At 46.6% G+C, this 125,733-nt stretch overlaps 2 protein-coding genes and 1 long non-coding RNA gene across 4 annotated transcripts in view; 1 reads left to right on the top strand and 2 right to left on the bottom strand.

Annotated features, from left to right (window-relative positions):
- The first annotated feature begins 18,436 nt into the window (after positions 1–18,436).
- LOC122929030 (RAP1 GTPase activating protein) lies at positions 18,437–91,929 on the top strand. Of its 2 annotated transcripts, none has more exons than XM_044282456.1 (25): positions 18,437–18,504; positions 24,516–24,551; positions 55,387–55,477; positions 75,083–75,118; positions 75,375–75,422; positions 76,156–76,194; positions 76,280–76,465; positions 76,892–76,995; positions 77,905–77,983; positions 78,152–78,205; positions 80,075–80,158; positions 80,620–80,720; positions 80,796–80,925; positions 82,981–83,136; positions 84,655–84,726; positions 84,835–84,921; positions 84,995–85,132; positions 85,482–85,613; positions 87,925–88,034; positions 88,159–88,272; positions 88,342–88,462; positions 88,670–88,778; positions 89,688–89,794; positions 89,881–89,931; positions 90,842–91,929. In XM_044282456.1, the coding sequence occupies exons 1-24, from the start codon at positions 18,461–18,463 to the stop codon at positions 89,887–89,889; spliced, it is 2,187 nt and encodes a 728-aa protein (XP_044138391.1). In that variant the 5' UTR covers positions 18,437–18,460; the 3' UTR covers positions 89,890–89,931; positions 90,842–91,929. The 2 variants fall into 2 exon arrangements, with proteins under 2 accessions (XP_044138391.1, XP_044138390.1); XM_044282455.1 differs by having other exon boundaries at positions 88,135–88,272.
- LOC122929033 lies at positions 37,642–44,124 on the bottom strand. Its single transcript, XR_006387950.1, has 3 exons — positions 43,992–44,124; positions 43,806–43,897; positions 37,642–37,767 (listed from the first exon to the last, which is right to left on the bottom strand). It is a non-coding gene; the product is annotated as an uncharacterized LOC122929033 (long non-coding RNA).
- Positions 91,930–119,471: 27,542 nt separating the features above from the next.
- The window catches only part of CELA3B (chymotrypsin like elastase 3B), a 7,677-nt gene continuing 1,415 nt past the window's right edge, over positions 119,472–125,733 (bottom strand). Inside the window, exons 5-8 of the mRNA XM_044278581.1 lie at positions 122,497–122,633; positions 122,268–122,410; positions 121,826–121,978; positions 119,472–119,529 (exon numbers count right to left, since the gene is read on the bottom strand). Of these exons, the coding sequence (XP_044134516.1) occupies positions 119,512–119,529; positions 121,826–121,978; positions 122,268–122,410; positions 122,497–122,633 (451 nt within the window). The 3' untranslated portion in view covers positions 119,472–119,511. The remainder of the gene's footprint in view (positions 119,530–121,825; positions 121,979–122,267; positions 122,411–122,496; positions 122,634–125,733) is intronic.

Genomic DNA, 125,733 nt, shown 5'->3' with positions numbered 1-125,733 from the left:
GAGCACTGTAGACACTATTATGAGAGCACTGTATGGCGCTATTATGAGAGCACTGTATGGCACTATTATGAGAGCACTGTATGGCACTATTATGAGAGCACTGTAGACACTATTATGAGAGCACTGTATGGCACTATTACAAGAGCACTGTATGGCACTATTATGAGAGCACTGTAGACACTATTATGAGAGCATGTACAACACTATTATGAGAGCACTGTATGGCACTATTATGAGAGCACTGTATGACACTATTATGAGAGCACTGTATGGCACTATTATGAGAGCACTGTATAGCACTATTATGAGAGCACTGTAGACACTATTATGACAGCACTGTAGACACTATTATGACAGCACTGTATGGCACTATTATGAGAGCATGAGAGCACTGTATGGCACTATTATGAGAGCACTGTATGGCACTATTATGAGAGCACTGTAGACACTATTATGACAGCACTGTAGACACTATTATGACAGCACTGTATGGCACTATTATGAGAGCATGAGAGCACTGTATGGCACTATTATGAGAGCACTGTATGGCACTATTATGAGAGCACTGTATGACACTATTATGAGAGCACTGTATGGCACTATTATGAGAGCACTGTATGGCACTATTATGAGAGCACTGTATGGCACTATTATGAGAGCACTGTATGGCACTATTATGAGAGCACTGTATGGCACTATTATGAGAGCACTGTATGGCACTATTATGAGAGCACTGTATGGCACTATTATGAGAGCACTGTATGGCACTATTATGAGAGCACTGTAGACACTATTTCTTGGAGGTTCTTTATGGTCCATGTGAGATGAAGAACGAGCGCAGACAATTCCTCTAGTTCTGACAATGGCGTCTCTATAGCAACACAACCGCGCTTCCCTCTTGGGAATGAAAAAACATAATATCTAATAATTATTCGGCATTGACCCCCGATCCCCTGTGCGTTAATTCTCCCTGCGCGATGCCTGTCGCTCTGACCTGAGAACACGCCGCCGATCACATCTATCCCGACCTCCGCAATTACTGGCAGTGAATCAGTGCGAGGAGGCGGATCTGACTTGCGGTTTTCTTATCATACGTAGTAAAAGAGGAACGAAATTAACGACGGCGAATTTCTAGCGTGGAAGGAGGAGATGGAGACAGTATCAGTACATGACATGAAGGAAAATATCCGCCCAATGTCCGCTAGTAGGTTAAAGGGCCCATAACCTTCACAGTCTGAAGAGGAGCTGACAGCAGTCTCAAATACAGAGTTTTTCAGTATTTAGGAACTGTACCTCCAGCCACTCCCCAACCTGAATTGGCTGATAACAGGGAGCAATAGATTTTATTGCATCTAGATCTGAAGTCAGTGTGGTTTTTCGTACTATGCACCCCCTGCTGGACGGTGTAGTCACTGCATGATGACACCTGCGGCTGCCGTCTACACCCTGATGGCCGGTCTCTGCAGACAGGACGCTGCATATGTTGTTACATAGGCTCCTTCTGTCTGCACGTATAAATCCTGCATCATCCAGCGTTTCCTGGCAGCTAAAGCGTAAATCCCTAATTATCCTGAAATCTGCAAATTACTCCGTTAATTAACCAACAGTGGCAAAGAAAGCAAAAATCTGCTAATCATGTGTAGAGAAAGCCGCGAACATCACACAGCTCCCAGCCTGTACCAGAACCCATGTGATGGCAGCCAAAGCTACAGATATCCCTGATGGGTTCTATAGGCCTTAAAGGGGACTTGCAGTATGGACATTAACTCGGGGTACATGACCACAGGAGCTGTGTGATTGATCTGGCCACAAGGGAGTTATACAGTAAATGGCATATCACTTCAAATGCTGCATAGGGTCTCTGTCTGCAGCCCCTGTGCTTCCGTAGAAGTGTCCATGGGCAGGGGGGTAAGTTGCACACTGTGCGGGTCTTGTAGCACCAAAATCACTCCTACTTGTAAAGACAGCTCCTCCCTGATTGAAGGACCTGTCAATATGGTCATGTGACCACAGGTCCTCCAACACACAGCAGCATATCACAAGAATAAACAGCACAGTGGCCATCATTTGGACTGGACTCACAATATAACAAGGTATTTAACAACTCCTATTTATTGAGGTAGTGCCTGAAGGACCTGTCAACCCCTTCATGTGACCAAAGTTCCTTGCACACAGCAGCATATCACAGCACACACAGCACAATGGCCATGAGTTTCTATTTGGCTCACAATAGAACAAGGTACTTAACCACTCGTATTTATAGAGCCAGCTCCTCACTGACTGAAGGACCCGTTGATCTAATCATGTGACTGGAGGTCCTCACACACATAACACACAACAGCGTATCACATGAAGCATGGCACAATGAGTATCATTTGAACTGGACTCACAATATAACAAGGTACTTAAGCACTCATCTGGATAGAGGATGCCTCTCCCTGACTGAAGGACCTGTCAGTTTGGTCATGTGACCAGAGGTCCTCACACATAGCAACGTATTACGGGCAACACACCACAGGGGCTATTATTTTTACTGGACTTACATTATGACTTACATTATAACAATAACAAGGTACTTTTTGCTGGCCAGTTCCATACCTACTGAGGGAGAGTCACCACCAAATTCAACTACAATAATAAGCAGTGTACTGTGCCTGCTTGAGTACTTGCAGGGCTCCAGTGATTTGATCACAGGTCCTGTTTCTACAACAATATTAATCATTATGCAGCCTAACCATTAGGTGGCAGCATAGCAATACAGATATATGTGGAAAATATCAGTAGTAGTTTAACTTTGAAACGGAACTGGCTGGGTCTTGCCACAAGAGGGCATAAAAGTGCTTCCCTTGCTGCCCTAAAAAAAAATAGGACTGTTAGAGGATACCTTTGGGTAGTGTACCTCTTGGTGAGAGATCGTTGACTGCTAGACATGCCTCTATGATGCACTCAAAGACTTTTTTGCCCATGTGACAGACTCTGAAAAGGGGGTGCATCATTGGACTGAGAGGCGCAGGATGGTTGTTTCTATAAATTTCAGCCATCTAGGCCATTCTGACCTAGCTGTTAGGCGGTGTTGGGAGCAGTGGTTACGTGAAGGCAAGCACACATGGTGAACAGGTTCTGGATGGCCCAGCCAAACCACCAGTAGAGAGGATTGTTTGATCTGTTGACAAGCATGAGCAGCTCCCACAATTTCATGGTCCACCATCCAGACACAGGTGCCCCCTTCATTACACTTCCCTGTCTCTACCTGGACCATTTCCAGGAACTTAGCAGAGGGAAATTTAGTGTCACAGCGACCATTACGTGCCCTGCCATTGACAGCTCCTCGATATGTGCAGAACATGCTGCGGCCACGTGTTCCTCTCATGGCAGGCATTCCAACCGGGAATTTTAGATTTTTTTCTAATCGAGCATTTATGGGACCAGCTGGGATACCAGCTTTGGCAACCCATGAGTCTGTAGAATCTATAGGTCCAGCTGTAACATTTGTGGGCAGGATCCCATACAGAACCTGTATACCTCCATATCCAACCGTATCTCATCTTGTATCCAGGCTAGAGGCCATATCTCATCTTGAATCCAGGCTAGAGGAGGCTGTTTCTCATCTTGTATCCAGGCTAGAGGCTGTATCTGATCTTGTATCCAGGCTATAGGAGGCTGTTTCACGCCTTGTATCCAGGCTAGAGGCTGTATCTAATCTTGTATCCAGACTAGAGGCCGTATCTCATCTTGTATCCAGGCTAGAGGCCATATATCATCTTGTATCCAGGCTAGAGGCTGTATCTCATCTTGTATCCAGGCTATAGGAGACTGTTTCTCGCCTTGTATCCAGGCTAGAGGCTGTATCTAATCTTGTATCCAGACTAGAGGCGTATCTCATCCTGTATCCAGGCTAGAGGCTGTATCTCATCCTATAGCCAGGCTAGAGGCTGTATCCCATCTTTTATCCAGGCTAGAGGCCATATATCATCTTGTATCCAGTCTAGAGGACATATTTCATCATGTATCCAGGCTAGAGGCTGTATCTCATCTTGTATCTAGGTTAGAGGCTGTATATCATCTTGTATCCAGGCTAGAGGCCATATATCATCTTGTATCCAGGCTAGAGGCCATATCTCATCTTGTATCCAGGCTAGAGGCCATATCTCATCTTGTATCCAGGCTAGAGGCCATATCTCATCTTGTATCCAGGCTAGAGGCAACCGACAAGGTCCTAGAGTCTCCTTTCAATTTAACAGTTTTCCACAATAAACTTCTCCTTTCCTCTAATACTGTAATCACTTACTTATATCATCATTACATTCACACACACAAAGCTTCATTCAATTCCTGAGGAGCTGGTGCAGAGGATGGGAGTGGTAGAGGCCCTGATGAAGTGTTGTGTCAAGGTGTACTCCCTCTGGCCATTGCTACCTGGGGTTAGTGCGGTGGAAATGTAGTTTGAAGAACGAGGCAAGAAATGTACGTATAACAGTCTCTTTTTATAGCTTGTGGTTTTAAAGTGCAGTTTCTGGCACCAGTTAAGGAGGCATGAAGGCAGGTTGGATGACCCCAAATTATCACTTGTAGGTGTAGATGTCCACTGTCAGGTTCAGGCTTGAACTTAACCTGGCCTAGTCGTGATATGGGTGATGGGTGTCTGAGTCGTAGTCCCTCACCTTTCAGCAGTGTCTGAAATGCAAGATTTTGCTGTTCACTCTGCTGTCTTTGAAGTGCTTTGTGGAGGACTCTTGAGTTGGTCTTTCTAGAGAATCTTTCCAAGGAGTAGGAGCTCTGCAGTGTGCTTCCTCTCCCTCCCGTAGCTGCTCTTGAACTCCCCCTTCCCCTGGCATGAAGCAGGACCTGCCCTCTCCTAGCAAGAGGGGAGGAAGTGGGTGATTAGCCCTGTTCCTGCCAACTATACTTCCTTTGCTGGAAGGGTAAAACATAAAGTTACAATACATTACATATAAAACATTAAACAATTGCAGATACCCCCCGGTATGAGGTACTGCACTTCTTTTTGTAAGTGAGTGTACACACATAATATAATGCTGTCTCTATGAGAGGAACATTCCATAAGATAACTAGAGAGTGTTGCTTCACACACTTACAAAATTACAGTTGCAGGTTTTCTGGGTTACCCATCGTAATAGAATGATCAGAGGATTAGAGCGGCGGGTGGAGGGGAGCGATCCCTGCACTGAATGTAATTAGGTCAATTATGACAATATGGAAATCATGTCGTGAACGAGGAGTAGACACCAGTAGAATTGGAGTGACTAAATCTTGAGATTTAAGTTATCCTCTTTTTCTTAAAGGGTATGTCAGAGTTAAAAGAAAAATTGCAAAAAGAGAAGGAAGGGTTAAAATAATTAACCAAGCTATACTTACCTGTACAAACCCCTCCTCTCCAGCTTCCCCAATGCTATTGTAAGGGATCGCTGTACTTGGGGGGTCATTCTCACAAGAATCGTCGCCCACCGCAGCTTTCGAGGCCAAACATTGCATTTATTGGGACATTTTTCATACACAGAACAGTCCAGTTAATAATCACTGGGGTGGTGAGGTTCTCACATACTTTAAAACAAAACAAATACCTGCCCGGCTGGGCTCTCACTACACCTGTTAACGTGGCCCTGACAGCTACAGAACCCTGTTCACACATGGAACCCATATGCGGCTTTTTCTCAGCCCGTAGTTCCCCAGCCTCTCCGGCTGTATTCAGTCCCGTACCTGTATGGGGAAGTGTGGCCCAACAGTCCTCCCGACTCCGGCCTTGTGACCCTTGAATCCCGGTGTCACGGCGTTCCCCAAACTTCGGGCTGTCACAATGCCCCGGGGTCTCTCAGCCTGGCGAGCTGAGACCACGCACAGAGCCTCTGCTCTGGGTCTCTGTATCTCACAGTGTATCTCTCCCCAGACTGACCTACTCTGAGGCGCTTTATGCCAGCCTGATTACAGCAGGCCTCACCTGCGATCACCTCAGGTAGAAATGAAAAACCCGTACTGGAAGGGTGTGGCCTGGCAACTCCCTACACCAGGCCTAGCCACCAGTCCAAGTAAAATCCAGCCCAGAAAATGTATACAAAAATGTCTCAGCAAACTATGCTTTGCTGAGACTACTGCAACTCTCTGGATTTTATCTGTCTCACCCATCTGAGTTATCTGAAGTGGGACAACACACCTTCCAGCACTGTTCACATTACCACACTATATACTTCTGAAGCCAATGATTGGCTGCAGCAGTCACACGTGGTAATGTGATGTCATCGCTGCACTGAAGACAATGACGTTATGGTTGCAGCAGCGGGAAGGATCAGAGCAGTGGAGCTGGAGCAGAGGGAACTTGAACCAGTAAGTATGACTTGTTTTATTATTTTAACACCTTCCCTGCTATTTAGCTTTTTTTTATATTTTTTTTACTTGGACAACCCCTTTTAGTTACTGCAGGCTGCAACGAGTATAATTATTACATCCTTCTGGCCTTTCTTCTTATAGATCACTTATCTTTTTGTCTGGGTGACCACCATGTGAGTACATGCAGCTTTAAGTACTGAAGAGGTCACGGATTGTTACTGATGTACAGTAGACATCCTCTTTACAGTAGACTGTAACTTCCTGCTCCACAGACTTGTAGTATTCTGTGTACAGTAGACTGCTTGTACATGTTGCACTGATTTGTTTAGTCCTCTGTAAATTGGACTGCATCTCCATACTGCACAGGTTTGCATTTCTTGCCATATAATAGACTGCCTCTCCATGCTGCACAGGTTTGCCATTCCTGCTGTACAATAGACTGCCTCTCCATACTGCACAGGTTTGCATTTCTTGCCATATAATAGACTGCCTCTCCATGCTGCACAGGTTTGCCATTCCTGCTGTACAATAGACTGCCTCTCCATACTGCACAGGTTTGCATTTCTTGCCATATAATAGACTGCCTCTCCATGCTGCACTGGTTTGCATTTCTTGCCATATAATAGACTGCCTCTCCATGCTGCACTGGTTTTCATTTCTTGCTGTATAATAGACTGCCTCTCCATGCTGCACTGGTTTTCATTTCTTGATGTATACTAGACTGCCTCTCCATACTGCACTGGTTTGCATTTCTTGCTGTATAATAGACTGCCTCTCCATGCTGCACAAGTTTGCATTTCTTGCTGTATAATAGACTGCCTCTCCATACTGCACAGGTTTTAATTTCTTGCTGTATAATAGACTGCCTCTCCATGCTGCACTGGTTTTCATTTCTTGATGTATACTAGACTGCCTCTCCATGCTGCAAAGGTTTGCATTTCTTGCTGTATAATAGACTGCCTCTCCATGCTGCACAGGTTTGCATTTCTTGCTGTATAATATACTGCCTCTCCATGCTGCACAAGTTTGCATTTCTTGCCATATAATAGACTGTCTCTCCATGCTGCACAGGTTTGCATTTCTTGCCATATAATAGACTGTCTCTCCATGCTGCACAGGTTTGCATTTCTTGCCATATAATAGACTGTCTCTCCATGCTGCACAGGTTTGCATTTCTTGCTGTATAATATACTGCCTCTCCATGCTGCACAGGTTTGCATTTCTTGCCATATAATAGACTGTCTCTCCATGCTGCACAGGTTTGCATTTCTTGCCATATAATAGACTGTCTCTCCATGCTGCACAGGTTTGCATTTCTTGCTGTATAATATACTGCCTCTCCATGCTGCACAGGTTTGCATTTCTTGCCGTATAATAGACTGCCTCTCCATGCTGCACTGGTTTGTTTTATCTAATGTACGATAGATTGCTTCTCAATACTGTACAGGTTTGTACTACCTGCTGTATAACAGACTACTTCAGCATGGTCCGAAGGTTCGTATTATATGCTATATAGTAGATTGCACTACAGCTCCCACAGGGGATGATCATGTCTTTCAACATGATTGGAGCTGGTGTCACAGGTGTCATTCCTCGCATCAGAATGTTTGCAGGTTGGCACAATACACTGATAACTATGGCTCATCCCTTGGACAGCGCATTCTCTGGTGCATAGTGTTCTCTGTTCTTGTACGTGCAGGAAGGGGTTAATCCTGGGTAAATCTGTTCCAGTGGAGAAGCTGAGGCTGTGCTAGAAGCACCATGTGACTCTTTGCTGCTCCTTCTATCTGCTCAGACTCGTCTATGTCTGTGGCAGCCTGGAATCCCCCCCAATCTAACAGACTGGCATCTCTGCCACCCTCCCCCCGCCTGGCATCTAAGGACGGCCTTCTATCTGCCCCACAGGCTGGCATCTCCGGAGAATCTCTGGATTACTCGTCTCTCATTCCAGACATGAACTGAGCATCTCTAAAGCTGCATCTGTTCCCCCTCCCTGGCACTGAGGACCACCCAGCAGGCTTCAGCGACACCGACCTTATAAGAAGCCTCAGAGAGCCCTCCTCATCCCATCAACCAGCAGTGTAGATGTAGAGAGCGGGCATTGCCAGGACAAAATACTTCCCAAATCTTCAGACTGAGACCTAAAATCAGCTAAAAAAAACATTCAGCACCTGCAAAGCTGGAGCCTTTCACATCACTTGTTGTTAGAAGAACACCTCATCATCATCTGTACCCCCATATTTTACAAAATCTACTTTATCTCCCCCAGCTATACCATATAATCCTCTGAATCTGCACCTCTGTCGTCTGCATAACCTGTACTTCCATCATCTCCATAACTTGAACCCCATCATTTCCACAACCTGTACCCATCTTCTGCAGAACCTGCCCCCATCATCTCCAACTGGACCCCATCACTTCAAGAAATCTCCACAAAGTCCAGCCCACCACCTCTAACATATTTAACCCATTGTTTTCTGCTGTACCCCACCCATCTGAAACCCTCTTCCCTAATTACTTTGACCTGTGTCCCATTATAAACTAAAAACTTGACCTTATATTAGGTAGTTCTACCACCTCATTATAGACATTGCGTCTTGTCATCTTCAGAACCTGTCCTAACACCTCCAGAACTTACACCCTGTATTTTCTACAATCTGCCTTGTTATCACCAGACCCAGCATCTCATCATCTCCATAACCTGTCCCATTATCTCCAGAACCTGCCACAACATCTCCAGTAACCCATCATCTCCAAAATCTGCCTAATCATCGCAAGATCCAGCACCACATCATCTCCAGAATCTGCTCCATAATCACTAGATCCAAGCGCTGCATCATTTCCAGAAACAGCCTCATCATCTCCAGCACCCCAACATTTCCAGAACTTGCCCAATCATCACTAGATCCAGCACTTCATAAACTATAGAATCTGGAGAATCATCATCAGATCCAGCACCACATCGTCTCCACAACCTGCCTCATCATTGCTAAATCCAGCAACAGATCATATCCAAAACCTGCCTTATAATTACTAGATCCAGCACCTGAATCTCTAGAACTTGCTTAATCATCACCAGATCCGGCAATCTGTTAGCTCCAGATCATCAATAGATCTAGCTCCTGCTCATGGCCAGAATTTCCCTTATTATCTCTTGATCTAGCACCCCATTCTCCAAAACCTGCCTCATCATCACTAGATCCAGCCCCCCATTATCTCTAGAACCAATCTCGTCAACATCTCCAGTCCCCTGACTTCTCCAGAATCTGCTCCATCATCACTAGGTCTAGTACTCCATCTCTAGAACCTGCCTAATCATCATTGGATCCAGCAGTTCATCTCAAGAACAACTCAACATCACTAGATCCATCACCTCATAATCTGCAGAGTTTTTCTTATAATCACTTGATCCAATGCCCCACTATCTCCAAAAACTGCTTCATCACCTCTAGATCCAGCAGCCCATTACCCACGGAACCCTCATCATCTCCAGCATCCCAACATCTCCAGAATTACACCCCACCATTACAAGATCCAGTAGTCCCAATATCTCAGAAACCTGCTTTATCAACTCTAGCACCCCATCCACCCCATATGTCCAGAACCTGTCACATGATCACTAGAGTCAGCACCTCATGATCTCCAGGACCTGCCCCATCATCAACATCTCCAGCACTCTTACCATTTTCCCAACCTGTCTCATCATCACTAAATCCAGCACCTGCCCCATCCTCTCCCAGCATTCCCAGATTGCCTTGCAGTGATTCTCAGACATGGGATAGACAGAAGGAGATGAACATGTCGAGCGCTCTGTGTTAAGGAGAAAATCGGTGTGTCCTCGGGGTGCGGTGAGTACGGGGCACGTATATCCAGAGATACCTATAGGTGTGTATATATATATCAGTGTGTATGTATGCTATGTGTATTATACTGTTATATCTAGCTCATATCTATCTATCGCTCTTTTATATCTACTATCCATATCTCATATCTAGCTAACATCTGTCTAATCTATCTACTATATATATATATATATATGTGTGTGTGTGTGTATGTATATGGCAGCTCAGGTAAAACCAAATATACTGTACGGTGGGCGGGGATGCTATATATAAGGTCTCTGGTGTCAGCTATCACTTCTTAGACTGTCAGCTCTTGGGCCCAAGTCATGTCTGATCACTGCAATGGCTTGGCTCTCACCCCAGGGTTAATGTTCACAGCCTGCCAGCGTTACAATGTATCCTCCCTCTATTGTCTGTGCAGTTATATGTATGTGTATAGTCTGTGCCTCCCATCCACCAGCACACCGCCCCAATCTATAGTGCACCCCACACCCCAATATGTCCCCAGCATGTACTGTCTGTCACCCCCTGACACCCCTCGCGTCTGCACTAGGGCTACAATGACAAGATATATGACGTGTCTTGTTAACCCTGACCCAGCTGCAGTGTGCATTCTCTCCATGCTCAGGTCAGTCTATTGTTCCCTGTTATCAGGCAGGTCATACCGGAGAGGCGGTAGTGTTCTTCAATGGGATGACAGGAAGCGCAGCTAAGAATCCCTATGTATCAGGAGGTAGAGAGGACAGAGCAATGTTCTGCAGATCTCTAGATAAGTCAGGGGTGTAATAATCTGCAGAATATACCACTATGTATCGGTCAGGATGTAGAGAGGACAGAGCAATGTTCTGCAGATCTCTAGAGAGGTCAGCAGTGTAATAATCTGCAGAATATATCACTATGTATCGGTCAGGATGTAGAGAGGACAGAGCAATGTTCTGCAGATCTCTAGAGAGGTCAGCAGTGTAATAAACTGCAGGATATAGCACTATGTACCTATCAGGAGGTAGAGAGGACAGAGCAATGTTCTGCATATCTATAGAGAGGTCAGCAGTGTAATAAACTGCAGGATATATCACTATGTACCTATCAGGAGGTAGAGAGGACAGAGCAATGTTCTGCAACTCACTAGACAGGTCAGCGGTGTAAAAAACTGCAGGATATATCACTATGTATCAGGAGGTAGAACAGAGCAATGTTCTGCAGATCTCTAGATAAGTCAGGGGTGTAATAATCTGCAGAATATACCACTATGTACCTATCAGGAGGTAGAGAGGACAGAGCAATGTTCTGCAGATCTCTAGATAAGTCAGTGGTGTAATAATCTGCAGAATATACCACTATGTATCGGTCAGGATGTAGAGAGGACAAAGCAATGTTCTGCAGATCTATAGAAAGGTCAGGGGTGTAATAATCTGCAGAATATGCCACTATGTATCTGTCAGCAGGTAGAGAGGACAGAACAATGTTTATGCAGATCTGCAGCAAAAGTCAGTGGTGTAATAATCTGCAGAATATAGCACTATGTGTGGAGGAGGTAGAGAAGATAGAGCAATGCTCTGCACGTGGCGGGCTGCGGTGCGTTTGACGCTGAGTCTACAATCCGAGAACAATTGATTCTGTTAATTGTAGCTAAGAGGCTGATTATTAACAGTCAGTGACCTTATTAGTGAATGTGCTGCAGACGGCGAGGGGGGGGGTGAGGGTTCTACCCCTAAATTAATAAGGTGGGCATCTCGAGCCCCCAATAAACTGCTACAAGATGGGGTTCAGGTGTTATGGGGGGCTGGTGACTGAATGGAGATGGGTTATTATATTCGCAGCCCCTCTGTCGTCTCCTCTGCATTGTCCACTAGTGGCCGCCATTATTCTGTGTATCATCTCGCCTGCTCTGCCTGTGTACGTGCATCAGGAGGCTCAGGATAAACATGCATATGTACACAGATGGATGTCTCTTCCTTTTGGAGAACCTCTGGTTTGGATAAAATCTCCAGTCATCTTTCATGGCATTGATCTACAGGGTAGCTACCCGTGGGTCGCCCTAGAGAGACCATTTTCTTTCTTCTAGAGGAGAGCTAATTTGCATAACTTTTCCAGGATCCATCGACTGTTAGGCCCCTTTCACACGGGGCGAGTTTTCCGCACGGGTGCAATGTGTGAGGTGAACGCATTGCACCCGCACTGAATCCGGACCCATTAATTTCTATGGGGTTGTGCATATGAGCGGTGATTTTCACGCATCACTTGTGCGTTGCGTGAAAATTGCAGCATGCTCTATTTTGTGCGTTTTTCACGCAACGCAGGCCCCATAGAAGTGAATGGGGCTGCGCAAAAATCGCAAGCAAGTGCGGAAGCGGTGCGATTTTCACGCACGGTTGCTAGGAGATGATCGGGATGGAGACCCGATCATTATTATTTTCCCTTATAACATGGTTATGAGGGAAAATAATACAATCTACAGAACACCTAACCTAAACCCGAACTTCTGTGAAGAAGTTCAGCTTTGGGTACCAAACATGCCGATTTTTCTCACGCGCATGCAAAACGCATTACAATGTTTTGCACTCGCGCCGAAAAAATTGCACATTTTCCCACAACGCACCTGCATCTTATCCGGGCAAAAAACATGAAGCACGTGTGAAAGAGGCCTAAGAGTCCCTATGACTTCTGGTGGTCTCTGCAAGGTGAAGCAGTAACCCCTGAGAGCCATGTACACACGTAACATGATTCTATCACTGCTCTATGGGATCCAGGGGGTCGGGGGCCACACATCTGCCCCGTATCTTCTCCTGCATTTTCTTGTCTTTTGACTTTTAGGTTATGACCACTTTACTGTGCTCTCAGACTAAGGCTCATTCTCAGTGGTGTGAATTCTCTGGTGGAGAAGGATGGGATAATAAGCCCTGTCCTGGAAGATGATCATTTCTGTCCCAGAGGATGAAGATGATCTTGTCCTTAAGGATGATGATCTCTATCCTAGAGGGCGATGATCCTTGTCTTGGAGGCTCATGATCCCTGTCCTAGAGGATGGTGATGCTTGTCTTGGAGGATGATGATCCTTGTCCTGGAAGATGATGAGTCTTGTCCCAGAGGATAATGATGATTCATGTCCCCGAGGATGAGGATGATTTCTGTCCTAGAGGATGATGATCCTTTGTCTTGGAGTAGGATGATTCCTGTCCCAGAGGATGATTAAGATTCCTGCCTCAGAGGCTTATGAAGATCCCTATGCTGGAGGATGATGATCCTTTGTCTTGGAGTAGGATGATTCCTGTCCCAGAGGATGATTAAGATTCCTGCCTCAGAGGCTTATGAAGATCCCTATGCTGGAGGATGATGATCCTTTGTCTTGGAGTAGGATGATTCCTGCCCCAGAGGATGATTAAGATTCCTGCCTCAGAGGCTTATGAAGATCCCTATGCTGGAGGATGATGATCCTTGTCCTGGTGGATGATGATTTTTGTGACCATGAATGATTATGATACCAGTCCCATGGGATGATGATGGTGATCCCTGTCCCAGAGAATGATAATGATCCCTGCTATGGAGGATGATGATCCTTCTCTTGGAGGATGACGATTCCTGTCCCAAAGGATGATGATCATTCCTGTCCTAGAGGATAATGATGATCCTTTTCTCAGAGGGTCGTGATTATTCTTGTCCTGGAGCATGATAATCCTTATCCTGGAGGATGATGATAATATTAGTCCTAGTGGATCATGATGATCCTTATTCCGATAGATCATGATTTCTATGACACAGTATTTCTTCGACTATGTGTGCTAGAGGATGATGATAATTTCAGTCGCAGGGGATAATGATCATCTTTTTCCTAGAGGATGATGATATTCCTTGTCCCAGAGGATGATGACTCCGGTATCAGGAGATGATGATGATCCCTGTCATGGAGGAGGAGGATGCTGCCTCAGTGTTGTGACTTGTGGATCCAGCTGTAGATGTGGCACATATTGTCGCCCCGGGGAACATCCGGCTGCAGATGCCAGCGATGCACAGCTTACATAACATGTGCTGGTGCTGCAGTTTCTGCTTCTCGTGTGTGTCGAGCAGGTGACCTTCTTTGGGAGGACGCAGCCGCCGGTGTGACATTATTATATGCCTCCTATAGCAATATAACTTTTAGGACCTGGGATTATTATGGGGACTTCTTACCATGGGGCAAGTAATGGGGGAGGAATAACCCAAACACCTGATATTAAAGAGGCCGTAGTCACCATCATGTTTTTGTGAGCCCCCTGTATGAGGGACAGACACCCTCTCCCTCACAAAAGAGCCGCCACATATACACGGAACAGATGGAAGGAGCCGGTCCCTGGGAGAGGTGCCACGATCTCAGCAAATTGTGTTTGTTTTTTGGATTTTGAGAATAAACATGGATGTGGAGCCGGAAGATCTCTCGCTGCTAATCCCTTGTAGCCATAGACCTCAGGCACGATACCAAAACTAAGGAGCAGATGCCAGCTTCCTGATCTGGGATGCCCACCACCACCATCATCATCATTCTCTTGCACACTAAAGTTGTACATACGTGCCGTGCATTGGGGACCACAATTTGCGGTCCCCAGTGCACGGGCAACGTCTGTGTGGCGGCCGGGACGGATCGAGACCCATTTAACTTGGGTCGTAGTGCTTCCGTGTGGTTCCGAACCGTGCTTCCGTTCTGCATCTCCGTGATCGTGGACCCATTCAAGGGAATGGGTCCGCATCCGTGATTCGGAGTGCACACGGGCCGGTGCCCGTGTATTGCAGACCCGCCGTATGCAAGAGGCCTTAGACAGAGGGGCTGTCGGGAGTGAGAGGGAAGATGAGAGTTGTCCACCTAAGAGCTTACAATTGGAAATCAATCAAGTATCTTCAGGGGCAAGTTCACATCGTGGCAGACATAGCGGGCACTGCCAGTCTCCTGCAGGTTTGATATGAGCTGCACAAGTGGGGCCAGGAGGCGGAGGGTTAACCGCTGCAGAGCGGCAGATGTTGTTTACTTACATTGAGGTGAGCACCATGCGGCGAGTGCGACTTTTATTCGCTGTGCCCAGGGAAAGTGCCAGCTGTGCCCAGTGTGTGTGAGGCTGAATATATGATTGAGCCCAGCCTGAGCCGAATTCTAAACACAGAAACTCAAAGCCAGATGTGGATCCATTCATCCTTTTCTACGTCCATCTGTCTGTCCACTCGTCAGTTAGTCCATCTATCCATTCATCCATCTGTCTGCCTATACATTCATCCATCCATTTATCCATCCCTCCATCCATCTGTCCTTCCATCCATTCATCCATCTGTCCAATTATCCATCCATCTGTCCATCCATCCATTTGTCCGTCCATCCTTCCATCCATTTTATGTATATCAATTGATCCATCCATCCATCTATCCATGTTTCTGCCCATCCTGCCACCCATCCATCTGTCCTCCCATCCATTCATCCATGGGTATGTCCATCCAGTCATCCATCTGTCCATACAGCCATTCATTCATCCAACCATCCGACTATTTGTCCAACCATTCATCCATCTGCCCATCAACCCATCCATCCGTCTATCCATACATCCATCTGACCGTCTGTCCATCCATCCATTCATCCATCTGTCCATCAACCCATCCATCCGTCTATCCATACATCCATCTGACCGTCTGTCCATCCATCCATTCATCTATCTGTCCAATTATTCATCCATCCATTTGTCCGTCCATCTTTCCATCCATTTATGTATATCCATTGATCTATCCATGTTTCTGCCTATCCTGCTACTCATCCATCTGTCCTCCCATCCATTCGTCCATGTGTCTGTCCATCCAGTCATCCATCTGTTCATCCACCCATTCATCTATCTCTTCATCCATCTGTCTGTCCATCCATTCATCCATGGGTATGTCCATCCAGTCATCCATCTGTCCATACAGCCATTCATTCATCCAACCATCCAACTATTTGTCCAACCATTCATCCATCTGTCCATGAACATGTCCATCCGTCCGTCCGTCTATCCATACATCCATCCGACCGTCTGTCCATCCATCCATTCGTCGTTCCATCAGCCAATAAGAGAAATAATCACTTCTATTTTCCATGGTCGACAACCATGCTCTCTTCACGTTTCTAAAAACCCTTGTGCTCAAATTCCTCACCATTTTCACGATCTCTGCTTGCTGTCAATGAGAAAGAACATCCTTCTTTACATCCAAAGACTGTAACTCTACAGACCTGCTTACAGTTGGGGGTTTGTTACAGTTGTATCCAGTCTAGCACAATACTGGAACCTGTGCTACTGCCCTGTCAGCCCTTTGTTCTCTGGCCTCCCCCTTTCAATGCTTTTTTGGGGTTCACCATTCATCAGCTCCTCTAACTTGTGACCCCCATAGATCAGTGCAGGGAAGAGGGCCACCACACAGCTCAGCCATCCATTGACTTGCATGGTTGATGTATCGCGTTGAGTCGCAGCAGGGGATGACATACACATGGGTATTGTGGTGCGAGGGGCAGCGATAACCCAAATATTATACCCTGAAGTGATGCCTATCCTCTCCCTGACTATCAGAGGGATGTCTTGTAACATATTAGGGGAATAGACAACGAGCCCTGTCTCTGGTGCTGAATCCTGTCATTACAGGGATCTACCACTAGAGGCCGCCACACATCCCAGGCAATGACATTATGGTATACTGTGCTGGACGGTTTCACGGTCCTCTCTGAGCGGAGGTGACATAGGCTACACTGACCTTGGAGTGACATAGAGCCGCAGGCAGGGGGCGCTCATGTGTAATATATCCAACCCACAGCAGCCAGATGAACATAGCCCCTCACTCCCAGTGCCCCCTCTAGCTGTAACAACAGAAGCTGACAACCATAGATGGCCATGATTACACTGTTCATAGTGGTTGTCACCTAATGACATTATTATTTAAAGGGCATCTGTCAGCAGTTTTGTTCCTATGACACTGGCTGACCTGTTGCATGTGCGCTTGGCAGCTGAAGGCATCTGTGTTGGTCCCATGTTCATATGTGCCCGCATTGCTGAGAAATATTAAGTTTTATTATATGCAAATGAGCCTCTAGGAGCAACGGGGGCGTTGCCATTACACCTAGAGGCTCTGCTTTCTCTGCAACTGCCGCTCCCTCTGCACTTTTATTGACAGGGATAGGCAATGAAAACATCATCATGCCTGACCCTCTCAAAGTGCAGAAAGAATTGAGCCCATAGGTGTAACGGCAACGCCCCCGTTGCTCCTAGAGGCTCCTTTGCATATATTAAAAATATTAAAACATCATTTTTCTCAGCAATGCGGGCACACATGAACATGGGACGAACACAGACGCCTTCAGCTGCCAAATGCACATGTAACAGGTCAGCCAGTGTCATAGGTACAAATCTGCTGACAGATGGACTCTAAAGCACTGTTTAAGTGTCAGTCTTCACCGTCGTTCTGGCATTCTATTCATGAAACAGAAAGGCTCCTCCCACGTAGGAGAGGACACAGTGACTATAAATAAGATGAATCCACATTGATACATAATAACCCTGCGGTCAGTAACAATGGGGTATCTGTAAGCTCCCCCCCCCCACACACCCCAGCACGGCGCTTTATTGAATGGTGTTCTGTAGCGGGATGTGGCGTTTGTGGAGCTTGTGAGCGGACAATGGGGTCATTCAGTCGCCCCCGGTCTGTGGAGTCAGCCCCCGGAGCCGGAGACACAAAGCGACTGTAGTGACACTAAATTCCAAAGCCTCGTTCACACTGCCCCCTCTGTGCCGCAATTTCCGCGCAGTCACATGACCATCTGACATTTGCGCACTTAGAAGAATGGGTTAATTTCGCTTGCTGCGATCCCCATGAGGGAAACCCATCACCCAAATCCATTGCAGACGGGAACACGTGCTATTGCTCCCTGTTATCAGCCATGATACAACTTGTTGCTAGAGGTGTAGCTGCATGTTGGGGTGTGTGCTCGGTCCTACGCTGGTTATTCTGGGGTAGGGGCTCCCCGTAAAAACCACAACGCACTGCGCCGACAGCAGTCCGCCCCATGTCTTCCGCCGCCGTGTGTGAACGCAGCCTGAACCAAACTAATCGCCTGATCAATAATCAGTGCTGGAGGAATCTGGGGCGCAACTCTCTGTCCCCCCCCCCCCCCTCACACACACAGCTGGACCCACAGGAAGGAGATGGAGGGGGGGGGGGGGGGGGAGGTCCCAGCTGTCAGCGACGAGCACAGAGCTGGGGCTTGCCTTCAGTCACAGGGCGCAGCGCCACCGAGCACCACCATGAACCACAGGAAGAGGAGTTTCACGTTTGGGGGTTACACGGGGTAAGTGTGGCCAAGACCCCCGACCACAGCGAAGACTATTAACTCTTCAGGAACCAGAGCATCTCCAGGATAACGTGCAAATATCCTGCAGATTATTACACCAATGACCTCTCTAGAAACCTGCAGAACATTGCTCTGTCCCTCTCTACCTCCTGACAGATACATAGTTATCTATTCTGCAGATTATTACACCACTGACCTCTCTAGAGTCTGCAGAACATTGCTCTGTCCCCTCTAACTTCGGACAGATACATAGTGATATATCCTGCAGATTATTACACCAGTGACCTCTCTAGAGATCTGCAGAGCATTGCTCTGTCTTCTCTCCCTCCTGACGGATACATAGTGATATATTCTGCAGATTATTACACCACTAGCCTCTGCAGAGTCTGCAGAACGTTGCTCTTATCTGTTAATGCTGTGTGTTTGTGTGTGGGGTACAGTTAGAATTTAGACATAACAGGTTATTTCTTCATCCAGAACTTGTGAAATAGACAAGAAAAGAAAGCGCGAGAAGTCAGAACGTCCTGAAATCAGACTTCAGACCTGGAGATTTCCCATGATCCTCTCTGTGTGTGACCCCAGCAACCAATCACAGGACAGCTTTCATTTTTTAAACACAGAATATGAAATGAAACCTGGGCTCTGATTGGTTGCTACTGGCAACAGAGGCCTCTTTACTTTCTGTCACTTTCATAAATCCCCCTTTTAGCTTCCCTCTGTCGCTTCTCAAATTTTGGGGAGTTTTATGGAACATCTAGACATCTCTCGCTCTCGTCCTCAACTCAAATCTTCTGTTCATTTCTGTCTTATACAGATAATTAACCCCTGAGTGACAACGCGATAACTGGAAAAATGTCTAAAAATGCACGGGACATCCAGAGACTGCTCTCTCCCCGCCTCAGGAGAAAGCAAGTACAATGTGAGGAATAAAGGGGTATTCCCACCTCAGACATGGATGGTTTATTGCTAGGATATGCCATCAATGTCAGGTAGCTGCGGGTCCCTCCTCTAGGACCCGTTCCTTTCTCCAGAACTGGGCCCCTGAAGTGAAGAAGAGCATGCTGCTCGGGTATTTTTCGGAAGTCCCATAGCGGTGAATGGAGACGTAGATGGGACTGCATGAAATCGCCCAAGCAGCGCTGGTCTATTTTCGGAGCTCCTATGGTGGTCAATATCGGGTGGTTGCGCATGCGCTTCTGTTCTCCGTTCACTTCGAGGTGGGACCCGCACCTATCTAACAATCCTTGCAATATACCATCAGTGTCTGAGATGAGCCAACCCCCTTTAAGGGTCCATACACACGACCGCCTCCATATTACCGATCCGCAAAACACGGACAACAGCAGCGCGTTTACCACATTTTCCAGTCCTGCACATTCCACCCTGTGTTAGAAATGCCAATTCTTGTCTGTTTTGCGTTTCTAACACAGGGTGGAATGTGCAGGACTGGAAAATGTGGTAAACGCGCTGCTGTTGTCCGTGTTTTGCGGATCGATAATATGGAGGCGGTCGTGTGAATGGACCCTTAAAGGGGGTTGGCTCATCTCAGACACTGATGGTATATTGAAAAGATTGTTGTCACTCAGGGATTAATTCTATCACTAAAATAAAAAAGCGGATCGGATACGGAACAAAAATACGGTTGTGTGAATGGGACCTAATTCCTCACCTCTTTAAGGCTGCCGTACACATCAGATAAACAGGACAGGACGACTACCTAATGGGTGTCTAGACCTCCCAACGGCAGATGTCAGGAGAGATGAGGATCAGGCAGCTGGGTTTCAACATGCCTGATCTTTTTGTCCTTGGGGAGATGAGGTGTCAATGGCAGCGGCTTTTTCCCTTCTCCCCATTCAGGACATTGCACTGCTCAGCCGACTGAGCATGCATGTGTATGAGGTGCAGGAGAGATGGCTGTCGGGGAACCATTAATCCCTCTAATCAGGAAATTGTTAGTTCAGCCACTGCCTGGCATATTCCCGGGTTGCCCTTACCGCTGTGTCACCCAGCTTTCCTGGGCTCCTGCATGGTACATTTAGCTATTCAGACGCCATTTGTGATTGCCCGTCGCTGTTCTCATCATATCCATGTACCCAGCAGTAAGGGGGGGTGAACATATTCATTGTCCAGATTACAAGGATTAGTAGCGAGACGGGGGTCTTATCAGCGAGCGAGTCTCCCACGGACGTGGCCTCTAATGATGAGCGCGGTGGCAGACTGGGCTTAACTCTCCTCATATCAGGGCACGGCTTAGGAAAGTAGGGCAGGAGCGGTGTGGGCACCACAGGGCATTTGTTTCCTTCTCTAGCTCCCTGACATCATTACACCACATCTGTCCTGTGCCCCGGGCACCTGCCGTTTCTTTATGCTGCGCCATTAAAATCTTGGCCGTATCCAGCTCGGGAGACATGCCGGGGTGGCGGAGCTGCAGAGACGTGAGTCTGGGGGGGGAGCGGGTAGTCCAGGTCTGTGCTGCCTTCGCCAAGATGAAGTGCAAAAGTTCTGAGACTTTCTTATCCACTTCTTGTTTCAGTTTTTCACTCTTGCCAATATCTCTGCTTGCTGTCGGTGAATGGGGAAACTGCAGTGACCTTAAACTTCTCACCGTCACGAGTTTGCTATAATATATAGTTTCCGACAAGCCACAGTGAGGATAACACATCCCCCCTGTCCCGTTTGTAACAATGTATCAGTGCAGGCAAAATGGATCAGTCTGTTACCCTCACAGAGGATTGGCTAGACTGAAGAGATTGTACCAAATCCACAGCTGTGCGGAGGACGAGGTCAGGACCAGTTTCCGTTTGAATGTTTCCATTCACTGACAACGAGCAGAGATTGTCGAAACGGCACAGGCCAGCTGAAAGTTGCAGGGCTTTTCCTTCATGTTGACATGGGACTGCACCGGTTGGCATCTCTAATGATGACCGTTTCACAATTGTTCTCTGTTATCAGCATGTCCTGGTGAGAAGGTCGGCGTCCCGTGAATTTGGAGTCCTGCTCCTGCCTGATCCCTCCGCAACTGCAGGTGGTTTAAAGGGCATCTGTCAGCAGATTTGTCCCTATGACACCGGCTGACCTGTTACATGTGCGCTTGGCAGCTGAAGGCATCTGTGTTGGTCCCATGTTTCTGTGTGCCCGCATTACTGAGAAAAATGATGTTTTAATATATGCAAATGAGACTCTAGGAGCAACGGGGGCGTTGCCGTTACACCTAGAGGTTCAATTCTCTCTGCAGCTTTTCTGCCCTTTGATGGGACCAGGCATGATGACATTTTCACTGCCTGGCCCTGTCAATCAAAGTACAGAGGGCGTGGCAGGTGCAGAGAGAGCTGAGCCTCTAAGTGTAATGGCAACGCCCCCGTTGCTCCTAGAGGTTCATTTGAATATATTAAAACATCATCTTTCTCAGCAATGCAGGCACATATGAACATGGGACCAACACAGATGCCTTCAGCTGCCAAGCTCACATGTAACAGGTCAGCCAGTGTCAAAGGTACAAATCTGCTGACAAATGTCCATCAGGTTGGTAAATTCGGGGCATCTAGACCCTTCCCTACGAATGCCCCAACTCCATCCACCTTACGGGCAGGGCTATTGGTATCCCTGACCATTTTCAGCCCGGAAAATGGTGGAATTTGTTAGGACTGACAAATTAGGGACAGTTGGCAACTATGCATTAGCATTTAGCATGTCACCAATCCACAGTGCACCCACAGCCGATGCCAACCATCTACCAGGCTGAGGGTATGTTCACACAGCAAAATCCATGGCAGACAGATAAGGTCATTTTTGGTGGCAGATTTCTAATTGGGTGGTGGTTTTAGAGGAGTTTTTAAAAGCATTTTAGAAGTTTTTGGTTGAGGATTTGGAGGAGTTTTTGTTGGCGCTTTTCTACAGTTTTTGGTGGCAGAAACGCTGCCAAAGTTTTTTTTTTTGTTTCCCCATTGATCTTAATGAAAAAACACTCTCATGCCACTTCTGAAGCGGATATTGTGGCGTATTATTATTATTTTTTTTTTAAATTGATGTCAATAGGTGGCGTTTTGATAGCGGATTCTGCAACAGATTCTATGACAGATTTTAATCATTTGAATATACCCTGAGGATACTAGGCCCCTGGATATCTGCTCCGGAGGACAGACAGTGTGATCTCCATAACAAGCAATTTATGTAAGCTGGGCCCTCTGCTACACTGATTTCTACAGGGGGCGGGGCTGTGACAACTATTCAGACATGGTATAGAGCCTGGTTGTCGGCAGTGATAGATGAATAGCTGCTACTGTAGTATTAGTGCAGTGCCCCAGAGGATGACTGCAAAGGGTCAATTACTGATAGAAGGGTTCATTTAATGTTGCTGAATTAAATGTGTGATTGCCTGCTAAAGCCCTTATTTCTATATGCACAATGTATAGCTAATAGCAATGTATGAGCAATAAATTATTAAAACTGACAGATTGGTTAGGTTACCAGGGTGGTGGACCAGGGTCCAACCCTAGTTATTTAATTGAAGTCTTAAACCGCCCATTTATATATATTCAATAGCTGTCGGACGAATGATTGCTTCAGAACAGAAGGGTGGGGCATGTTGGATTTCAGGTGTTTAGCAGCAGCTTTCCCCCCTCTCCCTTCACAATAAAAGTTGAGTTAGTTGTTGGCCAGCTATTATCTCATGTTTATGGTCGGCTTAGGAGTCCAGTGGGCGGTCCTACTCTTTAATTGGCAGCTATCTCTCTAATCATGCTCATACATAGAAGGCTGTCAATCACTGATAGGACCACCCACTGGACTTCTAAGCCTGGAGTGATATCAGCCCTGCTTTAGGCAAGGTCCCCCATAGGCTTTCCCCTCCTAATTTTGTCACCGCGCCCTCCTCCCACCCCTGTTTTCCGTAGATGCGTGTTTATTCTGTGTTTTCTTTAGATTTTAATAGTAGTCGTTCCTGTGAAATCTATTCTGATAAGGCTACATGCACACGAACGTTGTTTGTTTCCGTGTCCGTTCCGTTTTTTTTGGCGAATAGGATGCGTACCCATTCCTTTCAATGGGTGCGCAAAAAATGCGGACAGCACACCGTGTGCTGTTCGCATCAGTATGTCCGTTCCGTAGCCCCGCAAAAAAAAATAGAACATGTCCTAATCTTGTCCGTTTTCAGGCATTGTTACAATGGATCTGCAAAAAAAAAATAAAACGGATGGCATGCGGATGTCATTTATTTTTAATTTTTTTGGGGCGGATCCGCAATTAGCAGACCACAAAACACATACGGTCGTGTGCATGTAGCCTAATAGTGACATCCAGGAACCGCTGCCCCATTATAACATTATATTGTCACAAGGAGTGTGTGTGCAGTCTTGGCCCAGGACGTCCTAAACTGTAAAGGAGATAAATGAGACGTCGGCACATTAGTTGCCTGGATACTCATCTGATTCTGGGAATTATGATGCATCTGATAATAGACAGGCGGAAGGAAAAGAAATCAGTCTCCCAGTGTCATCTGCACCTGGCTATGCAGCTGCTGGAGATGAGCTATATGGGATCAGGTGATCTCTTTACGATGATGATCCCCAGGGATCCCACTGGACATAGATCTCCACTGTGGACAACAGAGACATTCAGATCTGACATTTTAAGTACTTGTTCTAACCCTAAATTACTGATGATGCCCCAGAGTATTTACAGAAATCTCCACTGTACCAACCAATGAAAAAGCCTCTCACTGTGATTGGCTTAGATTTTTCCTTCCCATGTAGCTCCTCCCCTGAGGATCCAGTCTGAATCTTTTTTTTCCCTCCCCATGCAGCTCCTCCCCTGAGGATCCAGACTGATAGTGGCCGTCTCAGGATCACCTAATTTAGGGTCATTGTGTTATTGCTTTGGTGCCTGATGTGATGTGTGAGTGCAGGCGATCTGATCTGCCCCATGTGATGCAGATCTGGGGTGGGGGGTTCCACTTTGGGTTTAGTGTTTGTTACCCTGGACTGATCACTTTGCCTTCTTCTTCCTCACAGGCTGGATCAGTCAGCTGTCTCCCAGAGACGCCTTCGGTGAGTCACCTAATCGCTGCCGTCATTATCGTAGTCGTCGTTGACATTGTTATGTTAAAAAGCTGCAGGGTTATATAACACAACGTGCAGAAGGTTATAATCTCCGAGGAAATCTGCGTCATACATTATATACAGATAATGAGAGATGGTAATGTTATATGGAGAGCTGAACTATTCTGCAGACTGTATCACGCATGAGAGGCTTAAGACTGCATTAGACAGCCCGATTCAGCCGGCGATTGTCTGGAAGGAAGCGTTCCTTCCCGGCAATCGCCCGCTTGCTGGTGGAGGAGACCTCTGCTATTACATGCAATGATCTCCTCCACAGCATGGGGAGGAGCGATCGTTATACCATCGCTCGTCCCCATGCTGACCAGTTGTGATTAGACACCACGATCTGCCGCCGGCAAACGATCATTTTTAAACCTGTCAAAAGATTTGGATTGCCCGATCAGCGAGCATTTGCTCATTCATAGGGTAATCGGCGGCAGTATTACACTGCCAGATCATTGCTAACGAGAGTTCATACGAACTTTCGTTAGCAATGATTGGCCCGACAACGGTGTAATACAGTCTTTAGATACACTGCTCAGTAGATAGTATCACATGTGATAGGATTAGATACCGTGGCTCAGCAGACAGTATCACACATGCTAGGATTAGATACAGCAAACAATATCAGATGTGATAGGATTAGATACAGCAGACAGTATCAGACATGAGATGCTTAGGTGCAAAGCTCAGTAGATAGTATCACACGTGATAGGTTAGATACAGCGGCTCTGCAGACCATATCACACATGGTAGGATTGGATACAGCAGACAGTATCACACATGATAGAAATGGATACAGCGGCTCAGCAGACAGTATCACACATGATTGAATTGGATACAGCGGCTCAGCAGACAGTATCACACATGATAGGATCGGATACAGCGGCTCAGAAGACAGTATGATAAATGTAGACAGATACAACTGAGTAGACAGTATCAGACATAATAGGATTAGATACAGCAGACGGTATCACACATTATAGGATAAGATGCAGCCGCTCCGCATAGAATCACATGCAATACCAGGCTTAGATACACAGCAGCTCAGCAGACAGTATCACACTCTATAGGTTTAGATACACAGTTCAGCAGACAGAAGCATACATCAGACAATATGACACATACAGACAGCGGCTCAGCCGATAGTATCTCACACAATAGGCTTAGATACACCACCTCGGCAGTCAGTATCACGCATGATACATGTTTGTAGGGCCCTCTACCTCCTGGTCTTGGACTTTTAACCTGAGGCTGTGGTTCTGTGTATCCCTCTGGGGGTGAGGGTCGAAAGTTTAGTGATTTGGGTTCTATAAGTCATTGCATTTGGCTTCTGGAAGCTTCTGTGAAGTCTTGGGATGAGGTGACCTGTTATTGGAGGTTTGGGGTCCACCACAATACAGTGAGACATTGCTTCTGAAGCCGTCTTATGAGGTAGCTCTTGGCTTCTGTTGAGGGTTCTGAAGACCTCTGAGGATGTGAACCCTACTGATGAAGTTCTTGGGTTCTGTCTTGAGTAAACATCTTGGCTTTTGTAAGTGTCTACAGAGGTTCTTGCGGTTGGAGAGCCCAAGTCTCAGATTCTCAGCTGTTTCCCCAGGTGGGGTATGATCTAATCCCTAAAGTGGGGGCTTTGATCAGTTCCTCAGATTGTAGTCAGTACAGGGTGCCCCCGCTAGCTCTCAATACCATATAATGGGTATCTGCGCAGGAGATTGATGTCCGTGGGTGCCACCTGATGGGCCGGTATTATAGAGATAACCTCGGGGTGACCCCCAACATCATGGAGGCTTTCCTGTTTCGTGGTCCGGGGAAGCCATCAGAGGCTTGGGATCTTGTATCTCTGATATGGACAGTGGGACCCTTCTTGCTGCGAGGTGACTTTTCATGGGCCCCATTATAAGCTAATAGGGAAATTTGGGCACCTCTGGTAACTGTGGTACGACATATCCAGCAGAACATTTGTGGCGTTTGTTATAAATTTTGGAAAATTTAACATGAAAGCAAACGATTACCAAATGTTACTGTGAGAATCCATGCTATCTCCTATACTATTGTTGAATCATATGATGTCTTATGCTCCAGTCACATCCAAAGCTGCACTGGTGTGTGCAAGCTCACAGGTTGTACGACCTCATATTTCACTACTACCCCCAGCAGGTTCAGTGTTATTACAGAGTGTGCTCTCCTATGGTGCATTCAATTTAATTAAAATTAAAGTAGTCAAAAAACCCAACATGTACTACAGCACAATCCACCAGAACTGTGGCTCTGGATGTGACTGGAGTACAAGCCATGATGTCGCAACATATGTTACTGGAGTAAAAAACATGGTCTCACAGCAGACTTGTCACCGCAGCTCTGGATGTGTCTAGCGTATTAGACATGATCTGACAACAGGAAGCTGCAGCTCTGGAAGTGACTGCAGTATGAAACATAATATTCCAACAGCATTTGTGATTGCACCTCTGGAAGTGACTGGAGTATAAGATTATGTAGCATCAGAATAATAATTGTAATGTGATTGGAGTATGGGGCATGCTGTAACAGCAGTATTCTGAATGCAGCTCTGGATGTGACTAGAGTACCAGACACGCTATAAGAGCAGAATAATGACTGCAGCTGTGGGTGTGACTCGCATATAAGACATGATGTAAGAATAGAATAGTGAATGCAGCTCTGGATGTGTCTGGTGTATAAGACCTAATGGAGTTCTGGATCAGGACAAGGTCAGTAATGGAACACGGACGGTAACCGTATTTTGTGGATCCGCAAAATGCATATAGTCATGTGCACGAGGCCTAAGGCCCGTTGCAGACGAGCGTTCCTCCGGCAGCGAGTCCGCCAAGTAGCTCCCAGCCTGACCTCCCAGCTGCTGCCGGGGGGTCACATAGCATTATATTGATTTATGATGCTATGTAATCCTAAGGGCTTGTTCACGCGACCGTGTGAAGCCCCTGCCCGTGCTGTGGACCGCAAACTGCAGTCGCATGGGGATCCCAGACCCATCCACTTGAATGGGTCCGCGATCCGTCCATTCCGCAAAAAGATAGAGCAAGTTAACGGAACAGAACCCCAGAAAGAACTCTGTCGTGCTTCCGTAATGTTCAGTTCCGTGCTTCAGTTCCGCATCTCCGGATTTGCAGACCCATTGAAGTGAAGGTCAGGCCGGGTGCTGCAATATGGAATCGCTGCGGGAGGAACGCTTGTGTGCAAGGGGCCTAAGGGATTTTAAGGGTCCATCCACACGTCCATAATTTTCTTTTCCAGATTTGTGGATTTGTGTTCCCACAAAAACCTTCAGTTTGTTAAGGGGTACTCCCATCCTGGGCACATGTGGATGATAGATGAGGGCTCTGAAGGTGCGGACCTGCACCTATCGGGGAACAGGGTCCCCTCAGCGATGGTGGAGAGACCTCCGTGTGTGACGCTTATAGGAGTCCTGGATAGAGATGTGCGCCACATTGTGTAGTCTGATACTGATGGTGACAGGCAGGGTGCAGTCATATGGATGATGAGAGTTGTATAATACTCTCACCAGCGCATTATAGGGATGGCGAGGGTCATCTTCTCTCCTGTTTGTGTAGACTGCCCCAGCAGATCTGTATGTAATACATTGCATGGCAGACCATCTCTTAACACTCATTAAAATTGTGTAACGGGTAAGTGGGTGTGAGGATGGCACAATGTGATGGGTATGTTTGTGTGAGGCTGGCAAGCATGATGGATATGTGTGTGAGGATGGCACATTGTGATGGGTATGTGTGTGTGTGTGAGGCTGGCACAGAGTGATGGGTATTTGGGTGCAAGGCGAGCTTACCCTGATTGGTGTGTGGGTTGCCACAGTATAATGGGCATGTGTGTTTGGTGGGCACAGCATAATAGGTATGTGTGTATGGTGGGCACAGCATAATGTGTGTGTGTGTGTGGTGGGCACGGCATAGTGGGTATGTGTGTGTGGTGGGCACAGCATAATGGGTATGTGGTGGGCACAGCATAATGGGTATGTGTGTGTGATGGGTACAGTTTAATGGGTATATGTGTGTGTGGTGGGCACAACATGATGGATCAGTGTATGGGGCTGGGTAGCAGTGGATAGTGACATACTGGTGCCACTGGAATGCTGCCTCTCTCCCATGGAAAGCTGGGTGAGGGAGAAAAGTCTGGGAAAGTTGGGTTTTCCTCTGTTCATCAGGCAGGTGGATGATGAGAACTGGTAAATGTGGGCTGAGCTCTTCCAACTCCCAGTCTGGGGAAGACACGGGGGGTGCTGAGGCCTGGGAGAGCCGCAGCACCAGATGTATTGTATGAACTGTGACTTGTGTTTGGGGAGTTGGGTGGTAGACCCGGGGCCTGTTAGTGAGGGACAAGGTGGTGTTTAGTTAGCGGCCCGATGGCCTAGGATTAGTATTGTACCCCACAAGAGATAATAAACCTGCTTGCGGCCAGTTCACACCCCAATCTTTGGTGTTGCAGTCGCTTCTTGAGGTGTCAACCACCTAAACTGAGAAGATGGCGTTGTCACAGAGCTAAGTGACCCCAATTGTCACAGCATGATGGGCATGTCTATGGGGTTGGCACAGTGATGGTATAATGATATGGTGTGTGTGTGTGTGGGGGGGGGGGGGGGGTGTGATGGTGTTGTGTCAGCCCTGCCCTCGCTGTATCTCCCGATGTCGGGTCGATTCATGGTTGGTACCTAATCTGCCAGTCATCTGATAGTGGAGGAGATGGTCCTGGGATGACATGGGAGGGGAGGGGGGCTCTTTAGTGATCCCAAGGTCTGAATCTGTCTAAAAATCATGGACAGACAACATTTGTATATTCTGTGCTGTTACATAGGACTGCATGTGACAGCTACTACATTATCTGTACTAAGAGAGCTATCATCGTGTTATCTGTGGTGTTACATAGGACTGCAGGTGACATCTACTACATTATCTGTTATCTGCGGCGTTACATAGGACTGCAGGTGACATGTACTGCATTATCTGTACTGAGAGAGTTATCGCTGTTATCTGTGGTGTTACATGGGACTGCAGGTGACATCTACTACATTATCTGTACCCAAAGAGCTATCACTGTGTTATCTGTGGTGTTACATAGGACTGCAGGTAACCTATACTACATTATCTGCACTAAGAGAGTTATCATAGTGGTATCTGTGGTGTTACATGGGACTGTAGGTGACATCTACTACATCATCTGTATTAAGAGAGCTATCACTGTGTTATCTGTGGTATTACATAGGACTGCAGGTAACCTCTACTACATCATCTGTACTGAGAGAGTTATCACTGTGTTATCTGTGGTGTTACATAGAACTGCAGGTAACATCTACTACATTATCTGCACTAAGAGAGTTATCGCAGTGGAATCTTGGTCACCTGGTGTTACATGGCGCTTCACATGCGGTGACCACCAGGTGGCGCACGGTGATCAGGGGCTGCATAGTATGAAAGCTCTGGGTGTCAGATATGGGGCTGTTGGTACCAGGGTGAGATGAGGTGTAATGTGCAGCTCTGCTGATCTGGGGAGGACAAACAGGAGAGCAGGAAAGGCACCTAATAAGGTTTCCTGGTGTGAAGGGGTTAATACGGGGGCTGCCTAGTAGAGTCGTGCAGTAGATTATAATGCCTATGTAGAGAGTTTGACACCTGACAATGTTGTTATTTTAATTTGGAGTCATAGCCGCGTTCACCGGTGGATTGTGGGAAATGATGTGGGTGAGATCCTTGGGGCGCGTGCTGGCACGATCTGTTTTCTCCAGTTTTGTGGATCCCGGGCTCCACACGGTGCAGGATACTCTGATACGCAGCCGGACCCCTTTATTAGAGGGTTAGATACTCCTGGACTTTTACATCGCTTGTGTATTTTCGTCTTTGAGGAGGGGAGGGTTACATGAGGGGGTCCACACATCCCGGCTGAGAGTTTTGTTGCCAGCTTTTAGATACTAACATTCCCATTAGTGAATTTTGCAGATTTGGAGAATTCGGGATGCTTAGCGACCACTTGACTGCAATACACGTACCAGAGTGGTCACAGGAAGTTCTATCTGCGGTACAATAGTGTCCCACAATGCAGTACAGTAGACTGCCTCTACATGCTCCACAGGCTGGTATGATCTGCTGTACAATATACTGCCTCTTCATGCTGCACAGACGCCTATGATCAGCTGTACTGTAGACTGCCTTTCCATGCTGCACGGGCTCGTATGAGCTGCTGTACAGTAGACTGCCTCTCCATGCTGCACGGGCTCGTATGAGCTGCTGTACAGTAGACTGCCTCTCCATGCTGCACGGGCTCGTATGAGCTGCTGTACAATATACTGCCTCTCCATGCTGCACAGGCTCGTATGAGCTGCTGTACAGTAGACTGCCTCTCCATGCTGCACGGGCTCGTATGAGCTGCTGTACAGTAGACTGCCTTTCCATGCTGCACAGACTGGTATGATCTGCTGTACATTAGACTGCCTCTCTATGCTGCATGGGCTTGTATAGTCTGCTGTACAGTAGACTGCCTCTCTATGCTGCATGGGCTTGTATAGTCTGCTGTACAGTAGACTGCCTCTCCATGCTGCATGGGCTTGTATGGTCTGCTGTACAGTAGACTGCCTCTCCATGCTGCACGGGCTTGTATGATCTGCTCTACAGTAGACTGCCTCTCCATGCTGCACAGGCTTGTATGATCTGCTGTACATTAGACGGCCTCTATGCTGCATGGGCTTGTATGGTCTGCTGTACAGTAGACTGCCTCTCCATGCTGCACAGGCTCGTATGATCTGCTCTACAGTAGACTGCCTCTCCATGCTGCACGGGCTCATATGAGCTGCTGTACAGTAGACTGCCTCTCCATGCTGCACAGGCTCGTATGATCTGCTATACAGTAGACTGCCTCTCCATGCTGCACAGGCTCGTATGATCTGCTCTACAGTAGACTGCCTCTCCATGCTGCACAGGCTCGTATGATCTGCTCTACAGTAGACTACCTCCAAGTGATGCATGGGCTCGTATGATCTGCTGTACAGTAGACTGCCTCCAAGTGATGCATGGGCTCGTATGATCTGCTGTACAGTAGACTGCCTCCAAGTGATGCATGGGCTCGTATGATCTGCTGTACAGTAGACTGCCTCCAAGTGATGCACAGGCTGGTATGTTCTGCTGGAGGTAGCGGGATTGTGATGGAAATCTGACTAAGGCCTCATGCACACAACTGTTGTGTGTTTTGCGTTCCGCAAATTGCGGATCCCCAAAACACGGATGTCGCCTGTGTGTGTTCCGCAATTTGTGGAACGGTGCGGACAGCCATTAATATAACTGCCTATTCTTGTCCGCAAAACGGACAAGAATAGGACAGGTTATATTTTTTTTGCGGACCGCGGAGCAACGGATGCGGAAAGCACACAGAGTGCTGTCCGCATCCAAGCTGCAAATACTGCGGCTCAGATGCGGACCAAAACAACGGTCGTGTGCATGAGGCCTAAGGGGAAATAGTGCAAGAACAGAAAAATCATCAGAGGGGAAAGGAAAGATGGCAGATGAGAGGGAGCAGTCATCTTGAATATCCAGACACCCCACATTAACCTCTTTCTAAGGGGCTCATTCAGACGGCCGTATGCTGTCCGCAAAAATGGATAGCATTCAGTATTTTTGCGGACCCGTAGACTTCAATGGGGCCATGTCCTGATTTTCACGGACAAGTATAGGACAGGTTTCATTTGTTTTGTGGAACCGTGGAATAGAAAAGGCCCCCATAGAAGTGAATGGGTCAGCATCTAATCCGCAAAAAAAACGGATCCGCATTTTTGCGGATAGCATACTGCCGTCTGAATGAGCCCTTATGCAAATCTTGTGGTACTTACAAAAAGCGGGCAGAGTATGGGTAGGGGGGCCATAGGTGTCAAAGTGAGGGAGAAGGGAAAAATTAAAAAAACTTTAATGCAAAACAGCACATGCAACAAGATTTACTACATTTGTACTCTAGAAAAATGGCATGCGCCAATTATATTTTCCCTGCCCTTTAGTGTGGCAGCGCTCTGAAGGGGGAAAAATAATACTTTCTTCTCCAGACGCCATTCCGTTCCCAATAGCGGACAATATCTTGCTGGCCTTTGTGGCAGCAGACTGGCATTATATGCTAGGATTGCACCCAAATCCTTCTCCATTGTCGACTCGCCCAATTGTGATTCACCTTACATTTGTCAATCTTGAACATCATCTGACAAGCTGCCAGTATATCTAGGTCGCCCACCCTTTAGTGTGGGAGGAAACCGGAGAACCCGATGGAAACCCACGTGAACTCGGGGAGAATGTACAAACTCCATGCAGATGTTGCCCTTGGTCAGATTGGAACTTCGAGGACCCCAGCGCTGACCACTGAGCCACCATGCTGCAAATCTTCGGAGATCTGTCATCCATGAATACAGAAAAAGTCCAACATCTGCACCATTCATAAACAGGATAAACCGTGATGGTGCCAGTAGAAACCCCTGGGTCCACCACTCGTAACACTAGTCTAGTCAGAATGTGGTCCCCATATGACTACTCTTTGAAGGCAGTCGTTAAGGCACATTTGGACCATCTAGTGCAGGGATGGCCAACCTGAGGCTCTCCAGCTGTTGCAAAACTACAACTCCGAGCGTGCCCAGACTGCCTACAGCTATCCGCCTACAGCAGGGCATGGTGGGAGTTGTAGTTTTACAACAGCTGAAGAGCCACAGGTTGGTCATCCCTGATCTAGTGCCCAGGAATCCGGAATCTGCCATTGTTCTCCATCTATTTTTGGTTTTACGCTTTGGGTAGCATCTGGTATTCTCCAGGCATTTGTTCAATACATGGAGGACTATGGCTTTGGGTTCCATAAAAATCTTCACGCATCACATTATCGTTCCTAGTGGCGCCATATTTGATCTTCTGACGACACTTTCTCGGTGTCCGCGTCCAGCCGTTCTGCTGCAGAGACTGATGCCTTCCTGTCAGTCAGAAGATTCATCTTCATTATGGATTAGATTTTCACACTTTCTCCTGAAGGTGGGAAAATGACCGTCCTGCAGATGCTGAGGCGGCTCCGGAGCTGAGAGGGGTCACGTCGCTCGCCTTGGCTTGTTGTCGGGGGGCAGTGGAGGCTCCCTGTTTTTTATTTCACATAATGTACAAAGAAGTCGGCGCCGGGCACCCCGCTGTGCTCGTAATCGCCGGCTCCTTCTGTGAGGCTTTAATCCGGTTACTATGACAACATGTAAATTCCACCCCCCCCCCCACCCCAGGGGGAGACACTTGACAAAAATCCTTGGTTATTGAAAAAGCGGGATGATATGGAGAAACGCAGATGAGACGCGGGTGCCGTCACTGCACCACAGCACGTCATCGGGACAGGTCTGAGTAGTTTTGCTCACGCGTTAGTCTGAGAAATATTGCGCTACTTAGGCTCTGCCCAATCCGACTGTGAACAACCGCCATTGCACCTGAACTGACCCTATCCGTTATGCTTTCCGCCGGAAAGAGAAAAAATAAAATTGGTGTATGGCTAGAAATTCCACCGGATCTGGTAATGGGGATCTGGTAAAATGCTGCTCCCTGTGGTTTGACCTTAGGCCCCATTGACACGACCGTATTTTGGGTCCTTATCTGATCCATATTTTCTGCGGTTCGCACACGGACCCATTCATTTCTATGGGTCCATAAAAAAAAAAACAGACAGCACATCCGCATCCATATGTCAGTTTCTCAGCCCCGCAAAAAAGATAGAACACGTCCTATTCTTGTCCGTTTGCCAACAAGAATAGGCATTGTTACAATGGGCAAAATGGACGTGATCCGTATTTTTTGCAGATCCCCATTTTGTGGACCGCAAAATACATACGGTCATGTGAATGCACCCTTAGGCCTCATGCACACGGCCGTAGCCGTTTTTTGCAGTCTGCGGAACCTCAAAACACGGATGCCGGCCGTGTGCGTTCTGCATTTTACAGATCGCTACCTCCTGCCCTCTGTTAGAACTGCCTATTCTTGTCCGCAAAACGGACAAGATTAGGGCATGTTCTATATTTTGGCGGGGGTCCGCAGAAAGGACATTACGGATGCGGACAGTACACGTTGTGCTGTCCGCATCTTTTGCGTCCCCATTGAAATGAATGGGTCTGCAGGTGAGGATCGATCTCTGACATAAGCGGCCGGTACATTGTGACGTGAAATGAGGGGGAAGGGTTAACGGAGTTGGGACAATTATTGGGAGCAAGTTAAATTGATTCCAGTTGTCACCAGTATGGCCACCTCACTTAACCCTTTCATTCCACTTGGGTTTTAGAGTTCTGGGGTCTAGTCTTTTGGGATGAGGGGCGTTAATCTACTATAATGTAACACCATCAGCCCCAGGGCGAGGGGGACGGGATCTGTGCAGTTCATCGCCTCTCCCAGCCTGAACTGATTGGAAATCCCAGTAAGAAGCCGGCTGGGAGCCCTGGAGGAGTGGGATAGAGGGGGAGGGTAGGATCAGGGCAGCTTTCCTCCCTCTCTCTCATCCGTACGGTGCAGCTGCAGAGAAGGCCGCCTGGATCTCTGCGATTGGCTCGGTGTCTCGCTGGGATTGTAAGGGCTGCGGGGCTGGAGATTTGGGACTAGTCTTCCTGCGCCTGTCGCCGGCGCAGTGAGCCCCCTTCATCCTTGTTATCCGGGGCAAGCTTTGTGTCAGGTGGGGACAGTGTTGGAACCAGGACAGCAATGGTTAACAGCGTCTGATTGTCAGCAGAGCCTGGATAATCTGGCGGAGCAGGGACGGTAACGGTTAACAGCGCGCCGGCTCCGGTGAGTTCTATTTACATGGGGGGTATTCATCAATGATTGATCGGGGGTGCCTGTCTTTCTGCACCATGTGTATGACCTTCCAGTGCAGCATCCGCATCCTGCAGAGGATTCTCTTTGTGTATATGTCACCTTCAGACAGGACTCCCAGGTGTCTGCTTTGGTCCTGTGGCCAAAGAGCTAACACTTCATCGATAGGGGGGGGGGGGGCTGCACTGGATACCATGTCTTACCATATAGGTGACCATGCCATGTCCAATCGATCCCACCATTGACAAGCTCATATTTCCAGCTCAGACCCTGGGCTGCTTTCACATTGGCACTAATGATTTCCGTTATAGCAGAAACTAACGGCGCCAGATGGACCCCATGGACTATTATGGGTCAGGTGTCCATTAAGGAGTCCGTCATTTTACTCGACAATGTGGCCTTGCATGCAGGAGTTTTTCGTTTTAGACAAAATCTCCGGTAAAGTCCCTCGAAGGCAGATGTGAATTTAGCTTAATCCAGAAGATGCTATAATATACTGTATCTATTACAAGGTAGGCGCCAACGTCCTCCATGTCTGACCGCCAGTATCGAGGGTCACTGATTTATACTCAAGCGTGGTCTATAAAACTGAAAAAATGGCGGTCTCTGGGACACCCCTGTTCTGTAATCATGCCCCCCCCCCCCCCCCCGTGGAGTCGGCAGCTGATTTTGACCCTTGTCTGAGAGACCTAAACTCTCGTTGGTGGATTCTCTCTTTGACCACTTCTCTTCAGGTCATGCACCGAGGAGACGAGAGGTTTTGCCAGGTGTCAGACTGTGGTTCAGTTCCTAAAACTAAAGCAGGGAATCTGTAAGTCAGAGCAGCAGCTTCTTGGCGCCATTGGGTGTCAGAATTCCTCTCCGCCAGCGCCACAGAACCCATTACAATTTTCTGCTTTTGCACAATAAGCTCTGGCAGCCCCAGATTCCCCGACAGGCGTAAACACGGGCACGCTGCACTGATGGCACGAGTCCAGGGTGAAAATCCATACAAATGATTTGCATTACAATGCAGATCGAACCAGACGGCCAGAAAAGCCTGAAATTGTTACCACTGAAATGTGAAGGTTCCTCTAATGTGACCCGGGGCCAGGGTCTTGGTGCAGGAGACCTTTTTTTGTACCTACTGTACACTAGTGGAAAATGAGTAAAAAAACACCTGGAACACATAATGTGATAATGAGTCGAGACTGACAAAGTATAACCTTCTAGTGGAGCTCGGTCAATGGTCACACAACTAAGGTGATGTCCCCTTTCTTTTGGGTTCTGTAGCAGGGTGTAGGACGAGGTCCCATTAATACTGGGTGGCATCTCCCCTTGCTGCAATACAGGTGGCCACTGTGACATGGTGCCATCATACAGATGTTGTAAATACTCCTGTAGTATGTCGTGTTCTCAACTTGGACCCATGGTTCAGACAAGGTGGTTGTTGTCTTCTGTGTGTGGGAAATCTGCCACCCCATCCTGTCCCAGACATTCTCCATGGGGGAGAGATCTGATGCTCAAGCTGGCCAGGGTAGCTGCTGGAGACCATGAAGATCACGTTGTGTAGCACGGGCGGTGTGTAGACGGATGTTACCTGGTTGGAACACCAAATCTCCTAACGGAGTAAAAAAGGAAGGATCTTGGAACTTTGATCCCTACATGTAACAGCCTCCAGCACTGCCATAGTGTAAAATAGGCTTTTTATCTTAACTCCTTCTAGGTGTTTTTTTTTTGAACATTTTCTGTTAGTGTATGTTATAATTTGGGTTGTGGTTCCTAAATGTCACCATACGTGATAGTAACATAGTTAATGAGGTTGGAAAAAGACACAGTTCCATAAAATCCAACCTATAATTCTACTGTGTTGATCCAGAAGAAGGCAACATCAACCCTCCCCCCCATGAAGTGGTTACCGATGAACCAATATTACAGGAAAAATTTCTTCTAGACCTCAAGTATGGCCATAAAACATGATTGTATGGTCCAGCTCTGGTGTCTGGCGAGCTGCACCATCTGCTTTGGGGCAGATCCTTTTACTGGAAGGAAGATCAGACCAAGCTTTCCTCCATGTCTTTTTATATTACAAAGCGACAATGTATACCGTGATGCGGCACACACAGTGTATCACTCCCATCTTCTTTGGCCCAAAATCATTACATCAGGTTAGAAAGTTTGACCATTTTATAAATATCTGGCCCTTTGGTAGGCAGAGGCTTTAGTCTCCTCGTCCACAGAACGCAGGTCATGTGATTTACAGACATGAGCGCTTTATCATTCTTTGGCGCACCTTTGGAAAATGAAAGGATCCATCTGATGAATTGCTAAGCCAGTTTTCACTTACTGTTTAGCGCCTGCACAGAGAGAGAGAGAGACAGCTGAAAAAGCAATCCCCTGGACACAGAGAAAACAGCCCGTAAATTGACAGCCGAGGACCTTCTACTGAGCAGCTGAGATGACGCATGAGGACGTTTACCCATTTATGTGCCACAACAATACACTGCTTTTAGGAAATAGATTTATAAAGACGACAACCTGTTTAACCCTTTGTATTATACATGATGGGTGACAGTGACACTCCTGCCCACATGTAGCCTGAACTGGCACCAGTACCACCTTTCTGTAGATCTGGACCAGGATTCTCTCTTCAGCTGTCGGTGAACACGTGTGCCATGTAATATAACTTAGAATGTTTCACGTGACTACATCTTGTATGTCTACCCAATGTTGAATACACTCTGAGCTGATGCAGCTGTGACCTTGTAGTCCCAAGTGTGCGGCCTCAGCAATTTATAAAGTACAGCGACATTATAGAGGCTCTAAGGTCACACAGAAGGACGTGGAAAGTCCTTCACTACAGATCGCTGCACAGCAGACCGAGATCAAACTTAATTTACCTGTCTGTAGGGGGCACTATTATACTAGTTACATATTCTTGACCATGGGGGGCAGTATTATAGGAGTTTTTGTACATAGGGGCAGTATTATAGTAGTTTTTGTACATAGGGGTAGTATTATAGTAGTTACAGTGGCATGCAAAGGTTTGGGCACCACTGGTCAAAATCACTGTTACTGTGAACAGTTAATCCGGTTGAAGATGAAATGATCTCCAAAAGATGATGCACACTTTTCAACATTTTAAAGCAAAATAAGTATTATTTTGGTTTTGTACAATTTTAAGTGAAAAAAGAAGGGAGTAGCTTGCAAAAGTATAGGAACCCATGGACACTTGAGCGCTCAGATAACTTTGCCCGAGGTTTCAGACGTTAAAAAGCCTGTTAGGGTTAAGGCTTGTTCACAATCACTGTTAGGAAAGACCAGGTGATGCAAATTGAAAGCTTTATACATACCTAGACTCTTCTAACCTTGTCCCAAAAAATAGTAGCCATGGGTAAGCCGCTGCCTAACACTATGAAAATAGTTGAGGCTCACAAAGCAGGAGAACACTGTAAAAAGATACAAAAAAAGTTTTCAGGTTGCCATTTCCTCAGTTTAAAATGTAATTAAGAAATGGTAGTTAACGAGAAAGAGTGGAGGTCAAGAGAAGGTCTGGAAAACCAAGAAAAACTTTAGAGACTGACGCTTGTAGAATTGCTTGAAAGGCAAATCAGAACCCCTGCTTGACTGTAAAAGACCTTCAGGAAGAATTAGCAGATCTGGAGTTGTTGTACATTGTTCTACTGTTCAGCGACACCTGCACAAATATGGCCTTCATGGAAGAGTCATCAGAAGCAAACCTCTCCTGTGACCTTGTCACAAAATTTTGGAAAAAAAAGTCCTATGGACAGATGAGGTTAAAATAGAACTGTCTGGCCACAATGAGCAAAGGTATGTTTAGAGAAAAAAGGGCACAGAATTTCATGAAAAGATCACCTCTCCAACCATTAAGCACGGGGTTGGATCAATCATGCTTTGGGTTTGTGTTGCAGCCAATGGCACAGGGAACATTTTCACACGTAGTGGGAAGAATTGATTCAATGAAATTCCATCAAATTCTGGAAGCAAATATAACGGCAACTGTAAAAAAAAAAGTTGAAAAGAGTATGCTTCCACAAATGGATAATGATCCTAAACACTCCTCAAAATCCACAATAGACTACCTCAAAAGGCGCTGGCTGAAGGTTTTACCACGGCCCTCACAGTTTCCTGATCTGAACATCATTGAAAATATGTGGATAGACTTCCAAAGAGCAGTGCATGCAAGACGGCCTAGGAATCTCACAGAACTGGAAGACGTCTGCAAGGAAGAATGGATGAAAATCTCTCAAACAAGGATTGAAAGACTCTTGGCTGGCTACAAAAAGCGTTCACGAGCAGTGATGGCCAGTTCGTAGTGTTCGCCGACCAACACATGCGATCTGACATCTTCACTCCCAAGCCCGGCGCTGCAGAGGTAAGTCACCTGTGCCTGCGCCGCGAGCCACTCTGAAACACATGTGGTCACCGCGAGCAGGCATTTCCGAGAACAGCCCGATGAAGGCTGCCTGCTCCCGGTGACCGCATGTGTTTCAGAGCGGCTCGCGGCGCAGGCACTGGTAAGGACTTACCTCTGCAGCGCCGGGCTTGGGAGTGAAGATGGCAGATCGCATGTTTTTGTCGGCGAACTGGCTATTACTGTTCACGAGCTGTGATACTTGGCAAAGTGGGTGCTACTACTATAGGTACTAACCATGCAGGGTGCTCATAGTTTTGCTTCAGCCCTTTTCCTTTTTACTTATTTTGAAAATGTAAAAGATGAATTGAAAAATTGTTTTTGCTTAAAATACAAAGGGAATGTGTTCTCTTTACCTTTTATGCCTTTTGGAGATTATTGAATCTTAACTTTCTTAAAGGGGTTGCCTGCTTTATTTATATTGATGACCTATCCTCAGAAGAGAAGAGAGCGGCCTTCTCTTCAAATAGCTGATTTGGGTGCCGGACTGATATTAACAACACCTTTAACTGTTCACAGTAACAGTCATTCTGACCAGGGGTGCCCAAACAATTGCATGCCACTCTATAGTCTTGTACATCCTTGTCTATAGGGGGCAGTATTATAGTAGTTATATTCTTGTACATAGGGACAGTATTATAGTAGTAATATTCTTGTACATAGGGACAGTATTATAGTACAGTAGTAATATTCTTGTACATAAGAGGCAGTATTATAGTAGTTATGTTCTCATACATAGGGGCAGTATTATAGTAGTTATATTCTTGTACATAGGAGCAGTATTATAGTAGTTATATTCTTGTACATAGGAGCAGTATTATAGTAGTTATATTCTTGTACATAGGAGGCAGTATTATAGTAGTTACATTCTTGTACATAGGAGGCAGTATTATAGTAGTTATATTCTTGTACATAGGAGGCAGTATTATAGTAGTTATATTCTTGTACATAGGAGGCAGTATTATAGTAGTTATATTCTTGTACATAGGAGCAGTATTATAGTAGTTATATTCTTGTACATAGGAGGCAGTATTATAGTAGTTATATTCCTGTACATAGGAGCAGTATTATAGTAGTTATATTCTTGTACATAGGAGCAGTATTATAGTAGTTATATTCTTGTACATAGGGGCAGTATTATAGTAGTTATATTCTTGTACATAGGAGGCAGTATTATAGTAGTTATATTCTTGTACATAGGAGCCGTATTATAGTAGTTATATTCTTGTATATAGGAGGCAGTATTATAGTAGTTATGTTCTCATACATAGGGGCAGTATTATAGTAGTTATATTCTTGTACATAGGAGCAGTATTATAGTAGTTATATTCTTGTACATAGGAGCAGTATTTTAGTAGTTATATTCTTGTACACAGGAGCAGTATTATAGTAGTTATATTCTTATACATAGGCAGTATTATAGTAGTTATATTCTTGTACATAGCAGGCAGTATTATGGTAGTTATATTCTTTTTCATAGGAGGCAGTATTATAGTAGTTATATTCTTTTACATAGGAGCAGTATTATAGTAGTTATATTCTTTTACATAGGAGCAGTAGTATAGTAGTTATATTCTTGTACATAGGAGCAGTATTGTAGTAGTTATATTCTTTTACATAGGAGCAGTATTGTAGTAGTTATATTCTTTTACATAGGAGCAGTATTATAGTAGTTATATTCTTGTACATAGGAGCAGTATTATAGTAGTTATAGTCTTGTACATAGGAGCAGTATTATAGTAATTATATTCTTGTATATAGGAGGCAGTATTATAGTAGTTATATTCTTGTACATAGGAGGCAGTATTATAGTAGTTATATTCTTGTACATAGGAGCAGTATTATAGTATTTATTTACAGTATTATAGTAGTTATATTCTTTTACATAGGAGCAGTATTATAGTAGTTATATTCGTGTACATAGGAGGCAGTATTATAGTAGTTATATTCTTGTACATAGGAGCAGTATTATAGTAGTTATATTCTTGTACATAGGAGGCAGTATTATGGTAGTTATATTCTTTTACATAGGAGGCAGTATTATAGTAGTTATATTGTTTTAAATAGGAGCAGTATTATAGTAGTTATATTCTTTTACATAGTAGCAGTGGTCCCTCAAGTTACAATATTGGTTCCGGGACAACCTTTGTAAGTTGAAACCATTGTAACTTGAGTCCATAACTCTTATGGAAAACCAGATATTGATTCCAAAGCCTCAGTATGTCATCCCAAGATGAGAGAAAAAAAAAAGATGTAAGAAAAATAATCAGATAACAAGACCTAAGATAAAGTAAGTCCTTTTATATCACAGTCAGGAATAGATGCCGGAAGCCATAAGTCACTTTCTTTGAGGGTCCTTTTATAGCACACAGTGTACCAGAAAAATAAAATGGAGCCGCCCTCACCTGCCATCCAAAGGAGCAGCTCATCCTGGCAGGGCTGTATTTCGAGTTTTTACTGCCATAGGCACGTTTAGTTCTCACACCCCCTATTCATTCGTGCCTATTGACCCGAGAGTATACAGTAGCTACAGTACAGACCAAAAGTTTAGACACACCTTCTCATTCAAAGAGTTTTCTTTATTTTCATGACTATGAAAATTGTAGATTCACACTGAAGGCATCAAAACTATGAATTAACACATGTGGAATTATATACATAACAAAAAAGTGTGAAACAACTGAAAATGTCATATTCTAGGTTCTTCAAAGTAGCCTCCTTTTGCTTTGATTACTGCTTTGCACACTCTTGGCATTCTCTAGATGAGCTTCAAGAGGTAGTCACCTGAAATGGTCTTCCAACAGTTTTGAAGGAGTTCCCAGAGATGCTTTGCACTTGTTGGCCCTTTTGCCTTCACTCTGCGGTCCAGCTCACCCCAAACCATCTCGATTGTCACCAGCAAAGCACCCCCACACCATCACACCTCCTCCTCCATGCTTCATGGTGGGAACCAGGCATGTAGAGTCCATCCGTTCACCTTTTTTGCGTCGCACAAAGACACGGTGGTTGGAACCAAAGATCTCAAATTTGGACTCATCAGACCAAAGCACAGATTTCAACTGGTCTAATGTCCATTCCTTGTGTTCTTTAGCCCAAACAAGTCTCTTCTGCTTGTTGCCTGTCCTTAGCAGTGGTTTCCTAGCAGATATTCTACCATGAAGGCCTGATTCACACAGTCTCCTCTTAACAGTTGTTCTAGAGATGTGTCTGCTGCTAGAACTCTGTGTGGCATTGACCTGGTCTCTAATCTGAGCTGCTGTTAACCTGCGATTTATGAGGCTTGTGACTCGGATGAACTTATCCTCCGCAGCAGAGGTGACTCTTGGTCTTCCTTTCCTGGGGCGGTCCGCATGTGAGCCAGTTTCTTTGTAGCGCTTGATGGTTTTTGTGACTGCACTTGGGGACACTTTCAAAGTTTTCCCAATTTTTCTGAGTGACTGACCTTCAAGTAATGATGGCCACTCGTTTTTCTCTACTTAGCTGCTTTTTTCTTGCCATAATACAAATTTTAACAGTCTATTCAGTAGGACTATCAGCTGTGTATCCACCTGACTTCTCCACAACGCAACTGATGGTCCCAACCCCATTTATAAGGCAAGAAATCCCACTTATTAAACCTGACAGGGCACACCTGTGAAGTGAAAACCATTTCAGGTGACTACCTCTTGAAGCTCATCAAGAGAATGCCAAGAGTGTGCAAAGCAGTAATCAAAGCAAAAGGTGGCTACTTTGAAGAACCTAGAATATGACATATTTTCAGTTGTTTCACACTTTTTTGGTATGTATATAATTCCACATGTGTTAATTCATAGTTTTGATGCCTTCAGTGTGAATCTACAATTTTCATAGTCATGAAAATAAAGAAAATTCTTTGAATGAGAAGGTGTGTCCAAACTTTTGGTCTGTACTGTACACAAAATGATTTTGGCCATTTATTGAGAAAAACTCTTGAAAACGTACCTGGTTTTTACTGTGAATGCTATGATTGGAAAAATGATAGCATGCACCATCCAGCCCTGATTGTCCCTGAAAATTCATTCACTCGAGTGGGTCTGCAAGAAAAACAGGATACGGACATCCTCTGTAAGTGGTCTGTACAAAAAATGCGTCCATGTTCACAGGCCAGACTAGTTTAACATCACTCACCTGAATAAGCCTTATCTCTTGCTAGGTGTACGGCCACCTTTACTCTAGGGCCCATCAGTGGAGTTAACGGGTATTATGTCCTATAATCCACCGCCATTCCAGTAAATCGAGAATCCTTTAAGTGCATTTGATCAAATAGTCTAATTAAATGCAATAATGCCGTAGATTATGGGCCTGATAGAAAATGAGAAGATAATGACTGCAAAAGAGCCAGAGCCGTGTAATGAGCTACATATCCTGTCGTGTGAAGCGGCTCCATCCATTATCACATGATAAATGACAGTAGAACTTGATGGGAAAGTGATTACGGAGAACGGAGGATAAGGTGTGTGGCGCTCATGGACATCTGATCACAATGTAATTATATTACAGTGAAACCTTTCCTGAAGTCCACCCAACCATCTAGAAAAGAATGTTCTTTGACAAATTCCCTTATTGTATGAACTGGCTTCTTCTAAAACAACGTAGAAGACCATTTCACAAGTTTGGTTGATCATCTCAAAAGGTCTTGACTATATATTATATTCAAAGATGTCCGTAACGGGGGGCAGGGCTGTGACAACGTCCTGATATAGAGGCTAGCCGTCCGCATATTTACCAGCGTTCTTGTTGTTAAGTTCAAGAAGTTTAAGAACTACCCCCAGCGGGACACCGAAAACCTGTCTGGAACCCACTGCTGAGCGGTGCTTACATAAACCACGCAAATTTCAAACTGGGACATCCCAGCGTTGATTATCTCTGAATTTATGGACAGTCCCTGTAAGTTGACTGATGTCACTCCTCTGGAATGCTTTGACCATAGGGGCATGGTATGGTAGATGTCTTCTCTATGGACAGTGCTGATGTGCCCTGTATAGTATATATTTTTTTCCCTTTTAGATTGATCTGGTGGTTAGGGCCCAGTACGGTAGACAGATTGGGGTCTGGTAAGTAGATATCTCTTCTATGGACTGCTCTGATGATTGGGCCTGGTATGGTAGACATCTCCTCTATAGACTGCTCTGATTAATGAAGCATGGTATGGTATGGTATGGTATGGTAGACATCTGTTCTGTAGACTCCTGTGATGATTGAGATCTGCTATGGTAGACGTTTCCTCTATAGACTACTCTGATGATTGGGGCCTGGTATTGGAGACTTCTCTCTATAAACTACTCTGATCGGGACTTTATATGGTAGATGTCTCCTTTTATAGATTGCCATGATGACTGGGGCCTGGTTAGGTAGACATCTCCTCTATAGAGTGGCTCTAGACTTCTCTGATTGCGGCCTGATCTCTTTTGTAGACTCCTTTCGATGACTGAAGTCTGGTATAGTAAATGTTTGCACTATAAACTGCTCTGATCATTGGTGCCTAGAATGGTACATGTCTCCATTGTAGACTGTTCTGATGGTTAGGCTTGGTATGGTAATATCTCCTCTGAAGACTGGGGCCTGGTATGGTAGACACCTCCTCTACAGACTGCTGTTATGATTAGGGTCTAGTATAGAATGTGTCTTCTCTGTAGACTACTGTGATGATTGGGCTCGATATGGTAGACATCTTCTGTATGAACTGCTCTGATGATTATGGCCTAGTATGGTAGTTGTTTCCTCTATAGACTGTTCTGATGTAGCAGATGTCTTCCCTGTTATTGGCCTCTAGTTTTCTATCCTCTAGTTGCTCTAATGTCTTCCATCTATAAATCCGTTAATCAGATTCGCACCTTGTGAAATATTTATGGTTGATGCTTGTGGTGAATCCGATTAGATTCTCATTATATGGATGTTGTGTCTCTCCCTTCTGCAGAAGGAATCTACCCTTGCTGCAGGCATAATAGCATGAGTCCTCCATAACGTGGTACACATGATTGCATGGTCCGGGGTTAATCTCAGAAGGTGCTATGATGAAGCTATAGGTACATATAAATTATATGAGCTGTAGTTATGACAGAGCTCTGGGTACATACAGATGAGTTGTGAGATGGATCCGTAGTAGGAGCTTTGGCTTTATAGACTATATAGGATCCCATGATGTGGGTCTTTCTTATTCACTGGTGGAATCTCAGTCTTCGCTCTCAGACTCCACTTGGTTCTTTTATCTTCTTCCCTTTTTTCTTGGTCTTTTTCATTACTTGAGGAACACGACGTCTCATGATACGGAGAGGGGAGGGGGAAGGACTTAAAAGAATCTTACTTCAAACAGCTGCACTGCTCTTAACCTCCCCACTGGGATGGCGTGTGATTACTGATTGTTGGGCAGGCGAGGGTTAAGCGTGAGCGGATCGTTCCTTTCTTCTGGAAATAACATGGTGTCTGCATTATTCTGAGAAGCGCGGCGCACTGAGCGCAACATCTCTGCAGCCTGGAGTGCAGGGGTCAACGTTACGATCAGGTCAACACCACATGTAGAGTATATGTGGAGATCCAGCAGCGGATAGATTGATTCAGTCTTTATATGACAACCCCCCTTGTAAATGTTAAACCCTGATTTACATCTATATGATTCAAATATTGGCCATATAACTTGGCCTGTTAGGGGCCCTCAAAGGAACAGAGACATATTGTTTCACTTCAGACCCCACACAATCTGAGCGTACCACAAACGTTCAGGAGCATCTGACAGGGGCATTGCTAGGTCCTACAAGAAAAAAAAAATACATTTTACAGTTCTCTGGTGTTCTGTTTTCCTCATTTTCTCCATTCAGCCCAGACCACCATGACAACTTCTTCCAACCACAACTTCACTTTTCCATCATCCTCCTCCTCATCCAGGTGTCCTAACAGTGTCCTCCCGCTGCTGACCCTAATACCGTGCCTGCTGTACTGCCCAGTGCCCCTGACAGTAATTAGTACCACACATTGGCCCTCAATAATATTTGTACTAAGCAGATATTGCTGATGGTGGCAAGTAGATATTGCCCTTGATAGTAATGGTTCCAGAGTCTCTCAATCAGTAACACTGCCCACAAGAACAAATGCACTTTGGCAAAGCAGATGGTTCCCCTCACAATAATAGTGCTCACACAATGCCTCTATAATAAGTGCACCAGTCACGGTTCCTAGAAGCGTCCTCACAGCAGTAGGGGCCAACCTAGTGTCCCCAAAATAAGAGTACCCTCAACAGTAATAGTGTCAATGTCCCTCCAAATACCTATGCAAAGCCTTGTGCACCCATAGTTCCCCCCAAATAATTGTACTCCAGAATGAAAGCAGCATGCTCCCAACAATAACAGTGCTCCAATGTCCCCCCCAAAATAATAAGAGTCCCCCCCCCCCCCCCCCTCAATGGAGCATACCTAAATCCCATGCACCAAAAACTTAAATTCTAATACTTGGCCACTTAATTTGCATGTTGCACCCATCTATACAGACTACAGGCCTCTTGTAGCCAAAATGGCCCACAAGATGGCACACAAGGGTGCCCTTTTGTACCCTGTAAGCCTAAAGTGGCCCATGGCATACAAAAGTAGGTGACTGGGCTAATGGTTCCTGAGCTCCACCACAGTGTTCAACGACATCCTTGCCATTGGGACAAAGGTGGCACTTGGTGACGATCCAGGGCAACAGGCATAACTAGGGCACAAGTCATGAATGCTCAGTGCCAACGATGTCTCTGCTGACTAAGAACGCCTAGTACTGAGGTGCAGGTTATAATTTGGGGTCCAGAGTTGGCAGTTTACTGCAGAGTCTGCAGGATTATATCATTGAAGATAGCAGGCAAGACAGCAATCCACATGGCAGTGCCAGGTCTACCTACACCACCAGATAAGTGAGTGCACCCCTGGTTACAAGTCATCCTCCTCTGGGCTCCCTGCTGGGCTTGTTGGCATGGCTTCCATGCACTGAAGTTTCTCTCTTGGCTTCTCCCTGGTGCCCTTGCTGCTTGCTCTGCTCCTCAGGGATGCTAAGACTTTAGCAAAACATACACTGGTATAAAACAAGGAGCTGAGCGCTGGCATGATATAATGTGCGGGAGACAGATTCCAGGAGAAGACCAGGTCAGTGCCCCTTATACAATGTTATCATCTATAGGTAGCAAGTCCTGTAAACCCTCTCCTATTGATCCTGCATCGTATCTTCCATGTGTAGAGCGTCCGCCATGGACAGATGGCCTCTTTCCTTTGGTTATAGAGCGGATCTACATGTGGGTTATGTCGTCTGTGGGCATTTACCGTTGGGGGCGCAGGATAGCCGCATGATCTTGGTCTATGGTGCCGCTGCAGGCTCTTTTTCACGATCTGCATATTATGTAATAGGTGACGTTCTGGTAATGGAGACAAATGACGGATGTCAGGCTGGTCGGGGAGTCTCGCATCGCTAAGCCAGACGCCATGCTGTTCTTTGTGTACCCTCGCTATACCACATTTGTTCTGACAAGCTTGTGTAGGAATCTTTTGCATATACAGTGAACTCTGTGTCAGGGCATCTCGCCACTCACGTAGTGGGGTTTGTCTCCATACCCGACCTAGCATGTCCCATCGTCTTGGCTTCATCATTCCCACCAGGTGACACAGCTTGGATGCATAGTTTTTCCTGCACTGTCCCTGCACTTGCACTAGGTGGCGCCCTGACACCTTCAATACCAGGAGCTAGAACTCCTCAAGGCTTGTTATACAGTCCTGATCAAAAGTTTAAGACCACTTGAAAAATGGCAAAAAATCATATTTAGCATGGCTGGATCTTAACAAGGTTCTAAGTAGAGTCACACGTAGGTAGTCACACGTTGTGATGGCAAAGGCAAAAAAACTCTCCCTTTTTGAACGTGGTCGGGTTGTTGAACTGCATAAGCAGGGTCTCTCACAGCGCGCCATCGCTGCTGAGGTAGGACGCAGTAAGACAGTCATTTGGCATTTCTTAAATTCTTAAATGATCCTGAGGGTTATGGAACAAAAAAGTCAAGTGGAAGACCCCAAAAAATGTCACCAGCACTGAGCCGGAGGATCCAATTGGCTGTCCGTCAAGACACTGCACGATCCTCGACCCAAATTAAGGCCCTTACTGGTGCTGACTGCAGCCCCATAACCATCAGACGGCATCTGAGACTGAAGGGCTTCAAAAACAAAAAACGTCTTCAAAGACCTTGTCTCCTTGAACCCCGCAAAACTGCTCGTTTGGACTTTGCAAGAGAGCACCAAACATGGGACATTCAAAGGTGGAAGAAAGTTTTATTCTCTGATGAGAAAAAAATTAACCTTGATGGTCCTGATGGTTTCCAATGTTACTGGCATGACAAGCAGATGCCACCTGAGATGTTTTCTACGCGCCACAGCGGAGGGGGCGCCATAATGGTCTGGGGTGCTTTTTCCTTCAGTGGAACAATGGAGCTTCAGGAAGTGCAGGGGCGTCAAACGGCCGCTGGCTATGTCCAGATGTTGCAGAGAGCATTCCTCATGACTGAGGGCCCTCGTCTGTGTGGTAACAACTGGGTTTTTCAACAGGACAACGCTACAGTACACAATGCCCGCAGGACAAGGGACTTCTTCCAGGAGAATAACCTCACTCTTTTGGCCCATCCTGCGTGTTCCCCTGATCTAAATCCAATTGAGAACCTTTGGGGATGGATGGCAAGGGAAGTTTACAAAAATGGACAACAGTTCCAGACAGTAGATGGCCTTCGTGCGGCCGTCTTCACCACTTGGAGAAATGTTCCCACTCGCCTCATGGAAACGCTTGCATCAAGCATGCCGAAAGGAATTTTTGAAGTGATCAACAATAACGGCGGAGCTACTCATTACTGAGTTCATGTTTGGGAATTGGATTTCTGTTTTGGGGGGGTTTAGTTTTTTTTTGGAGGTGTGGTCGTAAACTTTTGATCAGCTGAAAAACAGCCTGTTTCAGTTTATTCGTTGTTTTCATTAAATTGAATGCTCAAAAAATGTTTTGTCTCACTCCCATTTCTTCTTGTTGCAAGTTGAAGCTCTACTTGGAACCTTGTTAGGATCCAGCCATGCTAAATAGGATTTTTTGCCATTTTTCAAGTGGTCTTAAACTTTGGATCAGGACTGTATAACCTTATATCTCGATAGAGCACTCCTCCTGTCATATCAGTACCTGCTACCCACGCCAGTTTGGGATGCAGAAGTAGCAGTCGCTCCTGGGCCCCTCTACCACATCACAAGACACTGCTATTGTAAATGGCACATGGGTCGTAAAATGTATGCCCCTGTCCTATTCCTTAGAAGAACCCCCCCCCCCCCCTCTTTACATCTGTGAGGTCTTAAAATATGGTGAAAAAAATCTTTAATACTACTAAATACTAATAAACTTTATTAGTATTTAGTATTTATGTGCTTATACAACCAACGTCTATTGTTATTATATTAATGTACCGTATATCACTATTATACTGCCATTCCATCCCTCACTTTTTCTCTTTTATTTTTTGTGGTTTCTATATCTCTGAGAATCATGTTAGATCATATTTAATCATTGAATAAAGATTTTAATTTTTTTTTTTTATATTTGAGCCGTAAAAGACTCCGGTGTCTTTTTGTAGGTATTGTGTAGTGGTATAGAGTTGGCTCTATTTGAGGAGTTTATTCCAATTTCTATTTTGATTTGTATCTTTGTATAACCTTCTTGTAATAATTCCTTAAAAGATGGTGGCAACGGGCAGATGCTCGACAACCGTACACCCAATTTGAACGTCATACGTTTGCCCCAGGAGGGAGTTATTGAAGAACAACATTTGGGGCTGGTCCCCGGTGGGTCCTTTATGACCACATTGGGTAAGGCAGGAGCAGCTGATAACTGAAGTTCACTTGAGCTGGGGTGGGTTCTAGTTCAGTGACTGATGCCCACATTAGGCCAGGCTTCCCCATTGTGTGCCCCCCACATATCTGCTAATCACTCTGTATGCCCATGTATCCTCCTGATGCCACCCCAGCACAGCCAGTGCTACAGACGAGCCTCCTTACAATATTGGCCATTGAAGATGTTCCTGTACTGAACCTTGGCAGGAAATCTGCAGTTTGCATGTAGCAGAGCTCAGTGTGCACAGCTCCACACACTGCCTCTTTGCATGTAGGTTTATTTACAAAGGGAAGGAATATCCGGGAAAAGGCAAATACACAAATCAGCAGCTGAATCTGTGGCCTAAATATGGAGGCCTCTAGCTACACGTGGGCACAGAGGCTGCATCATGAGAGAATGCGGGGAGCGTGCAGCCTCCATCACACGAGCGCAGGGGGCCATGCAGCATCAATCACAATAAAGAACACATTGGGGAGGGTACAGCCTCCATGACGAGAGAGAGCGTGGAGAGCATGCAACATCAATTACAAGATAAAGTGCATGGGGAGCATGCAGCCTCCATCATAATAGAGTGAGTGAGGAACGTGCAGCCTCCATTTCTAATAGAGTGAGTGAGGAACGTGCAGCCTCCATTATAATAGTGTGAAGAATGTGCAGCCTCCATCATAATAGTGAGGAGCGTGCAGCCTCCATCATAATAGAGTGAGGAGCGTGCAGCCTCCATCATAATAGAGTGAGGAGCGTGCAGCCTCCATTATAATAGAGTGAGGAGCGTGCAGCCTCCATCATAATAGAGTGAGGAGCGTGCAGCCTCCATCATAATAGAATGAGGAGCGTGCAGCCTCCATCATAATAGAGTGAGGAGCGTGCAGCCTCCATCATAATAGAGTGAGGAGCGTGCAGCCTCCATCATAATAGAGTGAGGAGCGTGCAGCCTCCATCATAATAGAGTGAGGAGCGTGCAGCCTCCATCATAATAGAGTGAGGAGCGTGCAGCCTCCATCATAATAGAGTGAGGAGCGTGCAGCCTCCATCATAATAGAGTGAGGAGCGTGCAGCCTCCATCATAATAGAGTGAGGAGCGTGCAGCCTCCATTATAATAGAGAGAGTGAGGAACGTGCAGCCTCCATCATAATAGTGAGGAACGTGCAGCCTCCATCATAATAGTGAGGAGCGTGCAGCCTCCATTATAATAGTGAGGAGCGTGCAGCCTCCATTATAATAGTGAGGAGCGTGCAGCCTCCATTATAATAGTGAGGAGCGTGCAGCCTCCATTATAATAGAGAGAGTGAGGAACGTGCAGCCTCCATCATAATAGTGAGGAGCGTGCAGCCTCCATTATAATAGAGAGAGTGAGGAACGTGCAGCCTCCATCATAATAGTGAGGAGCGTGCAGCCTCCATTATAATAGAGAGAGTGAGGAACGTGCAGCCTCCATCATAATAGAGAGAGTGAGGAACGTGCAGCCTCCATCATAATAGAGTGAGGAGCGTGCAGCCTCCATTATAATAGAGAGAGTGAGGAACATGCAGCCTCCATCATAATAGAGAGAGTGAGGAACGTGCAGCCTCCATCATAATAGAGAGAGTGAGGAACGTGCAGCCTCCATTATAATAGAGAGAGTGAGGAACGTGCAGCCTCCATCATAATAGAGAGTGAGGAACGTGCAGCCTCCATCATAATAGAGAGTGAGGAGCGTGCAGCCTCCATCATAATAGAGTGAGGAGCGTGCAGCCTCCATCATAATAGAGTGAGGAGCGTGCAGCCTCCATTATAATAGAGAGAGTGAGGAACGTGCAGCCTCCATCATAATAGTGAGGAACGTGCAGCCTCCATTATAATAGTGAGGAGCGTGCAGCCTCCATTATAATAGTGAGGAGCGTGCAGCCTCCATTATAATAGTGAGGAGCGTGCAGCCTCCATTATAATAGAGAGAGTGAGGAACGTGCAGCCTCCATCATAATAGTGAGGAGCGTGCAGCCTCCATTATAATAGAGAGAGTGAGGAACGTGCAGCCTCCATCATAATAGAGAGAGTGAGGAACGTGCAGCCTCCATCATAATAGAGTGAGGAGCGTGCAGCCTCCATTATAATAGAGAGAGTGAGGAACGTGCAGCCTCCATCATAATAGAGAGAGTGAGGAACGTGCAGCCTCCATCATAATAGAGAGAGTGAGGAACGTGCAGCCTCCATTATAATAGAGAGAGTGAGGAACGTGCAGCCTCCATCATAATAGAGAGTGAGGAACGTGCAGCCTCCATCATAATAGAGTGAGGAACGTGCAGCCTCCATCATAATAGAGAGTGAGGAACGTGCAGCCTCCATCATAATAGAAAGTGAGGAACGTGCAGCCTCCATTATAATAGAAAGAGTGAGGAACGTGCAGCCTCCATCACAAGAGACAACATGGAGAGCATGCAACATCAATAAAAAGTGCATGGGCAGCATGCAGACTCCATCACAAGAGACAGCTTGAAGCGTGCATTCTCCATCATAATAGAGTGAGGAGCGTGCAGCCTCCAACACGTGAGTGCAGGGAGTGTGTAGCTGCCATCACAAAAGCAATCATGGAAGGAGCAAGCAGTCTTCATCACAGAAGAGCGAGCGCAGGGTGCATGCAGCCTCCATCACAGAAGAGAGTGCAGGGTGCATGCAGCCTCCATCACAGAAGAGAGTGCAGGGTGCATGCAGCCTCCATCAAAGAAAAGCGAGCGCAGGGTGCATGCAACCTCCTTCACAGAAGAGCGAGCACAGGGTGCATGCAGCCTCCATCACAGAAGAGAGTGCATGGTGCATGCAGCCTCCATCACAGAAGAGAGTGCATGGTGCATGCAGCCTCCATCACAGAAGAGAGAGCACAGGCCACATACAGTCTCCAGAGCTAGGGGGCATGTGTAGCCTCTATCGCAAGAGAGGGCACGCACAGCCTCCATCATAAGCGAGACAGCATGGGGTGCATGCAGCTTCCATCACAAATAGGGGCACAGGTTATGGGGCATGTGTAACCACCATCACAATACAGAGAGCATGGGACGCAAACTGCCCCCCTGACGAGCGAGAGAGCGCAGAACTTGCATGTGTAACCTCCCTCACAGGAGAGTGCAGGGCACACGCAACCTGCGTCATAAAGGACAGTGGGGGGTGCGTGCAGCCTCCATCATAAGGGACAGTGGGGGGTGCGTGCAGCCTCCATCATAAGGGACAGTGGGGGGGAGGTGCAGCCTCCATCATAAGGGACAGTGGGGGGTGCGTGTAGTCTTCATTATAAGGGACAGTGGGGGGGGGGGTGCAGCCTCCATCATAAGGGACAGTGTGGGGGGGGGGTGCAGCCTCCATCATAAGGGACAGTGGGGGGTGCGTGCAGCCTTCATCATAAGGGACCAGTGGGGGGGGGGGGGGTGCAGCCTCCATCATAAGGGACAGTGGGGGGGAGGTGCAGCCTCCATCATAAGGGACAGTGGGGGGGAGGTGCAGCCTCCATCATAAGGGACAGTGGGGGGTGCGTGCAGCCTCCATTATAAGGGACAGTGGGGGGGTGCAGCCTCCATCATAAGGGACAGTGGGGGGGTGCAGCCTCCATCATAAGGGACAGTGGGGGGGGTGCAGCCTCCATCATAAGGGACAGTGGGGGGGGGTGCAGCCTCCATCATAAGGGACAGTGGGGGGGAAGGTGCAGCCTCCATCATAAGGGACAGTGGGGGGGAAGGTGCAGCCTCCATCATAAGGGACAGTGGGGGGTGCAGCGTCCATCATAAGGGACTGTGGGGGGGTGCAGCCTCCATCATAAGGGACAGTGGGGGGGGGGTGCAGCCTCCATCATAAGGGACAGTGGGGGGGGGAGTTGCAGCCTCCATCATAAGGGACAGTGGGGGGGAAGGTGCAGCCTCCATCATAAGGGACAGTGGGGGGGGGGGGGGTTGCAGCCTCCATCATAAGGGACAGTGTGGGGGGGGGGGGTGCAGCCTCCATCATAAGGGATAGTGGGGGGAAGGTGCAGCCTCCATCATAAGGGACAGTGGGGGGGAAGGTGCAGCCTCCATCATAAGGGACAGTGGGGGGGAAGGTGCAGCCTCCATCATAAGGGACAGTGGGGGGGGGGGGTGCAGCCTCCATCATAAGGGACAGAGGGGGGGGGTGTGCAGCCTTCATCACAAGAGAGCACTGTGGTATACTTGCACCTGCAGGGGGCTCGTCGCGTGCCCCGGTTTAGAGCCTCCCCAGCCTCCTTTGTCCTCCATATCGCCCCTCTCGGGGGGCACATACTTTCAGTGCTGTGTTCAGGACTGGCTGCAGCTGGCTCAGGTGTGGGGCCTGTTATCTAATCTCAGGCAACACTCCCTGCCAGTCGCATTTTACAAGAGCGAGCAGGATGTCCACATCCGGGAGCAGCGGAGTGTTCCCCAATCCCGGAATGTGCTCGGGGTTAACCCTGCAGGTGCCGCACTGCTCATCATACTGTTCCAAAGTGAAGATAAGGAGCTGGCCTACTCTTGGGGAGTTGCCCCCTTCGCAGCGTTGCCCCCTGACCTTGCACAGTCCCTGCTCTGTTGATCTGCTGTATTATGACTTTTTTATTTTCCGCTCTGCGGGGGAGGGGCTTGATGATGTCATCATTCCATCCTGTGATCTCATCTTCTTTCCTCTCCTCTTCATTTCCAGGCGTCATGACGGGCAGAGTCAGCTCATTTCTTACACCCTAGATCTATCCAGAGCCAACTCCACCCCCCTTGAAAGTGCTCCTCATATTAAGGTAAGAGGAACCCCTGCATGCTGCCCCCTGGCTTGCACAGACAGTACTGCATGCTGATCAGGTTCTGTCGCATTAACTGCGCTAACTGCCTAAAGTTCACCACTAACCGCCAACCAATCACTGCATCGTTACGTCTGCACTGAGTAAAAAAAAGCCCAAAAAGAGACAATGTTGAACTGTGTAGCAACCAGTAAGATTTCAGACTGGTAACCAGTGGAAGATGTCAGGCCATAAGGTATTAACCTCGGGCCTGCCCTGTAATGTGGGGCTCGGACCCCATCCGGTCGTTTTTGATGTCCTCACCGCAGCAACGCGATCAGTTATGGTCATTTGGCCCCTGCAGCTCTGATCCCTTCTTTATCGCCACCAATATGGCCACCTCTGCAGCACCCACAGAGGCTCCCAGTGCTGAGCAGACGCGCCCGTCAGGAGGCTGGGAAAGCTGGGTGACTCTCCCTGTAATAATGGACGCTCCCCTCCTGGCGTATAACTGGGGTCACATGGATTGTGTCCTTTGTGAACCCTGCGCCTCGATGCCTCATCTTCGCTCTGCGTCCTTCACGCCTCATTTATGCTCAGACGAAATGGATGTGATTGTGACTTTTCCATCCTGTATTTTAAGAAATCGCCTCAAGTGACACAAAGAGGAAGAAACCCCTCCCCCTGCGCTGGCATCTCTGGGGAAGAGTCACCACCATCCCTGGCCCACTATAACCCCATCCCGGACAAGCACTGGCCCACTTATACCCCCCTGCCCATTCCCAAGCAGCGCTGGTCCACTAAATTCCAACCCCCCATCATCAAAGACTAGTACTGGTCCACTAAAACCCCCATCCCAGACTGGTGCTGGCCGACTGTACCCCCATCTCATGTTGGTTCACACAATTCTCATCCTGGACTGGTGCTGACCCACACTCACTGCCATCCTGGACTGGTGATGCTGGCCCGCTCTACCACCCCACCCTAGTGTTCGATGGCTCTACTATCCTTGCCTGCCCGCTCTGCCATCCCACCCTGGCACACTCTGCTATCCTGGACTGGTGCTGGCCCGCTCTTCCATCCCGGACCAGTTCTGGACTACTCTACCATCCTGGCCTGGTTCTGGACCGCTCTACCATCCCACCCTGGCCCACTCTACCATCCCACCCTGGTGCTGGCCCACTCTACCATCCCACCCTGGTGCTGGCCCGCTCTACCATCCCGCCCTGGTGCTGGCCCGCTCTACCATCCCGCCCTGGTGCTGGCCCGCTCTACCATCCCGCCCTGGTTCTGGTCCGCTCTACCATCCTGCCCTGGTGCTGACACGCTCTACCATCCCGCCCTGGTGCTGGCCCGCTCCACCATCCCGCCCTGGTGCTGGCCCGCTCCACCATCCCGCCCTGGTGCTGGCCCGCTCCACCATCCCGCCCTGGTGCTGGCCCGCTCTACCATCCCGCCCTGGTGCTGGCCCGCTCTACCATCCCGCCCTGGTGCTGGCCCGCTCTACCATCCCGCCCTGGTTCTGTCCCGCTCTACCATCCCGCCCTGGTTCTGGCCCGCTCTACCATCCCGCCCTGGTGCTGGCCCGTTCTACCATCCCGCCCTGGTGCTGGCCCGCTCTACCATCCCGCCCTGGTGCTGGCCCGCTCTACCATCCCGCCCTGGTGCTGGCCCGCTCTACCACCCCGGCCTGGTGCTGGCCCGCTCTACCGTCCCGGCCTGGTGCTGGCCCGTTCTACCATCCCGGCCTGGTGCTGGCCCGCTCTACCATCCCGGCCTGGTGCTGGCCCGCTCTACCATCCCGGCCTGGTGCTGGCCCGCTCTACCATCCCGGCCTGGTGCTGGCCCGCTCTACCATCCCGGCCTGGTGCTGGCCCGCTCTACCATCCCGGCCTGGTGCTGGCCCGCTCTACCACCCCGGCCTGGTGCTGGCCCGCTCTACCGTCCCGGCCTGGTGCTGGCCCGTTCTATCCCCCCAGCTGTCGCCCCCTGTCTGTCATGTGATCAGTGGCTGCGGGGGCTCATCTGTCGCTTCTATTGTCGCAGGACGTACAATGGGAGCTGAGAACAAGAGCCGCGCTGACACCTGAGCCGAGAGGGAACCCGATCCTCTGCGCCTACGCCCCAAACCACAGACCCTAGGAAATACCAGTCCCAGGGTCACACACTCCTGTTCCTAGAAAAGCTGGGTGACCACATTATACTGGAGTCTGGGAAAGTGTGAGCACACCATTAAGTCGGCCATATTGGATGTAGCCCAACTTTCCAAGGCACAGAATCAACCATGCCACAGGGTACCCTTGCTGGAGCTGTTGGTTATCAGTGACAACATGTCACCCAACTAGGGACCAAGACTTGCATAGGCAAGAACTATTAAAGCAGCATCGCCCGTCTGCTGCGAATTCTGTCCGATCTGATCGCCCGATATCGTTTCTGTGGCGTCAGCAGTCAAACACACAAGCCGATGCAGAACAGCCGGGTGAGCGACGGCCATCCCCTGCTGCTGCGAGCTCAGGAGCCCCGGAAAGCTGGGTACCCAGCCCCGGAGAGGCGCCCTGTCAGCCGGGTGCCCGCACTCTGTACCTGCCTCCTCCCGGCCCCCGCCCATCCGGAGGGAGGAGGAGGAGGAGGAGGAGGAGGGGGGCAGCGGAACAAACTGCAGCCGGGATCCGGGGAGCGCTGCAGGATGGCCGGGAGCAGCGGCGGAGTGTCCCGGGAGGAGGAGGAGGACGGCCCCGCACTGGCCATGGACGCGTCCTGTGTGAGTAACCACCAGCCTGCAGCTTTATCAGGGACTGGAGGAGGCAGACACAGCGCACAGAGCCGTGTACCCTCCAGATGTTACCTGCAGTCCTGTGTAATAACACAGCGATAACTATCTGACTGCAGGTAATGTAGTAGATGTCACCTGCAGTCCTATGTAACACCACAGATAAACACAGTGGGAACTCTGATTATAGATAATGTAGTAGATGTCACCTGCAGTCCTATGTAACGCCACAGATAATATAATGATACACCTCTGAGTACAGATAATGTAGTAGATGTCACCTGCAGTCCTATGTAACACCACTGATAACACAGATAATGTAGTAGATGTCACCTGCAGTCCTATGTAATAACACAGCGATAACTATCTGACTGCAGGTAAGGTAGTAGATGTCACCTGCAGTCCTATGTAACACCACAGATAATATAATGATTGATAACTATCTGACTGCAAGTAATGTAGTAGATGTCGTCTGCAGTCCTATGTAACACCACAGATAACATAGTGATTGATAACTATCTGACTGCAGTTAATGTAGTAGATGTCACCTGCAGTCCTATGTAACACCACAGATAACACAGTGATAACTCTCTGATTACAGATAATGTAGTAGATGTCACCTGCAGTCCTATGTAACACCACAGATAAAAAACACAGTGGGAACTCTCTGAGTACAGATAATGTAGTAGATGTCACCTGCAGTCTCATGTAACACCACAGATAAACACAGTGAGAACTAGCTGAGTACAGATAATGTAGTAGATGTCACCTGCAGTCCCATGTAACACCACAGATAAACACAGTGAGAACTAGCTGAGTACAGATAATGTAGTAGATGTCACCTGCAGTCCCATGTAACACCACAGATAAACACAGTGAGAACTAGCTGAGTACAGATAATGTAGTAGATGTCACCTGCAGTCCCATGTAACACCACAGATAAACACAGTGAGAATTAGCTGAGTACAGATAATGTAGTAGATGTCATCTGCAGTCCTATGTAGCACAGTATATAGCACAGTGATAACTTTGAGTACAGATGATATAGTGATTTAACTTATTTATGTTAAATTAGAAACTCAGCTCTGCTACATCTACACAGATATAGTTTGGATATACTTTATGAATTGCAGATATTCAGTTCTTCAGGGAGGATTTAGATTTTATGTATTTACCTAAGATGCTATTATACACAGTCCTTCTATTGCTCTATTATATACACAGTCCTTCTAGTACTCTATTATATACACAGTCCTTCTAGTACTCTATTATATACACAGTCCTTCTAGTACTCTATTATATACACAGTCCTTCTAGTACTCTATTATATACACAGTCCTTCTTTTACTCTATTATATACACAGTCCTTCTAGTACTCTATTATATACACAGTCCTTCTAGTACTCTATTATATACACAGTCCTTCTTTTACTCTATTATATATGCACTATTATGCAGTCCGTCTAGTACTCTATATATACACAGTCCTTCTATTACTCTATTATATACACAGTCCTTCTAGTACTCTATTATATACACAGTCCTTCTAGTACTCTATTATATACATAGTCCTTCTAGTACTCTATTATATACATAGTCCTTCTAGTACTCTATTATATACATAGTCCTTCTAGTACTCTATTATATACATAGTCCTTCTAGTACTCTATTATATACATAGTCCTTCTAGTACTCTATTATATACATAGTCCTTCTAGTACTCTATTATATACACAGTCCTTCTTTTACTCTATATATACGCAGTGCTTCTATTACGCTATTATATATGCACTATTATGCAGTCCGTCTAGTACTCTATTATATACATAGTCCTTCTAGTACTCTATTATATACATAGTCCTTCTAGTACTCTAATATATATGCAGTCCTTCTTTTGGGCCTCTTGCACACAAAAGTTTTTTTTCCGTTTACGTTTTTTGTGTTTCGTATACGGAATCATTAATTTCAATGGATCCGCAAAAAAAAACCTTCTGTTTCTGTATTTACATTTTTTTGTTCAAAGATAGAACATATCCTATTATTGTCTGCATAACGGACAAGGATAGGACTGTTCTATCAGCGGCCACAAAAAACGGAATGCACATGGACATCATCCGTATTTTTTGCGGATGCGTTTTTTCTCGCACTGCAAAATACTGAAAAAGCCATACAGTCATGTGCAAGAGGCCTTACTCTATTCTATACATAGTCCTTCTAGTACCCTATTATATACACAGTCCTTCTAGTAGTCTATTATATACATAGTCCTTCTAGTACCCTATTATATACATGGTCCTTCTAGTACTCTATTATATACACGGTCCTTCTAGTACTCTATTATATACACAGTCCTTCTAGTACTCTATTATATACACAGTCCTTCTAGTACTCTATTATATACACAGTCCTTCTATTACTATTATATACACAGTCCTTCTAGTACTCTATTATATACACAGTCCTTCTATTACTCTATTATATACACAGTCCTTCTAGTACTCTTATATACACAGTCCTTCTAGTACTCTATTATATACACAGTCCTTCTAGTACTCTATTATATACACAGTCCTTCTAGTACTCTATTATATACACAGTCCTTCTATTACTCTATTACAGACGTGGACAAAATTGTTGGTACCCTTTGGTCAATGAAAGAAAAAGTCACAATGGTCACAGAAATAACTTTAATCTGACAAAAGTAATAATAAATTAAAATTCTATAAATGTTAACCAATGAAAGTCAGACATTGTTTTTCAACCATGCTTCAACAGAATTATGTAAAAAAATAAACTCATGAAACAGGCATGGACAAAAATGATGGTACCCCTAGAAAACACAGAACATAATGTGACCAAAGGGACATGTTAATTCAAGGTGTGTCCACTAATTAGCATCACAGGTGTCTACAACCTTGTAATCAGCCATTGGGCCTATATATATGGCTCCAGGTAATCACTGTGTTGTTTGGTGATATGGTGTGTACCACACTCGACATGGACCAGAGGAAGCAAAGGAAAGAGCTGTCTCAAGAGATCAGAAAGAAAATTATAGACAAGCATGTTAAAGGTAAAGGCTATAAGACCATCTCCAAGCAACTAGATGTTCCTGTGAGTACAGTTGCACATATTATTCATAAGTTTAAGATCCATGGGACTGTAGCCAACCTCCCTGGACGTGGCCGCAGGAGGAAAATTGATGACAAATCTAAGAGACGGATAATCCGAATGGTAACAAAAGAGCCTAGAAAGACTTCTAAAGAGATTCAAGGTGAACTTCATGCTCAAGGAACATCAGTGTCAGATCGCACCATCCGTCGTTGTTTGAGCCAAAGTGGACTACATGGGAGACGACCAAGGAGGACACCATTGTTGAAAACGAATCATAAAAAAGCAAGACTGGAATATGCCAAACTACATGTTGACAAGCCACAAAGCTTCTGGGAGAATGTCCTGTGGACAGATGAGACAAAAATCGAAGTTTTTGCCAAGGCACATCAGCTGTATGTTCACAGACGAAAAAATGAAGCATATCAAGAAAAGAACACTGTCCCTACTGTGAAACATGGAGGAGGCTCTGTTATGTTCTGGGGCTGCTTTGCTGCGTCTGGCACAGGGTGTCTTGAATCTGTGCAGGGTACAATGAAATCTCAAGACTATCAAGGAATTCTAGAGAGAAATGTACTAGCCAGTGTCAGAAAGCTTGGTCTCAGTCGCAGGTCATGGGTCTTGCAACAGGACAATGACCCAAAACACACCGCTAAAAACACCCAAGAATGGCTAAGAGGAAAAAATTGGACTATTCTAAAGTGGCCTTCTATGAGCCCTGACCTCAATCCTATTGAGCATCTTTGGAAGGAGCTGAAACATGCAGTCTGGAAAAGGCACCCTTCAAACCGGACACAACTGGAGCAGTTTGCTCATGAGGAGTGGGCCAAAATACCTGCTGAGAGGTGCAGATGTCTCATTGACAGTTACAGGAAGCGTTTGATTGCAGTGATTGCCTCAAAAGGTTGCGCAACAAAATATTAAGTTAGGGGTACCATCATTTTTGTCCATGCCTGTTTCATGAGTTTATTTTTTTACATAATTCTGTTGAAGCATGGTTGAAAAACAATGTCTGACTTTCATTGGTTAACATTTATAGAATTTTAATTTATTATTACTTTTGTCAGATTAAAGTTATTTCTGTGACCATTGTGACTTTTTCTTTCATTGACCAAAGGGTACCAACAATTTTGTCCACGTCTGTATATACACGGTCCTTCTAGTACTCTATTATATATGCATTCCTTCTATTACTGTATTATAAATTCAGTCCTTCTATTACTCCTATTATATATGCAGTCCTTTCATTACTCCTATTATATATGCAGTCCTTCTATTACTGTATTATATATGCAGTCCTTCTAGTACTCTATTATATATGCAGTCCTTCTATTACTATTATATACACAGTCCTTCTATTACTCTATTATATACACAGTCCTTCTATTGCTCTATTATATACACAGTCCTTCTAGTACTCTATTATATACACGGTCCTTCTAGTACTCTATTATATACACGGTCCTTCTAGTACTCTATTATATACACGGTCCTTCTAGTACTCTATTATATACACGGTCCTTCTAGTACTCTATTATATACACAGTCCTTCTAGTACTCTATTATATACACAGTCCTTCTAGTACTCTATTATATACACAGTCCTTCTATTACTATTATATACACAGTCCTTCTAGTACTCTATTATATACACAGTCCTTCTAGTACTCTATTATATACACAGTCCTTCTATTACTATTATATACACAGTCCTTCTAGTACTTTATTATATACATAGTCCTTCTAGTACCCTATTATATACATGGTCCTTCTATTACTCTATTATATACACAGTCCTTCTGTTGCTCTATTATATATACAGTCCTTCTAGTACTCTACTATATATATACACATTACTTCTATTAGGACTATCACCGTTTAGCTTTCTGTTCTACTAATCCGTCAGAAGAGCAGGAAAAAAAACGGATCCGTTAGTTATGATCAGTTTGAGCCATCAGAGATCAGTTATTTCTGAAGGGAGAAATGTTCCTGCTTGCAGGTCAAAAATACACAAAACTGATGCAAACTGATCATAAGGAACGGATCTGTTTTTTTTTTTTTTTAGTTTTTCTGTTCTGACAGATCAGAAGAACACAAAGCTATACAATCATGTGAACTCAGCCTTAGGGCTCATGCACACGACAGTGTGCTGGCCTGACCTGTGCTGTGGACCGTAAATTGTGGTCCGCAATGCACGGGTACCGACCGTGAAGCCGCCCCATGCAGATCGCAAACTTATTAACTTGAATGGGGTCCGTGATCTGCATCTGACGGTCCGCACCGCAAAAAAAGTTGTGCTTCCATGGGCTTCTAAACCGTGCCTCCGTTCCGCACTGCATTTCCCAGATTGCGGACCCATTCAAGTGAACGGGTCCGCATCCGTGATGCGAGGTGCACACTGCCGGTGCCCTTGTATTGTGAACCCGCTGTATGCGGGACGCAATGTGGCCACAGTCGGCCAACGGCCGTGTGCATGAGCCCTCACTCTATTATATACGCAGTGCTTCTGTTACTCTAGTATATAAGCAGTCCTATTATGTACGCAGTCCTTTCATTACTCTAGCTTATACACAGTCCTGTTGCTCTATTATATGCATGGTACTTATTTTATTGGTAAGACTTCCTGCTTCCCTCAGTTGCGCCTGTCGGGGATGGCATCAAAAAATGGGGGTCAGTCAGCACATCCCAATGCGCGGGCGCACGCCGCCATGGCTAGAAACACAAAGAAAATGCTCTCATTGCATTCATTGGAAGCCGTCTGGCACCAGGAAAGGTATAGAGTGCGCTAAGCATGCATGTTGGTACCTGCATTCCCTGGATTTAATGGAGGCCATTATGGCACCAAAAATGGCACAAATAATTTTGTACAAAATGTATTTGCCAAGAATCTCTAATTTACAAAATGAGCGTAGCATCAGCACCAGAATATTTTCTATAACTTTGGCATTATTGTACCTTATTTGGTTTGCAGAGGGCTGTTGCATTGTGTTTCTTTTTCTTCGTGGGACATATTAGGCAGCAAGTGAGGAGTCCGTTCGTGACATTGATATGTTGGAAGCAAGAAAAATTGGCAAATGTAAGGATCTGAGCAGCTTTCATGAAGGGTTAAGTTTTGATGTCTAGATGACTGGGTCAGAGCATCTCCAAAATGGCAGGTCTTGTGGGGTGTACCTGGTATGCAGTGATTAGTACCTACCAAACGTGGTCTATGGAAGGACAACCGGTAAAGTGTCCTCTCCAGACTCAATGATGATGCATGGGGGGGGGGGGGGGTCTACCCCATTTGGTCCAATACCATGGAAGATCTACTGTAGGGCAAACTTCTGAAAATGTTATTGCTGGCCATGATGGTAAGGTGTCAGGACACACAGCTGCAGAACGTCTATGCTGACCACGGTCCAAAGTGCCTAGAATGGAAACATGAACATCATAACTGGAGCAATGGAAGAAGGTGGCTTGGTCTGATGAATCAGGTTACATTGTGGATGGCCAGGTCCATGTCCGTCACTTACCTGGCACCAGAATGCACTATAAGAAGAAGACAAGCCGGTGGAGGCAGTGTGATGCTGTAGGCAATGTTCTGCTGGAAACCTTGGGTCCGGACAACTTGTGGATGTGACACGTACCCCATACCTAAACACTGTACAAACAAGTACCTCCAACGGTGCCCCCTGTTGGTAGTGGCTGTCTTTCCGCAGGATAATATTCTGTCCAAACTGAAAAAACTGTCCTGGAATAAGGAACATTATAAAGAGAGCAAAGTGATGACTTGTCTCCAAACTCTCAAGAAAGCAAGTCCGATCCATGGAGGCCGCATGTCGCAATTTACAGGACTTAGAGGATCTGCTGCTATCATCTTGGTGCCAGATATTACCAGACACCTTGAAGTCCATACCTGAATGGGTCATTGGGTACCATATGGAGAAAAGTATTGGGACACAGCTCTTTACCATTGAATTCAGCCGTTTCATACAGTCCTATTGCCACAGATGTAGAAGATCCAGCCCATAGCCATGCAGTCTGCCATTACCACAGGTGTATAAAATCCAGCCCTTAGCGATGCAGTCTGCCAATAAAACAGGTGTATAAAATCCAGCCCCTAGGCATGCAGTCTGCCAGTACCACAAGTGTATAACATACATCCCTGAGCTATGTTGTCTGCCATTACCACAGGTGTCTAACATTCAGCTCCCACCCATGCAGTCTGCCATTACCACAGGTGTATAACATCCAGCCCCCAGGCATGCAGTCTGCCATTACTACAGGTGTATAACATCCAGCCCCCACCCATGCAGTCTGCCATTACCACAGGTGTATAACATCCAGCCCCCACCCATGCAGTCTGCCATTACCACAGGTGTATAACATCCAGCCCCCACCCATGCAGTCTGCCATTACCACAGGTGTATAACATCCAGCCCCCACCCATGCAGTCTGCCATTACCACAGGTGTATAACATCCAGCCCCCACCCATGCAGTCTGCCATTACCACAGTGTATAACATCCAGCCCCCACCCATGCAGTTTGCCATTACCACAGTGTATAACATCCAGCCCCCACCCATGCAGTTTGCCATTACCACAGGTGTATAACATCCAGCCCCCACCCATGCAGTCTGCCATTATCACAGGTGTATAACATCCAGCCCCCACCCATGCAGTCTTCCATTACTACAGGTGTATAACATCCAGCCCCCACAGATGCAGTCTTCCATTACCACAGGTGTATAACATCCAGCCCCCACAGATGCAGTCTTCCATTACCACAGATGTACGGATGGAGCAGAGTTAACACTCCTGTTTTCTGAGATTTCTGAGTTGTGTTATCTAAATCTAAGCAAACACCTTCAATTGCTTTTCAATGGCTTTTGTCTCAAGATAACGTGATGAGTTAAGAAATTTGAGTTAAGAGCTGGAGTTCTAACCCTGCTACATCTGTATAACATCCAGCCCCCACCCATGCAGTCTGCCATTACCACAGGTGTATAACATCCAGCCCCCAGGCATGCAGTCTGCCATTACCACAGGTGTATAACATCCAGCCCCCAGGCATGCAGTCTGCCATTACTACAGGTGTATAACATCCAGCCCCCAGGCATGCAGTCTGCCATTACAGACATGTGTGACGGAAAGGCTCATTGTAAAGATCTCGCTGAATTCCACCTTTGTCTTGTAATAGGATGTCACCACTGCCACAACTCTCTTCCTGAAATTTCTTCCCTCCTTGATATTCCGCCATTACCTGTGAGCGGCATTATTGTAATGTGGAAGTGTTTAGAAACCACAACAACCCGGTCACAAAGTGGAGACCACGTAAATTTACAGAGCGGAGTTGCCGCATGCTGAGGAGCATAGTGCCTAAGTCACCGACGCTCTGCTGACTCCATAACTGCAGCGTCCAGACCCCCTCTGCCATTAACATCAGCACAAAATCTGTGCTCCAGGAGCTTCATGGCATGGCAAGGAGCAGCATGCAAGCGTCACATCACCAAGCACAATGCCAAGTGTGGAATGGATTGGTGTAAAGCACGTCGTCCCCTGGAGTGGTGGAAATATCTTCTGTGGATTGATGGATCAAGCTTCTCTATCTGAAGTCTGATGGACAAGTCTGGTGAATGCCAGGAGAACATTAGCTGCCTGACTGCATTGTGCCAACTGTAAAGTCTGGTGGAGGAGGGATAATGCTCTGCGGTGTCTTCAGGGGTCGGCCTCGGACCCTTAGTTCCAGTGAAGGGATATCTTAAAAGGGTTTTCCAAGAGTAATATACTGAGGACCCATGGATAGTATAGGGCAGGGATGCTCAACCTGCGGCCCTCCAGCTATTGCAAATCTACAACTCCCAGAATGCTTGGACAGTCTACAGCTATCAGCCTACAGCAGGGCATGGTGGGAGTTGTAGTTTTTCAACAGCTGGAGAGCCGCAGGTTGAGCGTCCCTGCCCTACACTATCCATTGGTCATCAGTATATAACTCTTGGAAAAGAAAACCCTTTTAAAATATCCCTTTACTGGAACTAAGGGTCCGAGGCCGACCAGGTTGAGAATCACTGGTATAGATCATCATTATCTGATCTTGGGGGTCCGACACCTAGGACCCCCGCTGATCAGCTGTTTAAGAAGGCAGTGGTGCTCCTGTGAGAGCCGCGGCCTTCTCCGCACTCTCTAAGCACAGCGCCGTACATTGTATAGTGGCTGTGCTTGGTATCGCGCTCAGACCCATTCACTTCTATGGAGCTGAGCTGCTCCTAGGCCACGTGACCGATGAATGTCTTGGCACTGGCCTAGGCAAAGCTGAGAGAAAGGCATGGCGCTCACAGGAGCGTCATGCCTTCTCAGACAGCTGATCGGCGGGGGCTCGGGGTGTCGGTGTACACGGCTATCTTCGGAACTCCCATAGAAATGAATGGAGCAGCTACACACATGTGACCGGCCGCTCCAATCCTTTCAGGGGAGCAGCAAGGGGCCTGCAGGAGGTACGTGGCCCCCATTCTTGTGATCAGTGGGGATCCCAATTGTAGAATAGGTGATAACTTTTACCTACCAGAATATCCCTTTAAAGTCTCGGAAAACTCCTTTTAATGCTTCAGCAATTGTATGCTTCCAGCTTTGTGGGAACTGTTTGGGGAAGACCCTTTTCTGTTCCAGCATGACTGTGCCCCAGTGCACAAAGCACGGTCCATAAAGGCTTGGTTCAGATAATTTGACTGGTCCACACAGCGCCCGGACCTCAATCCTATCCAACGCCTTTAGGCTGACGTAGAACAGAGAAGTCTGACCCTTTAGACCCACTTGTCCAACGTCAGTGCCTGACCTCGCCAATGTTCTTCTGGGTGAACGGGCAAACATTTCCAAAATCATGTAGAAAGCCTTCCCAGAGGAGCAAAGGGGAAACTAACTCCATATCAATGCCTATGGAATTAGAATGGGAGGGCATAGAAGCCCCTGTGGGTGGCATGTGGAAGTATCCCATATAGCGTGAATATAGTGTGCAGGGTGGGCTGGCAGTGCCCTGCACAGCTGTCATATTATGGGATTGACCCGGTGCCCGCTGCTGCGGGTGTCACCCGCAGTATATATATAACATTTATGTAATATCCATGGCTACGATATAGGACAGCTGGTATAACTGGAGGCACCAGTTCCCATGATATCAGGCTGCTGGGAGATTATTTTTTTTAAATCAGATAATTTTTATTAAACATTTTTCTTGAAAAACAACGGAATACAAGCAATCAGGCCCCTATCCCAACCGCCCCCCTCCCTTACGATTGAGGAGATGAAATCCGTCCGGTCGTGTTAACCTAACCTTATCCCCATCTCCACATCCCCTAAGGCGTTGTTCCTGGGAGATTATTACACGTTGCAGATTATTTATGATATCACAATGTCGTTCAACCTGCCCGCTGCCATCACCACATTCCACTACCGCATTCCTGCCCCAGATGGAAACGAGACACACAAATTGGCAGGCACTGTGCCACCATAACAGTTGGCACTCACAGTGCCCTCTTTAACAGTGACAGCCACAGTGCCCCATAACAAAACCAGCACTGTGCCCTCTTAGTGGCAGCCACTGTGCCCCATAACAAAACCAGCACAGTGCCCTCATAATGGCAGCCACAGTGCCTCATAACAAAACCAGCTGCAGTGCACTAGCAGCAAGACCAGCCACAGTGCCCCCTAACAAAGCCAGCACTATGTTCTATAACGCCAGCCTCAGTGCCCCTTTGTCAAATGGCATGCACAGTGCCCCATAACAAAGACAGCACCTTGCCCCGTAACGATGCTAACCTAAGTGCCCCTATATCAAATGGTACTCACAGTGCCCCCCATAACTGTGACAGCCACAGTGCTCCCATAACTGTGATAGCCACAATGCCCCCACAAGCGTGGTAGCCAAAGTGTCCCCATATCAAAACCAGCACTGTGCCCCATAATGCCAGCCTCGGTGCCCTTATATCAAATAGCACCCACAGTGCCCTCCTAGTGGCAGCTACAGTGCCCCCATAACAAAACCAGCTAGAGTGCACTAGTAACAAAGCCAGCCACAGTGCCCCCATAACAAAGCCAGCGCTGTTCTCTATAATGCCAGCCTCAGAGCCCCATAACAAAGACAGCACCGTGCCCCGTAACAATGCTAGCCTAAGTGCCCCTATATCTAAGGGTACTCACAGTGCCCCCATGACAAATGGTAGCCACAGTGCCCCCATAACAGTGACAGCCACAATGTCCCCACAAGAGTGGTGACAAAAAGGGCCCCCATAACAATGGCACATGCCCCTTAATGGCAGCCACATTGCCCCTATAATAGTTTGAGCCACAGTGCCCCCATAATGGTGGCAGCCATAGTGCATTCTTACACTTGATCTTTATACAGTCTTCCTCTGGACACACGAGCAGTGACCTCAGCCCTGCTTTCTTAGTGTGGCCCTTGTATTGGACACAGCTGTGGCCCCTGTGTGGTCACCTGCTGACGGTACCCTTTATGTGAGGGCAGCCTTCCCTTCTGAACCTGTGGGATCTCCTGCCTCCATGTTACCAGCTGGAGGCAGAGGGTCAGTGCGGTCAGCAGGATCCCGGGCTGGGGGCTTCTCCACCAAGATACTGGGCTGCGTGTTCTCCAGGGTCTCCAGCCCCAAGTGCTCCTCATGATTTGTGGGATAACCGGGGTCTTGGGTCAGAGCCCAATCACATGATATACAGGGTGAACCTCTGAATGTGATGGGACCGTAATCCCCAACATCCCCTCTCCGGGGATAGTGACTACTCCTACTAGACATGATGAATAACACCTCCTCTTCGAAATAACTAGAAATTGGCACAGATAAATCATTGTCCCTCCAAATAATTCTGCAGCAGCACAGAGTATTTCAGGTGTATGGTGATGCAGACGGTCCCATCATCCTTCCTGCCTTGCCCCTTGGATGCCAGCGTTTGTCCCCTCGGCCAGGTCTTCTAGCCCGGGCAGCTTTTACCTCACCTGTCGCAGACACCATTTACAGTTGTGCCCGGTGTTTTTCTTGGCAGGAGTCCGGGCATTAGCGCTAATTTCACAGAGCAAACACCTGGGGCAAACTCTACTGGATTTATCTCCGAGCAGAACAGCCGCCAACATTCCTGGTGTCATCAGCAGCCAGCGTACTGATAGGTGGTCATCGTCCTTAAAGGAGAACTCCACTTCTAAGCGCTGGTGACAAAGTTACTGGTGACATACATCATGTTTTATACTCCAGTCACATCCAGAGCTTCTGTCATAAAGCTGCCTTGTCTTATACTCTACTCACAGCTAGAGTTGCTTTCACAAGTCTGTGGTTATGTATTATACTCTAGCCATTTCCAGAGTTGCTGTCACTTACCTGCTGTTATGTCATATCTTATACTCTAGTCACATCCAGAGCTGATGTCACGAGTTACTGATGACGGGCATCATGTTTTATACCCCAGTCACATCCAGAGATGCTGCCACAGTCTTGTGGTTACATCATGTCTTATACTCCAGTCACATTCACAGCTGCTGTCACAGTCTTGTGGTTACATCATGTCTTATACTCCAGTCACATTCACAGCTGTTGTCACAGTCTTGTGGTTACATCATGTCTTCTACTCCAGTCACATCCAGAGCTGCCGTAAGAATCCTGCAATTATGTCCTGTCTGATACTTACATTAGCGGCCATGTTTGCGCCTGTCTGATACCTTGTGCCTTTTCGGTTGCAGCGGAGGTGTCCCCTCACCCCAGGTTGGGCGCTCTGGTCTTGGAGGGGGGTCTCGGCCAGGGAGGATCTGCTGGTAATTGCCACAGTGATTGGAGCGTCCTGGATCCTGGATTAGGCCGCTGTCCTCGGTGTCACACGCCTAGTGCAGGTTTGTCAGGACGAGCTGTCCCCTGATGGCAGGCACCAATTTCCAGAGGCACACGCCCAGATTTATGACGTGACATCACTGAAGGCTAATTATAAGTGCAGCACCTACCGTCGGGTATATCACATGTACCGCAGACAACAGTCCAGTCAGTGGTGACCCGGATGGCCAGCGGAGCTAGGATGAGCAGAACCCATGTGAACCAACACAAGGCCGGGAGACAGCAGGGCCATAGGATCCAGAATGGCGTCCTACAGGTGAGGGGCCCACCATGTGGACTGGTGATGGGTGAGGGGCCCCACTATGAGGACTGGGGATGGGGGAGTAAGATGAATTTAAGAATCAGTGATGGTTCCAGGTATAAGAGCATGGGGTGGGTGAGGGGCCCCGGTATAAGAGCAGGTGATGGGTGAGTAAGATGGATATAAGAACCAGTGATGGTTGAGGGTCCCTGGTATAAGCGCATGTGGTGGGTGAGGGGCCCCGGTATAAGAACAGGTGATGGGTGGTTAAGATGGATATAAGAGCCAGTGATGGGTGAGGGTCCCTGGTATAAGAGCATGTGGTGGGTGAGGGGCCCAGGTATAAGAGCATGGGGTGGGTAAGGGTCCCTGGTATAAGAGCATGTGGTGGGTGAGGGGCCCAGGTATAAGAGCATGGGGTGGGTGAGGGGCCCAGGTATAAGAGCATGGGGTGGGTGAGGGGCCCAGGTATAAGAGCATGGGGTGGGTGAGGGGCCCAGGTATAAGAGCATGGGGTGGGTGAGGGGCCCAGGTATAAGAGCATGGGGTGGGTGAGGGGCCCAGGTATAAGAGCATGTGGTGGGTGAGGGGCCCAGGTATAAGAGCATGGGGTGGGTGAGGGGCCCAGGTATAAGAGCATGGGGTGGGTGAGGGGCCCAGGTATAAGAGCATGGGGTGGGTGAGGGGCCCAGGTATAAGAGCATGTGGTGGGTGAGGGGCCCAGGTATAAGAGCATGGGGTGGGTGAGGGGCCCAGGTATAAGAGCATGGGGTGGGTGAGGGGCCCAGGTATAAGAGCAGGTGATGAGTGAGTAAGATGGATATAAGAACTAGTAATGGGTGAGGGACCCCACTATGAGGACAGGTGATGAGGGAATAAGATGGATGCAAGAACCAGTGATGGGTGAGGGGCCCTAGTATAAGACCAGGTGAGGGGTGTGAATATCAAAGCCGATGATGGGACCCCCAGTATAAGAGCAGGTAAGGGGCCACGATATAAGCGCAGGTGGTGGGTGAGGGGCCCTGTTATAAGAGCAGGTGGTGGGTGAAGGGCCTCCTGTATAAGAGAAGGTGAGGGGCCCTGGTATACAAACAGGTGGTGGGTGAGGGGCCCCGGTATAAGATCAGGTGAGGGGACCCTCCCCTGGATCATGTATTGTCAGCAGCAGGCTGTATGGCGTTCCGTACACGTTACACGCGGCGATTGCTCAGGATCGGGGGCTTCTCTCTTGTTATCTGCAGACCCCCATGAGCGCACACACCCGGGTGTCCTGGATTCTAGATAGTTCCTCTACTCTTCCTTCTGCTGAAATCTTGTGGCTGTAACTTTCCTTTTACTTTTCGTTAGTCGCTGGAGCTTTCCGGATGGGTACCACGAGAGTCCTGTGACCTGTAGCAGCACAAATCTCTGTCCTGGTCTCTTATCTGCCCATATCTATTGTAACAAACCTACAGCTGTGTGAACAGGATTCGGCACGTGCCTGTTTTGGGGTCCAAGTGTTATAAATATATATATATTTTTTTAAAACAACTTCCATTCATTGACAGCAAGCGAAGGTCTTGAAATTGCTGAAAAAACTAGATTTTTGTACTTAAAATCTGTTTCTTTTACGTTCATTGGGGGACACAGGCTTGGCCATGGGTATAGCTGTTGCAACTAGGAGGCGACACTAAGCACAAAGGTGTGAGCTCCTTCCTTCAGCTATACCCTTCCTACAGGGACTAAGCTAAATCAGTGCAAAAGCAGTAGAAGAATCCAGACAAAAACAGGAAAACCAAACTATGTCCAACCCAGGACCACACAGGCCAGACAAGGCCCGTAAACAAGACAATAGGTGGGAGCTATTGAACGGAAGAGAAACAGATTTTACGGTGAGTACAAAAATCTAGTTTTCTCATCTGTATCATTGGGGGACACAGGCTTGACCTTGGGACGTTACAGAGAAGTCTCCAAAGGTGGGCATAACCAGAAAACCTCCTGCCAATCAGAGAACCGCCGTCTGCAAAACTCTACGCCCCAGAGAAGCGTCAGAAGATGCAAAGGTGTGCACCCTGTAAACCTTGGCAAAAGTGTGCAAAGGCGACCAAGTAGCCGCCTTGCACACCTGAGGGGCCAAAGCCCCGTGATGCACCGCCCAAGAGGCCCCTACTGCCCGAGCAGAATGGGCAGTAAGCCGGAAGGATGGGGCCCGGTCACTGACGCTTTACGCTTCCACAATAGCCAAACGGATCCATCGGGAAATGGAAGTTTTAGACGCAGCCAGCCCTCGTCTCGGCCCCTCTGGAATGACGAACAGGGAATCCGTCCGCCAGAAGGATGACGTCTGGGACAAATAGATGCGAACGGCTCATATCAAATCCAGAGTGTGGAGCGACTGCTCCTGAGGATGAGACTGCTCAGGACTAAATGAAGGGAGAATAGGCTCTTCATTTAGATGGAATGCGACACGACCTTCGGAAGGAACGACTGGACAGGGCGAAGGACTACTTTGTCCTGATGGAGGATCAGGAAAGGTAACCGACAGGAAAGAGCCGCGAGTTCCGACACCCTAGGGATGGAAGTGATTGCCACCAAAAAGGCCACCTTGTAGGACAGGAAGCGAAGCGACACCTGCAGCAAAGGCTCAAACGGTGAAGACTGGAGAGCGTTGAGCACTAGATTAAAATCCCAAGGATTCAACGGAGGACCCAACATTTCCACAATAGCTGTGTTGGTATGGGAGATGTCCTTGACGAGGAGCGTGCCCACTCCGGCTCTATCATAGGCTGGACAGTAGGGGCCATTGCGTCAGGGGCAGGGCCACTTGACGGTGGAGCAGAGCAGAGGGGATCTGACTGACCAGATGGAAATTTTGAGCGACGCACAAGCAAAATGGCGCACACAAGTGACCGCCTGCTTTGGGGTCTAGGTTCGGACATAATGAGGATAGGGGGTAGGTTAAACCCTGTAGGAAAAAATGTGCAGACCTGCAAAGCAGGGAGGTCTGCCTCCTACAGACACTGGGCTAAAAACTGATGTAGCTGAGTCCCTGTAGGAAGGGTATAGCTCACACCTCTGTGCTTAGTGTCGCCTCCTAGTGGCAGCAGCAGCTATACCCATGGTCAAGCCTTTGTCCCCCAATGATACGGATGAGAAATTGAATGTTGCAGAGCGTTTTGCTTCCAATAATGTGTGAGTGTTGCGTTGGTGCACTGCTGCCGTGATTTGTGGCGCTCTGCGCCAGTCTAGGGGTGCGGTGGACCTCACAGGGATCCCGTTACCCCGGCCGCAGCATGTGACATATACCGCCTGTGACCGACTGTCACTGCCGCCAGAGGCGCCTGTCATATCGTAAGTGACACAAGGCTAATTCACATTTCCATATGGAAATCTCTGCGCAGATCTCATTATCAGGGGAGACTGGCTGCAGCTGCTCCGTATAATCCTCTGGGGGGGGAATTATAATAACCGGCATGTATTAATGCACATCGCGATGTCGTAGACATGGATGCGTGCGGTCCCAGTATATACATCAGTTCTGATGTATAGGCGCCATATGCCTCGCTGATAGACGTGACTGAGCGGAGCTGCAGCTTTGGTTCTTTGTAATGTCGTTTCCCGCTGTCCTTTTGAGTTGACACTAATTTGTGTCTTTTTTTCCCTTTTAGAACTCTGACTTGTTTGCGATGATTGAGAAGATGCAGGTGAGTGCCCAGGGCCCACATCGATCAGCTGAGGGTTTGTTACAGTGTATCAGTGGGAGCGTAAGCCGCCCTCCGCATTATCAGCGCCTATCTCTCTCCTGTGCTGGAAGCCAGGCTCTGACCTGCACTGATCCATTGTAACACACACCCAGCATTGTGAGCAGGACAGGTCTCTTCCCTTGTGATGATGAGCGTTATGTAGCAGAGTCTGTCGTGCGCAGTCACTAGTGCTCAGCCATGTGCTTTGTCTTTACAGGGCTGCAGAATGGACGAACAGAGATACTCACTCCCTCCCCCCCTCAAGGTAAAATCCCCGGCGTCCCATGAACTGTACAGTCCTGCCCTGCTGCAGGGAGGGGGTCTGACGTCAGAACCGTAGGGTGCTTGGTGGACGCACCCCCACAATGCAGCAGAGCAGGGCATGCTCCATAGAGACACTGAAGGGGGCAGCAACGAGGCATGAGTCAAATGTGGGCTAATAGGAAATAGGAAACCAGCAGGATTGTGATTGGAGTATAAGACATGATGTGACTGCAGCTCTGGATGGGACTGGAGTATAAGAAATAATGTGACTGCAGCTCAGGATGTCACTAAAGCATAACATATTATGTGACTGCAGCTCTGGATATGACTGGTGTATAAGACATGATGTGGCTGAAGTATAAAATGTAATGTGATTCCAGTTCTGGATGCGACAGAATTAAACATGATATGACTGCAGCTCTGGATGTGACTGGAGGATAATACACGACTGCAGCTCTGGATGTGACTAGAGAAAAAGACTCATATGACTACACCTCTGGATGTGACTGGAGTATAAGACATGATGTGACTGTAGTTCTGGATGTGACAAGATTGTGAGACATGTTGTAAGTGCAGCTCTGGATGTGACTGGAGTAGAAGTTTTGTAATCTGTAAGGGGGAACTGCCCTGTGGCCCCCGCTGCTCTCGCCTTATCACTGTTGGGGCCCCAATGATATTAGTGTTTCGGACTGTGTCTCGTTGCCACCATATAACGATGTTACTTCTTACTACAGACAGAAGAGGATTATATCCCGTACCCCAGCGTCCACGAGGTAAGTGCACAGACCTGAGCGACGGTTATTACTGCATCTGCACCCCCAGAATTGTGGGGGTCCCATCCTGTTCACTGTCCTGCAGGTCCTGGGAAGGGAAGGGCCATTCCCCCTCATCCTTTTGCCTCAGTTTGGGGGATACTGGATTGAGGGAACCAACCACAACCTCTCACCGCTCCTCGACGCCGAGAACAACCAGTCACCAAGCGCCAAAGTGAAGCTGGAGAGTAACCACACGGCGCGGATCTACCGCAAGCACTTCCTGGGGAAGGTTAGTCTGCGGCAGCAAAGTGAACACAGCTTGTACTGACCCCCGGTATATACCGACACACCAACCTCCAGTATATATCGACATGCTGGTATATATATATATTTCATACTGGTATATTAATCGACCCCTAGTATATACAAACGCACCGACCCCCCGGTATGTGCAGACGCACCGACCCCCCGGTATGTGCAGACGCACCGACCCCCCGGTATGTGCAGACGCACCGACCCCCCGGTATGTGCAGACGCACCGACCCCCCGGTATGTGCAGACGCACCGACCCCCCGGTATGTGCAGACGCACCGACCCCCCGGTATGTGCAGACGCACCGACCCCCCGGTATGTGCAGAAGCACCGACCCCCTGTATGTGCAGACACACCGACGAGACATTTTTTGGGACCTGACATCAGTTTTCTTATACTCCAGGAACACTTTAACTATTACTCTCTGGACGTTGCTCTTGGTCATTTGGTTTTCTCGCTGAAGTATGACGTCATCGGAGATCAAGAGCACCTCCGCCTGCTGCTGCGGTGAGATTTACTCATCCCCAATACTGTGTGTGCTGGGCGAAGAGGCCCCAGAGGGATCCCACAGCCCTTTAGGTGTCAGATGTTGAGGGTTATAATCTTCTGTGTAGCCACTTCTAAATGGTTCTGGTCTCTTGCACAGAACTGATACTGAGTAATAACCACCCAGCTTTCTATAGACCCTGGACAATATATCAGCACGCTTCTCCCTGCAGCTCTTCTGTTCCCCTGCTTGCGTGTCCGTCTTAACTGCGGTTCTGTCATTTTATTCATACACCAGGAAGCCCAGGATGAACACAACAATAGGTCCCTCTTAGATAGAAAAGAAAAGAAAAAAGGAGACAGGAGGCCGCGCCTCGTGTGTGTGGCTGTATGGCAGTTTTAAGGCACTATATATAAGAAGCGCTTACCATTTATTGCTTTATGAAGCTTTTGCTGGTATTTTTCCGTCCAGCGTGCGGGGTCCTGTACTGCTGCCAAAGGTTCCTTTTCTCTGTCCCAGATGTGGCAAGAGAGATGGAAGTTTAGAAGATAAAAATAGCAGTTTTTGAACCTTTTGTAGTGGCGCTGAAAACCGGAGACAATGTTCCAGGTGATATTGTTAAAAAGGAAGCCAACTTTTATTCTTACTCAACGCGTTTCAAGGGCGCTCAGCCCTCTTCATCAGGACGATAATGGCTGTGCGCCCTTGAAACGCGTTGACTAAAGAATAAAAGTTTACTTCCTTTTTAACAATATCACCTGGAACATTGTCTCCTGTTTTCAGCGCCACTACAAAAGGTTCAAAAAATGCTATTTTTATCTTCCCTCTTAGATAGGGGAGTGCAGCGTTGTATGGCATTATGGGGGGGTGCGGTGGTCTGGTGGTAAAGCTCTGATTTGTGTCCTGTGGCCGCTCATGGTTTGTTACAGGACAAAGAACCAGACGTACCACGATGTCATCCCCATATCCTGCCTCACCGAGTTCCCAAACGTGGTGCAAATGGCCAAGGTAAGCGGAACCGCCTGTGGTCAGCTGATCGGGGCATTGTCCTTTGTGCTTGATTCCACATACCACTGCTCTAGTTCCCCGCACCATACGGTTTTCTAATGGCCACCATATTGGTTTTTTTCTGCTACCCACCCCTCCCCCATAACCAGTGATTTTGTTGTTTTCCAGCTGGTCTGTGAAGATGTCAACGTGGATCGATTTCACCCCGTCCTCTACCCAAAGGTGAGTGGGGGTAACATGAGCCGTAGCAGTGCTCAGTAGTGCCACATGTGATCCACGATGTGACACAGGACACCGGCCGCTCCCTGCAACGTGTCTGTATTCATTACAGGCCGAGTTCAGCTCCATCCCGTAATCACCGCGTCAGCTGATATATACTATATAACGACCTCTTATAACAGTGACGTCCTCTCATAATGATAATGTCCTCTTATAGTGGTGACTTTCCTTTATAATTGTGACAACCTCGTATAATGGTGACCATTTATAACGGCAACAACCTCTTATAATGGTGATGTCCTCTTATAATGATCATGTCCTCCTATAATGGTGACTTCTTATAATGGTCATGTCCTCCTATAATGGTGACGTCTTATAATGGTGGTGTCCTCTTATAATGGTGATGTCTTCTTATAATGGTGGCGTCCTCTTATAATGGTGACGTCTTCTTATAATGGTGATGTCTTCTTATAATGGTGGTGTCCTCTTATAATGGTGATGTCTTCTTATAATGGTGGCGTCCTCTTATAATGGTGACGTCTTCTTATAATGGTGATGTCTTCTTATAATGGTGGCGTCCTCTTATAATGGTGATGTCTTCTTATAATGGTGGCGTCCTCTTATAATGGTGACGTCTTCTTATAATGGTGATGTCTTCTTATAATGGTGACGTCCTCTTATAATGGTGATGTCTTCTTATAATGGTGGCGTCCTCTTATAATGGTGATGTCTTCTTATAATGGTGACGTCCTCTTATAATGGTGATGTCTTCTTATAATGGTGGCGTCCTCTTATAATGGTGACGTCTTCTTATAATGGTGATGTCTTCTTATAATGGTGATGTCTTCTTATAATGGTGACGTCTTCTTATAATGGTGACGTCTTCTTATAATGGTGACGTCTTCTTATAATGGTGACGTCCTCTTATAATGGTGACGTCTTCTTATAATGGTGACGTCCTCTTATAATGGTGACGTCTTCTTATAATGGTGACGTCCTCTTATAATGGTGACGTCTTCTTATAATGGTGGGTGGTGTTCTCTTATAATGGTGACGTCTTCTTATAATGGTGACGTCCTCTTATAATGGTGACGTCCTCTTATAATGGTGACGTCTTCTTATAATGATGACATCTTCTTATAATGGTGGGTGGTGTTCTCTTATAATGGTGACGTCTTCTTATAATGGTGACGTCCTCTTATAATGGTGACGTCCTCTTATAATGGTGACGTCTTCTTATAATGATGACATCTTCTTATAATGGTGGGTGGTGTTCTCTTATAATGGTCATGTCCTCTTATAATGGTGACGTCTTCTTATAATGGTGACGTCTTCTTATAACCGCAACAACCTCTTATAACAGTGACGTCCTCCTATAATGTTGACTTAGCTTTATAGTAGTGACAACCTTTTATAATGGCGACTTTCTCTCACAATGGTGCTGGCGTCTTATTACAGAAAAAACGTCTTATAACGGTGACTTTCCTTTATAAGGCCCCATTCACACAGCCGTAGTGCTGCCATGCTCGTGCTTCGGACCTCAGAACGGCGGGTACACAGAAGACGGGTACCGACTGTGAACTCTGTATCGCAGTGCGGAATCATTTCCTTCAATTAGTCCGCAAGATACGGCACAAGACAGGACATTTCCTATTTTTACGGAGTGGAGGCACAGACCCAGAAGCCCTTTCATGCCTTCGCTCCGCAAAAATAGGAAATGTCCTATGTTTTGCCGTATCTTGCGGATCATTGGCCCATTGAAGGCAATGAGTCCGCAGTTCACACGGCCGTGGTGACAACCGCTTGTAGCAGCAACTTTCCTTTATAACGGTGGTGACCTCTTATAACGGTGATGGCTTCTCATATTTACAGGCTTCGCGTCTCATCGTCACCTTTGATGAACACGTCATCAGCAATAACTTTAAATTTGGAGTCATCTACCAGAGAACTGGGCAGGTCAGTACACCACTACTATTATGTGCATGGTGCCACCAGCTGCGGTTGCGCTGTACATGACAGAATATGGGGGTGACACATTGTAACAATCACACAAGTGACAGTGACAAGATACATTGGGTGAGAGCCCTGACCATAGGAGCTTGCAATCTATAAATCACTGTCACAGCAGGCATCAGTGGGGAAAAGGTGGTTGGGTTCCCTTCTCTAGGGAAAAATGCTGGGGTCTCTGTCGGGATGTTGGGGGTCTCTGTTTTGGGGGCATCGGGAATGTGTCTCAGGGTTATGGGTTTTCTGTACAGGAGTGTTGGGGGTCTCTGTTTTGGGGTTATTGGGGTATCTGTCTCAGGGTTATCGGTTCTCTGTCTGGAAGAGTTGGGGTCTTTGTTTTGGGGTTGTTGGGGTATCTGTCTCACGGGTCCTGGGGTCTTTTATTAATAGTCCATTTCCCTCATTCTCAGACCACGGAGGAGGAATTATTCAGCACCACACAGGAGAGCGCAGCCTTTGTGGAGTTCCTGGAGCTGCTGGGTGAGCGAGTCCTCCTGCAGGATTTTAAGGGGTGAGTCTGGGGTCTTGTAGGAGGTTCGCTCCTCATTTCATGGTCGGACACTAATGACACATGTGATGCTTACAGATTTCGGGGAGGGTTGGACGTAACTCATGGACAGACAGGGACCGAATCCGTCTACTGCAACTTCCGAGGCAAAGAAATCATGTTCCACGTCTCCACCAAACTGCCGTACACAGAGGGCGATGCCCAACAGGTAGTATAGCGGGCGTCTCCTGTACCCACCATACAGGGTAGTTACTGACCCTTAGAACTATATAAGATGCCCTCTAAGAGCTTTAATGTCATATTGGTGTTACCCAGCTTTCCCAGGAACAGATGCTTTACAGCAGACTGGGGTTTGTGAGATCATGGGAAGATTCATTATTTGTTCAGTCATAGGAAACAGATAGCGGCTGGAGATGATGGGAGTGATAGTGTACGGTCCTTATGAGGAGTATGTCCAGATAGAGCTCCTAGACCTTCACCTTATGCATAATGCTCAGTATAGAGACTCTCACCCTCTGCCTAATGCACCATATAGTGCTCCCTGGCCACCCCTAATGCTCAGTATAGAGACCCTCATTCTATACCTTATGTCTAGCATAGAGACCCCCTGTCTAATGCTACCTAATGCTTAATATAGAGACCCCTGCATTCTGCGTAATGCTCAGTGTAGAGATTCCTGCTGTCAACCTAATGCTTAGTATGACCTATGATTGATGCTCAGTGTAGAGACCCCTGCCCTCTGCTTAATACTCAGTATAGAGACCCCTGCCCTCTGCTTAATATTAAGTATAGAGACCCCTGCCCCCTCTGCTTAATGCTCAGTGTAGAGACCCCTGCCCTCTGCTTAATATTAAGTATAGAGACCCCTGCCCCCTCTGCTTAATGCTCAGTATAGATACCCCTGCCCTCTGCTTAATGCTCAGTGTAGAGACCCCTGCCCCCTCTGCTTAATACTCAGTATAGAGACCCCCTGCCCCCTCTGCTTAATACTCAGTATAGAGACCCCCTGCCCCCTCTGCTTAATACTCAGTGTAGAGACCCCTGCCCCCTCTGCTTAATGCTCGGTATAGAGACCCCTGCCCTCTGCTTAATGCTCGGTATAGAGACCCCTGCCCTCTGCTTAATACTCAGTATAGATACCCCTGCCCTCTGCTTAATGCTCGGTATAGAGACCCCTGCCCTCTGCTTAATACTCAGTGTAGAGACCCCTGCCCTCTGCTTAATATTCAGTATAGAGACCCCTGCCCTCTGCTTAATGCTCGGTATAGAGACCCCTGCCCTCTGCTTAATGCTCGGTATAGAGACCCCTGCCCTCTGCTTAATGCTCGGTATAGAGACCCCTGCCCTCTGCTTAATACTCAGTATAGAGACCCCTGCCCTCTGCTTAATATTCAGTATAGAGAACCCTGCCCTCTGCTTAATACTCAGTATAGAGACCCCTGCCCTCTGCTTAATACTCAGTATAGAGACCCCTGCCCTCTGCTTAATACTCAGTATAGAGACCCCTGCCCCCTCTGCTTAATGCTCAGTATAGATACCCCTGCCCTCTGCTTAATGCTCAGTATAGAGACCCCTGCCCCCTCTCCTTAATACTCGGTATAGAGACCCCCTGCCCCCTCTGCTTAATACTCAGTGTAGAGACCCCTGCCCCCTCTGCTTAATGCTCGGTATAGAGACCCCTGCCCTCTGCTTAATACTCAGTATAGAGACCCCCTGCCCCCTCTGCTTAATACTCAGTATAGAGACCCCTGCCTTCTGCTTAATACTCAGTATAGAGACCCCTGCCCTCTGCTTAATACTCAGTATAGAGACCCCTGCCCTCTGCTTAATACTCAGTATAGAGACCCCTGCCCTCTGCTTAATGCTCGGTATAGAGACCCCTGCCCCCTCTGCTTAATACTCAGTATAGAGACCCCTGCCCTCTGCTTAATACTCAGTATAGAGACCCCTGCCCTCTGCTTAATACTCAGTATAGAGACCCCTGCCCTCTGCTTAATACTCAGTATAGAGACCCCTGCCCTCTGCTTAATACTCAGTATAGAGACCCCTGCCCTTAACCTAATGGTCAGCTTAGAGATCCTCACCCTCCGTTTAATCCTTAGTACAAAGGCTTTCATCCTCCTCCTCCCGTAGAGACCCCTACCCTCCTCCTGATGCTCATTGTAGAGACCCTTGCCTGATGGAAACTTGACCTTGGCTGTCGCCTGTCACCTCTGCAGCACCTCCCCCATCTTGCTCTTATCATATTCTTCATTTTTTTCAGTTGCAGCGTAAACGTCATATCGGCAATGACATTGTAGCCATAGTGTTCCAGGATGAGAACACGCCGTTTGTCCCTGACATGATCGCTTCCAACTTCCTGCACGCTTACATTGTGGTTCAAGTGGAGAATTCCTGCACCGACAACACTGTATACAAGGTACGCAATGTAATTTACTGCTGCATACAAGGTGACCGGCCTGGAGCAAGCTAGATCATTGGGTGCTAGGCACCTGATGATCCCTGGGCACGAAGTACCAGATAATCCTTGGGCACTAGGTACCTGATGATGATCCCTTGGTGCGAGGCACCTGAAGATCCCTTGTTGCTAGATACCAGATGATCCTTGGTGCTAGGCACCTTATGATCCCTGGGTGCAGAGAGCTGATGATCCTTGGGCATGAGGTACCAGATAATCCTTGGGCACTAGGTACCTGATGATCCCTTGGCGTGCGGTACTTGATGATCCCTTGGTGCACGGGACCTGAAGATCCTGGGTGCAAGCTACCAGATAATCCTTGGTCACTAGGTACCTGATGATCCCTGGGCATGAGGTACCAGATAATCCTTGGGCACTAGGTACCTGATGATCCCTTGGCGCGCGGTTCCTGATGATCCCTTGGCGCACGGGACCTGATGATCCCTTGGCGCACGGGACCTGATGATCCCTTGGCGCACGGGGCCTGATGATCCCTTGGCGCACGGGACCTGATGATCCCTTGGCGCACGGGACCTGATGATCCCTTGGCGCACGGGACCTGATGATCCCTTGGCGCACGGGACCTGATGATCCCTTGGCGCACGGGACCTGATGATCCCTTGGCGCACGGGACCTGATGATCCCTTGGCGCACGGGACCTGATGATCCCTTGGCGCACGGACTGATGATCCCTTGGCGCACGGGACCTGATGATCCCTTGGCGCACGGGACCTGATGATCCCTTGGCGCACGGGACCTGATGATCCCTTGGCGCACGGGACCTGATGATCCCTTGGCGCACGGGACCTGATGATCCCTTGGCGCACGGGACCTGATGATCCCTTGGCGCACGGGACCTGATGATCCCTTGGCGCACGGGACCTGATGATCCCTTGGCGCACGGGACCTGATGATCCCTTGGCGCACGGGACCTGATGATCCCTTGGCGCACGGGACCTGATGATCCCTTGGCGCACGGGACCTGATGATCCCTGGGTGCACAGAACCTGAAGATCCTAAGTGCAAGCTACCAGATAATCCTTGGGCACTAGGTACCTGATGATCCCTGGGCATGAGGTACCAGATAATCCTTGGGCACTAGGTACCTGATGATCCCTTTGTGCACGGGACCTGATGATCCTGGGTGCAAGCTACCAGATAATCCGTGGGCACTAGGTACCTGATGATCCCTGGGTGCGAGGTACCAGATAATCCCTAGGCATGCAGTTCCCAGATGATCGCTGGTTATTGCTTCCATGTGCCCGGTGAACCCTGTGTTTGGGGAGCAGTTCCTTGCATCGTCTGGTGATGGTGATTAGCAGTGACAGGAGACGGTCTCCGCTCTCACCCATGTCAGACCTTATTACGCTGATGGCGGATGAGTCTTTCCAATAGCTGCATCGTCTTCACCTGCTCATTATATCAGGTCGTGTGATTGATGCTGTACCGGCCTTATAATGTGTGATCCTCTTCTCTCAGGTCTCGGTCACTGCCCGGGATGACGTGCCTTTCTTCGGTCCACCACTTCCAGACCCTGCTGTTTTCCGTAAGGTAGGATGAGAATGTTTTCTAGATCTGTACCTTCCCTGTGTCGCTCTCTGTGGTTGCCCAGTGAACTACAAGGCCTAGCAGTCCTGAACATGTTCTGTATTTTCCCAGGGGTCAGAGTTTCATGAATTCCTCCTGACTAAACTGATCAATGCTGAATACGCCTGTTATAAAGCTGAAAAATTCGCCAAACTGGAGGTGAGTGCTGTGTGACCCCAAAATGTCGCAAGTCATGTCTTCGATGGCATGTCTTACCTCTTATCACCCTCAGGAGCGAACGCGCGTCGCGTTACTGGAGACGCTGTACGAGGAGCTGCACATTAACAGCCAGTCCATGATGGGCCTCGGTGGGGATGACGATAAGATCGAGAATGGGGGCGGTGGTGGTGGGTTCTTTGAGTCTTTTAAGGTGAGAAATTAATAACATGGGGGCAGGGGGCGCACCGATTATATCTGAGCAGCAGCCATGTCTGATTTCCCCCACTAATCCCCTTGTATACAGACATAAACCCTGTGTCCATCATTTCCCAAGACAGCAGTGACCCCCGGTGGCTGTACGGTAGTACTACATCCGTTCTCACAACCAGAAGCTTTTAGCGAGGTTCTTGCTGACTTTATATCATGGTCTGGGAGATTATAAGGCATCTGAGTGACTGACACCTGTACAGGCGCCGCCATCACACAGGGCTGGTTACTCCTAAACAAGACCCCATGATGCATCATCACACAGAGAGTAACATCAACTTTTCTCCTTGCAGAGAGTAATCAGAAGCCGCAGTCAATCCATGGACGCTATGGGCCTCAGCAATAAGAAGCAACACACAGTGTCCACCAGTCACAGTGGCAGCTTTGGGCACAACAATCAGGATATGCCTAAGCCACCAGGAATAGTAAGTGTCACTATATATATATATATATATTCAGACTGATCTGATTTGTCATTGTGGGCAATGAAGATTTATGTGGGTACAGATGGCAATTTACTTATAGATATAGAGGGAAAAGCTAATAGAATTATGAAGATGAGATGTGATCTCTGGTGCAGTGTATGGAGATTTAGGGTGTCTCCTACTGGTGTTGGGGGGCTCTGAGGCTGAACGCACTGGCATAGACCTCCTCCCCTATGGTGGCTCTATGGACAGCAGAGCCTGAAAGTAGTCAGCGGGTACCATCAGATGTAGGGAGATGATATATAGAATACACCAAAAAGTCATAGAGGTGATAAGTTTGTCTTGTTCCATGAGGACAGTGCCAGGCTGTTGGGTTGGAAGGGTTACACAGACTCCTGAACCTCTACAGATCCCACTATACCTTTCCAGACCCATCTTAACCTCTACAAAGTTCTCTGAACCTGTCTAGACCACTGAACCTCTTCAGACCCCTCTGAACCTCTTCAGACCCCTCTGAACCTCTTCAGACCCCTCTGAACCTCTTCAGACCCCTCTGAACCTCTTCAGACTCCTCTGAACCTCTTCAGACCCCCTATGAACCTCATCTGAACCTCTTCTGACCCCCTCTGAACCTCTTCAGACCCCAGTGAGCCTCTCCTGACCCCTCTGAGCCTCTCCAGAGCCCCCTGTCTCCTTTTCCAGGACTGTGTGGTGAAATCCATTATCACTGATCTTTCTGTCCCCTGGCAGATACCATAGAAATTATATTGTCAGCCAATACACTCCCCCCCCCCCCCGCCCCCCGCCCCCCGCCCCCCTAAATCAGCATTTTGTGTAGAGAATGTGCTGAGGGCCAGTTATATAAAGGGGCAGTCTTACATTGCATACATGGAGACAGGTCAAATTGGTAGAGTCCAGTGAGGATGAGTCCAGGAAGCCGATTGATTGGTAGAGTCCAGTGAGAACAAGTCCTCCAGGAAGCTGATAGGTTGGTAGAGTCCAGTGAGGACGAGTCCTCCAGGAAACTGATGGTTTGGTAGAGTGCAGTGAGGACGAGTCCTCCAGGAAACTGATGGGTTGGTAGAGTGCAGTGAGGACAAGTCCTCCAGGAAACTGATGGGTTGGTAGAGTGCAGTGAGGACAAGTCCTCCAGGAAACTGATGGGTTGGTAGAGTGCAGTGAGGACAAGTCCTCCAGGAAGCTAATGGTTTGGTAGAGTGCAGTGAGGACAAGTCCTCCAGGAAGCTAATGGTTTGGTAGAGTGCAGTGAAGGCGAGTCTATTGGATTAGTACAGTCCAGTGAGGTCATGTCTATGTGGGTGGAGGTCATGCTCTGTGATAACCATTTCTGATACAAGCTGTCCATTCTATGCATGACTTCTTCTTCTCTCTCTCTCTCTTTTTTTCTTTGCTTTTCTCGTCTTGTTACTTTCTATCCCCTCTTGTCTTCCTGACTCGCCATCATTAACCAATCATTGTTCCCTTACCTCTCTCTGTGTATCGTGAACATTTCTTGCACCTTCTCCTCCTGGCTCCTTTGTTCTTTCTCTGCCCTCGGTGTGATGATCCTCACCGCCTCCATGTTTTGTGCCGTGCTCCCTCCTGCTCACTAGTCATTGCTTGTGCCAGGGAGAGCTCCCGGTCGGCATGGACGCCGCGGAAGTGCCATAGGCATAGGAACCATAGAAGAGGTAGATAATTTCTCCTTCTGTATGTGATGATGACTGGGGTTCAGATTCGCACTGACATAATTACCGCCCATTCCTGGAGGTGACCCTCCCCAAGTGCGGAGGGATAACATGACGTGTGGTATGGGTAAGATGATCAATAATCCGGTCTCACAGATAGACCCGGATTTCCTGTCCAGTTCTTTGATGAGTGGCACCAGAGGTATTGGGCAGCCACTTATCTCCCATAGCTAATAAAGTAACATGCACTTTCCTCCAGTCAAATATTCATCCTTTGTTCTGCAACTTTATTTCAACTCCTCGCCACTTACAATTTCTGTGCTTGCTGTCAGTGACTAGAAATGCCAATTGCTTACATTAAGGGCTTCAAACCTGTCCTTGTCCTGCACACAGCTAAGAGTTAGTTAGTTAGTTACAGTGTATCAGTGCAGGTAAAACAGATATGAGCCTGTAGTGTTTGGCTCGCAGAGGTTTGCTTACACTGACACATTGTAACAAACCCTCTAGAGTAATGTGGAAAGTGCATACTGATTTCTTGGAAGATCTCATTCTGATCAGGGTGTAGTTATGGAGGGAAATGCTGCAATGTGGCCCTATATTAAAGACAACCACATTTTTTCCAGTCTCTGATCGTACCAGGAAAAAGTCCAACTAGGAAGAAGTCTGGTCCGTTCAGCTCCCGCAGGAGCAGTGCCATCGGAATCGAGAACATCCAAGAGGTGCAGGAGAAGAGGTGGGTCCTCCGGGAGGATTTCTACTGTTCTGGTGGAGATGATGTTCTGGGCTGCGTTTTGGAGGAGGAGGGAGACTTTACTCATGGTCATTCCACATAGGTTTTTTCATGCCATGTTATACAGAGAAAGTCCGACCGGCCCCCTGAAAACCCCCGACAGTGGCACTGCCTCTCAGGAGCCCAAATCGGAGAACTCGTCCAATCACAGCTCCCCGGAGATGCCCACTACAAAGAACAGGTAGGCGTAGTGTGGCGAGGATGTGCTCCTCATGGAACCCGTGTCTCAATGCTCATCTCTACATCACAGGATGGATTCAGTGTCTAGACCAGAAGCCCAGAGAGATTTCTCTCGATCATCGTCCAGCGCCAGCAGTTTTTCCAGCGTGGTGGTGGAGAACGAACTATTGGATGACGAGGACACCGGGATGGTAATGGACAACCCAATCCAATGTATTCTGTGTAAAAACCCCACCGCTGGGTTTTACAGGTGTGAGGCTCCAGCCTCTTCCTATAACCCACAACCCACCACTGGGGGTGGGCGTGGTGAGGGGTGGCGTTGAGTTTGCTGACACCACAACTTCTGTGCATTTCCTGGACTCTGCCGTAAATGTGATTTATTTTTTTTTCGTCTTCAGGAAAGTGTCTCCTCCTCAGGAACTCCTCACAAACGAGACTCCTTTATCTACAGCACGTGGCTGGAGGACAGCGCAAGTAGCGTAAGCACAGCCAGTGGAGGAAGCGCAGGTGCAGTCAATTTACATTCTTTATATATATAATGTGTGTGTTTTAAAAAGAAAAATGAGGAGCAGATAATACAAGTCTGTGCAGCAATTTGAGGTACTCTACTGTAAAAAGGAGGATATAAGTCTGCTGTACAACAGATAATACAAGTCCATGCAACAATTTGAGGTAGTCTATTGTAAAGAGGATGATATAAGTCTGCAGAGCATAGAGGAGCAATCTACTATACAGCAGATGATACAGGTTGGTGCAGGAAGAGGTCTGTAGAGCCTAGTAAGGCAGTCTACTGTACACTAAAGAGAGGCTGTCTACTGTAAATAGGATAATACAAGTCTGTAGAGCGTACAGGAGCAGTCTACTGTACAGTAGATGATACAAGTTGATGCAGTCTGTAGAATCTAGAGAGGCAGTCTGCTGTTCAGCAGGTAATACAAGTCTGTGCAACAGAGAAAGGTAGTCTACTGTAAAGAAGATGATACAAGCCTGTAGACCAATAAGGAACAGTCTACTGTATAGTAGATAATACAAGTCGATGCAGTGTGGAGAGGCAGACTACAGCAGATGATACGTCTGTAGAACCTAGAGAGGAAGTTTACAGTAACAGTATATAATACAAGTTGGTGCAAAGAGAGGCAGTCTGCTGTGAAGAGGATGATACAACTCTGTAGACCGTGGAGGAGAAGTCTACTATACAGTAGCTGATACAAGTCAATGCAGTATGAGAGGCATTCTACATCGGATAATACAAGTCTGTGTAGTATGGAGTGGGAGTCTACTGTTCAGCAGTCTGTGCAGCATAAAAAGTTGGTCTACTGTACAGCAGACTTTACAGGTCTGTACAGCATGAAGAGGCAGTACTATTTGCCCCCGTTCCTCCTGTTGCGCGTGTAATTGTGATTCTTTGTGCACCAGGTTTCCCGCGCTCCCCACACCCAGACGTTCGGAAAATGAGTGGAGACTCCGCCTACCCGGAGATTAAAATCCAGCTGGAAGGAAATGATCCAAATGCAACCAATCAGGTGAGAGCTATTCAAACATGGCGCCAGTGTGGCTATGCCTTTGCCTCCCGCGCACTGACACTGTCTTCTCTTTCATGGCTCCTCAGAGCTGCTAGCCCCCACCCGAGTCATTGAAGGATAAGTCTCTGTCTTGGACGGTCAGTACCCACCACCCTGTGTTCTCCTCCTCACTCACCATTTCATGATTATCCTCATCCTACTTTGGGTGACAACCACTAATGCAGGCATCCTCAAACTGCGGCCCTCCAGCTGTTGCAAAACTACAACGCCCAGCATGCCCGAACAGCCTACAGGTATCAGCCTACAGCAGGGCATTGTGGGAGTTGTAGTTTTACAACAGCTGGAGGGCCGCAGTTTGAGGATGCCTGGACTAATGAATGGTCTTTACTGCACAACTTTCCACAGACTCTGGTCTATTACGCTGTATTGTTACATTCCCCCTGTGCCTGTGTCAGTCTTTACTATGATTTTAGTCGAATATGTAGAAAATGATAAGGGCGGCAATCACCAATGTAGTAAAAAAATAAGAATAATCCTTTATTTTATCCGGGAAAACATTCAGCCTGAGGCCGCGCAAAGCCGCGCGAAACGGCCGTCGCCGCTATCATGTTGGAGACACTGACATCTCGACCCTATGAGTTCTGCTGAATATTATCCCGGATAAAATAAAGGATTATTATTTTTTTTACTACATTGGTGAGTGCCGCCCTTATCTTTTTCTACATATTGGACTATATTTATTGCTGTTGGGCTTGAGCACCGCTATATTGTACTGGAGGCACAGACGTGCGGTGGATCGCCAGTTGGTTTGCAGTGGAGACTGTTCAGAGTGTAGCAACTGTGCCGCCTTCTATTTTTCTCTTGTTATTTTTTATATTTTTTTACTATGATTTTATTTTATTCACAAGCCAGGAAGATCAGTATTGGGCAGGGTCTAGAGTGCTGTAGAGCATGACATTATGGGAAGGTGGACTTACTGGTATAGATAGACCTGTAGGGCTCCTGGATGAGATATTCAAATATTTTCTTTCGGTTCTCCCCCTTCAGCCGTGGCAGAGAAGACCAAAACTGAGCGATTTGCGCCAAACTCCAGTCTTTGATTCAGTCAAGTGTGACTGATTCACCTGAGGACCCAGCGACTGACTGATCCCTTCTGAAACGAGCGACACAGCCGCCCCCAGGCTCCTGCAGATTTCTCCTTCCACCTGACTTCTACGAACTTGTTTCCTACAAGAAAAGCGGATCCTGCGCCCGCTCCCGCACTTAAATATAAGGGAGGCTGCACCCCCGCCCCACAGCGATATGAACAAGTGGTGGGAGGGTTCTGAAGCTGCAGCTCAATGAGACAACATGTGGCGGTCCGCTGATGGATGCCCGCTACCTATATGGCGCTTGTGGCCTGGACGTGGCGAATACTGCGCGGTCTCCGTGATGTAAATAATCTGCAGATGCCGTAAAGTTCATGCAAACTCAGGATGTCAATCAATGCACAAGTTCTCCGACTGGACATTGAAACTGAAAGGGTTAATGCACCCTGAGCTTCCTCCCTCTATGCATTGTCTACGGCATGTCACGTGTGGTCCTGCGTGTTCCCCTGTGTGTTCTCGATAACTTCACGTGTGATCATCTTAGAACACGTTTATGGCGGGTGAAGTCATACAGTACGAGACATTACTATATGGTACGACACTACTACTCTCAACCTCCTGTCAGCCTGGATCATCGGTAACTACTCCCATTGACGTCATTCCTTAAGAATAACTATAGCGCAGTGTCATAGCGGCACTGACCCGCAGAACTGTGTGTTGGCATGGAGCGAGCGAGGGTGGGGGGGTATGGGGTGCCCTCTCTGTGGTCAGCATGCTTGGTGTCTGTTTTATGGACTTGTAGGTGAAGCATCCAGCTCCCCCTTGTGGCTTCTTGTTGTAATGACGTCACCGCTGTTCTCCGTCCTTTGTCCTCGCGTTTCAAAGAACGATAAAACACTATTTTTCCATTCGGCATAAATAACGTCTGGATCTGTAATTGTCTTTCTGTGTAAATGAAAAAAAATAGAGAAATTATTATTTATCTGCAAAGAGATTATTTGTAAAAAAATAAAAAATTTATGGGATAAAAGAAATAAATTGAGAAGAAAACGCAAGAGGAGGCCTTCATTGAATGCTGAGGCTGCACTACTGAGATACTGACCACCCCCATGCCTGAGATTAGGAAACGGGTTACATGTGTATAATAGTCGCTCTCCTCTGATGTATGACTGCAGGAGGAGGGGTGGGCTTCAGTGCAGGTGGTCTTTATACGTGCTGCATTTTCGGTCTGCCCCCTGCTATTACCCACAGTGCCATTATTTAACCCATGCTGGGGTCCACTGATCTCGATGCTCTGCCCTGTACACTGATTAGCAGCAGCATATAATACTCAGGAGTCTCTGCCCTTTGTGTAACCGGAGGGGTGAGCTCTGATCTGATAAGGGTACTTTCACACTTGCGTTTTTCTTTTCCGGCACTGAGTTCCGTCAAAAGGGCTTAGGCTGGGTTCACACCTGAGCGTTTTACAGTGCGTTCCTACGCGCTGTAAAACGCTCAACAAGGAGAAACCAATGATTCCCTATGGGAATGGTTCTCACCTGGGCGTTTTACAGCGCGTACGATCGCGCTGTAAAACGCCCGACGCCCCAAGAAGTTCATGAGCTTCTTTGGGGCGTCTTATCGCGCGTTCCCATACATAGACTTTCGGGAATGCGCGACAATGGGCGTTCGCTTGTCTCTGTATGCGCAATTGCAAACGCCGGTACAATCGCGCATACAGAGCGCTCCTTTCAGAACGCTCAGGTCTGAACCCAGCGCTATCCCCATGCATTCTGAATAGAGAGCAATCCGTTCAGGATGTCTTCAGTTCAGTCTTTTGGACTGATCAGGACAGAGATAATACCGCAGCATGCTACGGTTTTATCTCTGGGCAAAAAAACTGAAGACCTGCCTGAATACTGGATCTGGCATTTTTTACCATAGTATTGTATTAGTGCCGGCATGCGCAGACCAAAAAAAAGGTAAAATAAATAAATTTCGGATCCGTTTTGCCGGATGACACCGGAAAGATGGATCCGACAGTCAATGTTTTTTTCTGACTGATCAGGCATTTTTAAGACTGATCAGGATCCTGATCAGTCTTAGGCCTCATGCACACGACTGTTCAGTTTTTTGTGGTCCGCAAACCGCTGATCTGCAAAAAACTGAAGCCGCCCGCGTGCCTTCCACAATTTACAGAACGGGTGGCCCATTGTAGAAATGCCTATTCTTGTCCGCAAAACAGACATTAATAGGACATGTTATATATTTATTTTGTGGGGCTACGCAACGGAGTGCTGTCCTCATCTTTTGCGGCCCCATTGAAGTGAATGGGTCCGTATCCGAGCCGCAAAAACTGCGGCTCAGATGCCCATCAAAACAACGGTCGTGTGCATGAGGCCTTAAAAATGCCATCAGTTGGCATACGTTTTGCCAGATCACTCTGCCGCAAGTGTGAAAGTAGCCTAACATGTGTCCGTGGGGAGTTATACTTCCAAATGGTGGGGGTCTACTCCTCTTGTGGGTGCTGGGTTATGGTGATGCTCACTGGGTAATTCTAGGAGATTAGAAGAATCAGCTTCTCTCCCATCTGAGTGGAGATGAGCTGTAATACCAGACACGGCCATAGACAAGACGGGGGCAGTACAGGCTTCCAAGGCTTCCATCTGATTTCTTATAGACTGTGTTAGGCTTTGAGCAATCTAAGGGTGCAGCCACACGGTCAGGTTTTCTAATGATCCACTCCAGATTCTGGCTTCCCCCCAAAAAAAAAACAACTTCATCTGGAAACCCGAATGTGTGGATGTACCTTTAGGGCCTGTTCACACGGTGGGTTTTACAGCGCAATTTTGGTGAAGACAGCCATGATGAAATAAAGCCAAAAACCTGCCAGCAGCCGCATCCTTTCTGTCTCACATTCAATTCAATGTGAGGCAGAACTGAGGATTGCGGAGCCGCAGCTTAAGGCTTAGAGTGGACATGTCCCTTCTCGGCACGGCCATCGTTCTGCCATCCTCAGAGCTGCCACCCATTGAGGTGTATGGGAAGCAGAAAGGACGCGGACGTGGCTGTCCACGGCAAAATGATGCTGGAAAAGCCATCGTGTGAACAGTATTCCATACGTTGGGGAATACGTGTGGATTCCCATTCAGAAAAACCGCTGTGTATTAGACTATCAGCGAAGTGTATGAGGTTACACAAGTCTCCCGCACTCTGCAGACTATTTCCGTGTGTAAATTGACCTGTCGTGGACATTTCAAAATCTGCAGCATGTCAATTATTGTTTGCTGTTTTAACTTGGGAAGGGTGAGATTTGCGGTAAAATTGCCTTTAATCCGCACCAAAAAACGCTGTTAGAAATTGTGGATTCTGGTGCGAATTTGCTGCAGAAACGCACGGAAATCCCCACTGAAATTTGTGCGGATCTTATGAGCATTCACCCGCCCTCATGGCCTTAGGATACATGCACACAGTGCAGATTTGTATGCAAAAAAACACAGAAATCCGCACAATTTATCGTGGTTTTGGTGCTTTTTTTTCTGCGTTTTTTTCTTTTTATATAAACAAACTCATATTGGAGTCTATGGGGAAAGCACTCTGCAGAAGGCACGGAATCGCTCAAACAATGGACAGGCTGTGGATTGCACAGGTCAATTTCTGCATCTAAGGAAAAAAGCAAAGTGCGCTTGACTTTTGTCTAATTCCATTGACTTTGCTGGTGCTGTATGACGCTGCGGTTATTCTGCACGAGAATCCACACGTATTCAGCAACGTGCGCTGGTAGTCTAAAGCTGCAACAAAGATCTCGTGTTTATTTCTGAGAAAACATCACTGGAGGTGCGGACCAGCGTCAGGTGTACCACTGCTGGGTCATTGCTTTTAAATCCAGAAATACATCACATGATACTCCAGTCACATCCAGAGCTGCAGCCACTATCCTGACATTACATCATATCTTATACTCCAGTCACATCCAGAGTTGCAGCCACTATCCTGCCATTACGTCATATCTTATACTCCAGTCACATCCAGAGCTGCAGCCACTATCCTGCCATTACGTCATATCTTATACTCCAGTCACATCCAGAGTTGCAGCCACTATCCTGACATTACATCATATCTTATACTCCAGTCACATCCAGAGTTGCAGCCACTATCCTGCCATTACGTCATATCTTATACTCCAGTCACATCCAGAGCTGCAGCCACTATCCTGCCATTACGTCATATCTTATACTCCAGTCACATCCAGAGCTGCAGCCACTATCCTGACATTACATCATATCTTATACTCCAGTCACATCCAGAGTTGCAGCCACTATCCTACCATTACATCATATCTTATACTCCAGTCGCATCCAGAGTTGCAGCCACTATCCTGCCATTACGTCATATCTTATACTCCAGTCACATCCAGAGTTGCAGCCACTATCCTGACATTACGTCATATCTTATACTCCAGTCACATCTAGAGCTGCAGCCACTGTCTTGCCATTTCATCATATCTTATACTCCAGTCACACAGAGAGCTACAGTCCCAATTCTGCTGTTACATTAGGGTGTGTTCAGTTCATGTGGTAAAAAGAGCAGATGTGATTTTGCCACGGAATCCACGACTGACCTTCGGATTTCTGCCACAGATTTTTCAGTTTACAAGCCAAAGACTCCCCCCCCCTACATTTATTCCATGATGTTAATCCGTGAGCGAAAACCACAGCAAAAATGGACATGCTCACCATTTTTCCCTTAACGACGTGGATTCCAAATCTGCGCCACGGTAAAATCTGCACTGTATGAACTCACGGATTCACTTTTTTTTTTAGGTATTTATTACATTTTTTCAACAATTTGTTCTAAACTAAACTAGTGTTGAGTGAATCAAAGTCCACAAAGTGGACTTCAATCCGAATTTCAGGGAAAATTCAATTCACTGCAAAGCTGAATTTCCTCGTGCTTCGTGATTGTGAATTGTTTTTTCCCTGAATGGCAGTAAAAAAATAAAATAAAAATAAATCATACTTGCCTCCTCCATTTGAGCGCAGAGAGTCGGCTGCCGCCATCTTGATTGAAGATTTTGCACGAAATCCAGTCGACGTGATGACGGGCCACGCTAGATCTTCAAGCAAGATGGCGGCTGGCTCTTCGCAATCAAACAGAGAAGGTAAGTATTATTTTTTTTTATTTTATATTGCACTGTGTTATAACTGTCAGACGCCGCAATCCGCTATGAATGTGCCATCTGAGCAGTACAATGACGGAGGGCCCCGCGATCGCCATTCCCTGTCATTGCACCCACTACTTAGAAAGAAATGCGCTTCATGATGATGTAATTCGTCACAAAGCAAATTGTTTTGTAAAATTCGGCGATGTAGCTAAATAAAATTGTTCAATGCTTTGCTCATCTCTAAACTAAACCATTAAAAAACCCACAAAATCGAGGTGCGGGTTATTTGTCGCAGTCTCCGGCCCACCAACCAAAGCGGAATAATTTGTCTTGGGAAAGGCAGATGTGAAAAGTTGAAGCAGGTAAAGATTGGGATGATCACATGACTGCGCAGGGTCGTGCAACCTGAAGAAGATGGCGCCGGTCAGCGGATATAACAAAAATAATAGCAAAGACAGGTGCACTCTGCGGTATTACTAAACCCTCAAACTGTTTTTAAAATTGAGAGATTAGTCAACATGTCATCTGTATATTTTGCGGATCTGTTTTCTGCGAACCGCAAAATACATACAGTCGTGTGCACGAGCCATAATACTGAGAACAAGCAACGTTACAAAGAAAACGGGGAAATCGCGTGTGTCCAAAGCTGCTCTTTCGATAAATGGCACTGTATAACATGCAAAGTGATTCAAATCGGAGGCTCGCCCTCTATTCACTTTCCGGGTATCAAGTAGTATATCTGAAGGGATCTTGACATAAAACATCAGTGTTTTATGGCTTTGGCGCGGAAGCAAAGCATGCTCTATTTTGTCCGCGTTCACGGATCCATCACGCCCATTATAGTCTATGGGTCTGTGAAAAACACGGATGCCATCCATGTTTCATCCCTGTTTCACAGACCATTACGAGGAGATGCTATGAAAATCTAATTTTCAGCTGTACAGTATCCATGAAACATGGATGACACACAGAGAGCATAAAAATGGACACACAGGCCAATCACAGACATCTTCACTGATGCATCACTGACCACTGATTTCATCCTGGACACGGACGTGTGAATGAGGCATTAGATGCCAATGTTAAATAGTGAACTTGCTCTGTCTCCCGTCTACACCCCACGAATGAGATGCGGGGTGCTGATGTCCGTGCACGGCAGGCTGGGACCTAATGAAGGCCCCAGCCCTGCCTGCAGTATATCCTAGCTCTCTGCCGCAGTCTGTTGGTGACTGTCAGTATAGCACTGACATGTAATACAGAGAATTATAGAAGCAATCAATTTTAAATGGTTAAAAAAGTAATTAAATACAAATAAATTCCAGAGCCTGCTGGAAATGACTGAAGGCTGGTCTGGGGCCTACATCAGACTCCAGGCAGCCTTCACACACATTGGCACCCCGCGATCGCATTTGCGGGGTGCTGATGGGAGACAGAGGGAGTTTTCTCCCTCTGTCAACACATTACATGCGGTGGGCGCAATTGCCTGCCTGCACTCCTGCCAGCTGTTAGAGCAGAGCCGGGTCCCCGTTCCCCCCTGCACGGGAGACCAGCCTAAGGCCCCTTAGTGACCGCCGTAAAACATGTATGAGTGGACACTAGGGGGTTAAAAGAAATTTGATCTGCCAGTTAAAACCAGATAGCAACACATCGCCTTTTTTCTAATCTGTTTATTTTCTGATCGTAGATTTTCTATTTCCTGAACATGACTATGGGGGCGGCTATCTTGCCTGAGCTGTTCTCATCAGCTTTAGAGAGATGCTTTATGGCAGCCCCATGGTCCATATATACAATATAGACTGAAGTACAGTTTTCTGGGCATGCTCTGTGACCCGTGCAGAGGTCATTGTACAAGGAGAGAATAGATAAGATTTGTGAATAGAGGATCCTGTCTTATCTATACACAGAGGTGATATAATTACAGGCAGGATTAGAATGACAGATAAGCAGATTACTGCAGTTAAGTGATCTGTACAGACCAAGAAGTGGCGCCTATTATTAGGCTAAGGCTACTTTCACACTAGCATTCCTCTTTTCCGGTATTGAGATCCGGCAGAGGATCTCAATACCGGAGAAAAATGCTTCCGTTTTGTCCCATTTATTGTCAATGGGGACAAAACGGAACAGAACCGAAATGGAAATATAAAAATAACCATAAAAAATTATTAAAAAATATGTTAAACATAAAAGCGTGATTTAAAGAATAGGACATTTTCTAATGACACATTTGCTTTAAGTGTGAGTTGGGTAAAGTCCCGGACCCTTGACCAGAAAGGCTGAATAACATCACAAAACCAGACAATGAGCGGTATATGCTCCTGGAGAACCACAGTGGAGACAAGAGTCCGAGGGTCAAATGCCCATCTTGAAACCTCTGACAGCTGAGATATATGATCTGTAGAAAGTCTGTAGAACCATTTCCATATATCTGGATGATGGAAGTGTTTTAACCACTTCCCGACCGCCCATTGACTATAAACGTCCAGGGGCGTAGCTATAGGGGGTGCAGAGGTAGCAGTCGCTAACGGGCCCAGGAGCTCGAGGGAGCCCAAAGACCCTTGCGCCCCATAAGAATTCACCAGTATTATAGAAAGTGCATGCTGGTCAAGTTATAGCTCTGGCTGGAGGGAAGGGCTTGGTTCAAGAATTTGGCATGAGGGGGTTGGGGGATGGTCTACTGTTTAAATTTTTGCCGCAGGCAGCATGAAGGCTATGTGCTTCCCTAGCCACAAAACTCTGAGGGAAGGGGGGGGCAAGCTGAACCTTTAGAGCAGGGCTCATGAGCCTTTAGCTACAACCCTGTAAACGTCCTTGGGCGCAGTGGCGTCTCTAGCTTTCATATTTTTGGGGGGCACACTGGGGGGCCAGGACAAAAGTAGGGAGGACAGCTATAACAACGATACATTTACACAGGTATGCTTAGAAATGCTGTGATACTTTACCCAATACCTAAAACTGCAACAGGGAAGAAAAGTCCTGCTGTCTGTGGTTTAAAAAATAAATAAAAAATCACTCAAATTTCAAGTTGTCCTAGTTGCCTGTGGATGACACTTTTATAGGGAGAGGGTCTAGGGATGACACTGCTATTGGGGGGGGGGGGGGGGATCTGTGGATGACACTGTTATAGGGAGGGAGATCTGTGGATGACACTGTTATAGGGAGGGAGATCTGTGGATTACACTGCTATGGGGAGTGTACATTTGACATTTCTAAACTGTAATCCATATCCTGCAGTAACTTTAAATCAGGATTCAGCGGCCGCTCATCTCTACTAGTACATTAACCTTACACCACTCGGCTAGCTTCGGTAACAGGGCCAGGCGACAGCCTACAGGTACTGCCTGTTAGTTGTTACCGAGCGAGTGATGATTTCTGCAGGTCAGAGGATACGGATTACAGTTTAGAAGAAATGTACACTCATGTGAGCGGTCCAGACCAGTGGCGGATCCAGAGCCTGGTCTCGGGAGGGGCACTTCCAGATTATTTTCTGTCCACCGCCACAAAACAATTGTGCTTATAGAACAGACTACACAGTGTAGCGGTATACTGTATATTGTGGGGCACAGTGTAGCGGTATATTGTGTGGCACAGTGTAGCGGTATACTGTATATTGTGGGGCACAGTGTAGGCTATATGTGTATAACATAAACATATTTCACATGAAAACTTACAATTACTTGGCTTGACCCTTGGGGATCTCGGACAGCCACTTCACACTTTGGCCGGGGGCTCGGCGGAGCTGATGTTCTGTTTTATCCTAATGAGAAAGATTTCATAATAAGAATTTGGAGAAGGGGCAGAGGGATAGCAGAGCAGGGAGAGGCTGGTGCTGTTACTAGGGGGTCATACCATGGGGGAGTAATAAAGCTCACCCATAATGCCCCCCCCCCCCCCCCCAGTAGAAATAATTCTCCTTATAATGTGACAGTGCAAAAAATACCCCCTTGTAATGCCCCAGTTGAGCTAATGTCCCCATAGTGCCCCCATAATGTGCCAGTATATAAAATACCCCTATATAGTGCCCCCAAGTAAATGCCCCATAGTGATCCTCTCCCCCTTCCTCCTAGTGTCCCCATAATGTACCAGTATAAAATGCCCCATATATTGTGCCCCAGTAGATGTCCTCAGTGTCCCTCATAATTTGCAAGTATAAAATACCCCTTCTTAGTGCCCCTGTAGATGACCCCTTAGTACTCCTCTCCCCCCTTCCCCATAGTACCCACCATAATGTGTTCCAGTATAAAATGCTACTGTACAGAACCCCCCATATAAAATACCCCTTCTTTGTGGCCTCAGTAGATGCCCCTATAGTGCCCACCAATAATGTGCCAGTAATAAGTGCCCCCAATAATGTGCCAGTAATAAGAGCCCAGCCCCCATCACGTGCCAGTAATAAGAGCCCCCCATCATGTGCCAGTAACAAGAGCCCCCCCATCATGTGCCAGTAATAAGCCCACCCTATCATGTGCCAGTAATAAGCCCACCCATCATGTGCCAGTAATAAGAGCCCAGCCCCCATCACGTGCCAGTAATAAGAGCCCCCCATCATGTGCCAGTAACAAGAGCCCCCCCATCATGTGCCAGTAATAAGCCCACCCATCATGTGCCAGTAATAAGCCCACCCATCATGTGCCAGTAACAGGAGCCCTCCCATCATGTGCCAGTAACAAGAGCCCCCCCATGTGCCAGTAATGAGCCCCCCCCAATGTGCCAGTAATAAGAGCCCCCCCAATGTGCCAGTAACAAGATCCCCCCATTACATGCCAGTAACAAGAGCTTAGAGCCCCCCCATGTACCAGTAAGATCCCCCCATCACGTGCCAGTAATAAGAGCCCCCAATCATGTGCCAGCCCAGTAACAAGAGCTTAGAGCCCCCCTTCCTAATGTGCCTGTAAAACTAGTGTACATGTAAAAAAAAAAAAAAAACACTTATACTTACCTCCATGTCAGCGATGCGATGCAGGAGACCTCTCCCAGCCTGTGTCCCGCGCTGTACGGCTCAAGTGGCGCAATGACGTCATTGCGCTGCCTGCGCCGGCCTAGTGCCTGCAGCCTATCAGAGGAAGGGTAAGGGACACACCTCTCCCTCCCCTGCCCCGCCGCACTAGCACAGGCATCTATATCGCTGTCCTGAGGATGGCTATACAGATGACTATGGAGATGAGCGCAATGGAAGTGCTCATCTCCCTGTGCCCTGCGGCCGCCCCCCCTCCCCTATCCGCTGCTCAGTTGGGGGGGCACAGCGTGATGTAGGGGGGGGGGGGGGCGGTGGCGACGCCACTGCTCGGGCGGTCAGTTTATCTCTGAATGGATGTTCTGTCTCGGCCCGGTGATCATGTGATCGCCAGGGCCAGGTGAGTGCGGGAGCTGTCGGGTCTTCCACAGACCATGGTCAGCCCTAGACTGAGGCTGTACAGCGCTGTATTATGCAGTACAGTCTCTCTGGGGGGTGTATTTCCACTGTAACTGGGGCTACTATGTCAGCCCGAGTTACAGGAGAAATCAATAGTTAAAAAATAAAATAAAATGAAGTTAAATATCCCCCAGAGGTCTTGTATGACCTTATGGGGGACACAAAGTGTAAAATAAAATAAATAAGAAAATAATAAATAAAATAAAGTGTTTTGAAAAAATACAAAAAATAAAAAGTTTCACCTAAAAAATAAATAAAAATAATAGACATATTTGGTATCACCGCGACCGGCTCAATAATAATATTATATGATCTACCCCATCAGGTGAACGTCATCAAAAATATAATAAACATTGTCCCAAAACAGATTTTTTTTGTGCGCTCCCCTCCCAAAAAACATAATGTTAATCAATCAAAAAGTCGTATGTACCCCAAAATGGTAGCAATAAAAATGTCACCTCAACCCGCAAAAAATTAGCCCCCACACAATACCATAGCCAGAAAAATAAAAAAATATGGCTCTATGAAAATTGCAACATAAAAACATGTTGTTTTTTCTAAAAATGCTCTTATTGTGTAAAATGTAAACAAATAAATAAAAATTTGGTATCGCTACATCTGTAACAATTAGCTCTACAAAAATATCATGATGATCTACCCCATCAAGTGAACGGTGTAAACAGGGTCGCCTTTAACGCAGGGCAAGAGGGGCAGCTGGCCCGGGCCCAGTTGCTCCTGGGGAGCCCAAGGCAGCTGCCTCTTGAGCCCCACTGGCCACAAATTATTTTTCGTCCCATAAGACAAATTTTTTCCCCCAAAAGTGGGTGGGAAATGCCCCTGGTCTTATGGGGCGACTACTAATCAGCACCTCCATTATGGAAGCGCTGATTAGTACCGGAGGACCGGGAAGCGGTGAAAGCTCTGTACTCACCGCTTCCTGGTCCTCGGCTGTCGGCTGTGCAATGGCTGCGCACAATGTGACCTCACGCTGTGCGCAGCCTTCACAGCCGACAGCCGAGGACCAGGAAGAAGAGAGAGAGCATTGGTGGTGAGGAGCGACTACTGCGTCCAGAAGCAGGAGAGGTAAGTTGTTTATTTATTTTATTTGCGCTGATGGCTGGGGGCTGATACATGAGGCTTAGGACGGCGATACAGATGTATGCTGCGGCGGGGCAGGGGAGAGGCGTCTCCCTTCCCTAGTCCTCTCATAGGCTGCAGGCCATCAGAGGTCGGCGCAGGCGGCGCGATGATGTCATCGCGTCGCCTCAGCCGCACAGAGTGGGACACAGGCCAGAAGAGGCCTGCATCACATCGCTGAAAGCGGCAAGGAGGTAAGTATATGTGTTTATATATTTTTTATTTACACTTTGCTAGGGGCCCTATCTGGCACTTATGGGGGCATCTACTGGGGGCCCTATCTTATGTACTGGCACACATGGGAGACACTATGGAGAAGGAGGAGCACTGTGGGGGCCCCATTTTAAATACTGACACACATGGGGGACACTATGGAGGGGGAGGAGCACTATTTGGGCCCTATTTTATATACTAGCACACATGGGGAGAACTATGGAGAAGGGGGGAGCACTATGGGGGCATCCACTGGTGACCCTGTCTTATATACTGGCATACATGGGCCACTATGGAGAATGGGGGAATAAGAGCACTATTAAGGTCTTTATATAGGTGCATCATACTGGCACACATTATGGGGGCATTTTATACTGGCACATTGTCAGGCACCATGGGGACAAGGGGAGTTGCACTTTTGGTGCACGATATAGGAGTATTTTATACTGGCGAAAATTATAGGGCACTATGGGGACCTTGGCTCAACGGGAGGCACCAAGAGGGTTTTTTGGGTACACAGAAGGGGGCATTGGCACACATTATGAGGGTACTATGGGGAAATTGGCTCTACAGAGGGCACTAAGAGAAGGTATTTTTTATACTGCCGCACAACATGGCATTTTTATGTACTGGCGCACATTATAAAGAGAATTATTACTACCGGGGGCTTTATTACAGTTGAGGGACTATGAGGAACATGAATACTAGTATGAGCACTATGGGAACATTATTACTTCTGAGACCCAGTGGGGACATTATTACTGTGGGGGCACTATTACTACTATGTGTTGTCTGATAGATCGTTATTTCTATTGGTGGGACTTTGGGGAGCACTGTTACTGTGGGGGGCACACTGGCACGGTATCGGCTTAGCACAATTTTTTGGGGGAACATTATGTTTACACTATTAGTGTCAGGGACACTGTTTCCTGGGCACAGTTGTTTTTTAGGACACTGTGTGCCAATAATTATTGAAGGGGAACTATCTGTGTGTAACTTGTATAGGGAGTACAGCAGGCACACTATTAGAGGTGGCAAGATGAGATGTTCAGAAGGTGGGAGGATGATGGGAAAACTAGGAAACTAAGATGTCTGTCTGTCAAACTCTACAGAGAGAAGAGATGGCTGTAAGAAATCATCATGGCGGTGTGGTCTGAAAGGAGAAGATAAGGACAGAGAACATCTACATCAAAGGAGACGTCACTGGATGTAAGAGGTATGTGGACCTGTATTAGGCTACCTTCACATCTGAGTTAGTGATTCTGGCAGGCTCTTCGGGCAGAGAACAGCCTGCCGGAATGCTCCAGCACTGCTGGATGCAGACAGAATGCCCGCCGGCCCCATTAACTATAATGGGGTCTGGCAGAGATCCGGCCACAATCTGGCAAAAATGCAGAGAATTAGCAGGACACAAACCGCTGCATGCCTGATTTTGTGTCCGGCCAATTCCTTGCATTCTCTGCCGGATCAGGTGGCCGGAGCGTAGTGCTGCAGGTGTGAAAGTAGCCTTACCCTGTATGTTTTGTATTGCTATAAGTAATGTTAGGACGGAATAGGTTATGTTGAGATTTTGGCTTGGGGGGCAGGCACATTCTTTGCACAGGGGCCCTCTGCTGTCAGTGTCCGCCCCTGCTGCACAAAATAAGCCCTTACGCAGCTCATTCAACAAAAAATAAAAAAAAGTTATTGCTCTTAAAAACCATGACAGAAAATTCTATGTTAGAAAATCCAGATGCCGCTCCCTCCATTCTGAGCCCTGGCATATCCCCAAATAACCACAATTGGGGTGTAGCAAATTGGGGTGTAGCAAATTGGGGGGGGGGGGCGGGATATTCTCAATTTTTAATTTTCACACCCAAGTATAAAAAATTATATAAAACAGCTGTTGAGTGAAGCGCTTGCTACACCCCTTAAAAATTCATTGGGTGGTGTAGTTTACAAAATGTGGTCAAGTTTTGGGGGTTTTCACTGTGGGGTTACTTCAGGAAATGCAACATGGTGCCCAAAGACTATTGCAGCAAAATCTGCCCTCCAAAAACCATATAGCGCTCCTTGCCTTCTGTGCCCTGCCGTGTGCCCAAACAGCGGTATGCGACCACAGAATCAAGGTAATGAATATTGAGGTTTGTTTTGTTGTTAACCCTTGATGTGTTCCAGGAAAAAAAATTATAACAAAAGTGCCTTTTTGAAATTTCAACTCTATTTTGCTTTAATTCATGTGGAATACCTAAAGGGTTAACAACATTTCTAAAACCAGTTTTGAATAGTTTGAGGGGTGCCATTTCTAAAATGGGGACATTTATGGGTTGGTTCTATTATGTAAGCACCACAAAGTAGGGATCGACCAATATAGATTTTTTTAGAGCCGATACCAATAACCTGTGAACTTTCAGGCCGATAGCCAATAACTTATACCGATATTCTGTGCATTTTTATTTTTGAAAAAAAAAAAACATTTATGTTATGGCGTTCACCACATTTTTTTTTTATATTTTAATAGTTTGGACTTTTGGGACGTGGCAATGTGCGATATGTTTATTTATTTATTGTTTATATATTTTATATGTAAAATTGGGAAAGGGGGTGATTTATTCTTAATATTTTGGTGTTTTAAATTTTTTTTACTTTTTATTTAATAACTATTTCCCCCCTTAGGGGCTAGAACCTGGGATCTTTTAATCCCTTTTCCTATTCACCCTATTAGGGTGAATAGGACTTCACACTCTCCCTGCTGCCCTGTGCATAGTACACACAGCAGCAGGGAGCTTACCATGGCAGTCATTAGCGTCCTGGCTGCCATGGTAACCGATCGGAGCCCCAGGATTACACTGCTGGGGCTCCAATCAGAAGCTGCCACTACCACCAATGAAGAGGAGGGGAGGGCACCCTGCGGCCAGTGCCACCAGTGATTTTAATACTGGGGGGGTTGGGGGGCGCACTGCACCACCAATGATTTTAATACTGAGGGGTGGGGGCGAGGGCGCACTGCGCCACCAATGTTTTTAATACTGGGGGGTGCTGGGGAGGGCGCAATGCGCCACCAATGTTTTTAATACTGGGGGTGCTGGGGAGGGCGCACTGAGCCACCAATGATAATTAAAGTTTAATACAAGAGGCGGGTGTGTCTGCGCAGAATCATATAGCCGGCACCCTGCCTCTGACAAGGAGCTGCGATCAGCGGCAGCAGTTAACCCCTCAGGTACGGGGAGAGAGTGACTCCTCCCCTGTGCTGCTGAGGGAACATGAGCGTGCTGACAGCAAGGTTAGAAGCCGATGCGATAACTTTGAAAATCATAAATATCGGCCGATCATATCGGTAACTCCGATAATCGGTTGATCCCTACCACAAAGTGACTGCAGAACTGAACTGGTCCTTAAAAAAGTTGACTTTAGAAATTTTCTTACAAAATTGGAAAAATTGCTTCTAAAATTCTAAACCTTCTAGCGTCCTAAAAAAATTCAATTACATTACTAAAATGATGCCAACATAACCTAGACATATGGGGAATGTTAATTAATAAATATTTTATGAGGCATCACTATCTGTCTTAAAAGCAGAGAGATTCAAATTTAGAAAACGGTGAATTATTTCACATTTTCGTTAACTTATTGACTCAAATTTACCTAGTGACCTCTTCACCCCAATATGTCAAAGAAGGGTCTCTCTAATAGACTGGTATACTCCAGCCCCAAAAGGGTTTTAATGGGCCATTCGACACTAAAGTTTGACATTTGTCCAAATTAAGTGTGTTTCCCAAAAAAGTCCCTATGTCTTGAAGGTCAGTTAAAATGACTAATAGTGTGTTCCTGGGTTCAGAAAGCACAAGCAGAATATCATCTGTGAATGCCATAGCTTTCAATTTCTGGTTTTCCACCTTTATCCCCTGGTATAATGATGAACATGTTATATGGTGAAGCCGTGGGGCAATGGAAATGTTGAAAAGTAGGGGAGAAAGGGGACCACCCTGACGGGTGCCTCTAAATAAGATCTATTGGGAGGGAGTTCTTACCGTTAACCGTTAGCACAGCACAGCGTTAGCTCATTCATTAACCGACCGTACATAAGAAGGGAAAAGCTGAGCCAAAGTTTAGCCTGGCCAAGGATGCATAGAGAAAAGACCAAGACCTTGTCAATGCCTTTTTCACATCAAAGCTGAGAAGCATGGAGAGAGGGCGAGACCTGGATCTCTGCCAGGTAGTACGAGCATCCTCAAAGCTGGGCGGTAATATTGAATCCTTATGTGCCAGATTATACAATCTAATAAATTCTAAAGAATGCAGCTTGTGGATAACTCATCGGTGCCTGGAGTCTTGTTTTTTGGAGAAGGTCTTATAGATTGTCTAACCTCCTCCTCTGTTAAATCTCATTCAAGAGCCTCCCGCTGCTCATCTGTTAAGCCAGGCAGGTAAAGTGATCCCAGGAAAGTATGAATGGCATTTACGTCCATCGGTGGGGCATGATATATTGACTTATAGATAACGTCAGGTATATCCTGCTCAGTACAAGAGTACATTGTTGGTGTCAGGATCCTGAAGCTTTACTATGGTGTGTTGTGACCTAATAGAATGGGTAAGTCAAGCAAATAAAGAGCCAACCTTGTTCCTCCAAGCGATAGTACCGGTTCTTCTGAGTGGCTGTATAATGCCGCTGTGCTTGGCCCTGCAAGAACGTGTTAATAAGGAGCATGTGTCCTCATACCTTCATTTGGTTTCTTCTAAAGGAGTGACTTAGTGTGCTTGTTGAGTGGTCCAAACGTTGTCAAGAGCTTGAAAGTGAGTTGCATAGTGTTTTTTTAGATGTCTACCTCTCCCCCATTACCCCCTTGAAAGTCATCCAAAGAAAAGGAACATCATCTACAGGTTCAATAATGTCATCAATAAAATTACCCCATTGGGTCTCCAGATAGCTTTGAATGTTTTGGAATGACAAGAGATGGGAGGGATATCTCCAAATTTTACTCCTCTGGGCAGCTGGTAGCAGGTTCAAATCCAAGGTTATAGTGGCGTGAATCGTGATGAGAATGGGATGTATTCTACCATCGTCAACGGTGGCAAACAAAGAGGTAGAAGCTAGTAAATAGTCTATACGTGAATAGGTGCCATGTACAAGTGAGTAATAAGTGTATTCCCTGTTTTCTGGGTGAAGAAGTCACCATGGATCACAGAATGAGAATTGTTGGAGTAGAGCTAGCAAAGCCGACTGCGACAAAGGGGGGATGGTGGACATAGTGGATTTATCCATATTAGGTTGTAAAGGAACATCAAGATCTCCTGGTCTGGAAAGGAGGTACTCCAACAGGGCTGAATAAAACTCATGGTTGGGAACTGAGTGGTACTAAACATTTAGAAGAATGTAGAGTTTGCTAGTAAAATGTCCACTTACAAAAAATGCCCTTCCGGATCTGCCTAATGGTCGATGATGGAATGTGGAAGGTCCTTATGAATAAGAATGTAAAGGATGCTTCAATACAAGTGTCTATCCACCGTGCTCGAAGCATGGGCAATCTCCAGCCTTCCAGTGAGTTTCCTGAAGGAACACTAGATCAGGAGTGAGGCATTTTGGATGTGTCTCTTGACCGGTGAATTTAGGCCGGCCACAGTCCATAACACAAATCTAATTGTAGAGGGTGCGGTAAGTGTGTCAGCCCCTATTGAGAGTAGTACTCATCCTTCCTCCAGTGGATGCTGTGGCGGAGTTCAGATGAGAAGATGCAAGGGAGGTCCATCCCAGCTAGTAGTTGGATCCACTAAGACAAGAGAGCAACCATTACTCCTGGACTCACGGACAGGGAAGGGAAGAGAAGGGCTAGGGAAAGAAACAAAAACATAATACAGTCAAGTGAATTCTGTGAAATCACAAATGCAATAACTGCAAACAGGAAGAACATGAGGGAATGAAGAGAACAGAGATAGAAAAAAATAAATGTGTTTGCCAAGCAGAATTTTTCTTTTTTCTAGACAATTTATCCCAAATCACGGACGGACAAATTTATTTTGGTTAGTGTAGAAATTGTGGCCTCCCTCTCTACGTGTCTTAAGCTCAGCGATTTTTGGGGTATCGCTGGTGACCTGGGCCAATGCCACATTATTGAAATATGAAGATCCAGACATTTGTCTAGCAATGGCATGAGAAGTTGACCTCCTGTGCCACAGTTGTGACAGATGTGTCCTCCTCCATTGAGGAAATAATAGAATCTGGTTGGGATTGATTTGAAAATTCTGGTGTAGCAGCTAAGTCGGATAATTTGTGGGGAGCTTGGAGAGGACAGTTGTGGAATATCAAATTTTCTAGTTGAGGATCTGGGTGGTAGTCCTGTTCATGATGAGGTAGATTTTTTTTTTCGAGGCTTTTTCCCTTTTAACCATACCAGAGGAGCAATTGAGCAAATATTTGCCCATTCAAGGAGAGAATGAAACCAGAAGAAAAAGGAGGAGGCAGGATAAATCCACAAGGTTACATTAGGTCTGAGGTTGGCACTCATCCCACACTACAGAGCAACCTAGTGGGTGGACAGTCAGTAGAACACATTCGAGAAAATCAAGCTTAATAGTCATGACATGAATTGACCACCTGGTGACGCTGTTGTTTTAATTCACCAGAGATGCTTTGGAATTGTTTGTGTGTGTATTGCTTGTAAAATAATGGGGCATGCACAGACCTCAAGGGGCTCCATAGCAAAACTTCCCAGGCACTGCAGAAAGCAAAGAGTAATGCCCAGATTGCTGACGAAATTTACGTAATTTTTTTTTATGAGGCAGAATAAATCTTAATTTAACGTCCTAACAGTTACATTAAAATTGGAAAAACCTTCCCAAAAATGTAACTTTTTAATTGCAGATTTTTAGTATGTGTCTGAAGTAAATCTTGTTGGTGCACAACTCAGGGGACATAATTGCATTTTTGAACCCTAAGGCCCCTTTCACACGGGCGAGTTTTCTGTGCGGGTGCAATGCGTGAGTTGAACGCATTGCGCCTGCACTGAATCAGGACCCATTCATTTCTATGGGGCTGTTCACATGAGCAGTGATTTTCACGTGAAAATCGCAGCAAGCTCTATTTTGTGCGTTTTTCACGCAACGCAGGCCCCATAGAAGTGAATGGGGCTGCGTGAAAATTGCAAGCATCCGCAAGCAAGTGCGGATGCGGTGCGATTTTCACACACGGTTGCTAGGAAGCGATCTGGATGGAGAACCGATCATTATTATTTTCCCTTATAACATGGTTATAAGGGAAAATAATAGCATTCTTAATACAGAATGCATAGTACAATAGCGCTGGAGGGGTTAAAAAAAATTAAAAAATTTTTAACTCACCTTAATCGACTTGTTCGCGCAGCTGGCATCTCTTCTGTCTTCTTTTCTGCTGTGTGCAGGAAAAGGACCTGTGGTGACGTCACTCTGGTCATCACATGGTCCATCACATGATCTTTCACCATGGTGATGGATCATGTGATGGACCATGTGATGACCGGAGTGACGTGACCACAGGTCCTTTTCCTGCACACAGCAAAAAAGAAGACCGAAGAGATGCCGGCTGCGTGAGCAAGTGGATTAAGGTGAGTTAAATTATTATTATTATTTTTTTTTTAACCCCTCCAGCGCTATTGTACTATACATTCTGTATAAAGAATGCTATTATTTTCCCTTATAACCATGTTATAAGGGAAAATAATACAATCTACAGAACACCGATCCCAAGCCCGAACTTCTGTGAAGAAGTTAGAGTACCAAACATGCCGATTTTTCTCACGCGCGTGCAAAACGCATTACAATGTTTTGCACTCGCGGGGAAAAATCGTGCATGTTCCCGCAACGCACCCGCACCTTTTCCCGCAACGCCCGTGTGAAAGAGGCCTTAGAGACAACTAATATTAGCCCTAGGGCTACCTGTACATGCACACGACGTGAAAAAAAAAAGTCTGTTAAAAACTGACATTTTTAACGGACGTTTTTCTCACTAATGTCTTTCTGAGAAACGGACGTTAAAAAGGGACCCATTCAATTGTATGGGACAAGGTAGAACATGTTCTATTTTTTTATGTCCGTTTTTCACTGACAGTCAAAAAAACTGCCATATGAATAACCCCATAGACTACCATTGGTCTTAAAATGGACTTGTGATGGCCGTTAAAAAAATGTCCATCACATGTTCTGTGCATGTAGCCTAAGAACCAGTAACATTTTTTTCTTAAAAATTTATTTTTTGGGGTGTATATATAGTGCAGTAAATAACTATTATTACTTTATTTTTAGGGGGAGTTCACTGTGTGGTATTAATTTAAAAAAAACTTAATTATATGGGTCAGTACAATGATAAAGCCAAATTTATATATATATATATTTTTTTTTTTCTTTCCTTCTGCAGGCTGTCAGCTCACCAATTGCCCCTTCCCCTCCTTTAGACTGAAGAGGAGGAGGGGGTGGGGCAGCTATCTCCCACTAATGTTGTGCTAATGCTGTCATACTGGTCTTGTATGAAAGCTTGGACTTCAAACAAGACCAAAAAAGTGGAACAGGTACTTCAGAATTATGTCTCTCATACTGAGCACTGTATTTCTCTATGTATTTCCACCAGACAACTGGCAAAATACATTGATAAATCTCCTTCTTTCTATTAACACAGTTGTCTGCAGTCACCACTAAAGGGAGCTCGGTGCATAGGAATTTGTGCACTTTACCAAGGAAGGTGTCAACATCTCGATGCTTGATAATGCAGTGTTTTCAGGCAGGGAAGAGAAGTTGTTCAGTACTGATGCAATGGCAGGGCAGGAGAAGGCCACAAGATGGCTGCCAGGACTTCAGTTAGTGCTGTCTAGGACCCCTGAGAAACAAAATAGGCAGCTGGTCAAGATTATAGGGGAGAGTAGATGACACCTACTTGTACTTTGGGGTGGTTTCAGTGCGGATCCCGGCCGCCATTTTCACTTCTATGGAAATGGCATATCCTTGTCTGCAAATTGGACAAGAATAGCATATGTTGTATTTTTTTGGGGGGCGGGGGTGCATGTTGGGAGAGATTTATCAAAACTGGTGCAAAGGGAAACTGACATAGTTGCCCATAGTAACCAGTCAGATTAATTATTTCATTTCCAAAGGAGCTGTGAAAAATCAAAGGTGGAATCTGATTGGTTGCTATGGGCAACTGAGCCAGTATTCCTTTACACCAGTTTTGATAAATCTACATCTCCCATGGTGCACTGCAGCAGAGCATAGTTTGACTAATTTCACACGAACGTATTCAATGAAAGGAATATTCTCTGTGGGCCTCATTTATCAGTAAACAGGAAACCTGTCTTAGTTGCCCATAGCAACCAATCAGAGCTCATGTTTCATTTCTTAAAGCGTTCTGAAAAAATTAAAGATGAGCTCTGATTGGTTTCTGCCGATTAGACAGTTTTGATAAATGCGTGTCTCTGCCTGTTTTTGCGCCATGTTTGTTTCATAGATAGGAGTGTCTAGGGCGGCTGTGGCAGGGGCATGCCTGGGTACGTCCAGGGACTTAAAGTTACAAATATTTATACCTGGAAACAAGTGTAAATGTTGGCGAAAAACTACTCCAGTCAGAGTCTGTTTTTTTTCCGCCAGGCACATGGACGGCTGAAGGTTCACCTAATTTATGACAAAGCGCACGCCTCATTATAAATTGGATGCATCTTCCACCAGCTAAAAAGGGGAGTAAAAAACCAGCATAAAAATGCTGGTTTCTAGAAATGACCCCCCAGTGTCGTAAATCATTATAATGCCGTGGACCATGTCATTGGAGCAGCTTTCAGGACACACCTCTGACATGTTTATCAACATTTAAGTTGGTAAAATCAGGGTTTATAAGCCCCACACCCGGGAACGCCCCGACCCCGCCCGGGAACAAACACTTAGGCCTCTTTCACACTTCAGTGTTTGGTCAGTGATTTCCATCAGTGATTTGTGAGCCAAAACCAGGTGCAACTCTAAACACAGAACAGGAGCAGATCTTTCCCTTCTACCTCATGTCTGTGGAGGCTCCACTTCTGGTTTTGGCTCACAAATCACTGATGGAAATCACTGACCAAACACTGAAGTGTGAAAGAGGCCTTATAGGAGGGGTTTGTGTAAGCCCCGCCCATTCTCTGCCTAGGACTTTCGAATTTGTTGTTTCTGACAATCAGGAACAGTTGGCAACTATGCTCTGACATACGGGGGGAATTTATCATGAGGGGAATATTTGAAGTCAGTGGGGTAGATTTATTAAAAATGGTGAAAAAGGAAACCTGGCTTAGTTGCCTATAACAACCAGTCAGATCCAACCTTTCATTTTTCAGAGCTCTCTTGGAAAATTAACCACTTCACATCTGGGCCATTTGCCCCCTTCCTGACCAGGCCTAATTTTGCAAATCTGACATATCTCACTTTATGTGGTAATAACTTTGGAATGCTTTTACTTATCCAAGTCATTCAGAGATTGTTTTCTCGTGACACATTGTGCTAGTCATAAATTTGAGTTAATATATTTCACCTTTACTTATGAAAAAATCCCAAATTTACCAAAACTTTTGAAAAATTCGCAATTTTCTAAATTTCAATTTCTCTGCTTTTAAAACAGAAGGTGATACCTCATAAAATATTTATTACTTAACATTCCCCATATGTCTACTTTATGTTGGCATCATTTTGGAAATGTCATTTTATTTTTTTAGGACATTAGAAGGCTTAGAAGTTTAGAAGCAATTCTTAAAATTTTTAAGAAAATTGCCAAAACCCACTTTTTAAGGACCAGTTTAGGTCTGAAGTCACTTTGTGGGGCCTACATAGTGGATACCCCCATAAATGACCCCATTGTAGAAACTACACCCCTCAAGTTACTTAAAACCGATTTTACAAACTTTGTTAACCCTTTAGGCGTTCCACAAGAATTAAAGGAAACAAGAGATCACATTTTTAAATTTCACTTTTGTGGCAGATTTTTCCATTTTAATCCAATTTTTTTCTTTAACACATCGATGGTTAACAGCCAAACAAAACTTAATATTTATTACCCAGATTCTGAAGTTTACAGAAACACCCCACATGTGGTCATAAACTGCTGTATGGACACACGGCAGGGCGCAGAATAAAAGGAGCGCCACATGGTTTTTAGATGCCGTGTCCCATTTGAAGCCCCCCTAATGCACCCTTACAGTAGAAACTCCCAAGAAGTGACCCCATTTTGGAAACTAGGGGAAAAGGTGGCAGTTTTATTGGTACTATTTTTGGGTACATATGATTTTTTGATCATTCATTATAACACTTGTGGGGCAAGGTGACTCAAAAAATTGTTGTTTTAGCACAGTTTTTTTTTTTTTTTTTTTACAGCGTTCACCTGAGGGGTTCAGTCAAGTGACATTTTTATAGAGCAGATCGTTACAGACGTGGCAATACCTAATATGTATAGTTTTTCTTTAATTTATTTAAGTTTTACACAATAATAGCATTTTTGAAACAAAATAAATATGTTTTAATGTATCCATGTTCTGAGAGATATATATTTTTTTTTATTTTTTTTTGAGATTTTCTTATGTAGGGCCTCATTTTTTCCAGCATGAGGTCACGGTTTTATTGGTACAATTTTGTGGGACATACGCCTTTTTGATCACTTGGTGTTGCACTTTTTGTGATGTAAGGTGATAAAAATGGCTTTTTTTGACACAGTTATATTTTTTTTACGGTGTTCACCCGAGGGGTTAGGTCATGTGATATTTTTATAGAGCTGGTTGTTACAGACGCGGCTATACCGAATATGTATACTTTTATTTATTTATTTCACTTTAACACAATAATAGCATTTTTGAAACCCCAAAAATTTATGTTTTAGTGTCTCCATATTCTGAGAGCTATATATTTTTTTTTAGCGATTTTCTTATGTAGGGGCTCATTTTTTGCGGGATGAGGTGACGGTTTTATTGGTACAATTTTGTGGGACATACGCCTTTTTGATCACTTGATGTTGCACTTTTTGTGATGTAAGGTGACAAAAATGGCTTTTTTTGACATTTTTTTTTATGGTGTTTATTGGACTGGGTCGATCATGTGATATATTTATATATTTATAGAGCCGATCGTCACAGACGCAGCAATACCAAATATGTCTATTTTATTCATTTTTTTTCTATTTTTAACATTTTTTTATTTATTCCTTACATGGGGATTTATTTTTTTTTTACATGTGAAACTTTTTTTTTTAACACTTTATTTTTATAATTTTACACTTTGCGTCCCCAATAAGGTAATAAAAGACCTCTGGGGGACATTTACTTCCATTTTTTTTCACTGTTGATTTCTCCTGTAACTGGGGCTGACATAGTAGCCCCAGTTACAGGAGAAATGCACCCCCCAGAGAGGCTGTACAGCGCAATACAGCGCTGTACAGCCTCAGTGCAGGGCTGATCGAGGTCTGTGAAAGACCCGACAGCTCCTGCACTCTCCCGCTTCCTGCTCTGTATACACAGCGCTCACCGATCTAGAAGGCAGGGACACCTGGCCACTGTCCCTGCCTTCTCTAAGGGTTGCCCTGCTGTCACTGACAGCGGGCAACCCGATCAGCAGCTGCACGATTAGCGTGCAGTTGCGATCTCGGAATGGATGTTTTAAAACGTCCATTCAGAGATGGAGAACCACCTCCCGGACGTTTATATTCAATGGGCGGACGGGAGGTGGTTAAAGGTTCAATCCGATTGGTTGCTATGGGCAATCATAGCCAGTTTTCTTTTACACCAGTTCAATAAATCTATCCCAGTGTCTGTGATGGAGTACTTTATGCCAGATTTATAAAACTTCGTACTTCTCCTCAGCTAAAAAATACTCCTCAAAAGTGCCAAGAGGAATATTTTTACTCTTCCTGAAAAACAGGAGTGCGGTTTTGAACATGTAGTTCGCTGTGCTGTCAGACCATCTGTCAGGGCTCATGCACATGAACATGAGTGGCCCGCACAGTGCTGCGAACTGCAAGATTCAGTGGATCCATGGAGTGCCGTGGTATTTATACAATTTATACAATTCTAGCCCCCTAAACCAATAAAAACTAGTTTATTCCGCTGCTAAAAACAAGCCCTCATACAGCTCTGTGGAAATAATTATTTTTTTTAAAAATTCTCCGAAAAAACTGACACAAGGAAAAAAATTTTTTTTCAAAGGTTTTTATTTTTTTTTAAGAATAGTAAAACAAAATAAAAACAAAATCTGGTATCGCCTTAATTGTATTGACTTGCAGAAAAAGGATATCTTGTCAAAACCCCAAAAAACCTTGGCAGAATTCCACCCCACAAATACATTTTTCCGATTTTCCAATAAAAGACATGGTAAATTAAAGGGGTTGTCCGGGTTCAGAGCTGAACCTGGACATACCTTCATTTTCACCCAGGCAGCCCCCCTGACTTGAGCATCGGAGCAGTTCATGGTCCGATGCTCTCCTTTGCCCTGCGCTAAATCACGCAGGGCAAAGGCATTTTCTGGAGATCCGGTGACATACCGGGGCTCTCCGTGGGGCTGCCAGGAAGCCCGGTGACGTCACCATCACTGATGGGCAGGATTTAGCGCTGCCCTAGCCAGTAAAACGGGTAGGGCAGCGCTAAAGCCCACCCATCAGTGCCAGTAACGTTCTGCCCGGCAGTGTGTTATGATAAACAAAAGAGCCCGTGCCCTGCGCAATTTAGCCCAGACAAGCCCTTTAAAGTGTGCCATTAAAATCTACTTATTCAAAAGAAAAAGGAAAAAGTCTGGTACCGTGTTAGCTAATAGAAAACTAGTTTAGTGCTCTCATTAAGAGAAACAAAATAAGAGTATTGCAGGTTTGATACCTTTTAATGGCTGACAAAAATAGAAGTAATGATGTTACATAGCGAGCTTTCAAGATTGATTGATCAGCCTACATGCCTCAAATGGGACAGCTTCAACCCCAAACACATTAATAAAATGTCCATCATCTATAGTCAGGCCACCAGATATAACTGAATCTGTTCCAGTCCATCAGACAGTGATGAGCATTTACAACATCTAAAAAGGACATTTTTACACCAGGGCTATCATCCTGCTTCAATTGAAGATCAGATCACAAGAGCCACCAAGATCCCCAGAAGTCAACTTCTCCAATACAATTAAAAGAAACAGAACCAGCGCGTACCTCTGGTTGTGACCTACAACCCACAACTAGAGGTATTGAGGAAAACTGCCCAAAAATTACATCATGTCCTACATAAGGATGATCGACTAAAAACAAACTTCCCAGATGCCCCCTCACTAGCTTACCGACAACCTCCAAGTCTAGTCTAAGGAATATTCTGATCAGATCAAGTTCAAGGCCATGTACCACAGAAAAACCCATCCCTGTAATATAAGAAGACGCAAAACCTGTTCCCATATAATGACAACAGATAAGATCCGGATCCCCAACACACAGCAGGACTATAAGATCCCTGGGACATTCACATGTTCTACATCTAATGTTGTTTATCTGATTCTCTGCACTAATGTCCTGTTGGAGGCCTCTACGTTGGAGAAATAGGACAGAAACTCAATGCCACACAATTAAGGCCTCATGCACACGACCGTTGTTATGTCCCGTGTCCGTTGTTCCGTTTTCCATTGACTTTCAAAGGGTCCGTGGAAAACTCGGCTAATGTACCGTTTGTCATCCGCGTCCGTGATCCGTGTTTCCAGTCCGTGAAAAAAATAGGACCTGTCCTTTTTTTTTCCCGGACAACGGTTCGCGGACCCATTCAAGTCAATGGGTCCGTGAAAAAACACGGACGCACACAAGATTGTCATCCGCGTCCGCGTCCGTTTTTTTCCTATCATTTGCATGGCAAACTAAACTTAGATTTTTTTTTTACTTTCCTTCATGTTTGGAGATCCTCCAAAAATAAAGTAAGACACACGGAAACAAAAACAAAAACGGATCACGGAACAATGGAACCCCTTTTTGCAGACCGCAAAAAAATACTGGCGTGTGCATGAGGCCTAAAGAGAAGAAGCTACACTTTCCTGTGGCTAAGCATTTCTGTAGCCCAGGACACAATGAAGGACACATGAAAGTTCTCATATTAAAAGGTAACTTCAAATCCCAAAGAGCCAGAAGAATTTGGGAATAGAAATTTATAACACTGCTTAACACTTTGAATACTGGACTGAATTTGTCCCCGGGATTTATGACACACACTACAAGATCTAAAGAGTCTTCTATAGACATAGTCGGGGCGCCAGGTCTCTGAGATAACATCAATATAGAGACCATAAAACTTTCACACCCCTTATCTGTAAGATAATTAAGGACTCATTCTCAAGATCTTTGATCTGTTATTTTTCAAATTCCCATTCATTCCCCCATGTCTATGTTCAAAAAACCGCCCGTATACGGAACGCAAAAAACCTTCGTGTGAACGAGACCTTAATAAGAGCACTAAACTAATTAAAATCTACAAGTCCCACAAAAAACAAGCCCTTATATGGCTATGTGAACGGAAAATTCAAAAAAGATATGGCTATTGGAACGTGGAGAGGTAAAAACAAAAATAGGCTTGAAGAGGCTATCCTCTGGGTAGTTCATCAGTATCTGATCGGTAGGGGGTCGGCACCTGGGACTGATCAGCTGTTTGAGAAGGCATTGACGCTCCTGAAATCTATTTTATTACACTGACAGCATTAGTGCTGTTGAACGGCCGTGGCCGTATTGCGGCCCGCAAACGGCGGGTTGGCAATCCACGGCCACCGGCCGTGTGCACCCCGCATTACGGATGCGGACGCATTCACTTCACTGCAAATAAATATGATGTCATATTTTTTTGTGGTGCGGACAGACCACGGACCCATTCAAGTTGAATGGGTCCGGCCCGCGCATTGTTGCCCGTGCATTGGGGACCGCAATTGCGGTCCCCAATGCACAGAACGGACGCACGACGGCCGTGTGCATGCGGTTTAATTCAGTTGAATCCCAGACTCTCAGGGTCACACAGCATTATAAATCATTATAAGGGCTCGTTCACACGAACGTGTGCTGCCCGTCTCCGTATTGCGGATCTGCAATACATGGGTACCGTGTCATGGCCATTCTGCATCACGGATGCAGACCCATTCATTTCAATAGATCCGCAAATCCCAAGATGCGGAACGGAAGAACGGAACAGAACACCACGAAAGCACTACGGAGTGCTTTCTGGGGTTCCGTTCCGTGGTTCCGCACCGCAAAAAGATAGAACTTGCTCCATCTTTTTGCCGAACGGAGGGATCGCGGACCCATTCAAGAGAATGGGTCTGCGATCCCCATGCGCCTGCCCCATGGACGGTGCCCGTGCATTGCGGACCACAGCACGGGCTTCACACAGTCGTGTGAACGAGCCCTAATGCTGTGTGATCCTGTCAGAGGAACGGAACTCACACTGACACACGCTGCTTGTTTCTCGCATTGAACTCGCTCGTATCTGGCCTTAAGCTCTGGTAATGACTTTTGAGGTCTTGCCACCTGATTGCTAATAGGAAGCCATCAAAATTTTGACTGCAGCTCTTGCTGTGACTAAGGCTGATTTTGCAAAGTTAAAAATATATATATTAAAAGTGATCACTGAAAGAAAAAAAAAGGAGACAAATCGTTGCCAATCACAACATTTATTTATAGTGTTAGGACGGATCACATCCCGGAGGGGTCTGCAGTTAACCTATTGCATCTGAGAGGGGAGCCATGCTTTTCTGTGCAATCAGTTCTTGTGTCGCCACCTTGTGGCCATCAGTTGTTACTGATAATCTGTAATGAGAATGGATTAGTTTAGCTGTGAATATCATGCTCTTACGACTTACTGGGAGTTGTAGCGCTGTAAATAACAATATGAGAGTGCATTATATCTAATATATATACATATATCATTATATCTATATCTATATTTATGTAGCAATATATCTATACACCCCCATCTATATTATATACACACACTAGCAGAAGGACCCGGCTTCGCATGGTTATATTTTATCTATTTCATTTTATGTTTTTGTGTGTCATTAAAAGATATTGACAGTATCCCCCTTAACAGTGAACTCCACAGCCCCCCACCCCTTAACACTGACCCCACCCAAAGTTCACTTCCTCCTTAAACTGGGACCTCCACAACAGCCCACCACCTTAACTTTGACCTTCACAGCAGCCCGCCCCTTTAACAGTAAGTTCCACAGCACCCCACCCCCTTGACAGTGACCTCCAAAGGGGCCCGCTCCTTTAACAGTGACCTCTATAGCACCCCGCCCCTTAATACTGAACTCCATAGCAGACGGTCCCCTAACTGTGACCTCCACCGATACCTGTCCCCTTAAGAGACCTCCACAGCGCCCGCCCCTTTAACAGTGACTGCCACAGTACCCTGCTCCCTTAAAAGAGGCCTCCACAGTACCCTGCCCCCTTAACAGTAACATCCACAGTGAACGCCCCTTTATTAGTGACCTCCACAGTGGTCGCCCCTTTATTAGTGAGCTCCACAGTGGTCGCCCCTTTATTAGTGACCCCGTCTCGTTAACAGTGATTTCCATAATAACCCGCCCCCTTATACGTCTTTTCTCTTAGCATCTGACAACAATCGTCCAATCGAATTCCTTTTCTTACGGGGCAATTGACAGTATATATAAAACCCCACAGAATTAGTGTACATTAAGGTCATGTGAGTGACATCAGCCTCTACAACAACGCTGGCCAAGCGTCGCAATCAAAATCATATTAACTCACACATCAGCCGTCTTATACTAAGAATGTCCTTTGTTGTCTATAGCAACCAATCAGAGCTCATATTATTGACCTGTAGCAAAATAGAAGCTGAGCTGTGATTGGTTGCTCTATGCAACCTGATGAATATCCAGGCTAACTGCCACAACAGACAATGGCTCCTGGAGTTTGGCGGTTAGGTTACTAAGCCTATTTTTTGGCAAATAATTGGAAAACGCGGGGTGAAGATTTCCACTCAAAACATAGGAGTCACAGGAGGCGGCTGTGCAAAATTTTGTGATTGTAAATGCGACGGTGTGGATTCCTTTAGCAGATACACACACACATACATACACTCAGCTTTATATATTAGAACTAGCAGAAGGACCCCGGTTCGCACGGGTATATTTCATCTACTTCATTTGACGTTTGTGTGTGTCGTTACAAGATATCGACAGTATCCCCCTTAACAGGGACCTCTACAGCACCCCGCCCCTTTAACAGTGAACTCCACAGTCCCCCACCCCTTAACACTACCCCCCCCCCCCACACACACACACAGTGCCCCGCCACTTTAAGATGGGACCTCCACAGTAGCCCATCCCCTTAACTTTGAGCTTCATAACAGCCCGCCCCTTTAACAGTGTGTTTCACAGTACCCTACTCCCTTGACAGTGACCTCCTCAGGGGCCCGCCCCCCTTAATAGTGACCTCACAGTACCCTGCTGCCTTAACAGTGACCTCCACAGCGCCCTGCACCTTTAATGCGTGACATTTTGTCTCAACAATTTTTATAACGAGAGGCTATGGTGTCGCACTGCGACCTGTGACATGCTGTGACCGCGACACGACAGTTGGAAAAAATCCATCCAAGATGGATCCATGTAGAAGCGTAGTTGTGCCTTATGTGTCGCGCGACATGTCGTTGTGTAGCCCTAGCCTAAAGCTGACCTACAGCAGTAAAGAAAAATGGCTGGGTTGTTATGGAAACCTGGAGTAAAACCGTGCGTATGTGCAGACTAAGGGCCTGCGAGCTTCTATTGGCTGATAAGGGACATGTGACCGTGTGTATGGCAGTTGGGCTATGAAGAGAAACACTTGCAGGCTTGTATTGGCTAATGCAGGTCATTTTTGGGGAATATCTCAGGAACGGTACGTCCTAGAGAGCTGAGACCCCACAAGATTTTTTTCCAGGTAACAAGGGATGTGTCTAACAGGTGTCGTTGAAATCGATGGTTGCGTTTTTAAATGATCGCGGAACATACATACATATATACGTCCTTTATATATAGATACATATAGCAATAGATCTATACACCCACATCTACCCAGTACAGATTCTGCCGCTACTTACGTAATCGATCCAGTCATTGAATGCAGAGACGCGGGTGAAGACGGTTGGTTTCTTCCTAGCATTGCACCCAAGGGAAGACACAAAGCTGGCAATGCCATGGACTTCCCACCTGCCATCAGCAGCCTGGCAATTTAGGGGTCCCCCAGAGTCACCCTGAAATATAAAGCATGCTGCGGAGATCAGGACGCTGCACATCACAAGGAATGGACAAGGAAACTGTGAAACCTGTAATTCTAACATTCCATGGAGAGCAAGATATTAGCTATACTTCTTTAATTTGGTTTTATACTCCAGTCACATCCGGAGCTGCAGTAAGAATCCTCCTAACCTCTTGTTAGTGCTCAGGCTGCAAGGAGCCAGGAGAATTGTGAGTGCAGCTTTGAATGTGCTTAGAGTAAGAAGACACTTTAGCCTTATGTTCTGGTCCCATCTCTGTACTCACATTGCAGCCGGCCTTTTCCTCCCCACCAGCGCACACCATGGTGGTCTTCACGGTGCTGCCCCACCAGTCTCTCTGGCTGCAGGTCTGATGATCCACCACTGGGAGCAGAGCTTGCTGGAGGACATTTGGGAGGGCGCCACCAGCTGCAAAAACATCCACCAAGATTAGCACCCTGACAATATCACCAAACACCCCCCAGGTCATTACCCACAGTGTCCACCATACGTACTGGTCAGACGGCCCCAGCCACTGATGAAACATGGGTAGTTATTCGGCAGCACATCTCCGGCAGGGGGCAAGCACGCCAACTGCACCTCGTCATTCAATAAAGCCACGTGGGATAATTTTATGAGGGCGATGTCATTCCTGAAGAAAGACGACGATAACCGTCATGTCAAGTATCTAATCCAATCGTGTGATACTGTCTGCTGTGTCTAATCTTCTCCTGTGTGACACTGTCTGCTGTATCTAAGCCTATTCTGTGTGATACTGTCTGATGAGCTGCTGTATCTAAGCCTATCATGTGTGATACTGTCTGCTTTATCTAAGCCTATCATGTGTGCTATCGTTTGCAGGGTTGCCAACCCTCCAGAAATTTCTGGACAGTCTGTAAAAATAGGTGACACTTTTCCTGTGTCCGTGAAAAAAAAAAAAAGACATGTCCGTGAATTTTTTGAGGCTGGTAGTACTTGACTGGATTATTTTATGGTAATTATCATTTTACAGCTCACGGTAAATGCTGGCAATTAGTCCTTATCGGTATATTGGCCTGCCGGCCCTTCACCTTCCCCCCCAACTTATTTAGACCTGACGTGAGCACGCAGAAGTCGCAGATTGCGCCGCATACTGTATTTAAGCCTATTGGGTGTATAATTGTTGTCAGCTACATGTAATCCCATCATGTGTGATGTAGACTGCTGTATCTGAGACTGACACATCGTATTGTCTGCTGCGCTGCTGTATCACATCCTGTGATACTGTGAGAAAGCGACAATTGACGTGAAGCGGCCCTAGGTTGGTTTGTGTGCATCAAGTTATACCCATGATATGTACCCGCTGTGGAGTGAATAAAAGAATATGAATTTGTCCCAAGGCAAGTGCTGTTTCTTCCTAACTTCCCAACTGTCTGTTGTATCTAATCCTATCATGTGTGATACCGTCTGCTGAGCTGCTGTATCTAATTCTATCATATGTGATACTGTCTGCTGAGCTGCTGTATCTAATCCTGTCATGTGTGATACTGTCTGCTGAGCCGCTGTATCTAATCCTATCATGTGTAATACCGTCTGCTGAGCTGCTGTATCTAATTCTATCATATGTGATACTGTCTGCTGAGCTGCTGTATCTAAGCCTATCACGTGTGATACTGATACTGTCTGCTGAGTGGCGTATCAATTTTTTTAAATGTGTGATACAGTGTGCTCAGATGCTATATCTAACTCAGTTCCCCAGCCCTCTAACTCCCCTTTTTAATAATCCTGACTTCCCTTCGGGCCTAGGTTGTATGTCCTTTTTGGGGTTGAATCGCGCTGACAATCCCACAGTTTCTGTGGTCTGGGCAGGGGGATCCCTTCAGCCAATTTCATCCTTCCCGGGCGGGTCGGATAAGGGGGCTTGGCTTCATTACATTAGTTTGAGGAATTTTCTGTCTTCACTTGGCCCCAATAACTCTTGGTCCAGAGATCTTTCCCCTTTTGAGACGCTTTGCACCCAAACATCCCCACCTACACATCTGGTGTCTCTAGTTTACGGGCTGCTCCAGGGGAGAGATGACGCTATATCTGACCTTCCCTTTGTGAAGGCTTGGGAACGCGACTTGGGAAAGTCTTTTCCTCCTGCTATATGGGAGAATGCATTTGAGATATCATATAAATCATCAATAAGCAGCAGTCTACAGGAGAAGAATTTTAAGATTATGTCCAGATGGTACAGGACTCCGGTCCTGCTGCACTCTTTCTTCCCTTCTTGTCCTAGTTCCTGCTGGCGATGTGGCCAGGAGGAAGGTAGCATGTCTCATATCTGGTGGTCCTGCAACAAAATCGCCCCATTTTGGGAGGCTATTAATGATTTATACGATATGGTTTGTGGCAGTTCCCCCAGATGGACTCTCGAGGGCGCTTTGCTTTCTATGTTCCCTAGCACTTTATCTACTCTGAAAAAGGGTCTTCTGAGGTTCTTTGTTCAAGCTGCACGTTTGGTTATCCCAAGATTCTGGAAATCCACACGCGCCCCTCTCCCTGGGGACTGGCTCGCCACCTTTGAAAAAATTTACAGAATGGAGGAACTATGGGCGGAGGACATGGGCAATACTAACAAGTTCCTGAAAATCTGGACCCCTTGGATTCTATTTAAGGGTTCTCCTGAGTTTATCACGTGGCTGAATAGGGGGTCGCCAGTCCCCTAGGGAGACTGCTCGCCCCATTGGATCTTAACCCGCATGTATTTGGCACGCCTAATCAAAATATACTTTACACAGTCCTCTCTACCTCGACTTGTTTGGTCAGGGGTTTCCCCCCTCTCCCTCCCCCCCCCCCCCCCTCCTCTCTTTGTTCCTCCTGTAGCCCTGTCTTGTTTGTCTTGTCTGTCTAAATTTGTTGTGCGTCCTAGGTGGGAGCTCTCGATATTGCTTTCCCGCAACTGGGTCTTTGTGATGCTTTTACTCTGATGTTGGGATCCTATGTTATCTCTTTGCTCATATTCATGTTTACATGATATCTGCTTACATTTATTGTGATCACCTACCTGTATGATGACATTTTGTGCGGTCCCGTTTTATGTTCGGGCTATTCTTAATGTGAAGTGCTTATTTTGGCTCTTGCTAATAAAAGTATTTGAACAACAGATGCTATATCTAAGCCTATCATGTATGACACTGTCTGCTGAGTGGCGTATCTAATTTTATGTGTGATACAGTGTGCTGAGCTGCTGTCTCTAAGGGTACTTTCACACTTGCGTTAAAGTTTTCCAGTATTGAGTTCCGTCACAGGATCACTTTTATCCTAATGCATTCTGAATGGAGAGCATTCCATTCAGGATGCATCAGTTCAGTCTCCCTTATGTTTTTTGGACGGAGAAAATACTGCAGCATGCTGCAGTTTTCTCTCCGGCCAAAAATACTGATCACTTTCCGGAATTCCGGACCCGGCATTAATTTACATTGAAGTGTATTAGTGCCGGATTAAGTGTTCCGGCAAAACGGACTCAGCTTTCCGGTCTGCGCATGCGCAGACCTTTAAAAATGCAAGAAAAATAAATACTGGATCCATTATTCCGGATGACACCTGAGAGACGGATCCGGTATTGCAATGCATTTGTGATACGGATCCGCATCCGTTTGCATCCGGATTGCCGGATCCGGCAGGCAGTTCCGGTGACGGAACTGCCTGCTGAAATCCTCTGCTGCAAGTGTGAAAGTACCCTAATCCTATCATGTGTGATACTGTCTGCAGAGCTGCTGCATCTAATC

Source organism: Bufo gargarizans, chromosome 2 (assembly GCF_014858855.1).
Source record: "Bufo gargarizans isolate SCDJY-AF-19 chromosome 2, ASM1485885v1, whole genome shotgun sequence".
Classification (NCBI taxonomy): domain Eukaryota; kingdom Metazoa; phylum Chordata; class Amphibia; order Anura; family Bufonidae; genus Bufo; species Bufo gargarizans.
This window is presented reverse-complemented; position numbering and strand designations above follow the sequence as displayed.

Coding starts and splice junctions, on each gene's coding strand:
- LOC122929030 (XM_044282455.1), top strand. CDS start 18,461: ATGAACCACAGGAAGAGGAGTTTCACGTTTGGGGGTTACACGGG. Junction 76,466..76,891: donor GCAAGCACTTCCTGGGGAAG/GTTAGTCTGCGG, acceptor CTTATACTCCAG/GAACACTTTAACTATTACTC. Junction 85,133..85,481: donor GGTTCTTTGAGTCTTTTAAG/GTGAGAAATTAA, acceptor TTCTCCTTGCAG/AGAGTAATCAGAAGCCGCAG.